The 139439-nt window shown below is 49.6% G+C and overlaps 5 protein-coding genes and 1 long non-coding RNA gene across 13 annotated transcripts; 3 read left to right on the top strand and 3 right to left on the bottom strand.

Annotated features, from left to right (window-relative positions):
- Positions 1–12195: 12195 nt before the first annotated feature.
- On the top strand, positions 12196–13672 carry LOC142861979 (uncharacterized). The gene is made up of 2 exons (XR_012913120.1): positions 12196–12273; positions 12787–13672. It is a non-coding gene; the product is annotated as an uncharacterized LOC142861979 (long non-coding RNA).
- A 2-nt stretch (positions 13673–13674) lies between these two features.
- On the bottom strand, positions 13675–45500 carry MXRA7 (matrix remodeling associated 7). The gene is made up of 4 exons (XM_075994788.1): positions 45149–45500; positions 27869–27932; positions 24253–24346; positions 13675–17246 (listed from the first exon to the last, which is right to left on the bottom strand). The coding sequence occupies exons 1-4, from the start codon at positions 45461–45463 to the stop codon at positions 17132–17134; spliced, it is 588 nt and encodes a 195-aa protein (XP_075850903.1). The 5' UTR covers positions 45464–45500; the 3' UTR covers positions 13675–17131.
- A 5615-nt stretch (positions 45501–51115) lies between these two features.
- On the bottom strand, positions 51116–57149 carry JMJD6 (jumonji domain containing 6, arginine demethylase and lysine hydroxylase). Its single transcript, XM_075994785.1, has 6 exons — positions 56831–57149; positions 55919–56307; positions 55156–55442; positions 53860–53995; positions 52369–52507; positions 51116–51527 (listed from the first exon to the last, which is right to left on the bottom strand). The coding sequence occupies exons 1-6, from the start codon at positions 56957–56959 to the stop codon at positions 51396–51398; spliced, it is 1212 nt and encodes a 403-aa protein (XP_075850900.1). The 5' UTR covers positions 56960–57149; the 3' UTR covers positions 51116–51395.
- Positions 57150–57304: 155 nt separating this feature from the next.
- METTL23 (methyltransferase 23, arginine) lies at positions 57305–63237 on the top strand. 3 transcript variants are annotated; one of them, XM_012778916.3, is made up of 6 exons: positions 57432–57650; positions 58080–58179; positions 60081–60185; positions 62329–62566; positions 62643–62727; positions 62877–63237. In XM_012778916.3, exons 1-6 carry the CDS (start codon positions 57565–57567, stop codon positions 63040–63042), a joined length of 780 nt encoding a protein of 259 aa, XP_012634370.2. In that variant the 5' UTR covers positions 57432–57564; the 3' UTR covers positions 63043–63237. The 3 variants fall into 3 exon arrangements, with proteins under 3 accessions (XP_075850901.1, XP_012634370.2, XP_012634371.1); XM_075994786.1 differs by lacking the exon at positions 58080–58179 and having other exon boundaries at positions 57305–57650; XM_012778917.2 differs by lacking the exons at positions 57432–57650; positions 58080–58179 and having other exon boundaries at positions 60082–60168.
- Positions 63238–63481: 244 nt separating this feature from the next.
- Positions 63482–66784, bottom strand: SRSF2 (serine and arginine rich splicing factor 2). Of its 4 annotated transcripts, XR_001157558.3 has the most exons (5): positions 66203–66784; positions 65573–65883; positions 65191–65294; positions 64439–64539; positions 63482–63935 (listed from the first exon to the last, which is right to left on the bottom strand). XR_001157558.3 is itself a non-coding variant. In XM_012778915.2 (3 exons), exons 1-2 carry the CDS (start codon positions 66562–66564, stop codon positions 65580–65582), a joined length of 666 nt encoding a protein of 221 aa, XP_012634369.1. In that variant the 5' UTR covers positions 66565–66782; the 3' UTR covers positions 63482–64539; positions 65573–65579. The 4 variants fall into 4 exon arrangements, 1 of the variants encoding a protein (XP_012634369.1); XR_001157556.2 differs by having other exon boundaries at positions 63482–64539; XR_001157557.3 differs by lacking the exon at positions 65191–65294 and having other exon boundaries at positions 66203–66782.
- Positions 66377–97956, top strand: MFSD11 (major facilitator superfamily domain containing 11). Of its 3 annotated transcripts, none has more exons than XM_012778911.2 (14): positions 66377–66495; positions 67678–67848; positions 68355–68410; positions 70399–70506; positions 71142–71221; positions 71344–71440; positions 73263–73321; positions 74086–74230; positions 85422–85462; positions 92072–92137; positions 93978–94103; positions 95211–95385; positions 96667–96802; positions 97334–97956. In XM_012778911.2, the coding sequence occupies exons 2-14, from the start codon at positions 67753–67755 to the stop codon at positions 97496–97498; spliced, it is 1350 nt and encodes a 449-aa protein (XP_012634365.1). In that variant the 5' UTR covers positions 66377–66495; positions 67678–67752; the 3' UTR covers positions 97499–97956. The 3 variants fall into 3 exon arrangements, with proteins under 3 accessions (XP_012634365.1, XP_012634366.1, XP_012634367.1); XM_012778912.3 differs by having other exon boundaries at positions 66385–66490; XM_012778913.3 differs by lacking the exon at positions 66377–66495 and adding an exon at positions 66953–67564.
- The last annotated feature ends 41483 nt before the right edge of the window (positions 97957–139439 follow it).

Consider the following 139439-nt stretch of genomic DNA (forward strand, 5'->3'; position numbering starts at 1 on the left):
TCTACTTCCTGGATGGCCAGGTGTAGTTGTCTTGGAAGACTGGTCTGGATGGGACAGCCTGCTGAGGTCCCCTGGGCTGCTGCGGCTGCTCTGCTAGGCATCTGGAAAGGTCAGGACCTACTAGACTTATTTGACATTTCTTCGGTCTCTGGATACAACTGTGGTGTTTCTTGGTCTCATAAGACTCCAATAATGACAAAACAACCCTATTTCATTTTCTAAGATTATAGCTGACCATTTTTCCTGGGACCTGGGAAGTCATCTAACCTTTCCCTGTGCTCTCCTTTAGGAAGACTGAGTCTGATAGTGTTAGGGACCGGCTTTTTGTATCCTGCCAGGCAGACGAACAAAGACACCAAGGATGCAATCACTCAAGAGGAGCTTTATTTTCTGGCTAGCCAGGGTCCAGGCCCTAGAGTGCCAGCGCAGTGGCCGCTCTTACAGGCAAGGACCCCGACCAAAGCTGGGGCCCCCCTTTTATCCCCCCTCCCTCTTGAACACCCGCGCTGCATAAGCTGATTGTGCGTGTTAGTCTTTAAAATGATTGGTGGACTGGTAGCCCGCTGGCGGCAAAGGGGGCTTTCTCCCTTATCTGGCACCGTACCTATGCGTCTAGCTGCAAGCAAGCGATTCTCAGAAGCAGAAATATGCGTTTAGCTGATAGCTCTACCTTTGGGCCCCAAGCTAGCAGTTTCCAGGAGCCGATTACTCCTTCCCTGGGCCAATTTTCTGTTATCCGGGCTCGCACAAGTGAGCCAGCAGTTTTGGGCTGCAACCAGGCCCTTACAATAGAAAGGCAGATACAGCCCAGTATCACGGTAACGAGTGCTATCTAAAAGAAATATGATATGAAATCAAAGTTTTTGCTTGTGAATTAATTCATTCTACATTTAGTAAGAGATTACTATATATGCTGGGCTCTGGGGTAAGTACTGTACGCTGGTGTGTAAATGCATTACAGAAAATAGTACAGGCGCATTAGAGCCACAGAGGAGTGGCCCCTCACCAGGGGAAGCACAAAAAGATTCCCCCCAGGCCGGGTGAGGTGCCTCACGCCTGTAATCCTAACACTCTGGGAGGCTGAGGTCACAGGATCACTTGAAGTCAGGAGTTTGAGACCAGCCTGTGAAAAAGCAAGACCCCATCTCTGCTAAAAATGGAAAAAATTAGCCGGGCATGGTGGCACGTGCCTGTAGTCCCAGCTACTCAGGGGGCTGAGGCAGGAGGATTGCTTGAGCCCGGGAGTTTGAGGTTAGATCGCTTGAGCCCAGGAGTTCGAGGTTGCTGTGAGCTAGGCTGATGCCACGGCACTCTAGCCTGGGAGACAGAGTGAGACTCTGCCTCAAACACAAAACTAACAAAACAAAACAAAATGCTCCCCAGCCAGAGCTTCCAGTGTGGCCAGTGAGGCCCATGGAATCACCTGGAACATCAACACAGGAAGGCAGAGGATGAGTCTCAGATCGACAAACTCTACCCTGGCCACACCCAGCCCCGATTTCCACCAGCATCCAGAGGGGAGGGTTGAAAACTGGCAGCCACAGAACATTCTAGGTGCCCTGCAGCAGTCATGACTGCTGTGCTGAAGGCTCCTTTGCAGAGAAGGTGTCCAGGGTGGGGGAAGACTTCTTTCCAACCATATTTCCCCGGCACCGGGCTCCGCAGGTGCTGCGGACACAGATGAACAGAACAGAGCAGACCTGCCCTCACCGGGTAAGCTCTGGAACGGAGACAGAGGAGAGCCAAGAGAGCAGGCGGTGATTCATGCTGGGGGAAGAAGGGAGCGCAGGGTAAGAGCCTGGTCAGGGAGACCTCTCCCAGCAGGTGACCGGGCAGCGAAGGAAGCAAGCCAAGAGGAACTCGTGGGCAGGGACCTGGCTCAGCAGAAGGAACGAGGTGTGCAAAGGCCCGAGGCAGGAGCATGCGAGGTGCTTTGTGAGCTTCGCGCAAAGGCCAGCGCATCTGGTGCCCAGTGGACAAAGGGAAGGTGGGTGAATTAAAAATCAAAATCTCGGCCGGGCGCGGTGGCTCAGGCCTGTAATCCTAACACCCTGGGAGGCCGAAGCAGGAGGATTGCTCAAAGTCAGGAGTTCAAGATCAGCCTGAGTGAGACGCCATCTCTACTAAAAATAGAAAGAAAGTAGCCAAACGACTAAAAATCTATATAGAGAAGATTAGCTGGGCACGGTGGCACACGCCTATAGTCCCAGCTACTCGGGAGGCTGAGGCAGAAGGATTGCTTGAGGTCAGGAGTTTGAGGTTACAGTGAACTGGGTTGACGCCATGCCACTCTAGCCCGGGCAACAGAGCAAGACTCTGTCTCAAAAAACAAAAACAAAAATCCAAATCTCATCCCAATCCAGAAAACCTCTCCACCAAGCTGGAAGAGAAAAAAGAAATTTTCTTATCAAATAAGCATTAAACCAGCATGTGACGTGCATCGCAGGCAAGCGCGGAGAAATTGCGAGGACGGCAAGCCAATGACACTTTTGCCCAGCTAGGCAGGCACGACTCATCACAGACATGTTTGCTTTTTTCTTTTTTTTTTTTTATTTTGAGACAGAGTCTCACTCTGCTGTCCAGGCTAGAGTGAGTGCCGTGGCGTCAGCCTCGCTCACAGCAACCTCAATCTCCTGGACTCAAGCAATCCTCCTGCCTCAGCCTCCCGAGTAGCTGGGACTACAGGCATGTGCCACCATGCCCGGCAAATTTTTTCTATTTTTAGTTGTTTGGCTAATTTCTCTCTATTTATAGTAGAGCGGGGTCTCGCTCTTGCTCAGGCTGGTGTCGAACTCCTGAGCTCAAATGATCCGCCCAGCCGCCTCGGCCTCCCAGAGAGCTAAGATTACAGGCGTGAGCCACCGCCCCCTGCCCACAGGCATGTTTTCAAGATCAACAAAGCTAGTCCTCAGGGAAGAAGTCTCCACAATGCCACTTGTCACAAACAGTCCACCCTAAGTTCACCTGGTATTTGGGACGACCATCTGTGCCAGTCAGTTGGTTGTATCCAGGGGAAAAATAGGAAAAACCAACTCCTCTCTTTATGACAAGGGGCAGTTTTCCAACTTGGAATGGCGCCTGTTCTCAATAGGAGTCATCCGGGCTGATAAACACTAAAGCAAGGAAGTCTGCTGTTCTGTTTTTCCCCTTGGTGTCTGGTTCAACTATTTTGTCAAAATATCAAATTCTGGCCGGGCGCAGTAGCTCATGCCTGTAATCCTGGCACTCTGGGAGGCCCAGGCAGGTGGATTGCTCGAGGTCAGGAGTTCGAAACCAGCCTGAGCAAGAGCGAGACCCCCTCTCTACTATAAATAGAAAGAAATTAATTGGCTAACTAAAAATATATAGAAAAAATGAGCCAGGCATGGTGGCGCATGCCTGTAGTCCCAGCTACTCGGGAGGCTGAGGCAGAAGGATTGGTTGAGCCCAGGAATTTGAGGTTGCTGTGAGCTAGGCTGACGCCACGGCACTCACTCTAGCCTGGGCAACAAAGTGAGACTCTGTCTCAAAAAATAAAAAAAATCAAATTCTTCCTGAAAAAGGTGCGCCGATGCCGAGTCCGCTGTCATCCTCGACCCAGCAGCCTCTTACGGGCTTTCAAGGCGCTGTGAATGATCCCGGGTGTTTTATAGGCCTCGTTTTATTTTGCTTCAGAGGCCACACACTGTAACTATGATTGACTATTGTTTTGTTCAAACTTGTCTTTGTCAGTGTCCCCGGAGGTAGGCGGCTCAGAAAATAGACGACAGAAAGGAAGGGGACGGCCCCGTCCCGGGCGTGCACGCGGGGAGAGCGGCCCGGGGCCCGCCACCGGCTTCAGAGTGTCAGCTGCAGAGAGATTATTTGTACCCGCATCAAACCAAAGAAAGTGCTTTGCTTTTCCTTCAGGCTTTCCGTCCGGGTCCTTTATATCCGTATCTCGCTCTATGTAACTATTTGCCTGTAGAACATTCCGTCTAAACCAACAGATCTGTGAAAAGAAGCAGACTAATTACGTGCAGATGCTTTTATGCTCGTGGCCTAGATTTACAAGGGGATTAGCACGGACAGCTCCCTGAGCGCTGCAGGTGGTGTGGCCACCAGCGCAGCCACCAGCGCAGCCCGTGCGGACAGGGCCTAAAGACATCGCCTGGGTCGAGGGCAAGGACCCCGTGGGGTCTCCCGTGACCCCAGGAAGGTGCAGAAAAGCCTTGAGACTTCCTGAGTTTCCACGGGAAGAAGCACCAAGTTCAGAGGATGGGCAGGCCCCCCCGGGCTGTGCAGGTGGCTTCCAAACCGAGCAGCAGGGCCTCCTGCTGGTGGAATCTTGGTGGGGCCAGGTGAGACTAGGCTGAGGGGGACCTAGTGACAGACGCCACGCTATCACAGAGACCAGCAGCAGTGGATGGAATTAACCCAACCACATCTGCAGCCTCCCTGCCCACCTTGCACCTACAGCCAGTGAAATGCAAAGACCTCTAGCCCCCCACCCCTGCCGGATCTCCACTTCCTGCCATCCACTCCAGGGCAGCTGGGACGAGCCTTGGAAACAGAGGGGGCGGGAGGTGTCACAGAACCGCATACGCCCGCCCCCATCTCGCCATTCCCCCAGCAATCGGGTGGGCGCCCAGCTCCAGCGGGCAGAGGAGGTGCAGAGGCCTGGGTCAGACGTGCAAGGGAGTTTGACACACGACAGGTCTGAGTTTTACCGGCCTAAGGTGCTGAATCTGCCCAGGGTATTGCTAAGGGACTGCAGGGAGTTGGCACAGAGTAACTGGAAACAGCGACAAGAAAACAGAGCCTTGCTTCTCCTTGACACCCCAAAAGGGTGCTGTCTCTCAGTAAAACAATTACACTTAGAATCTTTTTTTTTTTTGAGACAGAGTCTCACTCTGTTGCCCAGGCTAGAGTGAGTGCCGTGGCGTCAGCCTAGCTCACAGCAACCTCAAACTCCTGGGCTCAAGTGATCCTCCTGCCTCAGCCTCCTGAGTAGCTGGGATTACAGGCATGCGCCACCATGCCCGGCTAACTTTTTCTATATATATATTAGTTGGCCAATTAATTTCTTTCTATTTATATTGGAGACAGGGGTCTCGCTCTTGCTCAGGCTGGTTTCGAACTCCTGACCTAGAGCAATCCACCCGCCTCAGCCTCCCAGAGTGCTAGGATTACAGGCGTGAGCCACCACACCCGGCCTGGGCTTAGATTCTTGTCTGGACTCCACCACCCCTCTCCTTCAGTGTCCCCGGCCCTCCCCGCTCTGACACTGCGTTCTGCCCCGAGGTCCTCTTCTCAGAGCCCTGTCGCGTGGTCCGCTGCCCGTCTGCACCTTTCTCCGTGCAGATTTTCCATTTCCCTGGCAGTTGTGGCCCAGGGGGAGGCTAACGGTAGGAATCCAGGCCCAAGGTGGCGTGTCACCTGTGAGTTTGTTCTGTGAGGGGGGGGGATTTCTGAGGGAGCGGGCAGCCCTTCCTGTGCGGCACCTGCCGCCTCCAGAGGGGAGCGGCCGCCGGGCTGCCAGGACAACGCGCCCTCTGTGGCACTGTGCATTCACCGCTTGGTTGTCATCCGAGCTGCTCTGCGCAGTCACTTTATGTTTATACACACACTCCGACACTTCCTTGACAGTGCGCGGACGCCCTGGTTCTGTGGTTGCACGACCGGTGACTACAGTAAGTCAGTCATGTCGGATGAGGAAAGACAAGCGGGCCTCCCACGCCCTGAAATAAAATAAAATAACATTTGTTGTAAAAAATGGGTAGGAGAGGCCTCGGGCGCGGTGGCTCATGCCTGTAATCCTAGCTCTCTGGGAGGCTGAGGCGGGAGGATTGTTCAAGGTCAAGAGTTTTAAAACAGCCTGAGCAAGAGCGAGACCCCGTCTCTATTAAAAATAGAAAGAAATTAATTGGCCAACTAAAAAAATATATAAAAAATGAGCTGGGCATGGTGGCACATGCCTGTAGTCCCAGCTACTCCGGAGGCTGAGGCAGGAGGATCGCTTGAGCCCAGGAGTTTGAGGTTGCTGTGAGCTAGGCTGACGCCACGGCACTCACTCTAGCCTGGGTAACAAAGGGAGACTCTATATCAAAAAAAAAAGACAGAAAAAGAAAAAGAGTATGTCTCGTTCTTTACCATAGTATTCGCAGGTAAAGGGACATTATGTGCAGTTCACTCTGAAATGGTTAGAAAAATTATTTCACTTTATTTTTAGAGACAGTATCTCACTCTGTCACCCAGGCTGGAGTGATCCTTGCTGGCTGTAGCCTTGAACTCCTGGGCTCAAGTAATCCTCCCATCTCAGCCTCCCAAGTAGCTGGGACTACAGGCACGCACCACCATGCCCGGCTAATTTATTTCTTTATTTATTTGGTAAAGACGTGGTCTCACTATTTTGCCCAGGCTGGTCTTGAACTCCTGGCCTCAAGGAATACTCCCACTTTGGCCTCCCAAAGTGCTGGGATTACAGGCATAAGCCACCTCGCCGGACCAATTTTATATATATGGTCATACATAATGTCCATATATATACACTATACTATATATACATATATACATAGTATATATACTATATGTACATTTATATGTGTATGTATATAGTATATATGTACATATACTATATATACATATATGTATATATAGTATATATACATACATATAACTATACTATATTAATCAGTTTCTCTCTTATATATATGGTAAATATGGTAAAATGTTAACAACTGGGGAATCCAGGTAAAGAGTAGATGGGAATCCTTTGTACTAGTCTTGCAACTTTTCCGTTAAGTCTAACAATATTTAAAAAAAAACAAAATATCACCAAAGGAAAAAGAAGTCCACAGGAGCCCACATAAAAGTCCCCTTATCCATACAAACTGCATTTTAGTGGAACCACATAACTGATAAGGGACAGTTCTTTACAGAATGTATAGAATTCCGGTTAAGTGCAGGAGGAATAATGGAATCAGAAAGCCACAGTTTCAGCAACGCTTGAGACAAGGATCATGGATGAATGCCAAACCCTTGAAGCAGAAGCTCAAGTTCACGGAGGGAACAGGCTGACATCACCTGAATCCACGGGCCAATCCTGGCATAATTAAATTTGGGACTACAAATGTCGTCCCATGATGCATTCTAGCCAAAAATAGTGTTTTTGAATACAGTCCAGCCTCAGAGCTAACTAAGTGTACAGGAAGTGCAGGGCGTAGAGGAGCAGGGAAAACTGCACCTTGAGGTCTCCATCAGCCAGACCCAGAAGGAGGAACATTCTGTAAGACCAGGTTTCTCTATCAAGTCAATGTGATTTAAGAAACAAAAAAAGGTGAGAAGATTGTCATGGAACAAAGAGAGCTGGGGCACAGTGACTAATTGCAACGCTGGCTCTGGTTTGGATTCTGATGTGAACAAGCCAGCTAATTTAGATAATCAGAGATTGGGTGATATTAAAGAATTGCTTTTATTAAGAGTGACAATGGTATGCTGATTATGTTTTTTTAAAATGCCCTTATGAGTTAAAGATGCATATTGATGTATTTGGGGGCAAAATGACATCATGTCTGAGTTTGGCTTAAGAAGTCTGGCAAGGGGTGCGAGGAGCAGATGAACTAAGATCAGCAAACCTGGGTAATCCTTGCAGCTGAGTGATGAGTATGTAGGGTTTTCTTATAAGATTTCCTGTATTTTTGTGTATGTTTGAAAATTTCCATATAAAAGTTTTAGATCAATTCCTAGCAATCTACTACCAAACCCTGTAACTTGTTCACACAAAACATTAGGTAAAGAAAATTTAAAAAATAATGAAAATTTAGACAGTGCCAAATCTTAATATTCCTTTGTCTCTGCACCTGTAGCCAGGTGTGTGTGTTCAGATTCTACCTGTGGTTCAGACTTTCCAGGACCATGGGATAGATCCTTTTTTTTTTTTTTTAATTTTTTTGAGACAGAGTCTCACTCTGTTGCCCGGGCTAGAGTGCCATGGCATCAGCCTAGCTCACAGCAACCTCAAACTCTTGGGCTCAAGCAATCCTTCTGCCTCAGCCTCCCGAGTAGCTGGGACTACAGGCACGTGCCACCATGCCTGGCTAATTTTTTCTATATATATTTTTTAGTTGTCTAGCTAATTTCTTTCTATTTTTAGCAGAGATGGGATCTTGCTCTTGCTGAGGCTGGTCTCGAACTCCTGACCTGGAGCGATCCTCCTGCCTCAGCCTTCCAGAGTGCTAGGATTATAGACGTGAGCCACTGCACCCGGCCCATGGGCTGGGTCTTCTACTGTGCCCCAAAACAAAACAACAAACAGAACCTGTTTGTCGTTTAAAATCCTACAATTAGCACCAAATTACCTACAATGATTTATATCCCCACCAATTAAATTTGCTAAGTAAAATGAGTTTCTAAACCACATACAATTAAAATCGGGCCTAATGGCTGCAATTCAGGTTCCATTATTTCAAAACACTAATTCTATCCCTTTTTTCCCACCAGTCAAAGCTTTAGGAAATGCAGCTGCCAGTCCTTCCCTGGTCCTTGACTTGGGGTCTGGTGACAGCTTTGACATTACCCCTTCTAACACAAGCCAGTGACCAGTGGGGGACTGCTGGTGAGTGGCCTATGCCTCCCCTGCTAATTGGAAAGAAATCTAATTTAACTGGACTTCACGCTCAGACTGTAGTCATGTAAAAGGAACATGAAGCCATTAAATACTTGAAGTCCACTTACCAGTCCTTCCTTCAAGATACATCTCGACTATCACTTCATCACATGCCTGGATTTTCTACAAAGAAATCAGTTACGCAGATGTATAATGGAGAAACTCAATTGCTTAAAGATAATTATATAATCTTTATCTTGACATGCAGTCTCTAGCATCGCATATTCATCCCCATTTAGTAGTTAAGGTGACATGCCCTCGAGCATTATTATCTAAAAGTGTCCCCGACTACAACACTTCAGAAAGATGAAGATGTTAATGTCATGATTAAAATTTGTGATTAAGTTTCACGAGTGCTCTTGAGAAGCAAGACTCCTTAAGGATATTCTTCTCTTAAGCTACATAGAATCCCAGTTTATGCAGCACCTTCAGCGAAGAACAGTAAATATGTAGGTAAATGACAGGGCAAAGGAAAGTGGTCTTAGGCTCCCATGGGCAGCAAACTGCAGAAAGGTAGGTAGGTCTACGGGAGGAGGCTGACCGAGTAAGGTTAGTTTTCAGATGACTCTGGTGCCCTCTCTGGGCGAAGTCTAGAGTTGTCTCCAGTAAAGGAGAATTTATATCCTGCCTTTAGGCAGAGAAGGGAGAACAGGGGAGTGTACAGAGACCACAGTGCCTGCCCGGTTGCTGCTGTTTAATTGCCTTCGGCTCAAAAACATTTTTATGCCCAAGTGGCATATTTTGGGGTGGCATATTGTGGACTCTATACTTACGAGCGCAGTTTCTGAGTGAGTGCATGCCCCAGTAAACCTCTTGTGCACAAATCCCCATGTCAGGGCCCATTTCTAGGGAACTGGAGCTAAGGTCATTGGTACCAGAAGTAGTTGTAAGATGCAGACTCTGAATTGGGATTTGGAGCTGGACTTCCCTCTGACAACGAGGACACTACCACTAATTCTAGGTAGGGTACTGGTAGCACAAAGTTGTCAAAACTCTCACTGGTGGTGAACTGAATGGGACGATGGTAGAACAGAATCTACTGTCTCCAGAGGCCTCCAACAGGAGGGTCATTTTTATACCCTACTCGTGGGCCAGTGTTGAGTAGAGGAGTCAAAGCACTGAAGAGAGAAAGGGGTGGGGTGAGAGGGAAGAGAGAGAGGACGTAACACACTTGAAATTGCTTAATGATTGACGTAAGGATTATCTTCACATAGTAAAATATTCAAACATTAGAGATAAAGCCAAAGCCCTTCTTGGCAACCATTTCAACACCAGTGTTAATAGTATGTACATATCCCCTTCTGTAGAACTCTCTAGGCATAGATGAGATCAACACCATTGCTCTGCAATTGCTTGTTGTACTTAGCCATGTGTCGTGGCCTGATTACAGGACAGGGGATGACACAGAACATAAAATAATGACACAGACACACATGGACATGACAATGACTCGAGTGACCAATGCACCGGTCACTTTATTTTTATACCCCCCAGACCCAAGGTTAGTTCTTTGTACGTGAACAACTGAGCATAGCAGCGATATTAGTCAATTTTGGAGTTGTTTTAAAAGGGAACAATTTCCCATGGTCTCAGACCTCAAAACAGTTATTAAAGTTAAGGTGCTGGACAGAGCTCAAAAGCCAAGGCCGAGAGAGGCAACATAAAACAATGCAGCCATTTGAAGTGCTTCTTGGTCTCAATCCCAGGCACCGGCTCCTCCCTGGTCCCCACGGTTGTGCCTGTTTTAGGTCGCCCCCCTCTATGGGGAGTCTTACCCGTCATTGACTACCAACCATCAATCGGGGGCCAGTTCTTGGGAGAGTTCTTCTTGTTCTTGTTCTCATGGCCTCCAGACTCCCACCATGGGGACCCTCCATGTGGGAGTTGGGAGCATTTGCTTACGTGCGACAACTCAGGGCTCTTATCATGTCACAAGGCAGCAACCGTGTCTGAAGAAAACGCTGATTACTGCTGCGTCAGGCAGCACACGGACATTACAGACTATAGTGAATGATTAGTATAAGGCATAACACCAGAATCAGCCCCCAACAGCCATGTGTCTTAGATATCTTTCCTCCTAGGTACACAGAATGGCTTCTTTCCTTTTAACTGCTGCTAACTGCGGCATGATATCCCAGTGTTAGGCTGTTACTAATCTTTCATGATCACACAGATGCTATTGTGAACATCCTTGGACACACGTCCATGGATGCCTCAATATTTCTCTAGGGTAGACATAAAAAAGTGGGATATTGTATCATAGTTTACCTTGTTGAAATTTTAAAAAATTATACCAAATTACTCTACTAGTTTATATTCCCACTACCAAGGTGTAAGAACATCATTTTCCCTATACCCTTGACAAAATGTGACATTATCACATTATAACCTTTAAATATTTTGGCACTGTCATGTTTTAAAGGAAAAAAAAAAGATTATTGCTTTCTGATTACTGAGGTTGAACATCTTTTCACATGCTTATTGGCCATTTGCTTCTGTTTTCATACCCTTTGCTATGTTCTTTTATATTACTTTGAAATTTAAAATAGATAAAAATACAAAGATGGCTCACACCTGTAATCCCAGCACTTTGGGAGGCTGAGGCGGAAGGCTTGTTTGAGACCAGGTGTTCAAGACCAGCCTGGGCAACATAGTGAGATCCCCATCTCAAAAAAAAAAAAAAAAAAAAAGAATAAAGCTTTTGCTCATTTAAAAATTCAGTTATCTTCAATATTTTTGGAGTTTTATTTTATTCTGTAAAAGGAGAGTGTTACATCTTTCATAGAGTTGTGGAGACTAATGAGAACAGTTGCAGGACACACCGCACAGGGCTCCACACTGAGTGCACTCCAAAAAGTTAGCAAACCTTCACGTCACCTTGCCTTGAAAGTAGAAAGCAAGTCTGTTTGGTTCTGCATTCCATCACCTAGCAGAGAGTGCTCTGCATGGAGACAGACTCAATAAATGCCTGAAAGCATAAATGGGCCAATTCACACCACTCAATATTCAAATCAGAAGCCTGTGTGCTTTGCCCCCTTTCTCCTGTTTCTTTCATTGAACCTTTTCTCCCTGGAACAATTTTCTTAATTTTATTCCCCTTGCCAGCTGTCTCTCCTGAAATTTAACTCGCAATGTCACTACAGCTGGGTACAAGAGAACCAGACACCGCCTAACACAGTTCTCAGGTGAATATGATAAATCAATGAAGGCGCTAAATGTCTGACAGCATGTCAGTGTAGCCCCGTCTGCTTTTGGAGCGCTCCACAAAAAGCAATTAAAGTACTTACAGGAGTGAGAAAAAGATTTTCAAAAACCCTGATTGCAGACTGAGTTATCTAACACGGTTCAGTAACCCTGGCCTGAGAGTTTCAATGGTAGAGGACCCAGGCCACCATTTAAGGCTCAAAGATTCTAGGTTGGTGGGGGGCCCCCAGGGGTGGAGAGCTTCCAGGGGGCCAGTTCTGGGCGGGGAAACAAAAACAATAGAATCACACAGGCCAAGTGATGAGCCCAACCTGATTTCACACTTACTCAGAGGTGCTGTGGCAAACCCCACCCAGCTGGAGTGCCTGGGGCAGAACGTGAAAGGGCAAAGGCAGGTGAGGGAAGGTGTGACGCCTCCTGTTCTGCTTTGCACCTTCTCCAAGGTCAGCCCAACACCGAAGACAACAGGGTGAGAAAATGAAAAATGAGCGTGTGCATGATCTGCCGCACTTTCCCTTAAGTCTGGGAATGCGAAACACAAGGGTGTGTGTGTGTGTGTGTCTCGGATTCAGCCGCTGGACAGTGGTCTTAGACCTCGCCCCAGGCCACCCCGAGTCCGCTCTAGGACAGGCCTGGGGGCCGGCAGGGGAGGGAGGAAGGTGGGGACAGCCGTGTCCTGGAGGGCAGGGCTCTAATTCATCTTTGCATCCGGGGCCCAGTACGGGGTTCTGCGGAGCTCGCGAGATGCTCCTCCAGACCCTCCCTGTGAAAGCGGGGCCCCGGGGCTGTCCCGGGCCTCGTGCAGGACAGCGCGCCGCGCCACATCCGACGCGGCCGGGGACCGCTAAGGAGGCGAATCTCTCGGCTTGAGCCGAGGAGCGGCGGCTGGGGCCCGTCCACTCGGGCTCGGCTCGGGATCCGAGGCAGCCCCGAGAGCGCGCCCCTGGCGTAACCAGGTAACAGCCGGACCCGACGTTGGCGGCTTCTGCCCCAGATTGGCCACAAACACCCAGCAACCTTTGCGGCGAGACGGGCGGCGTGCGACTGGAGCGTGCGCGCCGGGATGGACCGCGCTCCTTATTGGACAACAGCCAATGTCAGTCACCGAGGCAATGAGGTCGTGGGCGGGACCGGACATCCGGGGCTTTCCACCCTCGGAGCGAGGCGGGTTCAGGCGGTGATGGAAGGACATGATACCCAATGGCAATCGAATTCTTTGCCTTCGCGACGGGCGCCATGGCAGTGATTGGTCCAATTCGGTGGAGGGTGGTTTTGCCTGTGCGTGGTAGCTCATGGTGGTACCACAGGTGTGCTTCGCCTGTCCTGCCGGTGAGGTCTTGGGGAATTTCTTTTGTTAATTTTTTGGTTTTCATTAAAGGTCTTGATTTTAGTAGGCTTTTCCTGGAATTACCCAGGTTCTCTGGACCCCTTAATTACGGCACCCTCGCCCCCTGCAGGATTGGGGTTGGGCGCTGACGCCAAATTACCTCCAGGGTCATGGGAAATGTGCGCTGCTTGGTGAGCTAAGGTTAAATGGATGGTAGTCCCTAGAAAACGGGACAAGACATGAACGGACAGCTTACAAGGAAAAAAAAAATTCAGGGGTCTCCCAAACATTTAAATGGGTGCTCACCCTTTTTCATAAGAGTGCAAATAAAAGCGTCACCTAGATGTCATTTCCGATCAGTCCCTCAGATTCGCAGAAATCCAAAAGTTTGACAGAGTGCCTTGAGGACTGCCCAAGAACTGGCTCTGTCAGACATTGCTGGGGGATTTACCTTTGGCCCACAATCCACTTCCAGGAATCTACACTGAAAATAAACTTCCACCCGTAAGAAACAACATGTGCACAAAGTTTTATTCATAGCAGTATTATTTGAATTTGCAAGGCTGGAAACATTGCAGATATTCATCAGATGGGGAATAGCTGAATAAAATGGGATATCTGGGCAGTACAGCCCAGGGGACTCTGTGACATTAAAATGAATGAGGAAGATGCCAGTATTTTTTCTATGGCATGATCTATCTCCAGAGACATTGTATACAGTGCTACCCTTAACAAAAAGAAACCCTTAAACAATAAAACCGAAACTGACACAAATGCTTACTCATACGGGGTAGAGGTGATGATGGTGGAGAATCTGATGGAAGCCTTAGAGGGCAAAATAGAATAAAAATGAAGTGACAGTAACAACAATAGTAAAAAAAAATAATAATAACTCTGTGGCAATGGGAATTTGCCAGGCTTGCTGTTGTTCTGCTGGGACCCAGCGCTAGACCCAGAAAGGCAGGCTTGGTGGAGTAGGCCCAGGTTATTTATAATTGCGGATTGGACTAAAGATTTCTGGTGAACTCTACTCTGTCCCTCTCACTCCAGGCTGTGAGGAGGGGAGAAAGGAAACAACTTTTATCTGCTTTAATTAAACCTCCCCATTCGCCATCTCTCCTGCAGTGAGGCCCTGAGCACCTAAACATTCTCTCAAGCCTTTGGCATTGGTTTCTGTAGGCCGCTGTGGCTCTGGGCCCCTGGGGGCAATGAAAAATGTGACATCCTGCCATGGCTACCGTGCAGATGTCTTCCCTCGGTGTCTGCGGCCTCCCACCATGCTGTTTCTTCTGCCCTAATTTATGCTTTTTAGTGGCCCTAATGGTACTGACTTTTCTTCTTCCTGACATGAGAGCAAATAGGGGTTTTCTTCTTGGTTTCAGCTTGCAGGGTAGAATGTTTATCTATACAGTTTTGTGTCAAGTTCTTGCCACTGACTCCAAGAACCTTTTAAGAATTGGTTCTGAATCTGCAGGTATGTTTTTTGGAAGGCACTTTGATTTTCCTGACCCATAGTAACACTGAGATCTGGGGGACGTTGCATGTCAGTTTGAAATAGGTTAAGTTTTTTTGTTTGTTTATTTTTGAGACAGGGTCTTGCTCTGTTGCCTGGGCTAGAGTGCAGTGGTGTGATCACAGCTCACTGCAACCCGAAACTCCTGGGCTCGAGTTATATCCTGCTGCAACCTCCCGAGTAGCTGGGGCTACAGGTGCATACCACCACGCCTGGATCATTTTTACATTTTTTGTAGAGACGGGTCTAGCTGTGTTGCCTAGGTTGGTCTTGAACTCCTGGCCTCAAGAGAACCTCCTACCTCGGCCTCCCCAAGTGCTAGGATTATAGGCGTGAGCCACCTCGCCCAGCTGGTTTAGTTTTAAGAGGACTCTTCCAGCCACAAATGGAGTGAGGCATTTACTTAGAGGGGAAGAGCATCATTCACTGAACCGAATCTCAGTATCACCGGTGAGCTGATGAGAGCAATCTCAGGTGAGGTGGCAGAAGTGGTATAAACAGAAGCCAGCACTTATTATGAAGAGAAAAGAGCCAGCCAGCAGTCACAGCGAGCCAGCAGTGTTTCCATGGAGCATTCAAGGCCCACAGCTCACGGGAGACTGAGTTCAAAGAGTGGCAGCTTGAGCGCTGACCATTCTGGGCCTGGAGCTGTTCTACCTTTGGACTTCTTAGGTGAGACAGCCTCCTCTTGTCTAAGCCAGTTAAAGCCGGAGTTTTCTGATCTTTGTGGTGGAACATCTTAGCTGATACAAGTATACAGAGTTCCTTCAGTTTACTTCCCCCACAGCCCTGAGGATTTTGAATCGAGTGCATGAGTCATTCCCGTTTCATATAGTTAGAAGGACCCCGGGAACCGGAAGGAGAAAGGGAGGTAAAGCCGGCAGCGGGAGTGTCGAGGCACAGCCATGGGGGAGTAAGGAATTCCAGGCGTTCACCCTACCTACCTGCCGACATGCATTTAGAGGCCAGGGTAATAAGATGAAGCAAGGGGTCGCTGTGACCTGAGCTAGGGAACAAACAATTCTTAAATCAAAACATTTTAAAATGCTTTTGACAAAACAGATGAAAATGATTTTTAAAAAGGAAAAAAAGCATTGACAATAAAAATAAAGATAATTGGAAAAAGAAAAAGCCCTGGCATTTGGATAAGACAACAGACGCAGAGGGAAATTGTCAGCAAAGAAGCCAAAGGAATTACATAACACATGGGAGGGGTTCCTGAAGGATTTCTAGCAAACAAGAGACAAGACAGGAAGTTAGCTGTACTCCCCGCACTTACCAATGTGAGCGGGAAATGCCGCTGCCTTTTAAATTCAGTGTAAATTTTATTTCAGTAAATAAAAAATGTCTCTAAGAACTTTCAAAGGTTCCGTCTTTAGCATGCCCGCCCTGACCCAGTTTGCTGGAGAACTGTGAATTTTCCTGCCAACGGGGTGAGCGGAAACGGGCCCTGTGTGCTTGAAGGACATCTATTCCCATCACCGTGTTCCTGTGCTCACAGAACAGATGGATCCCTCTGGTGTCCCAGGCACTGTCCCCGAAGATCATTTGGGAATTGTATTGACTGCTTTCTGGTGAGGGTCTCTTTCCCTGCACATGGGCCTTTCTTTTCTAAAAGCCTTTGGCCTCCTGAAAGGCAGGGGCCAGGTCACTTAGTTGATTTCTCCTATCTATAGTGTCTAGCAGAGTTACCAGGTACGTTGTAAGTACTCAAGCAAGTCTTGCTTAATTATATTTAAAGTAAGTCTCCTGCTTAAATGAGAGAAACCCTTGGAGGATCTTACCTCTGATACCATCATTTTGTGCCAGGATGGAAGGGGGGTCTTTGTTAGGCCCTTTTTTTTTTTGAGGCAGGGTCTCAGTCTGTTGTGCAGGCTGGAGTGCCATGGCATCATCACAGCTCACTACAACCTCGAACTCCTGGGCTCAAGCTATATCCTCCTGCCTCAGCCTCCCGAGTAGCTGGGGCTACAGGTGCACACTACCACACCCAGTTAATTTTTGTAGTTTTTGTAGAGTCAGGGTCTTGCTACGTTGCTCAGCCTGGTCTAGAACTGCCTGCTTCAAGTGATCCTCCCATCTCAGCCTCCCAAAGTGCTGGGATTATAGGTGCGAGCCGCCGCGCCCGGCCAAGTCAGACTCCTGGACTGCTGCCTGCCCTGGGTCCGCACAGAAGGTCAAGACTTTGGATCAGAGGCCTCTGAGCCTCGCCTACACAGCAGCTGCAGCCTCACCGGCGAGCAGAAGCCAAAGAGGTCAGGGACTTTCTCCTGCGAAGAAAACAATCTTGGTGCCTGTGAAATGATACATAAATTGCAAGGACTGAGCAAATCTGCAGAGAGCGTACGCCTACGTCTGTGATAAAATCAAGCCGACAAGAGTCTGGAAATAACAAGCACACAGGTCAAGGGTCAGGACAGAGTCGGGGCCCGGCAGCCGAGGGGTCTCGCGGGCGGCGGGCCTACATGTCGTAGAGCCGGAGCTGCTCCTGCATGTCGCCGTCCGACATCTCGCCAAACGTCTCCTTGTGGTCTTTCATGAGCTTGAAGATGGCAGCCAGCTGCTCCTTCTGAACTCTGTCGGGAAGAAAGGACAAAGAGGAAAAAGGTGCTCCTGACCACGGAGGAGAGAGACCCTGCGCGAGGCTGGCGGAGTTAGGACTCTGCTAGGACTCTCTCTCTCTCCTGTTACGGCTTCTGCTTTTCGGAATAAGGAAATGAAAATAAAACGCATTTATGAGGCAGGAGCTGTTTGGTCTAACTCAAGGGGAGGGTTGTAAAAACCAGGAGTCTAGGTTTCAGGCTTACTATGGAGGGCTGGTGGGACCCCCAAGTATCACCTAGGTTCTCTGTGCCTCAGTTTCCCCTGGGGCCTCATTTCGGTGTTGATTGCACATCCCACAGTGAAGCAGTGAGGAAGAGGAAAGTTCCGTTAAATGGCTTGAGAGCCCATGAAGAACTAGGTTAGAAACAGCCTTGGTTTAGAGGGATGAGGCAAAGGCGGAGGAAGAAAAAACGTTATTGGTGGGGAGACGGGCGCATGCAGATGTGGGTGCGTGCAGATGTGAGCAACAGGGCGCCTGGCAGAGGGGCAAGGAGGGCAGGCTGCAATCCAGCCGTGGGGTTGCGCTGCCCAGAGGAAGGAGTGCCTTTTTCTAATTTGCACAAAGACACCCTATGGCAGGGGGCGGCCCTGCCCCTTCCCAGGAAATGGGTGTGGATGGAGATTGGCCTTGACTTGCGCTGCACATCTGTGTCGTGGCTGGGCGCAACATCCTGTTATCTTTATGAGGCTCGGCCACACCATCTGGCCAGCCCGGGACAACTCCCACCGCACAAACAGGAAAGGGTAGGGCCAAACGGCAGCGAAACCCGGGAACTGTATGGTTTTGTTTGTTCCACTCTGGTGCCCTGTGCCGCTCGGCGTGGCCGGGCACTGCATTCCGGCCCCATCTCGCTACTCCAGGGTCTTGCTTCTGTGGTCCCCGCCCTCCACACCACACCACTGGCGTGGCACCTGCAGAGACTGTAAACCACCCTGCAGGGTGGGACCCCTTTGGGCAGCTGGCTCTGCTGCAGGCACATTCCGGGACTTTAGCATAGCTTCCGGGCCACCAGCAGCCCCAACACGGCCCGGAGGGGTGGTCTCAACGTCTGGACTTACACATTTCCCGCCATATTCTTCCTGCTACAACCTACCCTCCTCAGCCCCGGGTGGTCCATCTAGGAAACAGTTCTGTCTAGAGCAGCATCTAGAAGCTGAAATACCAAAGTCCCAATTCCCAGCCTCCTCTGTCCCCCCAGACAAGTTATGTCTACAGCCAGTTTCCCTGCCTGGAGAAGGAGCCCGTGATTCCTACTTTGTGCCCTGCGGTAGGAGGCGAGGGCGATCGTGAACAGGACAGGGCGGGTGTTGAGCTCCGTGGAAGGAATCGCAATCCAGATGTGTGCGTGGGCATCTCCCTGAGCGAGCACGAATCATCGCATGCGGGTTTGATGTGTATTTTTAACAGGGTGGATACAGGACTTCCTACTCTGCTGGACAGGGGGAGGCATCGAAAGGAAAGAGGGCTCACATTTTAACGGGTTCAAAAGAGATTGTTCTTAAACCGAAGAAACACACAGTAATCAAGATCATCTACTCAAAGTTTATTGGACTGAACAAAGGCTGGTTACAGAGCTCTAAGCGTCAGGAGTACAGGAGGCTTGGTGCCCACAGGCCACGATCGGGAAGGTCCCAGACAGGCCTAGGTGGCTGCACTTGGAGGGAGCCACCACCCTTTGTAACAACAGGGTCCCAGCCCCGGACAGGGCATCACTATTGCCGTCTGGGGACACGAGAGTACGTCTCGTCTTTGTCACGTGGCTCTGTGTCGAAGGCATCGACTGTGTGGCTGCTGCTTTGCTGCCTGTTCTGCCCCGAAGCCTGAAGCTAGGGTGTCAGGCCACTGGGAACGCACGCCCAGGGGTTGACGCTGGACACTTCCCGGCCTTCCATTTTAAACGGAAAAAAAAAAAAATTCTATAAACTTACTGCTTTAAAAAAAAAAAAGTTTTAAGCAACAAATCTAAGCAAATTAATTTGATATAGTATAAACATAGTCAAATATAAAATTCCAAGAAACTAATCTGGGACTGATCTGATTATCTGGTGTCATTCTAAGTAATCTATGAAACCTTCTAGGAAAAGGCGTAGTGAAAAAAAATCTATTTTAAGCTAACGTCATTGTTATTGCTTCTGCCAAAGCAAAGGTGGAGGTTTGGCCGAGCTGGTAAGAACATCAGTGAAAAGGCCTCTTAGCAACAAGAGGGCCGGATCCAAGGGCAACGACCCAGGCGACACCTGGCACTGGTTCCTCACTGCTCAGCAATCCACGCCGGACGTGTCTCACCCGGACAGCTGTGCCAACCGGGGAGAAAGAGGGACTCGGGGCCCCGAGGGGAAAGGGGCGTGTCCACCGTCCGTGACGGAGCTGGTGGGCACAGGTGAGCTCATCTGTCAGACCTCAAAGTCTTTTGCGGTTTGGCTTCCGTGAGGGCAACCGGAGGGCTGGAATGAGACTGTACTCTGGTTTTGAAATGTAGAAGCCGCGGCAGTTGGTGAGATCTAAGGGTTGAAGGGCGTGTGAGAGCAAGTCTAAGTGGTAAGAAAAATCAGAGTCCAGGGGCTGAGCTCAAGCCCTTAAAACCCTCCAGGGTCACGAATGGGCCCACATAAGCGGGGATGAGTGACTCTAGACGGGGGAGTCAAGGGCCTTCGGGGACCCTGCTGGCCCGGGGCCACGTCCTGACCGCGGTCTATCGCTCAGCAGGTCTACGTAGGCAGGATGCGCCCGCGAGCCTGCCCGGGCTGCTCTCTGGGGGTCTCCGTTTTATCTCAAGCTTTTAAGAGGCCAAAAGGAAAAGGCTTTTGGGAGGAGGCTAAGGACAACTTCGTTATTCTTCAGTTCTGTAAAGAGAAATAGGGAGAAAAAGATACTTTACTGGTTGCACCTTACACGTACGGAGGAAAGAGAGGAAAGGGGAGACCGGGACGAGGAAGGAGATGTTTGGAATTGCAGAAGCCGCACCGTGCCCCGGCTTCTCAAACACCTGGCACTTTGCGTCTCTTCACTTGCAGCAAGATAGTCTGTGTCGTGAAACCGCCCGGTCCTCGGGGAGCCTGGCAGCTGGCGGTGGGCACTGAGCCTCTGCGAGGTATTTTAGGGGCGTGGGCAGCCGAGTTTTGGGGCCTTTCTGATCCTTGGCTGTGTGGCTGCGGTGGTGATGGTGGCGATGTTCCCACCGCCCCAGGTAATTTCACAATCCCGCTGGCTGGGTTTTGTCCCCTCTGGGGACGCTGGCTCCCCGTGAGGCTGCTTCCCCAGTCGGGCCCAGGGCTCTCGCCCCCGGGGCACCGAGAGCGCAGCCCGCCTGATTTTGTCCCTGCGGTGCCCTCTGGTGGCCGTCGGGGCCAACGGCGCCTCCAGCCAGAGCCAGGGATTCACGCTGGCTGGTTTCAGGGATGCATCCGGTTTAAGAACCAGAGCTCTGTCCCCCAGCTGTGCTGCCTCTGCCGCCTCCTCCCCTGCCCCTGCCGCCATGCAAGACGCCCTCCTCCAGAGTCGCGTGCTTTTCCAGAAGGGTCAGGACAGCCCTGCAGACCTTCACAGGGAGGGGTGTGGGGCTGGGCCGTGACCTGTCGGAGCCGGTCTAGGCTACAACCTGGCTTCCGTGTCCCCTCTGGGGCCAGGAGGTGGGAGAACTGATGGAGCAGAGCTGACAGCTGTGCTGTTCCTTCTTCCTGCCAAGCTGTGAACCAGCCGAGCCCTTGCCAGCGGCACTAGCCTCTTGCTCAGGGAGCTGTCACCAGCCTGCAAGCCCTTAAGCTGGAGGCGGCACCCCCCAGAGAAGCCGCGGGGGCGGGAGCCCCGGGACTCCCCCAGAGGCAGTGCCCATGGCGGTGAAGAGTGTGGACCTCGAGCCGAGGGGAGACCCAGGGAAGCGGCTGAGACAGGCGGGGTCTTAAGCCGCAGCCGCCTCCGGATTTACAGACCTGGCCACTTTCTGCCCGGCCCAGCCCCGCAGAAGGAATCTGACTGCGAGCAGTCCCGAGGACAGGGACGCCCCACCCAGCACGTGCAGGTCTAACGTGGGGCCTCCTGCCTCCAGTCCCACCTCCTCGCTGTCACGCCTGTGACCGAGGCTTCTGGGGAAGGCTGGAGTGGGCAACCACTGGAGATGCAGGCTCTCGACACAGAGCCGCAGGTGAGCTGGTACACGTAAAGTGAGGGGACAGGCGGCGTTTAGCTGGGCACTAGCTGGCAGTTTGACGGGGGACCCTGAGTGCCAGGAAAGGGATCAGAAAGCAGCAGGGAGTTTGGCAGGGAGGAACCCGATGGGCAGAGAAGAGAGCGCCCTGCCTGCTGGCCTGCGGTTTTAGTGGATTGACAGGAACATGCATGTCATTGTTCATACTGCTCGCTCTGGGGCGGCTCCCTGGCCTCGGCCGGGACCGGAGTGTGTCGCAGCCGTCAGCTCTCCCAGCCCCCATGGGGACTGTCGTGCTGAAGATGAAAAGACAAAGCCAAACTTACCAGCCTCTGCAACCCCAAGCATCACCACGTGAGGAACAGATGTGAGCGGTGCCGCGAGGGGGGGACTGCATGCGGGGAAGGGCGGGAGGGGGCACGCGGGTGCCACGGGCATGCTGGAGAGCCACGGGAGCATGCGGGCCAGGGCGGTGATGGGAATGAATGTGAACGCCGGCCCCGCCTCGTGAAGTCCACCAGCCCCTCCTTCTCAACTCAGGGCACAGAGTGACAGCTGCAGCGTGCAGAATGAGTCAGGGGCTCCCCTCACCCCAAGAGCAGCACCTCGGGCACAGTCTCCATCCCACAGAATAGCCGAGTGTGAGCTGGTGGTCCAGAAACCCCCGGGGACCCAGGGGGAAAGGCCCTTTGGGCAATGGACAGTCTGCTCTCTGAAAGTGACAGAGAAAGGGTTTTCCCTCCCCATTCCCAAGGGCCCAGCTCTGAACGCAGGGTGGCAGTGGCAGTCTGGTGCCAATAGTCCCTCCAGACCCATGACTTCCATCAACCTGGGAGGGTAGAGACAGGCCGAGGTCCCCAGGGGCCTTTGAGGGCTGGCAGGTGCGTCAGGCGCTCCCTAGCCTGGGGCTGCAAACTCTGTCTGTAAAGGGCCAGACACTGGTTCAGGATTTGGGGGCTGCGTGGTCCCTGTTGCAGTGACTCACCTCTGCCACTGTAGCACAGACCACCGGAAAATGTATGGGACAGGTAGTCACACTGGACTGACACAGACAGGCAGTGGGCCAGATGTGGCCCCTGCTGAAGCCTGCCCTGACCCTAAAATCCTGCCTGTCCCACAGCTCGGGAGCACAGGCTGACTCAGGGTGTGTGCTGTGCACTGTCCAATCAACTGCCTCACCTGCGGGGACCTAACGAGGCTACAAGGTGACAATGTCCACATTCTTTTTTTTTTTTTTTTTTTTTGAGACAGAGTCTCACTCTGTTGCCCAGGCTGGAGTGAGTGCCGCGGTGTCAGCCTAGCTCACAGCAACCTCAGACTCCTGGGCTCAAGCCATCCTCCTGCCTCAGCCTCCCTTGTAGATGGGACTACAGGCATGCGCCACCATGCCCGGCTAATTTTTTCTATATATATGTATTAGTTGGCCAATTAATTTCTTTCTATTTATAGTAGAGACGGGGTCTCGCTCTTGCTCAGGCTGGTTTTGAACTCCTGACCTTGAGCAATCCACCCGCCTCAGCCTCCCAGATAGCTAGGATTACAGGCGTGAGCCACCGAGCCCGGCTACGTCCACATTCTTGTGGGCCCTGAGGCCCCAGGGACGGCAGTGCCCTCAGCCGCACAAGGGGCGCTGGCCCCCAGCCGGCTGGCCCATTGGGCCCACCAGGGACTTAACTGAGCCTCCAAGAACCTCCGCCCCGGAAAGGGGCCCTCTCTGCCAGCGATTCCTCGTGCTCGAGAAGGAGAAGGGCGGGGTGGGAACGTATTAATCAGTTATGAAGGCGAAGGAGGAGGGAGGTCCGGACCACGCCAGTGGCTTTGGGGACACGTTAGCAGACAGTGTGAGGGAAGCACCACTAGTCTAAGAAGTCAGTGTCCTTACCAAGAGAATTTGCAAGAATATGTGTGGCTCAGGACCTAAGGAGCTTGCTAGAGGGAAGTGAGGTCAGAGGTCAGCTCAATCCTGAAATATAAAGGCAGCAAAGCCGGTCATGCCAAGAGGCACCATCCTCAGTGCCCGAGGAGTTGGGGGGCTCCTACTGGGGTCTTCCTGGTGGCTTACACGACCCCCAACCCCTGCCCGGGGGAAAGAGCCTTCCTGCCGAGGTTTGGAGATGGGGGGCTCTCGTGGGCAGAGTGGCCCTGACGTCGAGGGCTGACGGGTGGCCCGAGGGCAGCCTCAGAGTGGCATTTGAGTTCTGCATTCCGAAGTAGCAAACGCTAGGCCGACAGCCTCCGCCCGAGTAGGGGGCGAGCCCCACGAGCCCCTCTGGGTTGCCAGGCTCGGAAAACGGCACCGCCGCCACTTAGACTCCACTTTAACCAGAGAACCCCAGAGCCCGGCAAGAACCTCCCAGCCTCCCCCTTCTGGTGGCTTCCCTGGCTGTCCCGCTGCTCCCGGGCCCTCCTTCCACCCTGGAGCTGAGAGAAAATGGGGGTGTCCACGTGTGCGGGGAGCCCAGTTCTAACCAGGAGAAGCCGCAGCTGCACTGCCCGGGAGCTCCCGGAGCCGGGTAGACAAAAGGCGGCCGCAGGCGCGGGGGGGCGGGAGGCTGCGGAAGGGAGAAGCACTGAGAGGCCCAGGAGCGCCCTGTCCCAAGTGATGAATTGGTTTTGTCGTGGACTCCACGCACAAGTGAACATCTGGGCCTGCTCCTGGCTCTTTCCTGGCATCTCATTGTTTTTAGGTGGGGGGAGAACCGGGCTCCGTGCCTGTCGCCCATCACCAGCGGCCTCCTCCCAGTCAGTGCCCCAGGGGACCGGCTGCCAGAACCTGCCGGGCTAGTGCCAGGGCCTGGAGGGGGCCTGCCACGGGGGTGGGGGGCCCTCCTACCTCTGCTCCTCCTCCAGCTCTTCTTTGGTCATCATCTTCTTATACTGGTTTCCCCTCAGCTTCCCGGGGCTGTATTTAAAGGAGAAGGCCTCCCCTGCAGAGAGGGGACAAGGTCAGGCGGGCCCCCCACACCTCTTCCCTTTGTTAGCTTCTAAAGGAGCACCTGGCTGAGAGCAGCCCCGGCTGTCCTGTTGGGCCGCACCTCACCTCCCTCCACAGCTCCCCACCAGAACCACCCCTGCAGCCTATGGCTGTGTCCCGCTCCTCCCCTGCAAGCCATTGTCTGCAAGGCGCTGTCCCCTCCCCTGGCGGGGGTCCCCCCAGCTGCTGCTGGACGCTCGCTGTGCCAGGGCCCCCACCTCCTTCTCCCAGGCTTGGGAGGCAGGCCCTGCAGACCCCAGGTGTGTCCTGGTATCCTCCCGTGTCCCCGGTTATTAGAATCTGAAAAAAGACGCAGCAGCCCATGCCGGGCTGTGCCAGTGAGGCGGGAATCGTCACAGCAGTTGGAAGCACAGCACTATTGCTGACCAGGCCCGGCAGGACTTGCCAGTCCCTGAGGGCAGGCCCCACGGCTGCCTGCAAACAAACCAGAGGGCGGCTCTCCAGGCCTGGGGAGGGTGCCCCGGGGCCGGTAGGAGGCAAGGCAGGACCTGGGCCTGAAGTGGACGCAGCGCCAGGTGCACAGCTGGGCTGAAGGGCAGAGCAGAAGAGCTGAGATCCACAGGGAGAAGCTGGTCCCCTCACCCAGCCCTGGGGACGGAGTCTGCCTGGCCTGTGCTATCTAACCCCGTGAACTCCAAGGACCGAGCGAGGAAGACTCGGAGATCAGGAAATGTCTCCTTTTGCAGTTGCTATTCTGGAAGCAGCTGTCCCTCCAGTGCCACCTCACCTCCTCCAGCCGGCAGCCGTTGCTGTGGGACAGGCTGAGGCGGCTCCAGGAGGGGAAAAGGCCTCTCAGGTCAGGTTCTCTCGGTCGGCGGAAAGGAAAAAGGCTCTGGATGTAAACTCAGAGCCCAAACAGTACCTTGCGGGTGTTGTGTTTTCCTCTCCCCACAACCTTGCTTAGAAGGGGAAAGCTGGCCGCTTCCTGCCCCTGCCTCACCCGGCCAACTGCCCAGGGGCTAAGGCTTTTCCTTAGGGAGCAGCTGCGACATCTGCTTGTCATTCAGTCCACAAATATTTAGTGAGCACCACTCTAGGTGCTGAGGATGTAACCGTGGATAAAGCAGGCAGCGAGTACATGGAAGTAATTAACAAATGCAGTCTGCAGTTGGTCCCGAGCGAGAGCTCTGCACACGGGGACAGCAGGGGCTGCTGGGAAGGTGACATCGGGTGGTTGGGGAGCGCTTCACCGCTGGTGCTGTCACGGGAGGCTGGGAGGGTGTGAGCCTGCCGTGTCTGGGAGGACAGCCCCACCCAGGGCCTGGCCGAGCCTGCCTGGGGGTCCAGGAGTGCAAGGTGGCAGTGAGCCAGGGGACAACATGGAGGGAGGGGACTCTGGGGTCCTGGGGCAGAGACGGGGGCCATCCTTCCTTCCTCCTTGCTGGAACCCCAGCTGTCCCAGGCCGGCTTCCCCCTCCAGCTCAGCTCTGCCCTGGCTGAAGTGCAGAGGCCAGGGAAGCCCCGTTTCCTCTGGGTCTGGGAATCGGGGACTCTTAGGGCTCCGGGCACCTGGGGCTGCTCCAAGAAGTGGAGGCTGCTGTCTGAGCTGCCGAGTTCACCCTGAAGGAGCGCGGGGCTGGGCCGCGGGTTGTCACGGAAGCTCTGAGTGTACGGCACACCCAGACAGCAGCTGAACCACGGCCCGGGGCCACAACTAGCACAACCTTTGGAGCTGAAAGAGCCACTGACCAAGAAAACCGATGGGGCTGCTTGAGACAGCGGGGGCATAGCAAAAAAGGAAAAAAGGAAGAAAGGAAAGAAAGGAAGGAAGAAAACCGACTAACCCCAACATCAGGGTCACTGCGTTGCTATGTTTTAGACAATTAAAACATAAACAAATCCTGCCAGCTGGGTGGGGACTAGGTTTCAATTTGTGGGGAGGTCTGATTAGCTTTATGTTTTCCGAGCCGGATAGAACAAATGACTTTGACTTAATCACATGCAGGGACCAAGTGATACAGACGCATCCAATTTTGCCAGACCAGGAGGGCTCCATCTGAGAGTCCCCTGGGGAGCGGGGCGGCTTCCTCTTCCAGCGTCATGTCACTTAGGGAAGTCATTTCAGCGACACTAATCAATTAGCCTCGGAAGCTGAGCTGCTCGCTGCAGAGGGGCTGGGGGCCATGCGTGCTTTCTTCTGACAGCTGGAGAAGGGACGGCCTGTTAGGGACAGCAGAAGGCGGCTGGAGGTTGGGGTGACCAGGGTAGTGGCACAGAAGAGGAGGGAGGGCTGAGGCAGGGCCCGGTGATGGGCACTGGGCTGGGTGGGGCTGTGCATTGGTATGACAGGCACCTCTGGGAGAGTGGCCTGCAGAAGCTCTCTCGTCTTTGCCCAGGGGCCCCCAGCCTCGGCTCTGGGCTCCCTTGTGCGTCCCCAAGTCACTGATAGCATCCCGGCATCTCAGCAGCCATCTCGGGCCACGTGGCAGGGACAGATCCCAGGGCCACGGTTGCTGTGAGTCCCTACCTCGAAGATGACCAGGAAGAACCAACAGCAAAGAGCGAGGGACTGACGTCCCCCCTGCTGCCTGGGCCTTGGCTGAGAGTCCAGCCCCTCCCCGGCTCAGAGGCCATTTGGAGGGAAAGCACAGCCCTGCAGCGCCCACCCCCAGGAGCCTGTCCCTGCATTCCTGAAACCCTCTCTTTCCTTAAAGTCACAGCAACAGTCTTGCATTTTACAAACTATGAATTATCTCAAACATACACAAAAATACAGAAAGTACGAAGTCCTCCCATGCTTGCCGTGCAGACGTAACAAACGCTGACATTTTGCTATAGTGTCAAACCTCAGCTTTTTTTCTTTAAAGCAAGAAACCGTGACAGACCAGCAGGAGCCCCGCTCTGTGTTTTGTTGTGTCTCTGTCTGTCGGGGGCAAGCGCCCTGCCGTCCCTGTCAGGTGGGAACCCGGCTGTCTTCCGCGGCTCTCAGCCCCTCCCTTTCTCGTGTCCCAGCCTTCCGCATTCTGGGGCTCGAGGCCTGGCCAGTTGGCCCGAGCTGCTCAGAACCCAGGCGTGCCCTCCCCTCCCCGGGGCCTTCATTCCTCGGCAGGCACGGGTAGCGGCCTTGTGAGCAGCTTCGGACTCAATAAAATAGGTCAGAGACGTTTGGAGAGAAACATGAAATGCATGATGGGGCCCCAAGCGCAGAGTTAAGAGTCCCCGCAGGACAGACGTCAGGGTGCCCAGTGTGCTCACGAGATGGGCCCCTGGGTCTGGAGATGACCCATGGTTTACAGGTGGAAAAGCCAACACCAAAAGTGCAGGTGACATGGGTGGGGAGGGGAGCAGGACACCGGCTGGACGCCCTGGGGCCAGACGGAGCCTCTCAGCCCACCGCCCCACCCAGCCCACTCCCCCTGTCCTGCACTCAAACCCAGCTCCGGGACCCCCAGGCGGGCATGGGCCACCCCAGACACAGTCAAACCCCGTCAGCGAGCGCAGGGGTCCCACTCACCGTCCTCTTCCTCAGGCCCTGCTTGGGGTGGGCCCTTCTCACCGTCGGAGTCCTGCTCCTCCTCCTGCAAGACAAGGCCAGGGTCAGCGCCCTCTGCAGAGAGTGGGTGGCGGCTGGCTCTCGGGCACTTGCATTCGGGCGCTGGAAGGTTCAGTAGGACCAAACTGACCCTCGGACTCCCTCTCGGGAGAGCCGTGAGCCCAAGGCTGGGGGCTGGGGTGGGAGATGGGGAAGTGGTGGGTGGGCAGAGGGTAGGGGAGAGAGGGGAGGGCCTTCAGGCTCCAGCTGTTCTTCCCTGAAGCAGAGCCTGCCCTGCAGCCCCGGTGAGCCAGCCGGTGCGGGGGCTGTGACGGTGGCACCAACACTGGGAGACTCTGGGCCAAGGACCCGTGTTCCTTCACCTGTGCACCAAGAGCCTGTGACCTTGACCTTTCCCAGGGGGGAAAGCATTTGGATGCCACCTTGCTAAGTGGGCCCGGGACTCCCACCGCTCACGGCAGAGAGGGGACAAAGGGCCCGGGGGAAGAGCCGTCAGGGCTATCTGGGACTGGGCCGCACAGCCGGCAACTGCAGGCTCCTTCTTCGCCTCCTCCCACGTCCTTGTGCAGCCCTAGCGATCTCGGCGTGCACTTTCCCAAACTGGAGCCCCGCCGCTGCCGCCCAGTTCTCTCCCACGCACGGACACGACACACAGATGGCCGGAGGAACGCCCGGGACAGCCTCGGTGGAAGGCAGGAGTGACTTCAACTTGCAGGAATGTCAGGGGATGACAGGGCGAGCTGATGGGCTCTGGCTCTGTGGGACAGGAGGGCGTGCGGAGGGGGCGTGGGACCCCAGGAGCTGCGCCCTGGAAGCCCAGCTGGCCGACCTGGACACCATCGCAAAAACCCACAAATACAAATGAGCTGCCCATCGTGGAGCAGGCGGCACCGGGACCGGCCGACCCCAGGGTCCAGGCAGTGTTGGCAGCTGGGGCGGAGGCTCCTGAACGAGGTAGGGAGCTGAGCGGGGAGGCAAAAGAACTGGCAAAGGGCCGGGCGTGGTGGCTCACGCCTGTAATCCTAGCACTCTGGGGTGGATTGCCCAAGGTCAGGAGTTCAAAACCCACCTGAGCAAAGAGCGAGACCCCATCTGTACTAAAAATAGAAAGAAAATAATTGGCCTACTAAAAGTATAGAGAAAATTAGCCGGGCATGGTGGCGCATGCCTGTAGTCCCAGCTACTCGGGAGGCTGAGGCAGGAGGATCGCTTGAGCCCAGGAGTTTGAGGTTGCTGTGAGCTAGGCTGACGCCACGGCACTCTAGCCCGGGAAACAGAGTGAGATTCTATCTCAAAAAATAAAATAAAATAAAATAAAATAAAATAAAATAAAATAAAATAAAATAAAATAAAATAAAATAAAATAAAATAAAAAATGAAAACAAGTGGCAAAGCCGGTGGGCCTGGAGCTCCTCAGCGTGACTTTCCTTCTGCTGCCTGAGATGTGGGCAGGAGCTGGCAGCCCTCCCTCGGCAGTTCGCACGCAGTGCTGTCTGCAAAGCAAACACCCACCAGTCAGGAGGACGTGGGGCTTGGGTGTCCCGACAGCTCCCCGGTTTTGCACAGCAGAGCATCTCGGTGGCTGCGGCAGTAGCAGCCCCTTCGGGGGCAGGGAAAGGAGAAATCGCCCCCACCCCTGCACCAACTGCACCCCTGCACCCTGCACCAACCCCTGCTAGGGCTCTGCCAGAGACAGAAAAGCGTCTACCAGTGTGCAGTAGAAAACAAGACAGAACTGGCAACAACTAAATATTTATCTGTGGAGTTAAACATGCTATGTTAGGCCGGGCGCGGGCGGCTCACGCCTGTAATCCTAGCACTCTGGGAGGCCGAGGCGGGAGGATTGCTCAAGGTCAGGAGTCCGAGACCAGCCTGAGCAAGAGCGAGACCCCATCTCTACTAAAAATAGAAATTAACTGGCCAACTAAAAACATATATAGAAAAAAATTAGCCGGGTATGGTGGCGCATGCCTGGAGTCCCAGCTACTCGGGAGGCTGAGGCAGCAGGATTGCTTGAGCCCAGGAGTTTGAGGTTGCTGTGAGCTAGGCTGATGCCATGGCACTCTAGCCCGGGCAACAGAGTGAGACTCTGTCTCAAAAATAAATAAATATACAGTTATATTAATAGCTACATATATGTGGTTAACATGCATACCTAAATATTAACCAGTTAAATACACCTCAGAGCATGTACACCATGCAATGCCACGTTCGAAAGGAGGCGCTGATGCCTACTCAGGTGAAAACTGCAAGAGAAATCATCAGGGGGGAAAGCAGGAAGCAGCCCAGGGTGAGGGTCCAATCTTGGTGTGAATGTCAGAATGGAAGTGCAAAGACATGCTCATAAACTCAGAGAGAAAGTTTTCTGGAAGGACCCACAATAAACTGTTAACAGTTTCTCTTTGGGGAGAAGAGCTTGGGGGAAGGGCTTTCCTTTTCATGTTATACATTTCAGGGGTTTTTTTGTTTGCTTGTTTGTTTCTAAGACAGGGTCTCACTGTTTCTGGGGCTGGAGTGCAGTGGCGTCATCATACATAGCTCACTGTAACCTCACACTCCTGGGCTCAAGCGATCCTCCTGCCTCAGCCTCCCTGGATTTTCTCACAATATGCATGAATATATTTTTAGAATGCTAACAGGGGTCTTTGGACACTGAGAGTGGGGCTTTTTCAAAATTTTCTTCTACATTCTAAAAAAGAGAGAGGAAAAAAAGAATGACTGTAACCTAATAAACATATTTATATATTTGGCCCCTGCCCTCGTTCCTGACACAGAGCTTCTAAATCCCTTGGAATTTCCTAAGTTATAGGGGTGGCAGGAGCATCTTTTGTTCTAATATTTGGTCTTTGATCCCAGTCCCTGGCACAAAGCTCCTAAATCCCTTGGAATTTCCTGGGTGACAGGAGCATTGTTGGTGGGTCCTTGGGTGGGGGTAGAAGCTTGGAACTTTCAGCTCCATCCCCCGTCCTCCAGGGAGGACAGAGAAGCTGGAGACTGAGTTAATAATCGATCGCACCTACGTGATGAAGCCTCCATAAATGTCCCTACCTAGGGGGTTCCGGGGGCTTCCAGGCTGGCGAATGCCTTCACGTGCGGGCAGTGGCGCAGCCCAGCTCCACGGGGACAGCAGCTCCCGCACTCAGGACCCTTCTGGGCCTCACCCCGTGTGCGTGCCTCCACCTGGCTGTTCACCTGTTACCGTGTCGCTTACAGCCCATAGAGAAAAGTGTTTACCCGAGCTCTGTGCACCAGTATAACAAATACAGCCCCCTGGTTTGTAGCCAAGTAGGACAGAAGTGTGGGTGACCCGCTGACTGTGGCTGGCATCTGAAATGGGGGGTCTTGTGGGACTGAGCCCCTAACCTGTGGGGTCTGCCTTGACTCCAGGTAGTTCGTGTTGGAAGTGGGTTGGGGGACGCCCAGTCGGTGCCTGGGCAGTCGGAGAACGGATTGCTGGGGGTTAAAAACCACATATTTGGTGTCAGAAGCGAAGAGTTCATTGTGTGAAGGTACAGAAAAACAGTTGCTTTTCCTTTTTAGGTGGAGTCTCTCTTTAATGACAAACAGCCACTGACCTACTCAGAAATAAGCCTGATATTGAGAATAGAGAAGGAGCTGATTCTCTCACTACCTGCAAGGGACACAGAGATCAAAAAACAACAACAAAAATGAGCACGGTCCCTGCCTTAAGGAGCTCATGGCCCAGCAGAAAAGACACACAAATAAGAGCAACTCAGGGAGAGAAGTTCAGGAGCCGGGTCAGACCTATTATTCCAAAGGACAAGGAGTCAGCTGACCCATCGATGCCCTCCTGAGCAGAGGCTGGTAAACACTGAGATTTTGCACTTGACTTTTGAAATGTGGTGTTATTTTTTAAACTGTGGTCATGATCCATTGATGGGTCTTGAAAGCAACTGAGAGGTCACTACTAATATTTTAAGGCAGTGGTCCCCAACCTTTTTGGCACCAGGGATGGGTTTCGTGCACTCAAGATATCTCCTGCCTCGGCCTCCTGAATAGCTGGGACTACAGGTGCGCACCACTGCGCCTGGCTAATTTTCCTATTTTTTGTAGAGATGGGGTCTTGCTCTTCCTCAGACTGGTCTTGAACTCCTGGCCTCAAGCGACCCTCCTGCCTCAGCCTCCCAAAGTGCTAGGATTACAGGCGTGAGCCACTGCACCCGGCCAGAAGTTGCCCCGTGAATGCTGTGGTTCCAGCCAGATCCCCACGTTGCGACAGTCAGACCCTCCCCCATTCCTCCACCTCACGTTGGTGGGCTCAGGCACGGGGACATGATCCATGGGCCTCACTTCTGCTTGGAGGATAAGGGCCCTCTGGTCCTGGAGCTGGGAGCTTGGGACCCGGAGAGCTGTCTAGGGTGGGCCCCGGGGTGCAGAGTCTGGTTGGAGAGTCCCCGAGGCCATTCCACCCCTGCCTTCCCCATACGCAAGCCGCTCAGCTCCCATTCCCGCACAAGGGACCCAGAGCTGCGTTTCTGTCACCAGCAACCAGAGCCCTGACCACCGTGTCCACTGTCCACTGACACCCCACCTGCCCACCTGCACCACCTTCAGGCTTTCCAAGCCAAGAACCTCTTGAGTTCTACGGGGTGGGGAGGAGGTGAGGGTCCTATAACAAAGGAGAGTTTTTGGAGTGGTTGTCAAACTGTGCTCCAAGGAGGCGCCCTGGGCCACCCACGAGGGCTGGGATCTGGGCTTCTAGCAGAAACAAGGGCTTTTGGAGAACATACTACTAATAATAACAATGGTAGGAAGGACTACATTTTTTAAAAAGTAAAATGCCACTGTTTACTGCATTTTGCCCTTATTTTATGAAAATGTATACACAACGGAAAACTGAGAGTGCCCTTGAGACAAAGAGGGAAGTCCCCCTGCAGGTGCTGGCCCCTGAGCCTCAGCCCAAGGCTCTCCGCGACGGGTTGGTCTGTGGCGTGCGCACGACGTGGGGGAGGGGGCTGAAAGCAACTGAGAGGTCGCTACTAATATTTTAAGGCAGCGTTAATATTGTGTTAATATTTTCACACAAGATATTAACACATTGTTATCCTAGCACTCTGGGAGGCCGAGGTGGGTGGATTGCTCAAGGTCAGGAGTTAGAAACCAGCCTGAGCAAGAGCGAGACCCCGTCTCTACTATAAATAGAAAGAAATTAATTGGCCATCTGATATATATAGAAAAAAATTAGCCGGGCATGGTGGTGCATGCCTGTAGTCCCAGCTACTCGGGAGGCTGAGGCAGGAGGATCGCTTGAGCCCAGGAGTTTGAGGTTGCTGTGAGCTAGGCTGACGCCACGGCACTCACTCTAGCCTGGGCCACAAAGCGAGACTCTGTCTCAAAAATAAATAAATAAATAAAAATGAAAATAATAAGAGTGTTGCATGCTACCCATGTGCTGAACCGTGCACCCCCCACCAGCCCATTCTTATGTTGAAGTCTTAACCCCAAGTACTGACTATTTGGAGACAGGGCCTTTAAAGAGGTGATGAGGTTAAACCAAGGCCCATTAGGGTGGGACTAATCCAAGGCCTGCTGTCCTTACTAGAAGAAATGTGGACACACAGAGACACCAGGTGCAGGAGTGCACAGAGAGACCACGTGAGGACACAAGGAGAAGGTGGCCACCCACAAGCCAAGGAGAGAGGCCTTAGGAGAAACCAGCCCTGCCCACACCTTGAGTTTGGACTTCTAACCTCTGGATCTATGAGAAACACAGTCTGTTATTTAAGCCACCCGGTCTGTGGCACTCTGTTACAGCAGCTCTGGCAAACTGATACGTCATGCCTCTAATGAAAGGAAATCAATTTCATGGAAATTGTGAATTGGTGAAGCCCCCGGAGACAGACAGCTGACGTCATCCTGCCTGGTCCCCAGGGCAGGCCCTGGCGGGGCCAAATCCCAGTTGCCTCGCCGACCAGAGTCTCAGCAGTTTACGACTGAGCACAGACCAAGTTTCAGTCTCACAAGGTCTGGGATAATTTTCTTTTCTTTTCTATATATAATTAAAAGAATCTGTAACTGGTTGTGATCAATTAGTTGTAAACACCACTGCACTCGGACCAACGATAGGGTAATTTCTTAATTCAGCTTTTTCCTCCAATGGAGGGCGTGGAGATGGCTGGGGTAAGGTGAAGGGGAAGTGACTCCCGGCAGTCTCCCGGGTGTCAGGTCACCCTCCCGGGTGACCAGGGTCCCCAAAGGCCAGGGCGGAGGGAGTGGCGGAGGGGACAGCCAGGCTACTGCAGGCTCTGGGAGACTCACAGGGAGGCACGGTTCACACCCTGCAGGCTGCACCCACGCTGCCACTTAGCACTGCAAAGTGCTGAAGCAGAGGGAGACAGGAAGAGAGAGGGGTGATCGTCCTGCCTGTCAGTTCTACGCTGGGGTCCTGCAAGCAGGATCTGCGGGGGCCCTGCGGCCACCAGAGCTGCCTCCTCCTGTGACCCCGCCGAACCCGCTGACTAATCCACAATGATATCAGAGGGCAGCAGCTCCGCCGCCGGCAGGCGGGCAACAACAGAGATAGCAGGAAGGCGACAGGGGCCTGCCTGACTTCCCATCCACTTCCCTGCAGCAGCTTGGGTTTCCGAGATGGGCACCCCTGAGAATGGGCCAGGCCAGGGGGGGGGGCTGCCTCCCTGGCACCGCCAGACAGTGCTGTTGCCCCTTCCAGAAGGATCCCCTTAGCCAATCAGTTCATCTTCTGCAGGGACAGGAGCAGCGGAGGGAGAGGCAAAGCCCAGCTGGCGCCAGCTCCTGGGGTGCAGTGCCAGGCGGGGAGGGCAGGCCGGGGTCGCCGCCTTTCTCCTCTTCTCTAAATCCGAATTTGCAACCAGATAAGGCATGCCCCACGTGACAGGGGACTTCTGTCCAGAACCGAGTAACCTGTCTTGCCGCAAACTGGCCCCTCTCACGCACCAGGGTCTTCTTGGCGGCCACAGCATCTTTGACGCTTCAACACGGCCGGCCGAGGAATGTTGATTCCAATCCGACTCTGCCTTTCCCTTCTGACTTCTAAACACCCCCCACCGCACCCCCGCGCCCTGCCCTGGCTCTGACAGGTCTCTGGGCGCCTCAGCTTTATTCTCCACGCTCCTGCTACAACAACCCGGCGGCTCCTGGGGCACCATGGCCACCTGCCTCCAATTCATCCTGCTTTGAGAACATCTTAAGAAACCCATGCCACCTGCCTACACGGCCCACCGTGTTCAATTCTAGCAACCCTTGACCCTGCAAGTTCTCTCACTCCCGGATTCTCCTGCTGTCGGATTCCGTGAGGTCTGTCCCCTCCATGAGGTCCGTCCCGCAGAGCTTGCTAAGAGTTGCTCTCACCGCCCGGCCACTGGAGGCGCCATCGGGCTGGGCAGTGAGCAGGGACGCAGGGGACTCCCCTGGACCTCGGCTGGGGCAAGTGGTCTCTCCTTCACCATTCGCCACCCCGCACCGCTGGGGCCCCCCTTCCTCTGTCGGGGTTGGGGTCCCTCAAGGTCCTTTAGCTCAGAGTTTTTATTCTGCCTCAGGTTTGCAGGGACTGCTACAGGGAGGAGGGGCAGAGAAGAGGACCAAGACCTCCACCTGGAGCCGCTTTGCTTTTGCGCTATGGATGGGGCTTCCAGATAAGACTGAACAGGCAGCCGGGCTCGGTGGCTCACGTCTGTAATCCTAGCACTCTGGGAGACTGAGGCAGGAGGATGGATCCAGGTCAGGAGTTTGAAACCAGCCTGAGCAAGAGTGAGACCCTGTCTCTACTAAAAATAGAAAGAAATTAGCTGGGCAACTAAAAATATATAGAAAAAATTAGCCAGGCATGGTGGCACATGCCTGTAGTTCCAGCTACTCGGGAGGCTGAGGCAGGAGGATCGCTTGAGCCCAGGAGCTTGAGGTTGCTGTGAGCTAGGCTGACACCACAGCACTCTAGCCCGGGTGACAGAGTGAGATCTGTCTCAACAATAAAATAAAATAAATAGAAAGAAATTAGCTGGACAATTAAAAATATATAGAAGCAATTAGCCGGGCATGGTGGTGCATGCCTGTAGTCCCAGCTACAGGAAAAAAAAAAAAAGACTGAACAGGCAAAAAGGTACCTGGCACTTTAGAAACTGTTAGCAAACCACAGATCTAGCGTGGCCTCCACCCAAGGCCAAGCACTTACTGATAAAACCGTCGATGCACGGCTGGTGCCCAGTCTCTGAGCACGTCTGGCGCTGGGGCTGCCTCCCAAGCAGGGCAAGCTCCCTCGCACCGCAGGCGGGCGCTGTGGGAGCCCTGGGCTAGCTAGCGGCCTGGGCAGGGGGGAAATAAGATGCCTTCCTGCTACCCAGGGTGGAGACAAGGAGACGGGACCTGCCTCTGGGCAGAAGCTGACAGCGCTTTCTTTCTTTCCCTTCTTTCTGTGGTCACTGCAGCTGCTTCTTCCCGCAAGTGCTCCGTGGGCGCCGACTGCGTGCCGGGCCTGGGGCAGGAGCCGCGGATGCGCCGGCGAACCGCGAGGGCCCTGCTGGCGGAGCGCACATTCCACCGCGGCAGACAATGCACACCAAAATAAAAGATGACCTCACACTGGATTAAGCGCTGTGAAGGAAGCCAAACAGGACGGCGGCGCGCTGGGGAGAGAGGGAGGAGGGGAGACTCTACATCTGCTCCCGTGGGCGAGACGCGGAGAGTGGGGGCTGAGCAGGAGCAGCGGTGTGAATGCCCGGGCCAGGCGGGCACAGCGACCAGACACCCCGGGGCCAGATGTGGGCACAGCAGGCCTGGGGGGGTGGGGGGGGGCCTGAGCACTGGGAAGGCGGCTGCAGGGGGGAGTGGAGGGGGCAGAGCTGGGAGAGGAGGCCAAGTCGGCCTTAGGGCCCCAGGCAGAGCCTAGAATTTGCTCTGCGTGCAGTGGAAGGCATGGATGAGAGCTGCAGGCCCTGGGGTGTGCTCTCTGTCTAGAAGAGTCACGCTGGGGGCTGGGGGAGCCCGTGCGTGGTGGGGGAAGCGGGGAGAGGGGCAGGAGCCAGAAAGAATGGAGCAGCGCTGTGCCCGGGATGCACTCTGGGCAGAGGGGACTGCAGGGGAGGGAGGGGGAGAACACAGGGAAGCCTGGGCCTCTGGTCTGCACGGCTGAGGAAGGGACAGTGCAACCAGAGCGAGATGAGGAGTGCTGAGCGGGAAGGGAGCAGAAACCAGAACTCTCATGAGGCGAGCTGGCTGGAGGCAGGGAGAACGGGGAGCAGGCCGGAGGCGACAGAGCTGCTCGGGGCACACGATGGTGGGCGCCACTGGCCATGGATCAGGAGGGTGCTGGCGGCCGTGTGTTCTGGAAGGCAGCCCTGGCGGCCGATGCTATGGACGTGAGCTCTGCCAGCAGGGACGGGAGCGCTGGGGCAGCTCAGGTGCGAGGAGGTCGGAAGGCGGGGAGGGACGGGATCACCGTTCTTGCTGCGCGAAGCACAGCCCTGGCCCCGCCCAGGGCGGACGGCCGGCCGTGTGGAGCCGTCCAGCCCAAAAGCACCATCCGGGGTTCCGACCTCACATCCCGATCAAGGGCACGTTCGCAAGCCCTGAACAAACTCCCTCTCGCTCAGATGACCCGAGCACGCCAGATTCAATCCTATCAGATTAACAGTTTTTGGCAACGGGTTCCCATGAAGAGGACTTAGAGGACATCAAAAGCTTCATAAAAAAAAGAAGTAGGAAACAAACGAACCAAAAAACCCTGGGGCAGAAATCCCCACCTCCTACCAGTGATGGAGGCTGAATCCTAGTCTCTGCATCTGGGGACAGAGAAGGTGGAGGGCAGGGAAGAAAACTGAGGGATGGACAAAATCAGATGGAAGAGGATCGGAGAAAATAGCAAAATTCTGTTGGAGACAATCAGGCTGAACAAGGACCATGAGCAACTGTAAATATAACAATAGACGATTCGCGGCCACTCTTTAGCATGTCTTGAGGCGGCCTCCCCGTGGGAAGCGCCACCGGTTTTAGATGCGGGACTGGGGCGCGGCTGGCTGGACCAGGGAGGGGGGTTGCTGCTGTCGGCAGCGGGAGACCCCCGCTGGAGGTATTTTCTTGAGATTTATCTCAGACTCTAGGTCCTCAACAAATACGGATCTGGCCAGGAGAAAAATAATACTAAGGTCACAGAATTAGGCCCTTGTTGAAAACACGCCCCGGGTTCCCCCAACCAGAGGTCGGCTTGGCCAGAGGGTTGTTTTCACTTGGAAATACTGAACGCACACACGCACACGCACAAGGCCAGACTGGAGTGGATGCCTGGCAAGTGGGCAGTTGCGGCACGGGAGAGCTCGAAGGGTCAGTGACTTCCTCGAGTCCCATGGCTGTTCAGAGGCAAAGTTTTCAGATGAACAAGTTCCATGAATTCCTGTAATGAGCTTCCTTAATCTCATGTATTTGGCCACTGCAGCCCTGTGGCCAGAAAACGGCCGAGGCCTCTACCCCTCGGCAGAGGCAAGACCGCTGCGGCACCTGGCATGATCCACTGCGGCACGAAGCTGCAAAGCAGGCTGGGTGGCGGTGGCACACACCTGTAATCCTAACACTCTGGGAGGTCGCGGCGGGAGAACCCCTAGAGACCAGCCTGAGCAAGAGTGAGGCACTGGCTCAAAAAACAAAGCTGATTTTTTAAAAAATTTTTTTTGAGACAGAGTCTCACTTTGTTGCCCAGGCTAGAGCGAGTGCCGTGGCATCAGCCTAGCTCACAGCAACCTCAAACTCCTGGGCTCAAGCAATCCTCCTGTCTCAGCCTCCCGAGTAGCTGGGACTACAGGCATGCGCCACCATGCCCGGCTCATACTTTTCTATATATATTAGTTGGCCAATTAATTTCTTTGTATTTATAGTAGAGACGGGGTCTCACTCTTGCTCAGGCTGGTATCAAACTCCTGACCTTGAGCAATCCGCCTGCTTCGGCCTTCCAGAGTGCTAGGATTACAGGCGTGAGCTATCACACTCAGCCTGCTTTTTTTGTTTTTGAGACAGGGTCTCAATCTGTCACCCTGGCTGAAGTGCAGTGGCATCATCACAGCTCACCTCGAGCTCAAACTCCTGGGCTCAAACGATCCCCCTGAGTAGCTGGGACTACAGGCCCATACCACCATGCCCAACTAATTTTTCTGTTTTTAGTAGACACAGGGTCTTGCTCTTGCTTAGGCTGGTCTCGAACTCCTGTCCTCACGCAATCCTCGTGCCTGGGCCTCCCAGAGTGCTAGGATTATAGGGGTGAGCCACCGAGCCCGGCCCTCTTCAGCTTTCTGACGCAGCAGTGAGCACGAGCATGCTAGCAGACAGCTCTGCATCAGCCCCTCACAGGCGGCAGCTTCGGAACCTGATCTGCGTGTCCTGTCCCATACATCAGTCCTTCACAGTGGCAAGACCAGGGCGGCCAGATGGAGGTTGTTCCAGAAATGCTCTGGCCGCCAGGGATCTGACATTTCTCAGGAAGAATGTCCACCAAAGGCCTAAGTTGGCCTCACTCCTCCCACATTGTGGTTTGGGCAGTTTGGGAAAGAGCAGAGCTATAAAAAAGAAACTGTCTAAAACTGAACACGCTCAACATTTTATTTTATTTCTCTTTAGAGACAGGGTCTTGCTCTGCCGCCCAGGCTAGAGTGCAGTGGCACCATCACAGCTCACTGTAACCTCGAGCTCCTGGGCTCAGGAAATCCTCCCACCCCCCAAGTAGCAGGCACTACAGGAGAATGCTACCATGCCAGCCCTATTGACCTCTCCAAAGCTGAGTGGCCTTTTTCTCAAGACATGCTCTTTAAAAAGGTACTATTTTTCACTATGTAAAAAAATTCTAACTGACAGCTAAATTTTCGGTGTGTAACCAAGACTCTTTGTCTCTGAAAGAAAGAACCAAGTTTAAGCTATTTGGAAAGCCCCGGGACTTCTTGCTTAAATGAAAAAAGGAGTTAAATTACGAGCTTAAACAACTTTACAAAAAAATACTCTCTTGAACCGGCCAGCGTGAAAGTCCATTTCCGGCCCTCCCAGGCGTCTGTCTGCTGCTCAGCAGCCACACGGCTGTGATCACTGGGAACACCGTTACTATTTCATGTTCTGCTTTCCTCCTTACCCATTTCGTACCCATTTACTAACTAATCCAAAGTCCCAATTAATGAACATTTGGATTATTTATAGTTTTTCTCCCAGTAAGTCACTAGACCTGTTACGAACTACCATCTTGTGTCCCCCTCAAATCTGGATGCTGAAGCCCTAACTAACCCCTGGTGTGACGGTGTTTGGACGTGGGGGCCTTTGGGACGTGACTAGGTTTGGACGAGGTCATGAGGGTGGAGTCCCCGTGTTGGGATTATGGTCCTTGCAAAAAGAGGAAGGGACACCCCTCTCTGCCATCTGAGGCTTCAGCAAGAAGGTGGCCTTGTGCCGGCCAGAAGGAAAGCCCTCATCAATAATCGAATTTGCCAACACCGTGAGTTTGAATGTCCCAGCCTCCGGGACTCTTAAGAAATAAATCTGTTGTTTAAGCCACCCACTCTATGTTGTTCTATCAGCTCGAGCTGACTAAAGACAAGACCCCCAAGGTGACATGAACAACTGCCAGATGTATCTATCTAGCCCTCCGCTACCTGGCTTCCGTGCTTTTGGTAAGAACACAGAAAGTGGGACCATGCTGGCATCCCCAAGGCCAGGGCAGGTGACGGGGAGCGGGTTCACCTGCTCCTCAACCGCTCTGGAGAGGCTAAGGTCTCTGTGGCTTCCAGAGGGCACACCTACGGTGGTAAGGCTGGTGAGGGCAGGGGACACAAGGTGGACTTACAGCAGAATAACTTTAGGCGAACCAGGGCCGAGCTGCACAGCAAGGACAGACAGATGGAGGTTGTGCTGCCCACTCAGACCAACAGCACCAGACTCTCTGAAAAACCAAGCTCTTTCCTGAGAAATTTCCTACTGCGTTTCCTTTTTTGCAACATTAGATTTCGAAAAACTCCAAACCTACAGAAAAGTCAAAAGAATAATACAACAAATACCCATATACCCTTCACCTAGATTCACCAATGGTTAACATTTCACCATCTTTGCATTCTCTCCCTCTCTCCTCTCTCTCTCTCGCTGTACACACCCACGCCTCGTGTGCGGGTGCATGTAACTATGGGAATCATGACATGTCATCCCTAAATGTGTCAGCATGCATCTTCCTAAGGACAGGGACGGTTTTATATAGCTATAATGCCAGGATCACACCCAAGAAATTCAGTGTTGATTCAACAAAATTAACACACCTACTATACATTTTTAACCCTTTGCACTCGGATGTCGAATGTGACTCAACATGGTTAGCAAAAATTATAGAGATTAAAATTACTCTTTGAAACTATCAATAATTTGAAATATAAAAAAATCTAAATAAATAAGTTTATATGAAAAGAAACTCCAGTTTTTTATTCTACTGCTGCGCTTTGTAAAATCTGGGGTATTTAAAAAACTAAGTCCCGAGCAGAATAAATGAATCGAGAAAAAAAGCAAGTGAGTGCAAAGGGTTAAAAAGCCCGAGTTATGTCCAAAATGCCCTTTATAGTCCCCTACCTCCACCCCCTGGTCCAGAATCCAATCAAGGATCAAGACTGTATTTACTTGTCATATTGCTTTAGTTCCCTAAATCTCAGTTAATCCAGAAGAGTCTCCCCACTTGGTGTGTTTCAGGACAGCAGCCAGCTGCCCTGGAGAAAGTCCCTACTCTGTTTGTGAGCAGAGCCAGGACCTGAGCACTGAGAGGTCTGATGCTGGCCCACACAGAGCAACTGAACTTGCATGCTATTCAAATGGCCCTTGACCTTTTGCCCATGGCGACTGTTTGCAAATCCTACAATACAGATTCAGCCTGGCTGGAATCCACATCTGCATTAGGTAAGAGGCCTGGCAATGCTAAATCCCCAACTTATATATAAGCCCTGGGAAAGCACTGCTACCTACTTTTATTTTATTTTTTTTGAGACCGTTCCTTGCTCTGTTGCCCTAGCTAGAGTGTAATGTCATTATCTCAACCTCAAACTCCTAGCTCAAGTGATCCTCCCGCCTCAGCCTCCCCAGTAGCTGGGACTACAGGTATACACCACCACATCTGGTAGATTTTTTTTACTTTTTGTAGAGATTGGGTGATCCCCCCACCTCTGCCTCCCAGAGTGCTAAGATTACAGGGACGAGCCACTGTGCTGGGCCTACTTTCTGGTTTTAGATGCTGGCTGGGTGAGGGTGGCTCACACCTGAAATCCTAGCACTGTGGGAGGCCAAGGCAGGAGGATCATTTGAACCCAGGAGTTAGAGACTGGCCTCAGCAAGACTGAGACCCCCATCTGGCTGGACAACTAAAAATATATAGAAAAAATTAGCCAGGCATGGTGGCGCACACCTGTAGTCCCAGCTACTCGGGAGGCTGAGGCAGGAGGATTGCTTGAGCCCAAGAGTTTGAGGTTGCTGTGAGCTAGGCTGATGCCACGGCACTCACTCTAGTCCGGGCAACAGAGTAAGACTCTGTCTCAAAAAAAAAAAAAAAAAAAAAAAAAAAAAGGGGGTCTACTCTTGTACCTGACCCTGTCCCACTGTCCACTCATAATTCTTTGTGAGAGTGTGACGTGCCTGTCCTGCTTCCTCCATGGCCCCCCATCGATCCCCAGGAGAGCAGGGAAGAGGTCCTGACAATCTAATTCTGCCTCTCCTCAAAGGGACTCCCTGCCACTGGCCTTGGGCTGTGTCAATCCCCTCCCATTTCCTCTGTCTGCTCTCCCAAAGTCTATCCATAAATGGCCCCTCCTTGCCACTTTGTCCTTGGCCACAGGGGGTGCCTAGCACCTCGGTGACACTTCCGCAATGATCCCCAGCAGCAGCTGAAGGCTGCTTCCCTGAGCTGGGATCCTTCTCAATAATCAGCTTTGTGAGTCGGAGGCAGCAGCTGCCCCGGCTGGCCCAGGCCTTGCAGGGAGAGAAGAGGATTGGATTAGGAGGAAAGCAGTTAATGGAAAACAAAGAGGGAGGGGAGAGGTGAGTGAAGCGCAGCCCAGCTTAGTGCTGGGGCAGTGACTCCCGCTAAGAGCAGGTGGGGCTGTCCTCCCTCCCAGGGAGAATGAAGGAGGCTGGCAGAGGGCATGACCCCAGCCTCCCAACCCCAACTTGAGTGATCTTCCCCAGGGCGCCTTCTTGCTGTCTGTCCTCCCAGCTGGGGCAGTGTGATCATCAGAAGCAAGCACTGGAAGCTCCTGTAAATGTGAGGTCTATTTCAAGACAATTTTGGAGCACCTTCTTTGGTTCATGCCATCATTGGTTGGGGAAGAGATGACACAATGGTACCCGTGTCCCCCACAGCACCTGACTGACATCTGCATGCAGGAGCGGAGGGAGGGCCGCCGGCTGGGAAAGGCTGCGAACCGAGCTCCAAAGGAAGAGACTGATTTAAGCTGAATTCTCCCGCTGGGCCCAGGATTCCCTCAGGACAGGCTGCCGTAGGAAGAAGGCACAAGTCTCCAGTCACCCTCCCTGGCAGTGTCATCAGGGCTGCCTGGCACGTGAACTCCCTGTAAGGTGCCTTGTCCTTCAAAGCACCCGTTCACCCTCAGGGGGTGTGCATTCACCCAGACAGAGGCGAACTACGCGAGGATATGATTTAGGTATCATGTGCTGAGAGCCCAAAAGCCCTGCAGAAAGTCCCGGAGGATCAAGATTTGACTGGAGGCCACTAAAGGACATTTTGAACTTCAGTCTAGAACCTGCTGCTGGGAGATAAAGGGCCAACGTGTAAACTGATTAAGGGCAAGAGGCGGTGGCCTGAGAACAGTCCCCGTGCCTGTTCCCATGAGGCCGCGAGGGAGGCAGGAATCCCAAATATGGGAGCAAACATAACACATCAGCACATGTCCAAACCCCACCTGCCACGGACCGGGGTGAAGTCAGCAACCCGCCCCGAGCAAGAACAACAGGCCCCTGGCTCCCCCGAAGCCAAGCCCAGGTTCCCATTAGAAGGGAGTCGTCCTCCCTCCCTTGGATAACGCAGCTGCCCTCTTCAGTGCTGGTTAGAATCCACTCTAATGACACAATTAGTCACCCACTTGTCAAGCAAAGCGCCTGCTCAGAGGGGGTCTGGCACACTTACTCAGCAGAGAGAAATGCCTGCGCCCAGCTGCCCTCCCCGCCCCCACCCCCACAGGGCTGATCTCCAGCGGGAACCGTCGTGTGCAGCACAGGACGGAGGGGACATCCACAGACACGCTGACCAGGCGCCACAGCAGCGTGCCCACGGTTTCTCCCGCCCCGGCTCTCCTCCCCTCCAAGAGGAGCTCAGGAGGGAGGACAAGGCACTGAGACCCGAGGTGGTGGCCTGGACTAGCCCAGCAGTGAAGTACTGGGGACACAGGCAAGCAGGCGTCCAATCTAAAGAGACGCCTCAAAAGAGTGTATGGGGGTGGTGGGACGAGGGGTGACGGACACCGATCTCCTCTCTGGATATCTGGAATCCAGACGGTGTGGTCAGGGCCAGGTGGAGGGACAGCATGAGTGGCCTGGGGCAGAGGCCCGGAGGGAGGGCGGGTTTGGGGGTGCTCAGCTGGCTCGAAGAGGGCTTTATCGCGCGTCCCAACAGGCCAGGCCCGTCTGCGACGCAGGGGTGCAGCGGGTGGCGCGAGACGTGCCAAAGCCATGTGCAGCTTGAAAACCACAATAAAAGTGAGCGCCAGGATCCCGCGCCTGTTCTTTCTGTCCCATCCCGTGGCTTCACAAAACGCCACAACATTGACACTGGAATCTGGATTTCAAACTGGCTTAAAAATGAAAGGCAGCTTTGGCACCTCCTCCCCTCCAGCCCGCAAAGCACCCCCTTTTCAGTATCAAGGCAACTCTCAACGCAGGCCTTGAAACAAGCCACATGCACGTGGATTTGGGAACCGGTGGGCGGGAGGGGTCAGGGGCGAGCGCGGAGCAAACTTCCAAGCCCTGGTCACGAGGCCTGGGAGCCACGCAGCTGTGGAGCATCGTCCCGGGCGAGAAAGCGAACGACACCCAACTCCAGCAGGCCCGTCTCCCGGCGACACTTTGTGGGGGAGGATGGCGAGTTTGCCGGGCTGCGACTTCACACGCCGCCGGGACCTTCGTTTCCTGCCGGCCGCGGGCTGTGCGCCTCCCTGGCCTGGAGGCCCGCGGCCCGGGCTCTGCGGGGAGGATGGGGGCCGGGGTGGGCCGGGGCGGGGCGGGGAGGGCCCCGGTGCGTACCTGCCTCGCCTCCGCCGGCTGCTCCTCCGCCTCCGCCGGCGCCGCCGCGGGCTCCCCGGGCCCCTCGGGCTCCCCCGGTCCCGCGGGCTCTCCAGGCTCCCCGGGCCCCGCGGGCGCGGCCGCCGACTCCGGGGCGCAGGGGCCGGGCGGCGCGGGGGCCCCGCTGGCCTGGGCCGGGGGCGCGGGCTCCGGGGGCGCGCTGGCGGGGCCCGGGCTGGCGGCCGCCGCTCGCCGCACCAGCAGCCAGGCGAACAGCAGCGCCAGCGCGGTGGCCAGCGCGGGCAGCGCGGCCAGCAGCTCGGCCGGCGCCTCCATCCCGCCGCGGCCGCCGAGTGCCGGCCCGCCGGGACCGAGGGAGCCCGCCGCGCCCGCCGCCGCGCCCCGCCCCGGGGCGGAGCCCCCGCCGCGCCCCGCCCCGGCCCCGCGGTCGGGGGTGACGCACGGGCGGGGCGGCGGGTGGGCGCGGGAGCCCTGACCCCTTGGGACGCGCAGGAGGCCGACCCCTGCCTGGCCCGGGCAGGCCTGACGCTCCGGGGCACAATTTAACTATGTGAGCTCAGACTCGGTTTGAAATCCAGCCTGAAACACCAACTGCTCAGGCGCCCTTAGGCTGTCATCTCTCCGCATCATCTTAGCCCAGCGCAGAAGTTCGTCTTAGCGCTTTTTGGAAACCATAAGCTGGGGAATGCCGAGACAAGTGCACCCGGAGGTTCACGGAAACTGCAGCACAGATTGCCTTGCAAGACAACGAAAACAATTCCTAAAGCCCGATTACGTCCAGCCACTGCCGTTTCTATAAACAGGTCAATGGCTGTTATTCCTTCCGGTTGCCTTAACGCATTTTCAGAGGACGGCTCCAGATCCCGTGGGAGGTTGGGGGGCGGCGGTGAATGCCCGCTCGGCCTGGGCCTGCAGCATTCAACACGCCTCACCTTACCTGGCTGCCCCACCCCCAACACCTACCTCTGTAACTCAGCCCCAGGTCCCTTGGATCAACACTATTTCCCCAAGTGGCTTTTCCTCTTTGCACAATTACGGAATGTATGCAGGGTGGGAGGGTGGAACGAGGGGAAGGAAGGCTGCTGTTTGTTTCTCCAGATCCTTCCAAGGCTCTGTTGCTGCACTACGTTTGAGATAAATACATTGTAACCAAAAGCATATTCCCTACCACTCACCACCCCCTAGTTATTTTAAATAAATACAGGGTGGGCAAAGTTTGTCAGGTACCATGCCAAGCATAGGCCTAATGTTAAGAAAAACAGGGTTCCAATTTTTGCTTAGGATGCACTTAATACTTTTTGAGGAAAATTACAGTTGCCCGAGCCAATCTCTGATGTCATGCGGGATGGGAGTGCTTCTTTTTAACAGGGAGATCCACATAGGCTCTTGGGCTTCCTCATGAACTCCTTGTGACAATTAGGGTTCCCAGAATCAGGAAAAGCTTAATCCTGCCGCATCACATATTAAGTGGGGGTAGGGGGGAAGCGCCTTTCTTTTTGGTGGTGGTTGATGAAAAAGGGCCTCAAACTATAAAATGTGGAATAGGGTTTATCTATAGGCTACTGGCTGGTTGACCAGCGTGTGATGTTCTGCCAGCATTTGGGCCTTATTTTTGTTCCCGTCCCCATTGTTTTACAGTACATTTTTAAAAGGTCTTGTTCTGCTGACAAAATACATTCTATTGACTTTCAAATGAATAAGAATGAAAGAAACAAAGACAAAACCATGCGAAAAACACAACTCCAAATCAAGTTGCTTTATTTAAAATGAACAAATTTCATCCAAGTGAAAGTTAAAAATACCAATCCAATGGCAGACCCACCCCACAGCTAGACGCACGCAGAATGGACGCAGAACTAGGAGATTGCTCCGAGTTCTATTTGACAACTACGAGGAGGCACAAGTGCTCAGAAGACAGTCCCAGTTCTGTCCTGTCCAGTCACCGTGGAGACAGCAGGCCAGGGCTCGTTCTCCTCCAGGGAGATTCAGTGGAGGCTACAGAAGTCAAGTTTTCAACTAACAATGAGACAAAGTTGAGCCACCACCTAGGGATACACATTCACCTAGTTTTACTGTATACAATGTAACATCAGTGTCACATCTTGACAAAAGCAAGGCTTTGTCAGAACCAACAGACTCTACCTTGAACCCACGGGCATTATCAGCACACATATCAGAACAACTTATTTGTGGAAATACTACACACAATCTAAAGGAACTAGCTGCAGAGTCCTTAACATGCTGCTCCCTAGACAGCACTTTCTACACTTATGCAAAACTCCTCTTCCATCTCGTACTGTGTCTAAAGACCTAAATCTAAGGCTGAGACTCTAGTGAGTTTGTAAAGCATCTGCACCAGCAACTTCCCATCGATTCTTAAATACCTACGTCACATACTAATTTACATACACAGCTACAATGTTAATTATGTTCTTTCACGAAGCTCTAATAAACCTGCATTTAGTCAGGTCTGTACTTCCCTTTCTGGTTGTGGAAATGCATGTCCCTGTTTACAGTGGCTCTCCCCTCAAGGTGTCACCCCCAACACCCCAGCACTGCAACCGCAGAGGCACCTCCCGCAGCACTCCGCTCTGCAGGCTGACAGTGAGGCCTCACCCCCAAAGACCCAGGGCCCTCCTGACGTCCTGGGTCCCCCACTCAAGTCTCTGCCACCCTTCTCCTATCTGAAGTTTCTGGTCTAAGATCCCTTCTCCCAGGACCCAGCTCTTTGGTTTTAGGATTTGCTGTCCTCTTGGAGAATAATCCCTGACGAGTCTGATGCTGCAACCTTCACTTTACCACTGTTGACACCACTCCAAGGAGCAGCTCGTGCCAGGCAGGAGGAAGATTACCTGTGGACAAATGGACCTACCCTACGCGATCACCAGGCCACCATCTACTCCTTCCCCACATGCGGCTTCCCCACCTCCTTCCTGTTTGCTTCCACATGGAGTGCCTGGCCGGCACAGTGACAGTAAGCGCGCGTAGCCAGAACAGATAAGGCATGTCCCACTGTTACTTATGGGGTGGCAAGAGACAAACAGTAGTGCATAATCTGTCTCATCCAGATGCTTTGAGGAGAGGTGGCTCTGGGGCCTGTCGGATGGGCTAGAGCCCTTACTTCTGGTTACTGTTTATCAAACAGGAATCACGTTTCACATCTAGAGAAGGAAAAGTGGGTATCCAACCTTCAAAATTCCAATTTCTACTGCACCGTTCAGGCCACTGGCAGTGTATCTCACCACGCCCTCTGGTGGCAATGAACCTTTTTGGGCTGTTCTCTGGTTCGAACTGAAGTTTAGAGAGGAGCAGCTGGTAGGCAATAGAGAGGAAGGTAAGGAAAGAGGTCAAGGGTGACTGCCCAGTAGCAGTACTGGGAAAAAGGAAACAGCTTTTTGAAGATGGCAAGAAGAGTCTTTTAAAAATAGAAGGAGGGACACCATTCAGATATTACTAACAAGAGATTATACCGTACTCACACCCAAACACATACCGGGCCCACCACGGAACCAGAGGGAGCCCCGAGGGCGGAGGGACAGCAGCACCCCCAGGCAGGCAGAGCGAGGGGCGCTGCCTGAGGAGGCTGCACAAGTTCTCTCACCAGCCCAGCCACACAACTGGGGTGGCATTTGGGTTGGATGCAGAAAACTGAACTGAGACACAATAGAGAGTCAGTGTCCTAGAGTAAAGCCACACAACCCAGAGCCAGTCCCTCAGCAACTCAATACTGGGCAAAGACCTGGATTCCCCTGATTAGACCTGTTTCTAGGGGGTATTTTAGGGATAACACCATACAATTCTAACACGTCCACACTTGCTGTTCCCTCCTCTGGAACACTACTGTGACACAGTTCCTTCCCCTACCTGGCTACTAGTGCCTTTACTCACACTCCATCCCAGACAGTGCTTTGGACTGGGTGTGGCCTTTGACAATCTCCCCCTTATTTTTTATTTAAATTTAGTTGAATTCAGGGACAGATTAAGGCAAGCAGGTGAATCAAGAAGACAAGAGATAGAACCTGCTGGTCAATCCCCAAATATTCATACCAGAGTCACTTAGAAGTATCATCAGAGTCCGAAGGCTTCTTAGAAGTGCCATCTCTGAATTTACTCCCTGTGTGGAACACAAGCCCCCCACTTAGCGCCTGCAGGTCAGACGAGCGGAGAATGCCGATCACAAGTGAGAACCGCTTACGATCATGTGGTGGGAAAGGATGGGGCCAATCTACTAGAACTCGGCCCTAGTCACAATTTAAGTTATGTGGTAGGAACACATTAAACGCCTTTCCCACTCTGCAAACAAAAAATCTCCAGCATCTCTTCCCCACCCCCAAATAAACCACACAAAAATAACCCTGATATTTCATAGCCTCCCTGACTGTGGGGAGAAGATAAGTAATCCAAAGACAGGATGAGCAGTGGGTCACGGTGCTGGGTCACTGCCACAGAATGCGTTTTGGACTGAAGGAGACACACAGGAAGGTGGCACTTACAGTACTTCTGACGAGTCACAGGTTCACACACAGATCAAAGTCCTCTCACCACTCTGCATCTCTGCTTGTACACGCCGGCTGTGTGGGTGACGGGAGCTCCTTACCGACACCAGCGAGGTAACAAATACAACGAGATGTTGAAAGGACCAGACCCTCCGGCCTCATGGCCCACCGGCGTGGTTTTCAGTGAGACAGCACAGAACCTTCTTACCCAACATCATGTTAGCGCCAGTGTTTCACTGAGCTGGCCAGGCTGTTAAACTTCTTGATAATCTAGTCTTAGTAAGCAGAAAAACAGCATGTGACCGAAGATAGGAGCTTGGAGCAGGGAAGGAACATCCAAATTCAAAGACAGAGGAGAAGGTGGGAGCAGAAGACGTGAGAACTGAGTTGGGCGGCTGCCACCAGCTTATGCTGAAGCCACCTCAGGGACAGTCTCTTTATTTGCTCAGGGGTGAGCCCGGCCTCCACAAGTGTCCCTAATCCTGCCAAGGAAAGTACAACTGCCTGTAATGAGCATGTAGACAGCATAGCCGGGTGCAAAGCTAGAAGGCAATATTAAAAACAGGACCCCCAGCACCCCCATGGTGAAGTAATGGCAGGGCTTTCTATAAAATTCTTATAAATTACACAGTGACACATCAAGCATAGATATAGGTCTATAATAATGGAACAACTTGAAAAGGCAAGAAGAGAACTCTACAAATTGGCTATGAAGACAACAACTAAGGTTGAGAAATGCATATTCTAGTCTGATAAATTCACTTGAGTAAGACACCTAATTTCCCCACGGAATTCCAGATGGACCACAGAGGACAGAGAAAAGAGGACAGAAAGGAACGTGGGTCCTGGGCTTTCATAACACATTTAAGAAAACACTCAGCTACTCAGAAACAGAAGAATGTAACAGGAACACCACCTGCAGTAGTCAAGGACTTCAGACACTTAGAAGCCTATGAACTTCAGTATTTCACTATTCTCCCCCAACCTCTCCTCTTAAGACTTCAACTAGCACATCCGATAAAGGCCTCGGGGATTTAAAGATCCTAGATGCATTCAGAGAATAAACAAACTTCATCATGAGCCTGTTATATGCCCAGGAAGAGGGCAGGTGCTTGCAAAAAGATTATCTTACTGATTTTTTAAGTTTTAACTTCTTTAGATCTGATCTTGCTTCAAAAAGCAAAAACAAAACATGGAGACATGATTGAGCTTTTATAAAAACGTGTAGATCTTTGCTGTCTGATTTGGTCTAAGCACTCAAAACAGCAATGGCAAACTGAGAGAAAGAGCACGAGGCTACACCTGGGCTTCTTCAGAAGATGCCGGGGACTTTTCTAAGTTTCCCCCAGTGCTGCTCTACTTCACCACGGTGAATACACACTGGTGGAGTCACTGCGCACCCCCAGGCTACCACAGGGAGCAGAGCAATAAGGGAGGTTCTGGTATTCTCAAAGGAAGAAAATTTCAAAGATAAAATGGATTCAATTTTTATTAAATAATGTAAAGGGTTTTCTTGGCACCATTCACATACTCTTGCCTTTATGCATAAAACAAGCCAGGTTTGTCTGCATCGGCAGCAAAGACAGCTACCGGAGCAAACGCTAAGTGAATGGATTCAGGTTCCAAGGGCGTCCTCATTCTCTGGCTTCTGTCAGCCCTCCCCGTGTCTGCAGGAGCCGCTGGGCCGCCCTTCCCGGGTCCTGCCCCTGGCTGCCAGCATGTCCTCCTACACAGACAACAGCTGTGCTTGGTCACCTGGAGGAGCTGCGCTCTTTGCTCACGCAGTCGTCCTGGGAGGTGGTGTCCCCGTTGCCCACCATGCTGCACGTCCTCCTCTTCTTCCTGCGGTGCATCGTCCCGTCACCTTCAGACCCAGACTCACACTGGACATGGGAGACAAAACAAGAATTCAGCCAGGATGCAACCCATTTCCTCATTAAACAACCTCTGACCTCACAAGACAGCCCAAACATTGTTCACTTTCTCCCAGAAGCAAAGCAGTCATTTATGCCAGTTCCACAATGCAGTCTTAATAGCCACCTCCTTGGATGGTTCTGATTCCCTAAGAATTTCAACTCCCCTCACAAGCCAAGTGTCCCTCCATTATTCTCTAATGGAAAAGTTATTTGTCTGAAATCAAGAAACTCAGTATAAAAATATTTTCTAGTTAGCATCCTAACATTGCATTATGAAATTTCACTCTACCAACACAGAGCTTGATGCATGAAAGTCAGTCTACCACTGAACATCATAAAACCCCTCTCCCACCTGAGAAAAGACTAGATCAGATTATGTGAAGTTAAGAGACAGAAATTCCATCTGCTAAAGGCGCAGGGCCCTCTTTTTGCCGGTATTAATGCTAGCTTTAAGCAGGTAACTGGATTTACTGAGTTTCCAGGCTTGTACTTTACCATCCACAGAGAAAAGTCTTCACTGGGCTCTGGCTCTGAGGTCAGAGGATGTGAGTCTGAATCCTGACACTGCCATTGGCTGGCTGTGTGACCTTGGGCCGTTTACTTCACTTAATCTTCAAATACCCCTGGATACCGCGAGGTTAGTTTAACAACTCACATACACGTGTGAAGCTGTAAAATGGGCAAAATTCGCCACTCAGCAGTACATATGCCCCTCCTTCCTGGATGGAGAGGAAGAGCCATGGCCAGTTCTGACTGGGTGACAGGAGCCTGCAGGACCCATGGGCAAGAAGAGCGAGCAGGGCCTCACCTCTGAGTCTGAGTCCGATGAACTGGAGCTGGAGGAGCTGGAGGAGTCGCTGGAGCTGTCGGAGGCGATCCCTGTGGACTCCTGAAGGTCAACCGAGTCTGCTAGGACTGCCAACTCAGGGTGCTCTTGCTTCAAGATCCTGGGAGGCAAGAAATGTTGTTCTTAGTGAGGTGGCAGGCAGCAAGACCCATACATGATGACTCACACACAAAAGTGTTTCTAAAAGACCTGTATCTGTTAGAGACCTGTCCCTTAGAAACACCCAGAAAACCAGCTGTATCAATTCAGAATGGGTACTGTATAATGATGAGGACACATAAACCCTAAGCCTGAGAACAAAAACCCCACTATGCTGCCCATTTTTTTCTGCAAAGAACACTAAGCACTAGCTCCACACAATGATTACCACTGCACAGATGAGCCAGCCGACTGCCAACGTGTGAGATAACGTTTCCTCAAGTTAGTCTTTTTCCCTTGGGAGAAAAGTTTTTCTTTTCCTAGTTTTGCTCCCCCTGAACCATTGCCTAGCTGATTTAAAAACAAACAAGCAAACAAACAAAACCTTTCCTTTCCACAGCACAGCATGTAATAATCAGAGTTGGGTTTGGTTAGATTCTAACTATAAGAGTAGAAACAATTAGGAAAGAAATACAAGGTATCAAATAACAGAGACAGTCCCCCTTCACTTGGAAGATAAAACTGAAGTGGACTTAAGAGCAGCCCTCCCCTTCAGGAACCTGACCTGGCATCCACTGAAACCACTGACAAAAGACCTGCTGTATGGTAAGGTCTTGGAGTGACCAAATCAGCACGCAGCGGCCTACAGGGCGGGGTAAGTGGGCCTCAGATGCCCGAGAGTCCAGGGAGAACAGAAGCCACCACCCTTGCTGGCCCTCTCAGCAGGGAGGCTGAGCACTGAACAAGCCAGAATCCCTCTCTTACCCCGAGAGCTGGTCCCTCCAGGTCAGGGTTGGGACACAGTGGCACGGGGTGGCTGAGGGTGGCTTGCACTGCCGCTGCCCGTGCTGTATCTGTTCTGTGGATAAACAGAGGAGCTAAGTCTCCAGGGCAGTCACCTCACTCACAAGAACTGAAGGTAATAAGTTCAAATGGGAGTAATACTTCTGGGTAAGAAAAATAACCAAAATAAAACCCAAACAAAATAGCTTCATTTGCTAGTGCTAGCTTTGAAAAAGAAACAAAGAAACAAAACAAAATGAGAAACAATCCCAATTATGACCATATTTTGACTGAGTGGCTTTGATTATACATGCAGAGTCTTACCCTGCCACCTCGAGGCTGGCAAACATCCTGAGATCTAGCCCTGACCTCGGACCATCTCTCCTCTACTCATGAGGTTTGGCAGCCCCAGGTTTTCCCAGACCTCTCTAAAATCAGCACACGGTATTGGCAGTAGTGGACTCTTTCAATTTTATCTCAGGGGTAGGAACTGAAACAAAGTAAAGGTAAGAAAAATAAAAAGGCTCTCACCTATACCATTTCCTTGATAACTTTGGTCTCCCTCTTACCGTCTTGTGCCATACAACAGGGAAGTTGGTGCTGCTGGCAAAATTCTGGGTGATGGCAATAGTAGTGTCAAGATTGAGGACAACGTGCCACCAGCCTCCTGAAATGCAACAAATAAACAGTTAAACAGGGTTTGGTCCCATACATAATCAGTGTGTAGCACAAACTCCAGCAATTGGGGATGCCCATCCCTAAGAGTGAGCCTCAGAAAGACATGAATACAGAGCAGTAAAAGTGCCTCCTGATCGAGGGACTGGCAATGACTTGATTGTGCAAATAAAGTTTTATTGGAGCACAACCATATCCATCCATTTATGTATAGTACAGGGCTGCCTTCCTGCTACAAGGGCAGAGTTAAGTAGTCGTGACAGAGCCTGTTTGGCTCATGGTGCCTAGAATATTTACTCTCTGGCCCTTTACAGAAAAAGTTCATGGATTACTGTCAATCTAAAGCTCAACCAGGCCAGGTGTGGTGGCTCATGCCTATAATCCTAGCACTCTGAGAGGCCGAGGCAAGTGGATTGTTCGAGGTCAGGAGTTAAAAACCAGCCTGAGCAAGAGCAAGACCCCGTCTCTACTATAAATAGAAAAAATTAGCCGGGCATGGTGGCGCTGCCTATAGTCCCAGCTACTCAGGAGGCTGAGGCAGCAGGATTGCTTTGAGCCCAGGAGTCTGAGGTTGCTGTGAGCTAGGCTGACGCCACGGCACTCACTCTAGCCTGGGCAATAAAGCGAGGCTCTGTCTCAAAAATAAATAAATAAATAAATAAATAAAATAAAGCTGCGACCAAAACTTTAAAGGCAGAAAGCTGTTCAGCTTCTAGGAGGAGATTTTTATTTACCTACTATAAATACCCTCACATCCATATGTTTAAGCGAACAGAGTGTGAATGTCTGGTGTAGGATTGCCTGCCTCCTAGCTCTAAATTAATATTTCCCCACTCAACCCAGACAATGCTACACTGCATCAGAAACCTAATTTATAGAAACATGCAAAGACACTGAGTAATTAGTAGGAATAAAGATGAGCAGGATCTTTACATAAAGTTTATCAATAGTTGTAGTTACATGACAATGTGGACAACAGCTCCCCCAGCACTTGAGGACGCAGCTACAAATTGTTGTCAGAGGTGGGGACCAGTTAGTTCATTGACCAGGTAGCATGCAATGGGATTTTTTTGACTCACTCTCTATATAGCTCTGCTCCAAATGACAAAATACTGAAACCAAAGAATGTACTTTCTTCCAGTTCATCTATACCTGGCACAAAGACAGTCTCTCCTGGTTTTTGTAAGATTTCCAGGGGTTTGAATTCAGGTGGCCAGGTTGGAAGCTGTGTCCGGGGATAAATCACGTTAAACCAGGTAATAGCTTCATCCTGCTGGTTCCCTCCTTCTTCCCGTGTCACCTTGATGAGCTCCCTGGGAGTGCTTGTTGGGAACAGGCACCAGCGCTTGTGACCCTGAACTAAGGCATTCCAGGCACTGGTTCCCAGAGGGTCGATGTGAATCCCAGTTCCAGAGCGTGGTGGCCCCATTACAAACCACCTATAGGATGGAAACATCCGAGATGTAAAGTGCAATTTAATTATACATACAGGTACAACACAAAATAGGAAGTTTTTAATTTTATGTATCATATCACATTTATTTCAGAGACTATACAAATTCTGGTACACAAAAACAATGAACTGATCACTAACAAAAAAAAGGTGGCTGATGTGGTTTATTGCCAGACTTTAACTATTGAAACTTCCCTCATAGATCGGTGGTTCAACTTTAGTTGCACAATCAAAATGCCTGGAGAACTTTCACAAATTCTGACACCCAGGGGGCACCCCAGACCAGTTAAATCGGAGAATCTCCCATCAGGATCCAGGCAGACATCAGAAGTCCCCTAAGTGAGTTCACTGTGCAGCCAAGAAAGGAGCACTCACTGTTTTAAAAAAAGAATAGGTCACTGAACTCCGCTCACAAATGCCTTATAGGTAAGACTTTAACTACTTAGCTGCAGGATACTTTACCTGTAAGGGGGCCTGCGCTTCTCCCCTGCATACTGGAAAAGGTCATCAGTAAAAAACTTGGGCACCTTGTAGTCCTCCAAAAGTTTCCTTCTTTTGGGGTGTTCACCATAGCTGCTGTCAAAGATGTAAAGGGGGCTGTCATCTCGCGTGCTCTCCATGTACTCGATGTAGTATTTCATCTTCATCTTCACAGAGTAGCCATCGTTATCCTCACCACACTTGAACTTCTGGTTCCGGTATTTCCTTTTTAGGCGCTCCAGAGTCCATTTCTCCTGCGCGGACCAGCCCTCTTGGGCATTCAGCAAAACCACGGGCTTGTAAGGCCTTTCATATCGCTCCACAAATTCTTCCACAGACAGCTGTAAAGCATCTGCCCTGTCCACGTTATCCTGAGGGAATCAGAAGAGACCTGTCCAGTTAACAACAACAACAGTCCGTGGCAGATCAGGGTGTCCCCCCAGGGCCAATTAGCAGTGACATACCTAAGGAGCCAGATTCTCGTTCTGGCTCCGCCCGGGGAGGAGGATCGGGAGGGAAAGCCCTGCGTGCCCGTGGACACGTCGCAGCCTGAGCCACCCTATTAGGGGAGGGGACTTCCCATCTCCCACTCGCGGGCGCTGACAGTCAGGTCCCCTAGGGCCCCGCCGCCCAAAGGGCTCAGGGGCGGTCAGCCTTCCGGTTGAGGACACCGAAGGCGTGGACTCTGGTCACCCGGGCAGGTGGCGGCTGCAGCAAGGGAGGAAGGGGGCCCGCCCCGGAATCCGCGCCCGTGTTCGGGGACCCGGAGCTCCGCGGGGCGCAGGTGAGCCTCGCCCGGCGCGTGGAGCGGGGACGAAGGCAGCCGCGGACGGGCAGCGCGGTTGCTGGAGGAGCCGACGCCCGGCCCCGCGACCCCCGCCCGGCCCCGCTCACCGCCACGGCCGCCGGGCTCAGCGAGAAGCTCTCGTAGTAGTTGTGCCGCGTCCAGTCCAGCGAGTCCTTGAGTTCCGGCCGCGCACTCCGTTTGGCCTCGCGGATCCGCTTCTTACTCTTGTGGTTCATCGTGCAGGGTCACCAGCTGGTTCCGCCGCGACCTCCGCACCGCTCGCTTCCTGCCACTAACGCGCCCCCTCCCCGGCCCCCTTTGGCGGCTGCGACACCGAAACGCCCTTCGCCCGGGCCTGGCGCCTTTAAAGTCGCCTTCCAGAAAATTCACTCCCCAGCCACCTCCCGAGCCTCGGGTTGGGCATGCGGCGGCCGTCTTCCCCGCCCCCGCGCCTCTCGCGGTCCGCTATTGGCCTGCGCGCCTCCGGGGCCCGCCCTCACACACGCCGGGCCGCCGCCATGTTGGGAAGGTCACGCCTGCCGTCGCGCCGCCCCGCCCCGCTCACGCGCTTCCGGCGTGCCCGCCACTTCCGGCCGCGTGCTGCGTCCGCCGCGGATCTTTCCTTCTGTGTGTGTGTGTGTCTGCGGTGCTTGGCGCTTTCTTTGCTGGTTGCGTTGCCGGCCCAGCGGGGCTTTCCCCTTTTGCCGCCGGGCGGCTGCGGCGGCCCCCAGCCGGCCTGGGAACTGCCGCGCGAGCAGCCTGGCAGCCCGGAGCCCTCCGCGGCCCCCTGCCCGCCCGGGGCCCACCGACGCCCCTGCGGGCGAGCGTGGCTTCCGAGGGCATGCGGCCGGCGCCCAGCGCTTTCGGTTCTCGGAGGAGCCGGGCCCGGGAGCCCAGGGGGCCGTGCTGGAGGTCCACGTCCCCCAGGTGCGTGCTGCTGCACCCGCCCGGACGCGCCCTTCCGCTCCCCCCGGTGCGGAGGCGCCTGACGGCAGGAGTCCGCCCGGCTGGTGTGGGGAGGGTGGGGAGGGACAGTCAGCTGCCCCGCTTTCCCCTCTGTCCCCGCTTTAGGGAGGCCCTCGGAGCAAAAAAGGTTTGGTATGAAGCCCTTGGGCAGATTAAATGTCTTACAGTAAGAAATTTGGGGATCCTGCCAGATAGGGGGCATCTTCACATCGTGTGTTTTCCTGCCAGGAAAGTGGCGCCCTGACCCCTAATATTTCCTTTGATCTTTTGAAGGGCTTCCTAATTCATCTTTCTCTCCCTTTTGTGTAACTTCTGGGACTAGAGACAGCCACCTCAGTGCCCAAATAAAGTTTCTTGGCTTGGCACTGTCTTCTTTCTTTGAGCTCACAGTTGCCACAAAACTCTCAGTAATTGTACCTTACACGGGTTCGGATTTTCAAGGCACTTTCATGTTGCAGTGTTTAATTTGACTTTAACACCAGCCTGTGAGGTAGGTATTAGTAATGCCATGCTGAAGATGAAATAGTTTGAGCCGGGCGCAGTGGCTCACGCCTGTAATCCTAGCTCTCTGGGAGGCCGAGGCAGGCGGATTGCTCGAGGTCAGGAGTTCGAAACCAGCCTGAGCGAGACCCCGTCTCTACTATAAATAGAAAGAAATTAATTGTCCAACTAATATATATAGAAAAAAATTAGCCAGGCATGGTGGCGCATGCCTGTAGTCCCAGCTACTCTGGAGGCTGAGGCAGGAGGCTTGAGCCCAGGAGTTGGAGGTTGCTGTGAGCTAGGCTGATGCACTCTAGCCTGGGCAACAAATCGAGACTCTGTCTCAAAAAAAAGATGAAATAGTTTGAGAGAAGTTTAAAGGCTGGAATGGAATCCATTTCTGGTAGCCTCTACACAGCTTCATGTTAAAATATCCTGTTGGATTTTTGCCTAAATTTAGGGAGTGAAGGTATTCTCTGTGAGAATGGAGGCCTCTTTACACCCAGCTGCACAACTGTTATCTTCTGATCGGAAATCCTTCATTTTCTCCCTGTTGTACTCTTGCGTAAAATCCAGCAGGTTGGGTATTTTTGGCTTGCTTCTTGCTGTGTCCTTAAGAACAATGCCTCGAATATTTTAGGCAGTAATAGATTTGAGTGTATTGAATTAGTTTCGATCTCACATTCTTTTTTTTTTTTTTTTTTTTTTGAGACAGAGTCTTGCTTTGTTGTCCAGGCTAGAGTGAGTGCCATGGCGTCAGCCTAGCTCACAGCAACCTCAAACTCCTGGGCTCGAGCAATCCTTCTGCCTCAGCCTCCCGAGTAGCTGGGACTACAGGCATGCGCCACCATGCCCGGCTAATTTTTTTTCTATATATATTAGTTGGCCAATTAATTTCTTTCTATTTATAGTAGAGACGGGGTCTCGCTCTTGCTCAGGCTGGTTTTGAACTCCTGACCTTGAGCAATCCGCCTGCCTCGGCCTCCCAAGAGCTAGGATTACAGGCGTGAGCCACCGCGCCCGGCCTGGATCTCACATTCTTTATCTTTGATACTTTTGCCTCTTCAGCCTCCTTTTCTACCACCTCACCCTTTCTACCTACCTGGCACTCTGCTCCAGAGGACAGAAAGAATTGTACTTTTGCAGTTTAATTGCTAACTTTGCTTTGTGTCCGGCACTGAGTTGCTTGCACTGACTTTTCCTAATCACCTCTTGAGACAGTATTTCACAGTTGAGGAAACTGAAGCACTGTCAAGTAACTTGTGTAAGGTTTCACAGCGCGTAGGTCTAGAAGTTTGAACCCCTGCTGGCTTATTCCAGAGGCATGAGTTATGCTACCTTGCCCTCCCTAAGTGCCATGCTCTCATGATTCCAGTCCTTTCCAAAGGCTTTGTACGCTGCCCGCCTTCCTAACTCAGGATTCAGCTCCACTCATACTTTTAGGATGTCTTCCTAGGACCACACTACCCATTAGCATATCAAGTTATGCTTGTGCTTAAAACCCTCCAGTATCTCTCTAGAGTAAAATCTAAACTTTTTTCTCTGCCTTATCTCTGACTTCCACTTGCACTGCACAATGATGCCTGCCTCCCCTCACCGCCCTCCCTGCTCCATGCTCTGGTCCAGCACTTGCTTACTTGTTGCCTCTCTACACCCAGGGTATATGCTCCACGAGAGCTACATCCTCAGTCTAAGAATGGTCCCTGATACTCAGGTGTTGGACAATGCTTACTGAATGAATGAATGCTGTGAAGAGTGGTTATCACATGGCTTTGCAGTTTCATATCCCCACAGTTTGTAAACTGGAGAGCAGGACCCTCATTGCCAATGCCTGACACTTGGTAATTGTATAAATAAATTTTCCAACTTCCAGCAGATACTTACGGCATAGAAAAAAATTCTTTTCAGGTCCTGCATCTCCAATATGGAATGTATGTATGGCCGTGTGCTGTGGTCCTGGCCCAGTACCTGTGGTTCCACAGAAGATCTCTGCCGGGCAAGGCTGTCTTAGAGGTACAAGTGCCCCTGAAGTTTCCAAATTCCTGGGTTATTTTCAGTTGTGAAGTCTACATGCTTGTCATTAGCTTTTGTTAAATATTTTTGAATTGGATTTATATATTATATATAAGTTCTGTGAGCTCAAAATGTTTATTTTTTATTTCTGCATATTATGGGGGTATAGATTTTAAGGTTTCAATAAATGCCCATTCCTCCCTTCTCCCCAGAAGTCTGAGTTTTCAAAATGTTTTTTACACTCTTAAACTGGCTAAAAAAGAGTAATCCTAGCATTGGGGGGGGGGACCTCAGGCAAGAGAATTGCTTGATACCAGGAGTTCAAGACCAACCTGAGCAAGTGCGAGACCCCATCTCTATAAAAAATAGAAAAAATGAACATACTGGTACATGCTTATAGTCTCAGCTTCTTGGGAGGCTGAGGCAAGGAGAATTGCTTGAGTCTAAGAGTTTGAGACTGCAGTGGGCTATGATGATGCCACTGCACTCTAGCCTGGGCAACAGATCTAGACTCTTGTCTCAAAAAAAAAAAGTGACAGACCAAAAGTTGCCCACAAAGCATAAAATATTTACTCTCTGGCTCTCTACAATTCACTGCCCCTGTTCTAATGAGTCTCCTTGGATTGACTTTCATAGCACTGGCAGTAGTCTTTTTTTTGTTTGAGACACAGTCTTGCTCTGTTGCCTGGGCTAGAGTGCTATGGCATCAGCCTAGCTCACAGCAACCTCAAACTCCTGGGCTCAAGCGATCCTTCTGCCTCAGCCTCCTAAGTAGCTGGGACTACAGGCACGTGCCACCATACCCGGTTAATTTTTTCTGTATATTTTTAGTTGGCCAATTAATTTCTTTGTATTTTTAGTATAGATGGGATCTCACTCTTGCTCAGGCTGATTTCGAACTCCTGACCTTGAGCGATCCTCCCGCCTCCGAGAAAGCTAGGATTACAGGTGTGAGCTGGCAGCAGTCTAATTTTAGAGATGGAGGTTCTCACTGTTGCTCAGGCTGGAGTGTAGTGGAGCAATCACAGCTCACTGCAGCCTTGAATTCCTGGGCTCAAGGGATTCTCCCACCCTCCTCTGGAGTATTTGGAAGTACAGACAGACATGAATTACCACAACCAGTTAATTTTTCCTTATTTTTTGTAGAGATCAGGTTTCGTTATGTTGCCCAAGCTGGCCTTCAACTCTTGGGCTCAAGTGACCCTCCCGCTGCCTCCTTCCTCCTAAAGCATTAGGATTACAGGTGTGAGCCACCACACCCAACCCCCTGGGCCTTTTTATGAGGGCACCAATGCCATTCATGGTGGCTCTGCCCAGTTGATCCAATTGCCTTCCAAAGGCCCTCCCATCATATTGGTGACTGTCGACTTAACCCTACCATAGCATAGCCTTCTGTTTTGGGAAATGTTACTGACTCAAGAATAAAAGCTTGGAAAAGTAAATTGAGTCTCATTTACAGAAATTCTCTTTGCTTAAGCCTAAAATGCTAAACAGAAAAGCTTAAGAATTATCTAACTTTTGCAAAGCCATGTAAATGAAATGAAGGGTAGGATGTGGCACACACTTCTGGCCCAAAGTAGTCACAATTGCTAGGCATTCAGAAAAGATTCTATGTCCATGCCCAACCTGAAAGATGGAAAGCCCGTGTTCTGTATTAACATGTATGAAGGCATTCCTTAGTATGTTTACCAAGTGTCTTGCCACTTTCAAGGCCCAACTGGAAAAATCTTTAATACCCATATCGTAACAATAGTCAGTTTTGGCTACAAAAAAAGCCAATATAGGTAATGCTAATAGAACCAAAAATCATCCCCAAATGACTCCCTGTACGGAGCAATGAAACTGCCTTAGATACATTGAATTTGGAAGCAATACACTTAAAGTCAGTTGCAAAATATGACCCTTTAATATCAAAATGGGAGCTTAACTGGTACTTGTCAAATTGCCCTTTGTCCCAGTAATTAGAGGTATCACAAGGAATTCACTTGTCATAAAGTCAAAGCATATAAGCTTCTTAAGGTAATGTTTTGCAGACAAGCCCCAAAATGTACCTTAAGATTGTGTTAAAATATGGAAGGATGAAATGTGAAATTCTCCCTGCAGTTTTAAGCCTAATTTTGAAATACCATCTTTTAAACTTTAGATTGGAGCTGGAGTGAGCCTTCCAGGAATTTTGGCTGCAAAATGTGGTGCGGAAGTAATACTGTCAGACAGCGCAGAACTGCCTCATTGTCTGGAAATCTGTCGGCAAAGCTGCAAAATGAATAACCTGCCACAGGTGCATGTTGTAGGACTAACGTGGGGTCATGTATCTTGCAGTCTTTTGACTCTACCACCACAAGATATTATTCTTGCATCTGATGTGTTCTTTGAACCAGAAGGTAAACCTTTTTGGTTCAATAGTAAATTTGGCCAAAGATGCATTATAGAAAAATCTAAGAAGTCCTTTCTCCTCAGATTTTGAAGACATTTTAACCACAGTGTACTTTTTGATGCAGAAGAACCCCAAGGTCCAATTGTGGTCTACTTACCAGGTTAGAAGGTAAGTGAATAGTAGTGGTTTACTCCCAGTCTTATCAAAAAGGTAACTTAAGCCTTACTATACCCATGCAATGTGTAATTTAATAAAGTTAAAATATGTGAAGCAAAACAGAAAAGGCATCATTTAAAAAAACAATTTATTTTTTTAAGTGCTGACTGGTCACTTGAAGCTTTGCTCTACAAATGGGATATGAAATGTGTCCATATTCCTCTGGAGTCTTTTGATGCAGACAAGGAAGATATAGCAGAATCTGCCCTTCCAGGAAGACATACTGTTGAAATGCTGGTCATCTCCTTTGCAAAGGACAGTCTCTGAATTATACCTACAAGCTGTTCTGGGACAATGCCAATACTGATTAGCAACCTGGCACATATTATTAGGATCAGACTCGAGAAAATGCAGTGTTTGAAGAAGGTCACATCTGTTGGCCTTAGATTATGTGTCACCTTGAGAACACTCTTTGCAGGTAACATAACTATGTAAACAAATTAAAACACCTATGAAGAAAAAGGACTTGGACTGTTCTTTAGTCATTAAAATAGGACATAAATTAGGTTGAGAAGGGAGTACTCAACCTCAAGAAAGTGCTACCTTAAAGCATTGATTTTAGGTGCTGAACTGGCATCTCCACTTCTTTTTAACTTAGGAAAAGTCAGATACTAAACATTTCACTTTCATACTATACAGTCAGTGACATTCACAAAATATTTGCATAGGTCTTTCAAATAAATGGGGGAAAAAAGACCAAGACATATTCTGAGAAAAGCTAACACCAAGAAAACATTTTAATTAAACTACAGAAACAATGGTTATAGTACAGAATATTCATAATAAGCAAAAAGATACACCATGTTATATGTACTTACAAAGTTACAAACCATTTGCTTCCTTGACATTTTCCATATTTTTAAGTTCATACATGTAGATATGATCAGATATACCATTTTGGGAGGAAGGGGAGAAAAAAGGTGTATTTATCATCAGCTAGATGTGCTCACTGTATGCTCCGTTATTTATATGCAAGGCCCGGGTGACTGGAAGTGCAGTTGTCAGGCATTTTAATAAACTGGACAGCCATTTGTTTCTGCACGACAAGGCATCTTTACACAGGAGCAATCAGGAGAAAACAGGAAACAGCCAAGCACTCTGCACTGCAACACGCCACCTTAACAGCTAACCAGCATTACTCAACTGCTACACAACTGCGCCTAGTGCACAAAAATACATAAGAGAAGAGATTAGAATTGTGTTTGATAAACAATCCTCTCAAAAAATCAAGTCTTTTCACCTGAAAAGTCTTTATACAAATTTGGGTTCAGATTACCATTTAGATCTGAAGGTAAATAACATATACAAACAAATTTACACCAACTTTTGTAGATTTTTAATTTTAAGGAATGAAGGCAATGTTGAGTCAATCTCTTGACAGCTTTAGGCTGTGTGTAATGGCTGCACACGTTTCCTTAAAAGTCAGGAGGCCACAAATTAGGTTACCAATCTGTTTAATTTCAAACAAAAAAAGTCAGCACTATGTAACAAAAATGAAATTTTACCTCAAATATCCAAATCCAATAATGAAATCTGAAGTCGTTCACCTCACTAAATTACAAGAAATTTGAATAACAGCAACAAAATGGCACATAAAATGAAGTTTGCCACCTGAGGCAAAGCTTAAAACAAGTAAAAAGTTAGACAAATGTTACAAAATAACCTTTTCAATAGCCAGTTGCTTGTTCCAAGGACTCTTCTTTGATGGACTGAGTATGTGGTCCTTTTCCCCCAAGTCCGCCATTACGTTGCTTGCCGACACATCTAGGTTTGAAAAGAAACAAGTTCAGTTTACCCTCCATTGCTGTGAAGAAGATAGGAAAGTGCACAAGGTTTCAGTTTCAGGCATGTACTTACTAAGGCTCTGGTGAAATGAGAAGGGTATGGTAAGGTTCCACCAGCCATTATCAGTTTGTTTTTTTTTTAAAGGCCCAATTAGGAAATTTTCACAAAGACTACCATCAGCATATTCAAGTTTGAATTTATGTATTCTTGGCCAAATAACCAAGGTGAAAAATGGTAAGGTAAGGGGAAGGAAAAAAAAAAAAGGAAAAAAATAAAAAAAGGGCTGTATCCAAACAAAACAACTTGAAATCAGAATTAGCCTATATTTAAGATAAATTATTTTCAAAATGAAATATTTGGCAATTGAGAATAATGCTTTAATATCTGCTACTTAGGGCCCTTTCCTTTTTTAAAAAATAGGACCAAACAATTTGAGAGTTAAAGACACACTATCCTTTCCCCACCCAGTGCAATACCTGTTAGCTTTCTTTTGGGGTTCCAAAAGTTCACTGCTTATTGCAATTCGTTTGCCACATCCATTAGAATATGAAGTCCCAGTCAGCACAACAATAGTTGAACTGATTGTTTTTCTCTAAGAGGATAGTGCATCTTTAACATTTAAAGACAAACCTGCTCCAATACACGCCCACAGAAACTGGTCCCTGGAGGATCAGCCAAATCAGTTAAAATCTGCAATACTGGCCAATATTCTTTTATCAAACAGGAGACCGCAGCTTTAAAGGGGGAAAATGCAGACGTTGGATAAAAACAGCAAGAAATAGTCATTTTCAATAATAGGTCTCAAACAGTTTATGAAACAGCCATTATTATCTAAGCTTCATACACATCCTTCCTGCAGACCCCTCTTCAGTACTACTCCCAAAGCTGAGCAACCTCAGAGCAGCGCTGCTGACGCTAGGAGTCACTTTTATATCAGCACGGCTCACAATCCACTCCAAACCCCATTCACGTATCGATCAGGGCGATGTGCCTCGGGCCCCGCAGACGTTACCTTGTTCTTAAGAGGACACCGCTCCTTCCTCCTCAGGAGACTTGGGGGGGCTCTTGGATCGCGACCTGGACTTGGACTCCCTCTTGGACACGGGGGGAGGACTCCTGGACCGCGAGCGGGACCTGGACCGCGAGCGGGACCTGGACACCGACGAGGACTTGGACTTGGACCTTCGCGCGGATCTGGACTTGGACGTCGACCGGGAGCGAGAGCGAGTGCGGGACCGAGACTTGGAGCGGCTGTAGCGCGACCGGCTGCGGGACCTGGAACGACTGCGACTCCGGGATCGGCTGCGGCGACGCCGCCTAGGGCTGCAGGGACAGGCGGCACGTCAGGGAGAGCGCGAGGCGGCGGGGCGGCCCCGCCCGCGCGCTCCCGCCCCGGCCGCCATTATCTCGCTGCCAGACGCCCGACGCCATTTCCCGGTCGCGAGGCGGGAGGCCCCGGCCCCGGCCCCGGCCCCGCGCGCCCCCGCCAGCGGCGAAGGGAAGCCGCGGGACGGCCGGCGGGCCAGGCGGGGGTGCGGCGAGCGGCCCGGCCCCGCCCGCGCCACGTGCTCCCCGCGGACCTTTGTGAGGCAGCCCCGGCCTGCGCGCCGCCCCGCCTCCCGCGGCCCCGGGCCCCGCTTACCTGCGGCTGCGGCGTCCGTAGCCGCCGCCCCCGTACCTCCGGGGTGGCGGGCCCCGGCGGCTATGGTGCGAATCCGGGGGGCGGCCGTAGCGCGCCATCTGCACCCGCAGCTCGCGGCCGTCCAGCACGGCCCCATCCATGGCGTCCATGGCGTCCTCGGCGTCGCGCTTGTCATGGAAGCGGACGAAGGCGAAGCCGCGGGACTCCTTGGTGTAGCGGTCCCGCGGGATGTACACGTCGCCGACACGCCCGTACTTCTCGAAGACGCGCCTCAGCGTGTCGGGCGAGGTGCGGTAGGTCAGGTTGTCCACCTTGAGGGAGGTCATGCCCTCCACATCGGGAGGGGGGCGGCCGTAGCTCATGGCTCTGAGTGGCGGCCCGGGGCCCCGCGAACTGCCGCCGGTTTCCTCAGCTTTGGGCGGTGCGACGCCGCGCCTCTTCTCTGGCAGTAGCCTTCCGCGTGGTAACGCTAGGGAAGGCCAGGCGGGCGAAGGGACCGCGCAAACTACAGGGCCGGGCGCACCTGGGCAACAACTGGGCGGGCGGCTGGCACCAGCGCCCGTTTATATCCCTTCTCACAAAATGGCGCCCGCGCCACCCGGAAATGAATCCCCTGATTGGCTCTCCGCGCCCCGCCCCGTAGCGTCGCTGCCGCGCGCCCCGCCCCCACCAGACGCGCCTGCGCAGAACCCGGCGGGCGGGCCGAAAAGCGCGAAGTCACTGCGGGCGGGAGGGGGAGCGGAATTTACGGGCAGTTGGAAAGCCCGCGAAATGCTCTTTCCGCCTGCAAGGGAGAGGGAGAGCGCTCGGGAAGGAGGAAGAGGAGGCGCTCCCGATCTGGGCCCCGCCTTCTTTTCATGCCAATACCTCAGCTCCACGCAGCTTTTCTGCTCGGCCCTCAGCCCCCGCCTCTATCAGAGGGGTGTTCCTACCCCCATCTCCCTCTACGTGTCCTTGGTCTCTTCAAACCCTGCTAGGTCGTCCCTAGGCCCCTCCACTAGTTCCCGACTGCTCTTTGCCAGGCTCCACTCCCGAGGCCCTTTCGCCCGAGCTCGCGGCCCCGGCCTGCTCCCCCTCCGGGGGTGGGGAGCCCCCGCAGTGCGCCTGCGCGTCCCGGGCGGCCTGGGACTCCGTTTCCCAGCGGGCCTAGCGGCGCCGCGGCAGCGATCAGGTGACTGGTCGCCTGACTTGCAGTGAGTCAGGGCCCGGAGGGCGGGGCCGCGCGGGCAGCTGCAGCTCGCCCTTGGCCCCTTAATCCCCTCGCGGGTCCCTCAACCTGGAGCATCTATGTTCCTGGCGCGTCTCCGAGTGTTGGGCTCTTCCCTGCTCGGATCGCATCGTAGGAATGTCCTAACTGTGCCGGTGGGGAGAGCTTCACCCTAAGCCCGGGATTCTGATCCAAGCACTGGAAGTTGACAGCTCGGCTGCCTTGCTCCTGCATCTGCCTTCTCTCACTATCTCATTTCCTTCCCCAGGATTGTCAGTGGGTTCGCCCCGAGGAGAGCTGACTGCCCTGGGCTGTTGCTGACCTCCGGCAGAGCTGAGCCAAAATGTCCCCGGAATCTAAAAAGCTTTTCAACATCATTATTTTAGGAGTTGCCTTTATGTTTATGTTCACCGCCTTTCAAACTTGTGGAAATGTGGCGGTGAGTTGGAATCTGTTCTCCCTCCTTTGAAGTGCGTATCATGATTCCAAAAATGATAATAAACGTTAATTATATCTAATAGCGCGCTTAAATTGAATCTTTTATTTTCCCACTAGCGTTCTTCGTTTCTTATGATTAGGTTTGATTTCTTGTGTCAGACATTTCTCTTGTATGGGGTGTTAAACTACCGTTTATCCCATTCGATTTGGGGTTTTGGACATTGACCTAGTTATTTTATTTTTTGTCTATATTAAGTTCTTCATTAGTTCTTGGATGGCTAAGGAAATAAAACCTAGGGAATACTTACAGCTGGCTGCCCTCCCCTCTTCTCTGTCTTGTAATTGGTTTGCCTTCAGTTCTGTTGTCCTTTTTCTTTTCTTATAGTAGACTTTCAGTGTTAAGCATTGTGAATTTTCACTTTATTCTCTGAGTACTTGGGGTCAAACTTTCCAAGGGGGAGGGAGATTGCAAAACATTTTCCTTGATTAGTTTTATCTTCCACACAGCAAACTGTCATCAGGAGCTTAAATAGCACAGATTTTCACGGCAGTGGATATACCAGGTATTGTACTGTATGATTGATATTACTTTAAATTTAATAGTAGTTGCTTAAAACCCCTCAGAATCACCAGCAATAAAATATTGTGATTGAATTAATGGCGATTGCTTTTTTTTCTTCTCAGTATCTAAACTATTTGGGAGAACATAATAGAATAAATGCAATGAGTTTAGTTTTCCTGTGGAATTAGACACTGAGTTTGAAATCCTGGCTTTACAACTTGATTGCTTTGTTATCTTAGGCAAGTTACTTCCATGAGCCCAGTTTCCTTGCTCAGACAATTCATGTATAGCATTTGGCACAGTGCGTGGCATTAAATAAGTACTTAAGTATTGTCACAGTTACATTTTCCCAATCCTGAACACAGATGTTTTATGTGATTCTTGAAACATTTGTGTTCCTATTTTTATAATTTTATAACAATATACTTTTTTCAGAAGCCTTTAGATTTTTGTTAAGTCCCAATTTCACAAGTCACTAGAGTCTTGTGATGGAGCTGAGAATATAATACATACATGCATACAAATACAAACATGTTTCTCTTTTTTTAATTTATTTTTTAATTGACAAATAAAAATTGCATGTATTTATTGTGTACAACATGTTGTTTTAAAGTGTTTTATATTGTCGAATGGCTAAATTGATCTATACAAAGAGGTTTCTTAATTTCTCTATAGCTAGATATTGGGTCATGAGACCCCTCACCCCACAACTTTTGTTTTTTTGTTACCTGTCTTAAGCCCTGTATATTTGAGAATGAAGAGATGTTAATGTCCACGTTTCTAATTTATTAATAAGAACACCACAACTTTTTTTTTTTTTTTTTGAGACAGTGTCTCACTCTATTGCCCTGGCTAGAGTGCCATGGCCTCAGCCTAGCTCACAGCAACCTCAAACTCCTGGGCTCAAGCAATCCTCCTGCCTCAGCCTCCTAAGTAGCTGGGACTACAGGCATGTGCCACCATGCCTGGCTAGTTTTTTGTATATAATTTTAGTTGGCCAATTAATTTCTTTCTATTTTTAGTAGAGACGGGGTCTTGCTCTTGCTCAGGCTGGTTTTGAACTCCTGACCTTGAGCGATCCGCTGGCTTCAGCCTCCTAGAGTGCTAGGATTACAAGTGTGAGTCACCTCGCCCAGCTGATATCACAACTTTTTATAGTGTTTTGTCTTCATGCATATTCTGAACAACAAAGGAAAAAACGCATTTGATATTTGGGAGATTCATAAAAGACAAAGAAGAATTTACTTGAGATTTATGAATAGTGGCTAGTAAACAAATCCAGGACCCATGAAATTATTTTAGTCACACTTTGTACAAAATGTACATATATACATAAGTACTAGGGCATGGTCAGTAGTAACTGATTAAAGTTTAAGTGAGACCATTAGGTTGAGTTAAATAAATTCTCGTTTAAGCAAGTTATAACTCAGTGCTTGTTATTTATAGCAGTCCAATGTCATGCAGTTGCCAGGAGTTGTAAGCTAAGTTTGTAGAACAGACTGGTTGACTAGTGCCTCTGGAGTCATGGGGTCCTGGCTTAAAGTCACAGCTGGACTTCTGGCAAGTTACTTAACCACACTGTATTTCAGTTTTCTTTTCTCTGAATTGTTGTTAATAGCAATACCTCTTCCTAGAGCTGTTAGGATTAAAAGAGAAAATATGTATAATGAAGTACTTGACACAATGCCTGTTAGCTGTCGTTATGTTTTACCAATACATTAAAAATGTAGTGTCATAGGTAAAATGATTCAAAGACACATCTCACAGGACTTCAATATTTTATACAAATGAAAACTTGAATATGGCATTCAGTTTAGTGACATAAATTGTGACTAAAAAGTATGAATGTTTATTGCAAAATCTATAGACTCTAAATAGATTTAAAAGTGAACTTTTGAGGTGGGAGGGGAAAAAAATAAAAGTGAACTTTTGAGATAGCGCCTAAGGATTTTGTTCTTTTTTTTTCCCATTTGTGTGTTATGTGTGCAGCATGGCAATTATTTATGGAGTGTTCTCTGCTTCAAATCTGATCACACCGTCAGTGGTTGCCATTGTAGGACCTCAACTGTCTATGTTTGCCAGTGGTATATTTTACAGGTGAGTAGTATAACCTTTTTTCACTTACTTAATTAGAATACTTTCAACAGCTTTCAAGCACATGGTAAACTTTTAACAAGGAGTTGGATTGAATAAAATATAAGTGGCATTTTAGGGATCTGGCTCTACTTGTTTGTTGCTCAGGGATACCATATTCCTCTAATGGAATGGAATATGTTTATATCTACTTTGATTTTACTATTAATAAAAATAGTATTAAACAATGTCTTTCCATGAGGGTTGAAAACAACATCCCATGAAATAATCTTATTTTCTATCAAGTTGACTAATGGGGATTCAAATAAAATAACTGAACGTTTCTCTGGGCTCTAGACCTACGGTTCCATCATGTGCTCAGATTTGGCAAGGGCCTTTGCAAACCTATAAAATGTGCAATTTTACAAATTTAAAATGGTAAATTAAAGAACAGGACAAGTGATTTAAGAAAGAAAAACAAAAACAAAATGGTAAATTAAGAAGAAAGTAGATTGCGTTTGTCCCTTTTTCAAAACCAGAGAGGTCCTTTACAGGTTGAATTTAAAGAAGAGAACCCTCAGAACTGATTCCTAGAAGGCATATTGGCATTCTGTTTCAGGTAGTGTTTGACTGTAATGCGTTGACCTGTTATATTTTAGCATGTACATTGCCGTTTTTATCCAGCCTTTCCCATGGTCCTTCTACACAGCCTCTGTTTTCATTGGAATCGCAGCTGCTGGTAAGCATTTTGATTTTTATCTTCTCTGTCTTCTGGGGTCTATCTAAGGGTATCATTTATGTGTTTAGTATGTTAAATTAAGTGATTTCATTTCCGTGTTAAACTTTTGGTTTGAATTTTAGTGCTTTGGACAGCACAAGGAAACTGCTTGACAATAAATTCAGATGAGCACACTATTGGGAGAAACAGTGGAATTTTCTGGGCTCTCCTACAGTCTAGGTAATAATTCCTTTTCAAGCTCAGTCTTTCCTTTGATTATTATTATTTTGTGTGTGTGTGGCCCATATTTTAGGTCTTTGTTTTGTTGAAAATTCAGATCTTCCATGTTACACGACTTAAGTTCTAGCTGAATGTGGTACAGATTCAAAATTTTATAGAATTACTTATAATGTAATTCTATAAATTACATTATAGAACTCATTGGAACTTTTGATTAGTAAATAGAAAATAATATTAACCTTGAGGTATTTAGCATTTCCTATATTTCAGGGACTATTGAGTTTTTTTGTTTTTTGACAGTCTCACTCTGTTGCCCCAGCTAGAGTGCCGTGGCATCAGCCTAGCTCACAGCAACCTCAAACTCCTGGGCTCAAAGCAATTCTTCTGCCTCAGCCTCCTGAGTAGCCGGGACTACATGCATGTGCCCCTATGCCTGGATAATTTTTTCTGTATATTTTTAACTGGCCAATTAATTTCTTTCTATTTTTAGTAAAGACAGGGGTCTCGCTCTTGCTCTGGCTGGTTTCGAACTTCTGACCTTGAGCAATCCTCCCGCCTCAGCCTCCCAGAGTGCTAGGATTACAGGCTTGAGCCACAGCACCCAGCCAACTGTTGAGTTCTTAATTTTGCATAATCCTCTTACAAACTCATGAGAGTTATCTTATCAATAAAATGGAGACTTAAAAGTTAAGTAATTTATTCAGTTTAAACCATTATTATCTGGACTTCAAAGGTGGCATCCTTCCCACTGAACTATACTACCTGATAGCTTTTAACAAGCATACTAATTCAAAAGTTAGACTAATTATAGCAATACTGAACAATAGAGCATGTTACATATTTCTTAAGAAAAAAAGCAGGCATGGGGGAATGGAGGGAGTTAAAAAAAAAGAAGAAAAAAGCAAAAGCAGTCATTTGGTTTCTGACTGTTGGATTTCAGGAATCTGTCCTGAGGAGTTACCCTAATGAATCTTACCTAAAATCTTGGTCATGACAAGGCTTAACAAATGCAAATGTTTAGTTTTAAGGGTTGTATATTACGGAAACAAGAGTGTAAATGAATGATTCCTTCTCTAGGAAAGTATGCTAAATAAAGTATCTGATTAGATGCAGATAACTAAATCATGGATTTTTTTTGTCATAGATTTTTTTTTTATTTTAGAATTTTTTAAAGCAGCATAAGCTTGTTTCTAAGGAATCATTTCCAGAGTTGCAATAAATCACGTTTTAGTGTGAATCAAATCTTCTCTGATGTGAGGCTCTGAGTCAGGTTACTGTCACATGGAAGGTGACTGATTCCATCTGGGTCAGTTAAGTTTTCAGAGTCAGGGTGGAGCTGATACTTTTCAATGACCTGGGACAGGTAGATACTTTAAAAATTGTGTCTCTGGGCTGGGCGCAGTGGCTCACGACTGTAATCCTAGCACTCTGGGAGGCCGAGGCGAGCGGATTGCTGAATGTCAGGAGTTCAAAACCAGCCTGAGCAAGAGCGAGACCCGTCTCTACTATATAAATAGAAAGAAATTAATTGGCCAACTAATATATATAGAAAAAATCAGCCGAGCATGGTGGCGCATGCCTGTAGTCCCAGCTACTCGGGAGGCTGAGGCAGGGGGATCACTTGAGCCCAGGAGTTTGAGGTTGCTGTGAGCTAGGCTGACACTACAGCACTCAATCTAGACTGGGCAATAAAGCGAGACTCTGTCTCCAATAAAAAAAATTGTGTCTCTCTCTTTTAAAAAATAATGACAATAATTATATTTTAAAAACCATAAATATTAAAATAATGTCCCAACATCTTCTCCTCCTTTTTCTCCCCCAGCTTGTTCTTTGGAAATCTATACATATATTTTGCCTGGCAAGGGAAAACTCACATATCAGGTTTGTTTCATTTACTTTGTTTTTTATTTGGATATGTTGTCAGAGCATAATAGCAGTTCTACAGAGATACCCATTATTGCTTTATTCAAACATTGTTCTGATGAGCTTTGGTACCTTAATACCTCTCAGATTTTAGCTTTTAGTTAGCCTTGTCCTTGGATCATTATTATTAAGCTAGGAGTATAGTGTATGCCTGTGCTTCTGGTGGCATCTCAAGGAGTATGAGAGGTTGTGCTCTGTGCAAGTGTGCTAGTCAATCATCAGAAGACTTCCAAACACTTGGTTAATTTGTCTGTATGCTTCTTTGATTACAAGAACATGATAGGCCGGTGCAGTGGCTCACGCCTGTAATCCTAGCACTTTGGGAAGCTGAGGCGGGAGGATCGCTCAAGGCTAGGAGTTCAAGACCAGACTGAGCAAGAGCGAGACCCCGTCTCTACTAAAAATTGAAATAAATTAATTGGCCAGCTAAAAATATATAGAAAAAATTAGCCGGGCATGGTGGTGCGTGCCTGTAGTCCCAGCTACTCGGGAGGCTGAGGCAGAAGGATCACTTGAGCCCAGGAATTTGAGGCTGCTGTGAGCCAGGCTAACGCCACGGCACTCTAGCCATGGCAATAGAGCGAGACACTGTCTCAAAAAAAAAAAAAAAAGGTTAAAATTAAATGAGGAAGTGTTTTGATGATTATAAGCAACCCTGGACATAGTACTAACTCTGGAATTGTTTGGTCAATGTTATCTAGTCTCTTCTTTTTTCTCTTTAGAGAGCGACCGGAGAACAGTATTTATTGCCCTAACAGTGATTAGCCTTGTGGGGACAGTCCTGTTCTTTCTCATTCGGAAACCAGATTCTGAAAACGTCCTAGGAGAAGACGAATCTTCTGATGACCAGGAACTGGAAGTCAACGAGTAAGACGTTGCAAACATTCCTTTTTATTTTAAAGTAGATTTGAGTAGATCTAGCCTAGAGATTACCAAGCTGTTTAGCCCCAACTGATATCTGATACTCTGTAGGTTACCAGGGGCAGACCTGGGGGGAAAGTTTTAAGCAAATGAGAAAAAGAAGACGATAAACGGGGAGCTGTGAGAGGAAAAGAAAGAAAAAGCCACCAGAGCAAAGGAGGTGGTAAAAAGGTGCACAGGGTCTTTAAGTCTGTTCCCAGCTTTGCCACTGACATGCTGTGGCCCTGGGCAGCGGTGGTAACCCCCTTTGTGTCTCTGGGCCTCAGTGTTTTTATTCAGTTCAGCAGATGTCTCCAGTGTTTTTGTGTGCAAGGATATGGGCTTATAAAGTGAAATAGAAAACAGTCTTTGGCCGGGCGCAGTGGCTCACACCTGTAATCCTAGCACTCTGGGAGGCCGAGGCGGGTGGATTGCTCGAGGTCAGGAGTTCGAAACCAGCCAGAGCAAGAGCGAGATCCCATCTCTACTAAAAATAGAAAGAAATTAATTGACCAACTAAAAATATATATACAAAAAATTAGGATGTGAGGGCGATCTGGCTGCGACATCTGTCACCCCATTGATCGCCAGGGTTGATTCGGCTGATCTGGCTGGCTAGGCGGGTGTCCCCTTCCTCCCTCACCGCTCCATGTGCGTCCCTCCCGAAGCTGCGCGCTCGGTCGAAGAGGACGACCTTCCCCGCTAGAGGAGGACCGGTCTTCGGGTTCGGTCAAGGGTATACGAGTAGCTGCGCTCCCCTGCTAGAACCTCCAAACAAGCTCTCATGCCCAGCTATACAAAAAATTAGCTGGGCATGGTGGCGCATGCCAGTAGTCCCAGCTACTCAGGAGGCTGAGGCAGCAGGATTGCTTGAGCCCAAGAGATTGAGGTTGCTGTGAGCCAGGCTGACACCACAGCACTCACTCTAGCCTGGGCAACAAAGTGAGACTCTGTCTCAAAAAAAAAAAGAAAACAGCCGGGCGCGGTGGCTCACGCCTGTAATCCTAGCTCTCTGGGAGGCCGAGGCGGGCGGATTGCTCGAGGTCAGGAGTTCGAAACCAGCCTGAGCAAGAGCGAGACCCTGTCTCTACTATAAATAGAAAGAAACTAATTGGCCAACTGATATATATATAAAAAATTAGCCGGGCATGGTGGCACATGCCTGTAGTCCCAGCTACTCGGGAGGCTGAGACAGAAGGATCGCTCGAGCCCAGGAGTTTGAGGTTGCTGTGAGCTAGGCTGACGCCACGGCACTCACACTAGCCTGGGCAACAAAGCGAGACTCTGTCTCAAAAAAAAAAAAAATAAAATAAAAAAGAAAACAGTTTTTGCCTTCAGGTACCATTTTTGCTATCCAGCTCTGAAGTTTTCTGATTGCTGTGGTGTGACTAGTGGCAAGGCCATCAGTTGTCACTGATGAAACTTGGTTGTAACCGAGCTCTTGTAACAGACTTATAACTGGCTTTTGCAATAACCTGTGCAGGTGGTTTTCCCATGAGTGGTCCAAATGGAGAAGCGAGTATATGGCCCTGTGTTTTTGTGTTTACCTGAGCACATTTAAATTATAAGTGATACTATTTAAAACATTTTTTTCTGCAGTATCATCTAGATTTTAGGAAGGGGAAATGAGAAATTAATCTTTTCCACCCTTATTTTGCTTTATTTGTGAATTGACAAATTGTGAAGATTGCCTTATAGCATTTTATTTATCATTAAAATTTTTGCATTGAGCATTCTGTGCTGCCTTTTTAATCCAAAAAAGGGCCTCAAATTCTCCAGTCATCAAAGCATTAAGTGTTCAAAACTTGCCCTAAGTTTGTTTAAAGCAAAAGGGATGTGGTAGTTTGGCTTGGATGGACCAGCACGCCTTTTTTTATTGTTCTTCTTTTTATCTCGGGTGCAGATATTGTGCTCTTTATAAATGAAAGGTTTGTGGCAACTTTGCATCTAGCAAGCCTATTAGCACCATTTTTTTCAACAGCATTTGCTCACTTCATGTCATATTTTGGTAATTCTCACAATATTTTAAGCCTTTTCACTATTATTATATTTGTTAGGGTGATCTGTGATTAGTGATCTTGGACCTCACTGTCATAATTGTTTTGGGACACCACGAACCGTGTCCATATAAGATGGTGAACTTGATTGATAGATGTTGTATTTGTTCTGACCATTCCACTAACTGCTGCCTCCCTATTCTCTGAGATACAATACAATAATATGGAAAATAGGCCAATTAATAACCCTACAATGGCCTGTAAGTGTTCAAGTACAAGAAAGAATCACATGTCTCCCAAATTAAATCAAAAGCTAGAAATGATTAAGCTTAGTGAGGAAGGAATGTTGAAACCTGAGATAGACCGAAAGCTATGCCTCTTATGCCAAAAAGTTGTGAATGCAAAGGAAATTAAAAGTGCCACTCCAGTGAACACATGAATGAGAAGAAAGTGAAATGCCTTATTGCTGATATGGAGAAATTTTGAGAGGTCTGGAGAGAAGATCAAATCAGCCACAACATTCTCTTAAGCCAAAGCCTAATCCAGAGCAAGGCCCTAACTCTCTTCAATTCTACAAAGGCTGAGAGAGGTGAGGAAGCTGCAGAAAAGTTTGAAGCTAGCGTAGGTTGCCTGAGGTTTAAGGAAAGAAGCCATCTCTAACATAAAAGTGTGAGGCAGAGCAGCAAGTGCTAATGTAGAAGCTGCAGCAAGTTATCCAGAAGATCTAGCCATGTATGGTCATTGATGTAGGTGGCTACAATTAAACAACAAATTTTTGATGTAAATGAAACAGCCTTATATTAAAAGAAGATGCCATCTAGGACTTTAATAGCTAGAGAGGAAAGGTCAGTGCTTGACTTCAAAGCTTCAAAGGACAGGCTGACCCTCTTATTAGGGGCAGTGCAGCTGGTGACTTTAAGCTGAAGCCATTGTTCATTTACCACTTTGAAAATCTTAGGCTCTTAAGAATTATGCCAAATCTGCCTGTTCTCTATAAGTGGAACAACAAAGCTTGGATGATGGCACATGTGTTTATAGAACAGTTTACTGAATATTTTAAGCCCATTGTTGAGACCTACTGCTCAGAAAAAAAGATTCCTTTCAAAATACTACTACTGGCCAGGCACGGTGGCTCACACCTCTAATCCTGGCACTCTGGGAGGCCCAGGCGGGTGGATTGCTCAAGGTCAGCAGCTGGAGACCAGCCTGAGCAAGAGTGAGACCCCATCTCTACTATAAATAGAAAGAAATTGGCTGTGCGCGGTGGCTCACGCCTGTAATCCTAGCACTCTGGGAGGCCGAGGCAGGTGGATTGCTCGAGGTCAGGAGTTTGAAACCAGCCTGAGCAAGAGCGAGACCCCGTCTCTACTATAAATAGAAACAAATTAACTGGCCAACTAATATATATAGAAAAAATCAGCTGGGCATGGTGGCGCATGCCTGTAGTCCTAGCTACTTGGGAGGCTGAGGCAGCAGGATCGCTTGAGCCCAGGAGATTGAGGTTGCTGTGAGCTAGGCTGACGCCATGGCATTCACTCTAGCCTGGGCAACAAAGCGAGACTCTGTCTCAAAAAAAAAAAAAAAGAAAGAAAGAAATTAATTGGCTAACTAAAAAAAAGATATATCAAAAAAAAAAAAAAAAAATTAGCCAGGCATGGTGGTACATGCCTGTAGTCCCAGCTACTCGGGAGGCTGAGGCTGGAGGATCTCTTTGAGCCCAGGAGTTTGAGGTTGCTGTGAGCTAAGCTGACGCTACAGCACTCTAGCCCGGGCAACAGAAGTGAGACTCTGTCTCAAAAAAAAAAAAAAATTAGTACTTATTGACAATGCACCTCGTCACCCCAAGAGTTCTGATGAAGATGCACAAGAAGGTGAATGTTGTTTTCATGCCTGCTAACACAGCATTCATTCTGCTGCCCATGGATCAAGGAATCATTTTGACTTTCAAGTCTTTTTTTTTTTTTTTTTTTTTTTGAGACAGAGTCTCACTTTGTTGTCCAGGCTAGAGTGAGTGCCGTGGCGTCAGCCTAGCTCACAGCAACCTCAAACTCCTGGGCTCGAGCGATCCTTCTGCCTCAGCCTCCTGAGTAGCTGGGACTACAGGCATGAGCCACCATGCCCGGCTAATTTTTTTTTTTATATATATATATCAGTTGGCCAATTAATTTCTTTCTATTTATAGTAGAGACGGGGTCTCGCTCTTGCTCAGGCTGGTTTTGAACTCCTGACCTTGAGCAATCCGCCCGCCTCGGCCTCCCAAGAGCTAGGATTACAGGCGTGAGCCACCGCGCCCGGCCTCAAGTCTTATTTTTTTAAGAAATGCAGTTTGTAAGGCTATTGCTGCCATAGATGGTGATTCCTTTGATGGAACTGGGCAAAGTAAATTGAAAACCACGTGGAAGGGATTCCTCATTCTATTTTTTCCTCCCCTGCCCCACCAGTTCATCATTCTAGATACCATCAAAAACATTTGTGATTCATGGCAGGAGGTCAAAAGATCAACATGTACAGGAGTTTGGAAGAAGTTGATTCCAACCCTTGTGGGTAACTTTGAGGGGTTCAAGACTTCAATGGAGGAAGTCACAGCAGATATGGTAGAAACAAAGAGCGCTAATATTAGAATTGGAGTCTAAAGATGTGATTGAATTGCTGCATCTCATGATCAGAGTTATACAGATGAAGAGTTGGTTCTTATGAATGAGCAAAAAGGATTTCTTGAGATGAAATCTAATCTATTCCTGGTGAAGATGCTGTGAAAATTGTTGAAATGACACCCAAAGATTTAGAATATTACATAAACTTAGTTGATAAAACAACAGCAGAGTTTGAGAGGACTGACTTCAATTTTGAAAGAAGTTTCACTGTGGGTGAAATGCTATCAAACAGTATCGCATGCTATAGAGAAATCTTTTGTAAAAGGAAGAGGCAATGGATGCAAACATCATTGTTGTCTTATTTTAAGAAATTGCCACAGCTACTCCAGCCTTCAGCTACACCACCCTGATCAGTCAGCAGCCATCAATATGGAGGCAAGGCCCTCCACCAGCAAAAAGATTATGACTTGCTGAAGACTCAGACTAATATTTTTTAGTGATAAAATATTTTAAAATTAAAGTATGTACATAGACATAATGCTACTGCACAGTTAATATATCACAGTATAGTGTAAGCATAACTTTTTTATTCACTGTGAATCTGGGCATGTAGTCCCAGCTATTGAGGCCAGGAGTCCGAGGCTGTCATGCACTATGATCACATCTGTGAATAGCCACTTCACTCTAGCCTGGGCAACATAGCGAGACCCTGTATCTAAAAATAAGTAAATACATGCTTGCTTTGGCAACACATATACTAAAATTGGAACACTGCAGGGAGGATTAGTAAAATTACTTAAAATTAAAATATATATATATATATTTTTTTTTTCATACAGGCAGGCAGTCCCCAAGTTATATACGAGGTAATGTCTGAGAACATCTTTAGGTTGGATTTGTATGTAGTTCGGATCCCTAATGAATAGCACATATACAGTGATAATAATAACAATACCATAATGGCTCATATGTGGTAATAATACAGTATACTACTGTAGCAATAATACCCCTGTACTGTAATAATGAGTTACAGAATCTAATGTGCTCTTTCTTCTAGTTCAAACAAACAGAACGTAAGGTCAGACTCATACAAAAGGTTAGATAGGAGATAGGAGAAATTTCAAAAAAGAATATTCAGCATTAACACTGACTTAATGTTACATCAATGTCTTGCTTACTGAAAGGGGCACTTTTGAGGCAAGAAGGCAGCTGACATTAATTGGAATAAGATGATGGTGCCAGAGAGGAGGGAGTGGGGTCTGGAGAATCGGGATTTGGTTCTATTGCTGGGGGAGAGGGGCTCACCACTGAAGCCAGTTTCTTGAAAAAGATCTAGGGTTGTTCGCACAGCTTTTTTTTTTTTTCATCATAAATGGCCTTGTAGCAGCTGTTGTTCTCACTAACTACACGGTAAACCTTTGTAAACTGCAATGTTAGAATATTGTTCTTCAAGCTTAGCAAATCCTGCTTCAGCAAGACAAGCAGCTTCAGCTCATTCTTTTGTTGTAAACATTATTGGCTCTGGATCTTCTGATTCTTCGTTTTTCTGTCAGCTGCTCCTCTGTCTGGGAGACTGGCTTGTAGCATAAAATGCTATGCCAAGAAACGCTTATGCCATGTGGGTTTGTTTATATGTGCAGGAGAAAGTAGTTTTCAAATTATTGTTTTAATTATTTAATTATGAACTATCCTCATAGGGAGCTTTAGGAGCCTGTTCATAAGTATGGAATGCCACAAATCGGATCTAACCCAGGGACTGCCTATATATATTAAATATATGTGTGTATGTGTATATATTTTATATATATATGTATAAATGCATGTACTGGGAAACCAAAAAACTTACACGACTCACTTTAGTGTGGTAATCTGGAACCAAACAGACCATATCTCTGAGGTATGCCTGTATACCTGTATGTATGTGTGTGTGTGTGTGTGTGTGTGTGTGTGTGTGTGTATGTATATATTGCATTTTTTTTTTTAAGCACAAACCAATAGATATCAGAGAATGGGTCTGTAAAGATGAATAGCACAAAGTCAGCAATAATTAACCGCCTGTTCATTCAGCCAATGTTAGGTGTTTGTCCTATGAAAACAAATACAACCTATTCCTGTTTTCAAGGAACTTGGCTGCTGAGTGGAGGAGGTGGACAAGGGATTATGTAACTGTGATAAGGTGTAGTTTTTAGGAATACTGCTTCGCCTTTTTAGCATTCTCTCTTCCTGAATCATCTCCCAAACTTGGAGCTTCTGTGTCTTTGTTCTACAAATAGCACTGACTCGTGCCGGCCCTCTTCTACACTTGCGGGATACGCATGAACAAGACAGATAAGTCCCTGTTCTTACAGGTCTTGGTTTTAGAGTGGGTGGTAGACAAACAGTACGCATGGAAAGAAATAGTAAAGTGAGTGAAAGGGGGAGGAGCCGAAGAGCTGGGTGGCTCCCTGAAACCAGCCTGGTGAGGGGCGAAGGTCAGTGGGGGCTTTGCCAGGCCAGGCAAGGGGAAGGATGTGGTGGGCCCCAGCCTTCGAGAAGGAGCGGAAGCAGGAGTGGGTGCAGCAGGCACGGTTGGATTGTGTAAGGCTGGGTAAGGAGTTTGAATTTATTTTTGGTGTGATTAGAAGCTATTCAGTGTATAAGTAGGATCTGATTTTAAAGGATCACACTTAAAGGCCTTACAGAAAAAGATTTGAAGAAGCAAAAAGGCAGCTAAATATGGCTTCTACCTCAAGTGCTTAATTTGCATCTTCGAGACCTTGTTAGCTGGGATCTCTAGGTACTTCTTGTTGGCAGTTGCCTCTATCCTCCTCCCCTCCCTCCCTCTCTTCATCCTTTCTTTCCTTCCCTTTCCTCCCTCCTGCCTTCTTTTTGTCGATGGAAAAGAAGACAAACTCTGTAAAATAATTTAAGGAGGTTTATTCTGAGCCAAATTGGAGGACTATGGCCCGGAGCCACACCCAAGAAGCCTTGAACAAGTGGACTCGCTGTGGCTGGGTTACAGTTTGGTTTTATATATTTCAGGGGGACAGGAATTATAGGTACAATACATGGAAGGCATACATTGGTTTGGCCTAAAAAGGTGGAACATCTCAAAGTAGGGGCTTATATATCATAGGTGGGTTTAGGGATTAAGGCAGGACAACTCAAAGTGGGGGCTTAAAAGTCATAGGTGGATTTAGGGATTCTTTTTATTTTTTAGGAGACAGAGTCTCACTCTGTTGCCCGGGCTAGTGTGCCGTGGTGTCAGCCTAGCTTATAGCAACCTCAAACTCCTGCTGCCTCAGCTTCCTGAGTAGCTGGGACTATAGGCATGTGCCACCATGTCTGGCTAATTTTTTCTATATATTTTTAGTTGTCCACCTAATTTCTTTCTATTTTTTAGTAGACATGGGGTCTTGCTCTTGCTCAGGCTGGTCTCTAACTCCTGACCTTGAGTGATCCTCCCACCTTAGCTTCCCAGAGTGCTAGGATTACAGGCCTAAGCCACTGCCTGGCCAATGATTTAGGGATTCTTTAGTTGACAATTGGCTGAAAGAGTTAGGCTTTGTCTGAAAGACTAGAAATCAGCAGAAAAGAATGCTTGAGTTAAGATAAGGGTCTTCTATCTTTTATATGATGCTATACCAGAATCAGGTTGGGAAGTAAACCATATCATCAAAACCTGTTAACTTGAGATTTTATCATTTGTAGGCATGACTCACTAGGTCACTTTAGAAAGTAATTTTGGGGGCAAAGAAAAAGATCAAATTTCCTTCCTCCTTTTCCTCCCTCCCTTCTTTCCTCCTTCCTTCTCTCTCTGTTTGAATGTCTCAGATACTCTAGTCATCATTTGGAGGACACTGTGTTGAACAAAACAGATAGAACTTGGCCGGGCGCAGTGGCTCACGCCTGTAATCCTAGCTCTTGGGAGGCCAAGGCGGGAGGATGGCTCAGGGTCAGGAGTTCGAAACCAGCCTGAGCAAGAGCGAGACCCCGTCTCTACTATAAATAGAAAGAAATTAATTGGCCAACTGATATATATATATATGATTAGCCGGGCATGGTGGCGCATGCCTGTAGTCCCAGCTACTCGGGAGGCTGAGGCAGAAGGATCGCTCGAGCCCAGGAGTTTGAGGTTGCTGTGAGCTAGGCTGACGCCACGGCACTCACTCTAGCCTGGGCAACAAAGCGAGACTCTGTCTCAAAAAAAAAAAAAAAAAAAAAAAAATGATACTCTGTCTCAAAAAAAAAAAAAAAATGAGGGTACTACCAATTAATGGAGTCTAAATAGTATTTGTTTCTGGGAAAGGCATGAGTTTTATGATGAGGAAAAAAGTTTTCTTGAACTTACTACCTTTTTTTGTATCAGTAATTTATTTCTGAAGTTAACTGGATCTCTATTAGATTCCTTTTTTTTCTTTGTAAATAATGTCATTGAAAGTGTGAAAATTGATCATAGGACTAGAGTCATTCTTGTCATATCGAACTAAAACAGAGTTGAGGAGCCAGGGAGAAAAGCACTCAGGGTATATAACATTGCTCTAAAAATATCATTTTCAGGGTTGGGCGCGGTGGCTCACACCTGTAATCCTAGTACTCTGGGAGGCTGAGGCGGGCGGATCGTTTGAGCTCAGGAGTTTGAGACCGGCCTGAGCAAGAGCAAGACCCTGTTTCTACTAAAAATAGAAAAATTAGCTGGGCGTAGTGGTGCCTATAGTCCCAGCTGCTGGGGAGGCTGAGGCAGGAGGATTGCTTGAGCCTAGGAGTTTGAGGTTGCTGTGAGCTAGGCTGACGTGATAGCACTCTAGTCTGGGCAACAGAGCTAGACTCTGTCTCAAAATAAGTAAATAAATAAAAAATAAAAATATCATTCTTAGCCTGGAATGGTAGCTCACACCTGTAGTCTCAGCACTCTGGGAGGCCGATGCTGGAGGATCGCTTGAGCTCAGGAGTTTGAGACCAGCCTGAGCAAGAACAAGACCCCATCCCTACTAAAAACAGAAAAAAATTAGCTCGTTGTGGTGGCACACACCTGTAGTCCCAGCTACTCAGGAGGCTGAGGCAGAAGGATTGCTTGAGCCCAGGAGTTTGAGGTTGCTGTGAGCTAGGCGGACACTACAGCACTCTACCTGGGCAATAGAGCAAAACTCTGTCTCCAAAAAAATAAAAATAAAAATATCATTCTCTGCAAGTCCTAACCTGGTTTCAGGTTACAAGAGCTAAAATTGCCTCTTGTAACCTGAAACTGGTTTTATCTATAGCTGCTAAAGTAACTTGCTGCAACTCTGAGACTCATTTTGCCCACCATCATTGCCTACCACTTGGAGGTCTCCAGGGCTTTGCTAATATACCAGTGAACTTTTTCTGAGGACTACCGGTAACATTCCTCTTTTTTATAAAACCCCAAACCTTCTCTTTGTTCTTTGTACGCACCAAAGACCACCTCGTCTATGTGTATGCCCCAAATTGCAATTCTTTCTTCCCAAATAAAACATTAAATTAGAAGATTCGTCTCTATATTTTATTTTGACTTTGACAAAAGATACAGGAGAAGTAGACTTGGCTGGTAGGATAAGAAAACTTTCTCACCATAATCTTATTAACAATTATACTTGAATAACATTATTTCATTTAATTCCCACAGGTAAGTGATAGTGTCCCTAATTTACAATGAGGAAATAAAACTTAGAGAAATGAAGTCACTCATCTAAAAGCACATGACTAATAAGTGGCAAAGCCAGGACCCTGACTCTAAAGCCTGTGTTTATAACCAGTAGATTATTTTGCGTCTCGGCCATGTCACAGAGGGCATTAAAGGCTTCGAGGAGTTTTAATGCTAAAGAACTTACTTTTTTTTTTTTTTTTTTTTTGAGACAGAGTCTCGCTTTCTTGCCTAGGCTAGAGTGAGTGCCATGGCGTCAGCCTAGCTCACAGCAACCTCAAACTCCTGGGCTCAAGCAATCCTGCTGCCTCAGCCTCCCGAGTAGCTGGGACTACAGGCACGAGCCACCATGCCCGGCTGATTTTTATATTATACATATTAGTTGGCCAATTAGTTTCTTTCTATTTTTATGGTAGAGATGGGGTCTCGCTCTTGCTCAGGCTGGTTTTGAACTCCTGACCTTGAGCAATCTGCCCGCCTCGGCCTCCCAGAGTGCTAGGATTACAGGCGTGAGCCACCGCGCCCGGCCTAGAACTTACTTTTTCATAGTCGGGATAGTGGAAAATCAAGTACTCACAGATTCTTTTTACAGTTCAAAAATAGCAGAATAGAGGGTATTTCTGTCTTGCCTGAAGATCATTTCTGAAAAAGACATGCATGGATATGTGCAATAAATTTAATATGAAAGAATTATCTTCTCTTGTTAGGAATAAAAAGGCACCCAGGTGGCACTTTAAACACATTACCTGCAGCAACAACATGGGCCGTGAAGGGTCATCCTGGAGCCAGGAGCATGGAGGGGCATTGGGGATAGCTGCCAGATCATGTAGAGTCTCGAGATTTTTAGAAACTTAAGTGAAAATGTGATGGTATTTTTGCTCTTTGATTTTCAAGGGAAAAATCTTTTTTAAATTTTATTTTCTCAGGTCTGCCCAGAACAATATGACAAAGGCAGTAGATGCATTTAGTAAGTATTTTCTATATCTGAAATGCAAGAACTGTTCAGGAACAACTTCAGCATTTGCCTTTCCCCTTTTCCCTGCTAATTTTGGATTGGCGATACCCCAGGGTTTGCATTTTTCCAGGTATGCTGCTGTGAAATGTACTGGTCTTCTTCATAGACCTCTCTGTAACATGGGGGTGTGTGAGGGATGGATGGTAAGATGACTCCCTACCTGAGCAGGTGTGCGAGGGAGGCGGGAAGAGGCTGCAGGACACTCAGGTTCTCTGTGGAATTGGGAGTCCACTGGGAGTTGACCCGGGGAAGTAAGAGCAGATCACTGGCCAGTCCTTGGAGCAGAGCAGCCCCAGTGACTCAGTAACTGGTAAGAGGAATCGAGCTTCATCCATGGAGAGTTCTTCCTGGCCCAGGACTCTGCTAAACTCTTTATGTGTTTTATTTTACATAATTCTCGTAACAGTTCTATCAGTATTCTCTATGTACCTATCCTTATCTCAATTTTACAGAAGAGAAAACTGAGGCTTAGAGAAACTAAATAATTTACCCAAAGTCAACCAGCTAAGTAGGTGACTGAGCCGGGATTTGAGTCAGTGATTCTCAAAATGGACATCTGTGGTTCCTTCAGAAACAGGCAGCTGTGGTTTGTGATCCCAGCTAGTGCCCTCTGCTTCTCCTGGGCTCCCTCAGCTGCCTTGTCTCCTGAAGAGGGAATCTGCTGGAGGCAGTTACTCTCCAGTGGGGAGCAGCCATTGGTGGCCACGTGCTTTCAGTAAGTCCTTTGTAGGCCACTGGGCCTTAATGGTATCATGGCCTTTAAGTACTTAGGATTAGCCCATAGCTTGCTTTGGGCTGGAGAGCTGCTCTCATCAGCCGTGACCTGGCTCAGATGACACAAAACCATTGCCCATTCTTGGCCAGGAATTCCCTGTAGCCTCTTTTTTTAGAAAGGGCCTACGGATGTGGGAGTCTGAGTCTCGCATACATAGTATATGGTTTCAGGAATACATCCATAATTATAAATTGGGCTACACGTCATAATTAAAAGGGCTATAGCCTGACTGCCCTAGCAAGATGGGACATTACCACTGTCAAAGGTCTGGCTTTCAGCTCTGCAGGTCTGGAGACTTGTTGGTCAGAAGACCCATTATTGATCACATGGGCCAGAGGAGAAAAGGACTCAAGCTAAACTCATAGAAATTGCAATCTAACAGTTTAGGATGGCACTTAATATTTTTAGTGAGCCCTTGACAGGATATTCCCTTCTTGTTATCAGTGGCCTAGAAAGCAACGGTGGCTTAGCTGGGGAGCTTGGTGAGCAAAGGATGAGAGGAAGAATGATGAGGCTTGGAGTAACCTGTCTGGGCCAGTGTTTCATTTATTAATCGTGACCTTTCTTCATTTGGTGCTATGATGCTGTTGTACAGAGAAGGTTCCTACTTACTATCTAAAAGCACTTAATTCCTGCCCTGAATGTGTAAGTTTAATATGATTCTAGAACATGTCAGTGAAATTTTTAAACACTTTTTTTTTATATTGACAAAATGATGCTAAAGTTCATCTGCTAGGATAAATTACTATAAATAGCCAAGGGATTTTTTAAAATATCATCTTTTTTTTTTTTTTTTTTGAGACAGAGTCTCACTTTGTTGCCTAGGCTAGAGTGAGTGCCATGGTATCAGTAAAGCTCACAGCAACCTCAAACTCCTGGGCTTAAGCAATCCTGCTGCCTCAGCCTCCTGAGTAGCTGGGACTACAGGCATGCTCCACCATGCCTGGCTAATTTTTTGTATATATATTTTTAGTTGGCCAATTAATTTCTTTCTATTTATAGTAGAGATGGGGTCTCGCTTTTGCTCAGGCTGGTTTCGAACTCCTGACCTCGAGCAATCCGCCCACCTTGGCCCCCCAGAGTGCTAGGATTACAGGCATGAGCCACCGCTCCTGGCCTCATCTTTAATTTTTGTAGAGACAGGGTCTTGCTGTGTTGCTCAGGCTGAGGCTGGTCATGAACTCCTGGGCTCAAGCGACCCTCCCACCTCCCAAAGTGCTGGGGTTACAGGCGTGAGCCACTGTGCCTGGCCGAGACAATGTTTTGAAAGGAGGTGAGGGACTTATCCTAGTAAACATGAAAACATATTATGGGCCGAGTGTGGTGGCTCACACCTGTAATCCTAGCACTCTGGGAGGCCGAGACGGGTGGATCACTCAAGGTCAGGAGTTCAAAACCAGCCTGAGCGAGACCCCGTCTCTACCATAAAAATAGAAAGAAATTAATTGGCCAACTAAAAATATATAGAAAAAACTAGCCGCACATAGTGGCACATGCCTGTAGTCCCAGCTACTCGGGAGGCTGAGTCAGGAGGATCGCTTGAGCCCAGGAGTTCGAGGTTGCTGTGAGCTAGGCTGAGGCCACAGCACTCTAGCCTGGGCAACAGAGTGAGACTCTGTCTCAAAAAAAAAAAAGAAAACTTATTATTAATTCATTTTCAAACATCAGAATAGCAAGACCAGTAGAACAAAGTCTTAAATCAAGTCCTTGCCCATAAAGGAATGTAGAAAACAATGAAAGTGAGTCTTAAGGTTATATAGGTGAGTACGTAGAAAAATATATAGATCCATACTTTTTATTAAAATCCTAGGTAGATTAAAGATTAATTGTAAAAACGAAACCATAAAAGTAATTGAAGAAAATAACTGGGTAGAGAAAGGCCTTGCAAGCAAGTCAGTCAAACATTACGGGAAAAGACTGCTTTTTGGTCAACTAAAATATAAAACTTCAGCCTGTCAACACAACCTAACGAAGTTAAAATGGGGAGGTATTTCTGGGGGAAATATTTGCAGTACGTGGTGAAGAGCTGTTAGACTGATAAGAAAAGCATAAATACTCCAGCAGAAAAGAAGCATTTTACAAATGTAGAAAACATTATTGTAGCTTAAGTGGAGTTGACCTTTGAGCAATGCAGGGGTTATAGGCATGGACGCCCCCTCCCCCTGCACCATTGAAAATCCGAGTGTAACTTTTGACTCCCCCGAAACGTAACTAAGCCTACTGTTGACTAGAAGCCTTACCAATACAGTTAACATGTATTTTGTATTATGCTATATTCTTACAGTAAAATAAGCTAGAGAAAATATTATTAAGAAAAATAATCACAAAGAAAAAATTGTATGTATTTATGGTATACGACACTTTGATATATGTGCATACTGTGAAATGATTGTCATAATCAAGATAATTAACATCCATCACTTCACATAGTTATCATTTTTTGTACGTGTAATAAGAACATTTAAGATCTACTTTCTTAGCAAATTTCAAGTATACAATAGAGTGTCATTAACTGTAGTTACCAAACTGTACATTAGATCTACAGAACATATTCATCCTGCATAACTAAAACTTTGTACTCTTTAACCATCGTCTCCCCATTTCCCCCACCCCTCAGCCTCTGGCAACTGCCATCCTACCCTCTGCGTCTGTGAATTCAACTGTTTTAGGTTCCACATATAAGTAAGACCATGGAGTATTTGTTTTTCTGTGCCCGACTTATTTTACTTAGCATAATGTCCTCCAGGTTCATCCATGTTGTCCCAAATGGCAGGATTTCTTCCTTTTTTAAGTCTGAATGATATTCTCTTTTATATATATACAAAATACATACTCTTTTTTTTTGAGACAGGGTCTCACTCTGTTGCTCAAGCTAGAGTGCAGTCAACTGCAATCTTGAACTCCTGGGCTCCAGTGATCCTCCCACCTCAGCCTCCTGAGTAGCTGGGACTACAGGCATGTACCACCACACCTAGTTAATTTTTCTATTTTTATAGAGATGGGGGTCTCACTATGTTGCCCAGGCTGGTTTTGAACTCCTGGCCTCAAGTGATCCTCTTGTCTCAACCTCCTAAAGTGCTAGAATTACAGGTGTGAGCCACCATGCCCAGCCCTACATTTTCTTTCTTTATCTATTGAAGGACCTTGAGTTGTTTCCGTATCTTAGCTATTGTGAATAATATAATGAAGATGGGAGTGTAGATGTCATTTCGGGGTACTGATTCCATTTCCTTCCTATGCCCAGAAGTGGGATTGCTCAATCATAATATAGTTCTGTTTTTAATTTTTTTGAGGACTCTCCACACTGTTTTGCATGTTGACTGTAACAACCGACGTTCTCACTAATAGTGTACAGGGCTTCCCTATTTTCCACAACCTTGCCAACTCTTGTTATCTTTTGTCTTCTTGATAATAGCTGTGTGGTTTTGGTAAAGGTTTTCAATTTTGATGAAGCGGATTCATCTGGTTTTTTTGTTGTGTCCTAAGTTTTTGCTTTACTCTAGGTCCCAAAAATATACTCCTATATTTTAATTTTTAAATTTCAAAATATTAAGGGGGTATAAATGTTTTTGTTAAGTGGATACCTTGTGTAATGACTAAGTCAGGGCATTTAGTGTGCCCATCACCAGAATAGTGTTTATTGTACCCAATAGGTAAGTTTTTATCCTTCTCTCTCCTCCTTGTTGGTTCCCAAAGTCCTTTATATGTCTTTATGCCCATGTGTATCCCTCGTTTAGTTCCCACTTATTAGTGAGAACAATGTGGTGTTTGGTTTTCCATTCCTGAGAAACTTTCTATCCTTTCCCCCACTGAACTGTGTTCTTGCCCTTGTCAAAAATCAATTGACTGTAAAGGTAAGGGTGTGTTTCTAAGTGTGTATGTACGTATCTACGTCCTTATGCCAGTACCGAGCTGTGTTGATTACTGTGTGTTTTGAAATCGGAAAGTATAAGTCCCCAACTGTGTTCTTTTTCAAAATTATTTTGGCTGTTTTGGGTCTCTTGAATGCCTGTATGACTTTTAGGATCAATCTGTCAATTTCTGCAAATAGATTGTTGTTTTTTTTTAAGTAGAGTTTATTTTTTAGAGCATTTTTAGGTTCATGGCAAAACTGAGCAGACAGTATAGAGAGTTCCACCTGTATACCCCCGACTCCCACACACGCAGCTTCCCCCCAATACAGAGTACATTTGTTACAACCAGTGGACTTACACTGACATGTCATTATCACCCAAAGATCATTTTTACATTAGCATTTGCTCTTGGTCTTATATATTTTGTGGATTTGGATAGATGTATAATGACATGTGTTCACCATTATAGTATCATACTAGATTATGTTTTAGAGTTTCTTTTTGTTAGCTAAGTCTTCTGATTATTCTAAAGTGAACATGCTTTGTTAGTATAACTGTTTAAAATTAAAAGTATTGTTTTAAATTTTGTATTGATTATATAGAAATACTAGAAATACTTAAAAGTGATCGGTAAAAATATCTTACTGCATTTGTTCTCACTGTATTTCAGAGACATTAGAGAAATAAGTAACCTCTTTTATATATGGAGAGATTCAGCACAGTGTTTGTGACTTATGTAAGTTTTGTGATCAGCAGTTGAATAAAAGCTAACATCTGGACCCACTATTAGTTTTGTATAGTAGATTAGTGGCCCTTAAATTATGAGATGTGAGCAGGTTCAAAAAAGGCAGTTAAATTAAAATATACAGCTTTTATTATGATGATTTTTTTAAATTTTTGTTTTTGAGACAAGGGTCTCTCTCTGTTGCCTTTGCTAGAGTGCAGTGGCATCAGCCTAGCTCACAGCAACCTCAAACTCCTGGGCTCAAGTGATCCTCTTGCCTCAGCCTCCCAAGTAGCTGGGACTGCAGGTGTACCTGGCCAAACTGTGGAATTTCTAGAAATGCATTTTCCATTGCAGATTTCAACGAAATTGAACAGTGTGAAAACAAACATTAAAGTGATCAGAGTCCAGGCACAGTGGCTCACATCTCTAATTCTAGCACTTTGAGAGGCCAAGGTGGGAGGATTGCTTGAGGCCAAGAGTTTGAGACTGGTCTGGGTAATAGTGAGACCCTGTCTCTACAAAAATTTTTAAAAACATTTAGCCAGGTGTGTAGTCTCAGCTACTCAGGAAGCTGAGGCACGAGGATCACTTGAGCCCAGAGTTTGAGGTTGCAGTGAGCTATGATGACACCACTGTACTCTAGCCTGGGCAACAGAGTGAGACCTTGTCTCATTCAATCAATCAATCAATCAATCAGTCAATAAACAAACAAACAACTAAAGTTCCAGTCCTCAAATCTAGAGTCAGAATCTTGGGAAGTGGTACTCCAGCTTCTGTGTGGTCAGAAAGCTCCCTGGTGATTGTGACTTTGAGTCCAGTCTTAAAGCTGCTCTGTGGTGATTCTTTAGGAAAGTCAGGGCTTGGTCAATTGTTGACTCCTTTGATCACCTAATCTTTAATCATGCCTGCTGAAGTGTTTTGTTTGATTCTGTTTGTTTTCCTCCTTTTCATGTTATTTTTGTTCTAAGAGCTGGAAGATGTATTGAAGAAAATGAACTCTAGGATATATTTAAGCACTTGAAATAAGCTTTTGTTTTATAGTGCAGATTTACTTCATACCTTACACATTTTAATCTAAAACTTTAACTTTTACCCCAAAGCATTTACTGGCATTATTAACAAGGGGTATTTTGGTTGAATGAATGTTTTAGAATTTTTGTTTAATTAAAATCTAGTAAAATATTCCTAAATTTTTTTCTTTACAGAAAAGTCTTTTAAGTTATGTACCACCAAGGAGATGCTCCTTCTTAGTATTACAACTGCTTATACAGGTAATGGATTTTCTGTTTTGGTTTTCTGTTGCTGCATAATGACAATAAGGGCTGAAAATAATAGTCATATTATTATTTATCACAATTCTGTACATTGGGCACAGCTGAATGGTTCTTACTTTTTTTAATTTGTAGAATATGGGGTATAAGTACAAATTTGTTACATGGATAGATTGCATAGTGGTCAAGTCAGGATTTTTAAGGTATCCATCACCCGAATAACATACATCGTACCCATTAAGTAAATTTTCATCTCCCCCCTCCCCACCCCCCGTGGTTCTTCTGATTCAATTACTAGGGGTCTCTTGTGGCTTCTGTCAGAGGGTGGCTGGGGCTGGAACTTCCAAGACAGTTTCATTCGCATGTCTGGTACCTTGACCACCGTCGTCAGATGCAGGTCTGGGTCTCTCTCTGCATGTAGTCTCAGGGCCTCTGTCCACCTGTGTGACCCCTTCCAGGAGAGATCTCCTCCTGACCCGGCTACATAGCCAGACATCTTTGTTAATGGCTGAAGGCTGCACAGAGGGCAATGGGAAAAACTACCAGACCTTCTTAAAGCTCAGGACTGTATCTAGCCCAGTGTCCCTTGTACCGCATTCTCTTGGTGACAGCAAGTCACAGGTTTAGCCTAAATCCACTGTGGGAAGAAAACCAGGACAACGGGGCTCATCGGGACCCATGATTTAAGGGCAACACAGAGTGCTACAGAAAGTAATCATGAATAAATCTCTGTAACTTTACATGGATTAAGATAATTTCTTATGAAATAGAGAGGCATGATCATGTGTGATGTGACAATAGGTGGAACATCCTTAGGTCTTAACGACGAGCGAATTAATTTCCTTTTAAATAATGCCCTGATGTTCCAGTCACTACTTTGGCATTATGTGCCTCCTAGGTACAAACTCTTCTTTTTAGGAGAAACAGAATAAACATTAAACATCTTTAAAATTCACAATTAAGATTTTGTAGCTTTAAGGAATCTACTGATTTACCCTAACTTTTCATTCTAATCTTAGTAATTTTCTTTTCCTAGGAAACAGGGTTTAATTAAAACGTTATTGTACCTGTGAGCAACAGTGGATGGCATGTATTGGTTTTCCAGTACAAAAAGAGTACAATCCAGCAGGAATAGGAATGTTCCCGTTTCCTTGGAAAGCTATTCATAAGGATAATGAGTACTTTAGTATTCACTATTATTTAGTATTCAAAGTTATGTTAATTATATCCTCTGCCTGTCCCCTGCCTGCACGCAGAGTGGCAGGTTTTGACATGAGGATGTCTGGTTATTTGAGTTGTATATTTTATCTGAAATACGTGGCAAATGCCATCTCGTGTGATCTTAGTTTTAGCTGCTGTAACAAATTGCTGTAGACTTGCTGACTTAGACAGTTGTTAAGATTAGGGTGCCGGCATGGTCGGCTTCTGGCGAGGGCTCTTCCTGGTGTGTAGACAGTTGCCTTCTTGCTGTGACATGGCAGAGAACAGACAGGACGCCAGCTCTGGTGTCTCTTTATAATCCACCCTCATGACCATATCACCCCCCAAAGACCTCATATAAGTGCAAGATACCCTCATGTTTTGAGGATTAGGGTTTCAACATATGGATTTTAGGGGCGGACACAAATATTTAGTCCATAGCATGTGGCTAATTCCATTTTATCCATTATATAGCATCAACTTATGCTCTGCTTGGGGATTAACACTTTGTTCTCTGTGAGTTTTGTTTTCTCTGTGTGTTTTATGTATATATACCTCGAATACTACTAGATGTGAAGACAGTCAGGAAAAGGAGAATGTGAATGTATAGTTAAATTAAATCTGATTTTTTTTTCTAAAGGTCTGGAATTGACTTTCTTCTCTGGTGTATATGGAACCTGTATTGGTGCTATAAATAAATTTGGAACAGAAGAGAAAAGCCTTATTGGACTTTCTGGCATTTTCATCGGCATTGGAGAAATTTTAGGTTGGTTTAAAAAAAAAGTCTTTGCATTAAAAATACCAGTTTGTTGTAGTTAAAATAGAAATTTGAAGGTATTTCACTTCTCTGTCTTTGAATTTCTGGTTTTTCTACTTCTTTTTACCCAAATGGGTATGTTTTTTTTTTATTGTCACTACTCTAAATTACATTATAAAACATTTGTCAAATAATTCACAGATAGAAACCATAAATAAGTAGACATGTGGTCTCTCCAAACTTTTGGCCCATTGTCTCCTAACGTTAGGTTAGAAAGGCCTTCTCTTCTTGTCATTAAGGATTCTCCCCTAGCCGGGGGGACATTCTAAGCTGTGCTTTTTTTTTTTAAGACAGAGTTTCACTCTGTTGCCTGGGCTAGAGTGCCGTGGCGTCAGCCTACTTCACAGCAACCTCAAACTCCTGGGCTCAGGTGATCCTTCTGCCTCAGCCTCCCAAGTAGCTAGGACTGCAGGCAAGCGCCACCATGCCCGGCTATTTTTTCTGTGTATTTTTAGTAGACCAGTTAATTTCTTTCTATTTTTAGTAGAGACGGGGTCTCGCTCTTGCTCAGGCTGGTCTCGAACTCCTGACCTTGAGCAATCCGCCCGCCTCGGCCTCCCAGAGTGCTAGGATGACAGGCGTGAGCCACCGCGCCCGGCCTCTAACCTGTTCTGATTGCTGAGCCTCCGTAAGCCTTTCTGTCCCCTCTTTGGAGCTCACACCTAATTCTGAACTTGCACAGTGGTCGCCTTCCAGTGTGTCATCTGAGCTCATTCGGCCATGGTTGCAACAAAACTTGGTAGTAGAGTTGTATCCTTTTTATTAACTCTGATATAAGTGACAAATCAAAGGGGGATAGTTTTGTGGGTATAATAATTCATAGAGAAGAAATGTAAGAATGTTCCTGGATATAAATGCAAGTAATTTTGATGCCTTATTTTTTGGTATAATAGTTGATGCTTGGTCATCATTAGCATTGTCTGCCAGCACCAAAGTGTTGGATTTTTTGAAGTCTGACAACATTCAATTACAACTTGCCTCCTTGATTATAACTCAAGACTAGCTGTGTAATGTTGTGGACAGTCCTGGTGATGTTTCTATCATCTTGATTTGTAGGTGGAAGCCTCTTTGGCCTGCTGAGCAAGAATAATCGCTTTGGTAGAAACCCGGTTGTGCTGTTGGGCATCCTGGTACACTTCATAGCTTTTTATTTAATATTTCTCAACATGCCTGGAGATGCTCCCATTGCTCCTGTTGAGGGAACTAACAACATCGCTTACATCAAACCCAGGTACCATTTCTATAATTCGAGGGTGCGGGAGTCAGATGGCGGAGATGTTATATTGAGTGGAGCCGTTAATCCTCTTCAGAGTCTGTTGTCTTCATAAGGTCGTCTGTCAAGTGTCAGTGGAGTCAGAATGAGTTTAAGTAGGAATCCATAGAGAATCCCAAGTTATTTTTGTAATAGTTGGTTTTAACCTTTTGCTCCGCTAAATCTTTTTCTTGATCCTTGAAGGAGCACATAAGTACCTGATTTGGATTTCCCGTCTCTGCGTTCTGAGCAGTGAGTTAGAGAGGAGCAGAACGGAGAGGAGCAGGGGAGCTGGAGAGGAGCTGGGGAGCTCTGGCTGCTGGGGAGCCCCCGAAGTCCTTTCAGAGAGGCTCGTATGAGTTTTGAGGATATAGGTTTGTTGCACTCGACTCTGAAATTCATTATAATGTAGACATTTCTGTCTAGATCCACACATCCAAGGGGAGCCCAGCCCCAAAATCAGTACAAACTGAGCATCTCTAATCTGAAAGTCTAAAATCGGAAATGCTCCAAAATCTGAAACTTTTTGAGTGCCAACATGATGTTCAGGCCGGGCTCGGTGGCTCACGCCTGTAATCCTAGCGTTCTTGGAGACCAAGGCGGGCAGATTGCTCAAGGTCAGGAGTTTGAAACCAGTCTGAGCAAGAGAAAGACCCTCTCTCTACCATAAATAGAAAGAAATTAATCGGCCAACTAATATATATAGAAAAAATTAGCCGGGCATGGTGGCGCATGCCTGTAGTCCCAGCTACTCGGGAGGCTGAGGCAGCAGGACTGCTTAAGCCCAGGAGTTGGAGGTTGCTGTGAGCTAGGCTGACGCCACGGCACTCACTCTAGCCTGGGCAACAAAGCGAGACTCTGTCTCAAAAAAAAAAAATGATGTTCAAAAGGAGATGCTCATTGGAACATTTTGGATTTTGGGTTTTTGCATTAGGGATGCTTAATTGGTAAGTATGATGCAGATATTCCAAAATCTGAAAAAACCCGAAATTTGGAATACTTCTGGTCCCACGCATTTTGGATAAGGGATATTCAACCTGTAATTTCCTTCTCAACTAGTTAATAGACCAGAGTTGGTTACAATGTAAAGAGTATACATTCTTACTTTGTAAATTCTAATATTTATTCTTGTTTCATAGTATAATAAATATTTCAAACTTGAAGGTAAAATGCTTTTGTTGGGTGGGTTGCATTTACATTTTAAATGGCTCTGGCAAATATTGGTAATATTCATACTAAGTTAATTTTTATTTTCTTTAGCAAAGAAGTTGCCATTCTCTGCAGTTTTCTTTTGGGTCTTGGAGACAGCTGCTTCAACACCCAACTGCTTAGTATTTTAGGCTTTCTCTATTCTGAAGACAGCGCGCCAGCTTTTGCCGTCTTCAAGTTTGTTCAGGTAACCTCTTCAGACTGTGTTTAAAGTAGGATCCTTTTCCTTTGTGTGTTACTTTGTTTTCTTTGGTTTACTAGTATTGTGGTTTTCAAATGAAAGTTGGGGGTATCCTGTACTTGTGAGTAGATTAGGGAGCAGTGAGCCGTATGATTTTTTTCCCCCTCGTTTGTGTAAGAGATTTTATATTCTGGTCTCCAAGGCTCAGATAGGAGATTTCCTTCCTTGGTTACCAGAATTCCATTACTTTGTAATACAGACAGATGTATTTCTCACTCTGTACGTTATTTTATTACTCCAGTTTTCCACAAAATGCTATTTTAAATAGCAGAGATTGTGGCTTGCTCATTACCTGCTGTCATGGGAATTTACCGTGCGTGTTTGTGCGCTAGTGACCAGTGAGGGCATATCTGGATGCAGAGGGGGTGGCACGTGCGCCAGTCCCGGCGGTCCTTCGGGTTGGACAGTAGCAGGGCTCATCGCGGTGTCGTGCAGCGCCCCTGTGTGCACGTTGTGACTGGTTTTGTTTGTTCTCAGTCTATTTGTGCAGCCGTGGCGTTTTTCTACAGCAACTACCTTCTCCTTCACTGGCAACTCCTGGTCATGGTGATATTTGGGTTTTTTGGGACGATTTCGTTCTTCGCTGTGGAGTGGGAAGCCGCCGCCATCGTAGCCCGGGGCTCCGACTACCGCAGCATCTGAGCAGGTGCCAGCGAGGGGCGGCGCCTCCGCGGACAACACGGGGGACGCAGGCTCGGTGGAGGAAGCCGCCTTCCGTGTTCACAGTGTATTGGATCATGTTCAGTGCGGAAAATCACAGATTACGACTGTTAAGTCAGCTAGAGTTGGTATTCAAGTTTACAGATAGGAGCTATTTAAAACAAGTGGAATAAGGGAAAGCTGTTGTGGTACAGCTATTCAAAGATACTATTTTTTAATTCATTTACTCAAGACCCTTATAATCATGATAGAATGCAGATATTTTCTTCTCCCTCCTGTTCTTGTGGAAAAATCCTGCCTTGATTCAAAATTCTGGGCCATAAGTCATGTCAGGATTTTCTCTGGGTACAGAATATGTTTGTGTAACCTTCGGAGACGTGTGCCACTCTCCACGTGTGTCAAGGTGGCATCGGAATAAATAGTGGGATGCGGAGATGAAATCTTGCCTTTGAAAAGATTTCTTCCTCTTAAATGTTTTGTTGTTACGTCTTCTTACCTTAGTAGTTCATAGCAAGGAGTGGCCAATTAACTATCATGAAATGAGGTGCAAATTGTCTTAAAAACAGGAATCTAACATTCCTGTTTTTATAAACAAACAAAAACACATTTAAAAAGACAAACACCTTTACTAGGGGAGGACTTTTGCTAGTAATTTTCCTGGAAGATACAATACAAAAACCCCATAAACAAACCCATAGTGAGATCTGTGCCGTGGTGGCAGGCCATTGTCACGTTGTCCTTTATGTCTGCTCTGATAGCAGACGCCAGTCCATTGTCATGTGCCTGGGAACAGAATGTAACTAGTTGGGGAGATGTTTAAATGGACAAGTTAGCTTTCCTCCATAAGAGCTCACTCAAATTTTTAATGGAGATAAAATTCAGAAACCATAAAATTCACCATTTTAAAGTATACACTCAGAAGAACATATAACCATTACCACTATTTAATTCTGAAACACTTTTATCACTCCAAAAACAACTTCCTGCCTGTTGGCAGTCATTTCCCGTTCTCTGGCATGGCAACCACGAATCTACTTTCTGTCTCTATAGATCTGCCTATTCTGGACATTTCATAAAAATAAGAAAGCTCACTTTTAAGTGTGATATTTAACTATACAAATGAGTTCTTTGGCAAAGTAAATTCAGCCAAGAGGACAAACATACATACCTTGTTGTCCATTAGAAATTTAGAAATTTTACAGTTGACTTGCACATCTGAAGAAATACAATGGAGCGTGATTTTCAGATATTTGGTGACAAGGGCAGGGAGCCAGAGAACCCCGTAGTTACCCAGAATCCTTAGAGCAGTTGCATCAGTGTGGGGCGCTAAACTCTCCTCTTCCAGGTAGTGACTTTCTTAGAGTTGAGGTCACCTCAGTTGACTTAGTTAACCCTGTACAAATAATTTGTAAATGCCGCTTCAGACTTAACACAAATGATTTATTATCTCTTTAAGCAAGTTATTATTTACTGAGTTGTATGAATTTTCTAATGTGGCATAAGAAAATCACCCCAAAACTTAGCTGCTTAAAATAGCACACATCTATTATGTCACAGTTTCTGCGGGTCTCGGATCTGGGCGTGGCGGAGCTGGGTCCTGTGGTCAAGGTGTTTTCTGGGCTCTGCTGGGGGAGGACCTGCTTCTCAGCTCATGCACGAGGCCACTAGCAGGAGTCAGTTCCCCACAGGTTGTTGTGCTAAGGGTCTTAGTTTCTTATGGCTGTTGGCCAAAGGCCACCCTGTGTTGTCACACGGAGCTGTCCTCAGGGCAGCTCCCAACACAGCAGCTGTTTTCATCAAAGGAGGCAGGAAAAGTGGAAGAGAGAGTGTGAGAGCAAGACAAAAGTCACAGTCTGTTACAACTTCATCTCAAAAGGGACATCCCATCACCTCTCCTGCATTCTTTTTGCTGGATGCAAGTGACAGCCTCCCTCCGGGAAGGAATTACCGATGGTGGGAGCACCAGGAGGGGGTCACTGGGGACCGTTTTACAGGGCTACTGGCACAGCCAGCCTTACATGGAATGTGAGAGCTGGGTGCTGTATTCCCAGTCTCCATGTTCCCCCGAACTCTTGCTCTGTTTGCTTGTAACGGATCTGCACAGCAAAGCTGGCAGGAGGAGGTTAAGTATCCCTTGTTAATGACACCAAGTATTTTGACCCAAGGAAGCTGTGGCATCTCATCACCTGTAGGATTCCTGGCTATTATCATCCACTGAAAGGGAAATGAAATGGAGTGACGTGCTCTATTGAGTACGTCAGAAACCCAGCTTCTGGGCTGCCTCCCTTGCTACCTGCTGTTATTCATTTTAAGTTCTTTAGTTGCATTTTTTTTTTTTTTAGGGATTTTGCTTTGTTTTTACTCACTTTTTTTTTTTTTTTTTTTTTTTGCAAAAGCTCCATGGTGGAAATTTACTCACTTTTTGTGTCTGTAAATAGTGTTCCTCTTGGTGGGCTCTTTAGATGACTGGATAACATTAAGGTCATCTTTTAAATTCTAAGCATTAATTGAGTTAAAAATGAAATGTGGACTGGTGGGGGGGGAGGGAGCACAGGGGCAGGAAAAAATGTGACAATGAAATAAAGAGTTTAATTTTTATGCTTGTCTTATATACTCTATCGAAACATTTTATCTTTAGACCTCTAGCTAAGTGAACGCCTTAGCTTGGTCTCACATGTGAGAGAGAGAGAGAGAGAGAGAGAGAGAGAGTGGGGTGTATGGGTGTGCTTCTCTTTTATTGCAGGCTCATAATCGTATACATTGAAATTTGGCGTAGACCTGGAGCAAGCTTTCTGGAATCGCAGATGTTTTCCCCGTGAGTAGGAAGATGCTCTGCCTTCCCCTTTTGAATTTTCCTTCCCCGAAGACTTGAAAACCTTTAAACTAGGGCTTTGGCTGTTCATACAGAGGGTGTTTGTTGACTAAAATACAGTAAATACCTTAGGAGTTTTTAAGTTCTCAAAATACAAATAAGTTAACATTTATAGTTTAAAAAGGCTTGGTGCAGTGGCTCACACCTGTAATCCCAGCACTCTGGGAGGCTGAGGCAGGAGGATCCCTTGAGCTCAGGAGTTAGAGACCAGCCTGAGCAAGAGGGAGACCCCATCTCTACTAAACATAGAGAAATTAGCTGGGCATGGTGGTGCACACCAGTACCTGTAGTCCAAGCTACTTGAGAGGCTGAGGCAGGAGGATCGCTTGAGCCCAGGACTTTTAGGTTGCAGTGAGCTATGATGATGCCACTGCACTCTAACCAGGCAACAGAGGGGAACTCTGTCTCAAAAGAAAAAAGAAAAAGAAAATATTCTTTACAGTATGGCCCAGTGTCCAGTTCTGCTACGTTTGGTCCTCTAAGAAAATAGAAGACTCGGTCAAATGGGATCAAATTCTGGCCATATATCGGGGTAAATATAATAATACTACTGTGGGCCTTTGTTATATAACCCACAGTGAAATGATTATGGGTATGGGTTACATATATTGATTACGAGATTGGCCAGGGCTGGGCACGGTGGCTCATGCCTGTAATCCTAGCATTCTGGGAGGCTGAGGCGGGTGGATTGCTCGAGGTCAGAAGTTCGAAACCAGCCTGAGCGAGACCCCGTCTCTACTAAAAATAGAAAGAAATTAATTGACCAACTAAAATATATATATACAAAAAATTAACTGGCCAGGCGCGGTGGCTCACACCTGTAATCCTAGCACTCTGGGAGGCCGAGGTGGGCAGATTGCTCGAGGTCAGGAGTTTGAAACCAGCCTGAGCAAGAACGAGACCCCGTCTCTACTATAAATAGAAACAAATTAATTGGCCAACTAATATATATAGAAAAAATTAGCCGGGCATGGTGGCGCATGCCTGTAGTCCCAGCTACTCGGGAGGCTGAGGCAGGAGGATTGCTTGAGCCCAGGAGTTTGAGGTTGCTGTGAGCTAGGCTGACGCCCCGGCACTCACTCTAGCCTGGGCAACAAAGCGAGACTCTGTCTCAAAAAAAAACAAAAAAAATAACTGAGCATGGTGGTGCATGCCTGTAGTCCCAGCTACTCGGGAGGCTGAGACAGGAGGATCACTTGAACCCAGGAGATTATTTAGGTTGCTGTGAGCAACAAAGTGAGACTCTGTCTCAAAAAAAAAAGAGAGAGATTGGTTGGGCGCAGTGGCTCACGCCTGTAATCCTAGTATTCTGGGAGGCCGAGGTGGGTGGATCGCTGGAGGTCAGGAGTTCGAAACCAGTCTGAGCAAGAGCGAGGCCCCGTCTCTACCAAAAATAGAAATAAATTAATTGGCCAACTAAAAATATATAGAAAAATTAGCCAGGTGTGGTGGCACATACCTGTAGTCCCAGCTACTCGGGAGGCTGAGGCAGGAGGATTGCTTGAGCCCAGGAGTTTGAAGTTGCTGTGAGCTAGGCTGATGCCACAGCACTCACTCTAGCCTGGGCAACAAAACGATACTCTGTCTCAAAAAAAAAAAAAAGATAATTAAATTTGAAAAGTTAACGTCTCATTAAAATGTGACAAAACTACTTTGGCTTGTTTGGGTTATCTCTACAACTCATGTTTCTTAAGAAATATGGAAACATATTCTATAGAAATACGCCCACTCTTGACATTTTGTGTGATTTCTTTTGTTGATCCATAATATGCTAAATTTTAATACTGGGATGTATATTTGTGTTAATCCAGTAGACCAGGAAACTAATGTTTCAGTGCCTCTCAAACCTGACATTCTTTTCAGCTTTGTATACAAATAGTCTAAATATGCCATGAGCACCTCCCTGGGGTATCTGATTGTGATTGTTGGTTTTCTGAAGCTGCTGTTAAATCTGGAAGGTCTGATGTTCTTTTTTTTTTTTTTTGAGACAGAGTCTGGCTTTGTTGCCCAGACTAGAGTGAGTGCCGTGGTGTCAGCCTAGCTCACAGCAGCCTCAAACTCCTGGGCTCAAGCAATCCTCCTGCCTCAGCCTCCCGAGTAGCTGGGACTACAGGCATGCGCCACCATGCCTGGCTAATTTTTTCTATATATATTAATTGGCCAATTAATTTCTTTCTATTTATAGTAGAGACGGGGTTTCGCTCTTGCTCAGGCTGGTTTCAAACTCCTGACCTCGAGCAATCCGCCCGCCTCGGCCTCCCAGAGTGCTAGGATTACAGGCGTGAGCCACCTCGCCTGGCGGGTCTGATGTTCTTATCAAGAGCAGTTCTGCTCTCATTTTGTATTAACCAAGACAGATAAGCTAAAGAAAAAGCTGGGGTGCAGTTCTAATCCAGAGGAGGTTCATTTGAGCATTTCTTTTCTTTTTCATTTCAATTCACAGGCCCTCTTTTTTTTTTCCTTTCCTTAAAATGTCAGAAATTTCCAGGCTGGGCGCGGTGGCTCACGCCTGTAATCCTAGCACTCTGGGAGGCCGAGGCGGGCGGATTGCTTGAGGTCAGGAGTTCGAAACCAGCCTGGCAAGAGCGAGACCCCGTTTCTACTATAAATAGAAAGAAATTAATTGGCCAACTAATATATATAGAAAAAATTAGCCGGGCATGGTGGCACATGCCTGTAGTCCCAGCTACTCAGGAGGTTGAGGCAGGAGGATTGCTTAAGCCCAGGAGTTTGAGGTTGCTGTGAGCTAGGCTGACGCCACGGCACTCACTCTAGTCTGGGCAACAAAGCAAGACTCTGTCTCAAAAAAAAAAAAAAAAAAAAGAAATTTCCAATTCTTCAAACTTGATTGTTTACGTTCTAAGCCTGTTTGATTTTTTTTTTTAATTGGTTTACTTCTCTCAGTTTTAGACTTTAAAAGGAATCTTTGGGGATAATTGTCACTGAACTGAAAGCAAAGTCTTGATGACTCATGTCGCAGACACGATGAGAGAACGTGTTAGGGAGAAACAGAAGTTTTTCTCCCTACTCCTCCGTTTGTGGTTGCAGCCATTCAAGTGACAGAGGAGCACGGCAAGTGTTTGCGGTTGCACTTTGGGAGATTCCTCTTTGGAGTGGATGGTGCTATGGAGGGAGCCACCACGCGGGGAGTCTGGGCTGGCTCTCCTGCTGCAGGTGGCGGTACCCAGAGCTACAGTGTGCGCTCCACTCTGCTGGGCGTGATTTGTTTTGCAGCCAGAGCTTGCTTTAGACGGAAGCACGTTGCCTTGGCACCAGCAAGCCCTTCGATGGAGGAACCCTTCTGGCCCGTCCCATTATCTTGCAGGATGAAGTATCTTGTATTTGGCCTACAGTTTGGCTTTTCCCTGGAAGATCAGCTCTTTCAGTTTATTCTTTCCTGGATCAGCATAATCCCTGAGACCAGTGAAAGGTGACTAGCCCAAAGCAGGGCGTGATTATTCACGTCTGTGCAGTGTTAAACCCTTAACAGACCAGTCGAGCTGAGCACATCCGCACATGGCGCCACCATGCCCTCCAAGGCCTGACTTTCCGAGGCTCAGTTTCTTTGTCTTCAGACCTCACTAATATATGCGTGCTTGGCCATATACCAAGGCACTGTTTTAAGTAAGCACTTTACAAGTAATTATAAACTAGATACCATTATTATACCCACTTTATAGATGAGAAGACCAAGGTACAAAGAGATCAAGTAACATGCTCAGGATGGCAAAGCTGGTAAGCGATGGGGCTGAACTGAACTCCGGATGGTGTCTCAGGACCTAGACGAAGCTGAACTGCAGCTGTGTACCACAGGTGCCCGTCACTGCAGGATGCCAGGATTGTCACAGCTAGGGCAATAAGAAGCCATAATTGTTTTCCAGTTTTGAGGGGGAGTGTGGCATGCTGAATAAGGACCGCCTAAATGTGTCCACGCTCTAATCATTGGAACCTGTGAATATGTTAGTTACATGGCAAGGGGGAGTTAAGTTTGCAGGCGGAATTAAGGCTGCTAATTAGCTGACTGGGGAGATTATCCTGGATTATCTGAATAGGCCCAATATAATCTCAGGGTCCTCATAAGCGAAAGGTGGAGGCAGGAGTGCGAGGGTCAGAGTCAAAGGGATGCTGTGGGAGAAGGCCCCCATCTGCTGTTGCTGACTCTGAAGAGGGAGGCAGGGTCCAAGCCACGGAACCTGGGTGGCCACCAGGAGGTGGAAACAGCAGGGGAACAGATTGTCCCCTGCAGCCTCCCCAAGGAACACAGCCCTGCCGGGGAAGTATGCTTAAGTTATATGCAAATACTGTGCCATTTTATATCAAGGACTTGAGCATCCTTGGGTTTTGATCCTAGATCCACCTGCCCATGGATACCAAGCTATGACTGTACATCTTTCAGGATGGTTGACAGTAGGTAGAAGCTAAAAGATGTAATTTTTATGAAATTTCTCCGTTCGGAAAATACTATTTGTTCCTAACTTCCTACCAGAACAAGCCCACACTTCTTAGCCAGACATTGAGCAACTCCTAAGACTCAGTCCTCCCTAACCCTAACACTGCAGAACCACGATGCAGGGCAAGGCTGGGGTGGGGACATGGTGCCTCCCTGCCATCTATGAGTGCACCGCGCTCCCAGCACCTCAATGTGTCCCCCATCCAGAAAGCTCATCAAATCCCCTAGTTCAAGGGTTTTTATACAGCTTAGTGTCCAGCCTCCTTCCTTCCCCTGGGGGGTGGGGAAGGGTGGCTGAAAGTCCCCACATTCTAATCACTAGGTCTTTCGGTAACCGGCCCCACCCCGAGGCTATGCAGGGCCCCCACCCTGTGCTACTGCGTTACCATAAACTCAGGTGTGATGGAAGGAGCTCATAATAATAAAGGACACTCCTATCTCAGGAGATGCTAAGGGTTACAGGTCTGTGCCATCTGGGACAGAGACATTTCTTATCACAACTAGCATAGGTCTGAGCTCCCAGGGGACTCTCAGTAAGGAGTTAGCAACTGATAAGCTGTTGTTCTGAGAGGATTTTGAAAATAAGTGAACTTAGGCTGGGCGCGGTGGCTTGTGCCTGTAACCATAGTCCTCTGGGAGGCTAAGACAGGAGGATCGCCTGAGCCCAGGAGTTGGAGGTTGCTGTGAGCTCTGATGACACCGCTGCATTCTACCAGGGATGACAGAGCAAGATTCTGTCTCAAAAAATAAGAAAAGAAAGCCGGGCGTGGTGGCTCACGCCTGTAATCCTAGCACTTTGGGAGGCTGAGGCGGGCAGATTGCTCAAGGTCAGGAGTTCGAAACCAGCCTGAGCGAGACCCTGTCTCTACCAAAAATAGAAATAAATTAATTGACCAACTAAAAATATATATAGGCCGGGCGCTGTGGCTCACGCCTGTAATCCTAGCTCTTGGGAGGCCGAGGCGGGCGGATTGCTCAAGGTCAGGAGTTCAAAACCAGCCTGAGCAAGAGCGAGACCCCGTCTCTACTATAAATAGAAAGAAATTAATTGGCCAACTGATATATATATAAGAAAAAAGCCGGGCATGGTGGCGCATGCCTGTAGTCCCAGCTACTCGGGAGGCTGAGGCAGAAGGATCACTCGAGCCCAGGAGTTTGAGGTTGCTGTGAGCTAGGCTGACGCCATGGCACTCACTCTAGCCTGGGCAACAAAGCGAGACTCTGTCTCAAAAAAAAAAAAAAAAAAAAAAAGGGGCGACTTCCGGGGCCCCGCTCTTGGGGCCCCAGAACCTGGTCCACGAGTGTATAATAAAGCCACGTGGTTTGGCCCCCCACAAAAAAAAAAAAATAAAATAAATAAATAAATAAATAAAAATATATATACAAAAAATTAGCCGGGCATGGTAGCCCATGCCTGTAGTCCCAGCTACTTGGGAGGCTGAGGCAGCAGGATCGCTGAGCCCCGGAGATTGAGGTTGCTGTGAGCCAGGCTAATGCCACGGCACTCACTCTAGCCTGGGCAACAAAGTGAGACTCTGTCTCAAAAAAAAAAAAAAAAAAGAAAAAAAAAAAAAAGAAAATACGGGAATGTAATAGATTCAGATCAGCAGACTTAGAGTCATAAGGTGCAGATGGGGAGAACATTTAAAATTTAGGTCACTCTTTCAGAATGTTAAAGTTTTCATAGCTCCTAACCACTGCTCAGAGCCACACCTCTGTGTCCCAAACCTTGGTGCCAGGTGTTTCCCTTCTCCCACCTTCTCCCTACCCCCAACCCTATCCAAAGCTTAAAAGTCACCAAATTGGCTAGTCGCAGTGGCTCACGCCTGTAATCCTAGCACTCTGGGAGACTGAGGCAGGCAGATTGCTCAAGGTCAGGAGTTCGAAACCAGCCTAAGCAAGAGTGAGACCCCATCTCTACTATAAGTAGAAAGAAATTAATTGGCCAACTAATATATATAGAAAAAAATCAGCCGGGCATGGTGGCGCATGCCTGTAGTCCCAGCTACTCGGGAGGCTGAGGCAGTAGGATTGTTTGAGCCCAGGAGATTGAGGTTGCTGTGAGCTAGGCTGACGCCATGGCACTCACTCTAGCCTGGGCAACAAAGCAAGACTGTCTAAAAAAAAAAAAAAAAAAGTCACTAAATCCTCTGTTGGGGAACAAAACCCCAGGGAGTTTCGTTATTACCCAGTCAGATGCATCATCTCCCACCCTCACTCCTGTGGTTCCTTCTGCTGTTCCTTCTCGCTGTTCCAGCTACTCCTGTAGCCTCTGGTGTTCTTAGTTTCTCTTTTTATTAAATATCTGGCTAAAAGAGTTTTTTCTTGGAGCTAAAGTATTGAAGTGGTATCCTTAAAGGAGGTAAAAAGTCCAAAAGCTGGCCTCAGTTCCCGGCAAGAAATCACTTAATTCTCTCTCTCTTTTTAAGTCAGAGTCTCACTCTGTTGCCTGGACTAGAGTGCCGTGGCATCAGCCTAGCCCATAGCAACCTCAAACTCCTGGGCTCAAGCAATCCTTCTGCCTCAGCCTTCCGAGTAGCTGGGACTACAGGCATGCACCATCATGCCCGGCTAATTATATATATATATATATATATATATATATATATATATATATACACACACATATACATATATATATGTATATATATATATATTTTTTTTTTAGTTGGCCAATTAATTTCTTTCTACTTTTAGTAGAGACGGGGTCTCGCTCTTGCTCAGGCTGGTTGCGAACTCCTGACCTTGAGTGATCCTCCCGCCTCGGCCTCCCAGAGTGCTAGGATTACAGGTATGAGCCACTACACAGCTGAAATCACTTAATTGTGGCGTGGAGCGGGAAGACTTGCCCTTGTAATGTTCACCTAGGAAAGTCTCTCGGATTAAACAGCCTTCTCTGTGCGGCGGTGTCTCTGTGGGCTGGGCCATTCCTCTGTGGGTAATGGCCAACTTGAAGTGCATTGTTGCTGCTATTAATCTCTTTTTAAGAAGGAAAATGACACACATCATAACCTGTTTGAGGAAGCCCCTTGGTGACACAGCATCACTCGTTTGCTGGCTGCTGAGCAGCGAGTGCTGTGTGTAGCTGTCTACATGCTTTTCTTACTGCTACAGAACTGGTTGACGGAGGCGAAATGCCCCACGACGTGTTTCCATGTTTCGGTGTAGAAGGTATAGTTGGACTTTCCTGTATTTGTCTCTATAAATACCATACCCTTCTTAAATGTATGGTAGGTGGTGGGCACGGTAATTACTCCGCAGGGACCAACGAGCACTGTGGGATAAATGTAGTGGGGAGCAAGAAGAAATAAGCGAATTTTGCAACTCTCAGCATGCCATACTTTCAATATTAACTGAAAGTTAACCCCAAAAGGAGAAGGAGAATTCATTAGACAACTTAGGTGAAATGGACACATTCCTAGAAAGACATTGAAACCGACTCAAGAAGCAGTAGGAACTTTAGCTAAACCTATAACAAGAAATTTAAGTAGTAACTAAAAATATTCCACCAAGAAAACTCCAGGCCCAGATGGCTTCACTGGCGAAGGTTACCAAATATACTTCAGGAAGGAATAATACTTATCCTTCTCATACTCTTTCAGAAAACAAGAGCAGGAAGGGAGCACTTTCCAACGCATCACATGAGACCAGTGTGACCCCGACCCCAAAGCCAAAGACTGCCACAGGGAAAGAAGCTACGGACAGGCATCCCTCGTGAGCATAGAGGCCAAGGTGTCAGCAAACTTAACCCAGGAAAAACGATCCTATAAAAAGGGTTACACACCACGACCAAATGGAACTTGACCCAGGAGTGTAGATTGGTTAACCATCCAAAAATTAATACAGTTGCATCATTTTCCAACACCAATAATTCTCCGACACCCTCCGGTTCAGTTCTGACACTGCCTACCCAGTGTTGGCATAGATACTACGAGTTAAAGGCTCAGTCAGATGAGACTGCCCCCACTTCGGAAGCCAGTCATAAGCCTGGCAAGTTTGATAATGTGTTAGAACAACTCACAGAGCTGGGGAAAGTGCTGTCTTTACTACTGTTTTCCAAACTGCAGGTTCGGTCTGGATACAGTTGCTTGTAGCTCAAAGCCAATTATTGTGACAACAAGGATTGCCCAGGAAGAAGGAATTTTTTTTAACACAGGAGGTTGCTGGGAGAACAGGGGAAGCTGCCTGAATCCCCTCTCCCACTAAGGAAGCTCCAGGGCCTTCAAAGGAGGGGCCTACAGCCTGGAGGCTCAGGGCAGGTCCTGGTGTGTCTCACCGGGGGACATGCACTGGGGGCTGGTTGTGGGGAAGGTGAGTCCTCTGGAAATCTGCCCAGGGACCCTCAGAATCTCAGCTCCTTTGTCTTGCAGAAAATCCACCATTTCTGGAAAACAACTTTCAAAAGGTCAAGTAGTTAAAAGGGAGGATTATGCAGGGGTCATTGAAATTTGCTCAGTGGGGGGCTGGTTCCGCTATTACAGTTATAAAGGATGCAGCTCAGGAACGGCCAAGGGCAAGGTCAGGGCGGGAGGGCCGGAGCTTCAATGCCCTCCCAGGACACAGATGTGTCCACCAGTCCAGACACTCCCTGAACCTCATTGTTCAAAAGTTTTTAATCAAGATTGTATTATGTAGGGATCATTGATTAAATTGCTGGACATTGGGATTGGACTCACTCTCCTGCCTCTCTCCCATCCTGGAAGAGGAAGAAGTGAGGTTGAAGTTCAACCCTGCAATCATGTCATCGGTTTGGCTGGCCAACTTGATAGCCCCCACCTGGAAGCTATCTAAGGGCTCACCAAGAGTCACCTCTTTAACACACTGATCCAACTGAAAATGAAATGAATACAAATAGATTCACGATAGCATCAAAAAGAAGAAAACGTTTAGTAATGAACGTAACAAAGAAGTGCAATTCTTGTATTCTAAAAATTCTAGAACATTGCTAGGAGAAATTAAAGCCGATCTAAATAAAATTTCCATGTTTATGAATTGGAATATTCAGTATTGTCAAAATGGCAATTCTCACCACATTGATGCATAAATTCAAGGCAATCTCTATCAAAATCCCAGCAGGGGTATTTTTTGGAGAAATCGACAAGCTGACCTTAAAAGTCATAGGGAAACACTGACAAACTGAAATAGGCAAAATAATTCTGTTGGCTAGGCCTGGCTTACTGCAGCCTCCAAACCTTGGGCTCAAGTAATCCTCCTGCCTCAGCCTCCCGAGTAGCTGGGACTACAGGCATGTGCCCACGCCTGGCTAATTTTTATACTTTTTGTAGAGATGGGGTCTTGCTATGATGCCCAGGCTTGTCTCAAACTCCTGGCCTCAAGTGATCCTCTCCCCTTGGGCTTACAAAGTGCTGAGATTACAAGCGTGAACCACTGCACCCAGCCAAGGAGTATTATCTATAACAACCAAAAGCTAGAAACAGTTGTCATACCATCAACATGCAAATGGATAAACAAAATGTGGCGTACCCACATAGTGGAGTATTAGTTGGCAATAGAAAAGAATAAGCTGATACACGCTGCAACCTCAAAATGTAAAGGAAGCCAGAAACAAAAGACTACAGATTTTATGATCCCAGTTATATAAAATATCCAGAGAAGGCAAATTTTTAGAGTCAGAAAGCAGATTCATAGTTTCCTGGGAGTGGGGGCAGGGACTAACTCAAAAGGGTATGAGGGAACTTCTTGGGATGGTGAAAATGTCTTCAAAATGGATTGTCGAGATGGCTGCACAGCTCTGTGAGTCTACTGAGGAGTCACTGAATTGTACACATAAAGACAGTGAACGGCGTATCAGTTTCTTTATTTTGAGACAGGGTCTCACTCTGTTGCCCAGGCTAGAGTGCCATGGTGTCATCATAGCTCACTGCAGCCTCCAACTCCTGGCTCAAGCCATCCTCCTGCCTCAGCCTCCTGAGTAGCTGGGGCTGTAGGTGTGTGCCCCCACATTGGCTAAATTTTTTTATTTTTGGTAGAGAAGGGGTCTGCCTACATTGCTCAGGCTGGTCTCCAACTCCTGAGCTCAAATGATCCTCCCACCCTGGCCTCCTGAAGTGCTGGGATTACGGGCGTGAGCCACCACCCAGCTGGTGTACCAGTATTTTAAACGGAGGAGCTAGATGCTTTAGACACTTTTATGACAGCCTCTGATAGATCGTTCTACACATCTGTCCTTTCTGTTACAGTGATTATGGGGAGCGAATGCACGCTGCTCCGTATTATGGGGAGCGAATGCACGCTGCTCCGTATTGATGGAACTCACGGGCCATTAAGTATTTATCTGTGAATGCAAATGTGAGTCGCTTGCAAGACATGGGGCCTCTCCTGCCTTTCCTTGTATCTCCAGGCGTGTTTTCCTTTCTTAGGTCATTTTAAAGCCAGGCCTGTAAACATGCATCCGTTCCCGGCCAAATCAGAGAGTCCCAGGGAAAATGTGAGCTTCATCCCTGACTTCTCATTGCACTGAGGTCGGTAATGAAGTGATCCCAAGGCAGCGCTGACGTCCCCCCCCACACACACACACACACAGGGCGGGGGAAGCAGGCCTTGGGTTCTGACTAGGTAAGATGCGTGGCACTTCACACTTGCTAAAGCACCTTGCCCCCAAAGCAAGGGGCAAATCTATCCCTTTATCAGGAGGAGAGATACCGAGATGCCCAAATCTAGAGTGAGTCAGCAAAACTGCAGAGAGTGCTCAGACCAGCTGGGTCAAGTCAGGTTCAGGCCCTGTCCTGTCTCTCCCTGGAATTCTGTGGGTCGGGCCCTGGGGCCATGTCTCCTGCCTGAGCCTTTGAGTGAAATTAATCCCCTGCCGCCTACCAGTAGGGTAGGACTTGACTGTTACATAACCTGACTTTTCAGAGCCCTCTCAGGTATGTCCTTACTTGAACCTCCCCAGCACTGAGCACAGAAGGTGGCACACGGGTGGGTGCCCCCATCCGGTGGCTCAGGGATGGAGCTCAGAGGGAGGGGACTTGCCCAGGAGGGCAGGTGGCTGGCCCGGCCAGCTCCAGAACCCCTTCTTAGCACTGCGCTCGCTCCAGCTGCCTCCCCACGGGGCCTTTTTGCCCAGGTGCTCCCTAAATATTCGGATTAACTAGAAGTTTAGAAGTTGAGTTCAGCATATGGTTTCTTTTTTCCTTTGATCCCGTCCAAGAGAATTTCGCCACTTGAAGCACATGGCAGGGGCTTGCTGAAACTCAGGCTGTGGGAAGAATGTCCCCGCTTTGAGGCATGGTTTGTTGAAGGTCCTGTAGCATTTGGGTCCATATTAACCAATGGAAAGAGTGGGTATGGATGATTTTGGAAGCATCGGGGAGGAAGTAAGTTGTTTAAATGTTCTAGGTGCAGGCCGGGCACGGTGGCTCACACCTGTAATCCTAGCACTCTGGGAGGCCGAGGAGGGCGGATTGCTCGAGGTCAGGAGTTCAAAACCAGCCTGAGCAAGAGCGAGACCCCATCTCTACTATAAAATAGAAACAAATTAATTGGCCAACTAATATATATAGAAAAAATTAGCCGGGCATGGTGGCGCATGCCTGTAGTCCCAGCTACTCAGGAGGCTGAGGCAGGAGGATCGCTTGAGCCCAGGAGTTTGAGGTTGCTGTGAGCTAGGCTGATGCCATGGCACTCACTCTAGCCTGGGCAACAAAGTGAGACCCTGTCTCAAAAAAAAATAAACGTTGCAGGTGCAGCTGAAATGAAAGTGGGAGGCTGAGGGGCGAGGGATGGCGTGTGCCTGCGGGGCCTGGCGCTTGCTGACTCAGCCTACTCCGTCTCTGTGTCCAAAATGATGCTCTTCTGTGCAGCTCCTTTTACCACTGGTCTCTCTGTGGTTATTGAAAGCTGCAAGGCACCCTCCGGAAGAGCCAATTCGAACTCAGCCGAGCCTGGGAGCATTAACACTCAGGCTTGTAGATGGGAAAAATGAGGGAGCCCGTGGAAGGAGGGTCTGGGTGCTCTCTCTTCCGCGTCGCCGGGAGTGAAGAGGTGAAAAATGGCCCTAGAGGCGCTGCAGAGTGAATTTCATTTCACGCAAAGAAAAACGAGATTAAAAATATTTCAAGGCAATAAAGCACCTTCAAGCGCCTGCGCTGCGCGAATAAACCAGCAGTCACAGGTGTCTGGGGGGGGCGACGGAGGGAGCAGGGCGTGTGCGAAGCCCTGGCGGGGACCCAGCTGCCTGAGAAGCGGGGTGTGGGGGCTGCACAGGGCTTCGCTGTGCCTCCTGGGTCAGGGCGTGGCCTGCGGGAGCTGCTGTCCCTGTCACCGTGGTTTTCAGCCTGCTGGGTGATCTGAAGGCACATCCGGCCCTTTCACACCCCCTCCCTGGACTCTAGAGCAGCGTTTCTCAGCCCGGCCCCTTCGACACTTTGGGGTGCATCATTCTTTGTGGCTGGCGAAGGAGCTCAGGAAATTTCCCCCCAAGATAGGACTCCTTGGTATGAAGAGTGTTTTGAATTAAAGGCCCCAAGAGATCGACGGGCCCTTGGCCGGGGCTTTCCCTCTATCTGCACAAGCCAGACAGAGACTGGATAAAAAGAGCAGTTGACTTCCCTTCCCCTCCCTGCGATCTAAGTATGTTGCGGTTTCCCCTCACCCCTGCGCTGGCTGGGGGTGTCGTGCGCACTGAGCAGCACCCTGGCCTCCCCCCACTGGATGACAAGAGCACCCCCCACCGCAGTCATGACAATCACAAACGTCTAATGATACTGTGAAATGCCTCCTGGGGAGCAAAATTGTCTCTCCCCTTTTGTTGAGAACCATTGTTCTAGGAGGCGGCAAGGATGGGCTGAGTTTGGAGCCTTTGTGAACGTAGGGAACAAGGCTCTTGCCCCCTAAGGTCCGTTGAAAAAATCACTGACTTGAAGCGGATTGATTAATGGGAGAAAAAGATACAAATTTATTTATTTATTTATTCATTCATTTATTTATTTATTTTGAGACAGAGTCTCGCTTTGTTGCCCAGGCTAGAGTGGGTGCCGTGGCATCAGCCTAGCTCACAGCAACCTCAAACTCCTGGGCTCAAGTGATCCTCCTGCCTCAGCCTCCCGAGTAGCTGGGACTACAGGCATGCACCACCATGCCCGGCTAATATTTTCTATATAATTTTAGTTGGCCAATTAATTTCTTTTTTTTAGTAGAGACGGGGGTCTCGCTCTTGCTCAGGCTGGTTTCAAACTCCTGACCTTGAGCCATCCTCCCGCCTGGGCCTCCCAGAGTGCTAGGATTACAGGTATGAGCCACCGCGCCTGGCCTGAGCACACTCTTTAAGAAGATAAAGTCCCGTCTCGCATACCCATTCCATGGGTTCCAGAGGGAACTATCTACCCGTCAGTCTCTGCCCCCCACCCGCTCGTCCTCCCGAGCAATCCCGCGCTGCCCCAACAGAATTCCTCTTCCCACTCCCCCGCCCCAGAACTCATTTTATAGGAAAGGCACATGAGCTTCCAAATCCCATGGGGGAGTGGGAGGATGGCCTTGCTAGTTAGCTAACAGGGAAAAATAAATTATCTAACCCGCAGTCTCTAAGTAAGGGCAGGTACCTTAACTCCTGTCTCCAGAAATTGACTTCAGGGACATTAAACTTAAACTCACTGATCTTGAGATTAATCACCTGTCTGTAAGATTCACTAATTGCCTGCTGAGAATGTTTTCATAGTGTCTGAAAAGAGCTGAGTAGACAGAAAGAAAGTGTAAATCCTCTCTGGACCAGCTGGACTGACCGCATTCCAGAGATGAGTCTTCAGGAGCAGGAAACATGGGAGAGAGAGAGAGGTGACACCCTGCATCCCACAGCCGCCTCCTGCTGACTGATACCAGCTGACAGCCCTAACTAATTTTTTTCTCCCTTTCTTTTTGTTCCCATAAAAACCATCAGCTGCTTCTGCTTGTGGCCAGCACTTTCCTTTCTTCCTTTTGTGTGCCCTTCGTTCTCTCTCTCCCCCACCTCCCTCTCTCCTTCTCTGTCTCTCCCTCCTCTCTCTCCTCCCCTCTCCTCCTCTCTCCTCCTCTCTCTCCCGGACAAAGTATAATAAACCCTTTACATCTTCACATCCTATCTCTGTGTTGAGAATTCTTTCTCCACCAGAGCTGTGAGCTCCTCATCATAACTCCACCCTAATGGAGATTGAACCCTCATTCTCTGGGGGTTCCTGTGCGTACACGTTAAATAAATTTGATAACTTTTCTCTTATTAGTTTGCTTTATTGTGGGTTGGATTTTAGCAAATCTGAGGGCGAAGAGGCGGTTTTGCCTTCACCCCGACACGGCCACAGGAAACATACAGTGGGTGCTCACTATCTCTCCTCAGCTAGACCGAGGGCTTCTGAGAGGGGACAAACAGCACCTCCTTTTTCGCATTCCCTAGTGCCTTTCTTTGCCAAGGGTAGCTTTGTCCTGCTGTGGGCAGTGCTGTCCACAAACTTGAAGATAAAGGTAAGAGGCCGGGTGCGGTGGCTCACGCCTGTAATCCTAGCACTCTGGGAGGCCGAGGTGGACAGATCGCTCAAGGTCAGGAGTTCGAAACCAGCCTGAGCAGGAGCGAGACCCCAGTCTCTATAAAAAAAAATAGAATTTTTTGTTGTTGTTGTTAACCAGAACATGTGGAAAAATAGAAAGAAATTAATTGGTCAACTAAAAATATATAGAAGAAATTAGCTGGGCATGGTGGCACATGCCTGTAGTCCCAGCTACTCGGGAGGCTGAGGCAGGAGGATCGCTTGAGCCCAGGAGTTTGAGGTTGCTGTGAGCTAGGCTGAAGCCATGGCACTCTAGCCTGGGAAACAGAGTGAGACTGTGTCTCAAAAAAAAAAAAAAAAAAAAAAAGATAAAGGTAAGGCCTCCCCTTTTCCGGAGGGGCCCAGCTAAAGCCGATGGGCCTGGACCCTGTCTGACCGCTGTGCTGATGTCACGCTGCCCAGTGACGCCGGCCCTCCCGCCTGTGCCCGTGGGTGTGCGGCCTCTACCGTCCTCCTTCCTCCGTGGTTCCTCAGCCTGACACATCCCTGGACCAGTGTGCCTTTTCTTTTTGAGAGTTGACACTGTGGGGGGGGGGGTCTGTCAAGTGCATCTTGTACGGTGTAAATTTGGGGGTCGTTTTCCTATTTACCGTGGGAATTGGGTTGTATAAAAACTTACTGCTCTTAAATTCAAGTTTCGCTTAAAGAAAAATTTAAGAGACTGTATTCTTTAGAGCAGTTTTAGGTTCACAGCAAAATTGAGCAGAAAATGTGGCGTGCCCAGGTACCCCCAGCCCCCCCTACTAGCAGCGCCCCCATCAGGGGGCTACTGTGTCAGAGTCAATGGCCCAAGTCCGTGGTTCACGTTAGGGTTACTCTTGGTGTTGTGCCTTCTGGGGTTTTGACAAATGTACGTGGCACGTGTCTGCCATCATAGCATCACACGGAGTCGTCCTGCCGAAGTGCGGCTTTGATTGCGGACTGTGCCCGAGCGACTTCGCACGTCGGGATCAGCTCGCGCAGTAGGTGTCCCGTGTAGTTCCCGCGTGGGTCCGCCCAGCGCCGATGGCCTTGGCCAGTCATCTACGTGCTATTTGTTGCAGGGAGGAGCAGGCGAGAGAGGTCAGGGTGAAATCATCCCAACCGCGTGAAAGCCGTTTAAGGCGTGCTCGCTCACGGGGGTAAATCCTGCCCATCCCGAGCCCCTGCTGCAGGCTGGGGGAAGGGACGCAACAGGGAGCGAAGGCCGGAGAGCTGCGGCCTCCCGACGCGCAGCCGCACTCAGCGTGGCGGAGGGCGTGAGCCAACGTTGGATACAGACGCTGTCTGCACACCGGAGCGAGCCAGGATTCGCCCGGTAACACAGCAGAGCCGAGCTGGGCTTGCGGGCCCCGGCAGAGTCCTACGTCACACAAGGCCAGGCCGGGCTCCAGGACGCCAGCCCCCAGGCAGGCTTTCTCCCCTGGGGTGTCTTCCTCCTGGCGTTGTCGCGTGGCCTGTGGGAGGATGAGGAATGATGACAACGGAGAAACCGGATTCTGGTCTCAGCCGGGCGCCTGTAGGCAGGGAAGGCACAGACTCTCCAGGACTGAATCTCCTCGTCTGAAAACGAGTGTTTGGACACGGCGGCTTCTAGGATTTCTATCAATCGGGGAATACTCCGGCTCTCACCCGGCCGGAGACTCTGCAGGAGCCGCGCCCACCACTGTTTGCGTCCTTGGTCAACCAACACCGCTGACCGTTAGCTGGTAGCTTCAGCAGCATTCCAAATGCCTGGGCAAACATTTTAGCCGTGGCCCCCTGGCCCCCTGCGTTGCTTGCCAAACCAACAAGTTCCGGGTGGACCTGGTCTCTTCCCAGCCGTGGAGAGTGTGGGAATTGCTGTGCTGGCCGTGGAGTCCTGCATGAAAGAAACCTTGGGGTGCAGAGACCGGGCCCGTGTCCCTCTGTGCCCTGCAGAGGGCGACCCGCTCTTGCAGTCAGCCTGTCCCCGCAGGAGGTGGCCGCTGTGAAGTGCGCCTGCTTCCGGAACGGCTGGCTGGCTGGCTGGCGCCCGGCCTGGGGTGGAACGGGAACTGGCCGGGCGCAGTCAATTAAAATGCAATTTCAACTTCAGTCTGTCCTTTCAGATGAAGCCGCGCCGCTCTGTGCTGACCCCTACTCTCTCGATTCTTCTCTGGGGGCGGCGTGGACCGTCTGATGTTCCTGCTGAATCCCCGGTGTTCCAGAGTTCTGGAATTGTCCTCACTGCTCATTTCCTCTTCAAAGGGCGCTGAGCGCTCCATTGGTGGAAAATTGAAACCCTTTCCGGATGTGACTCTTGGGAAAGTGGTTTTGCCTATAACGTGGCGACAGGTGAGCTCTGGGAAGAGTGAGGCCCTTCTGCATCCTGCTCGCCCCCGAGGGAAGGAGGAACGCGACACAGGAGGCCGGAGAGTCACAGGTGAAACAAACACACGGATTCGTTTTGAGCCCAGAGTCTCCGGGTGCTGGAATCCCTACAGCACACAGGCGTGTGTGCGTTCTCCATCAGAACCACGCAGTGCCGCGGCAGGCTGCTAAGAGCCTGGAGAGTTGCGCGCTGGGCTCGTGGGAGGGGCCCTAATCCGCTGTCACCGGTGCCTTCCCAGCGTCCTCATTACTAAGGAGTTTTAGTTCTAGCAGTGATTCCGTGACGTTTTCCCTTAGCCCTTGGTGACCTCTGCAGTCCCCTTTTCTTTTCTTTTTTCTTTTTTTTTTGAGATGGAGTCTCGCTCTGTCACCTGGGCTAGAGTGCCTTGGCATTAGCCTAGCTCACAGCAACCTCAAAGTCCTGGGCTCAGGTGATCCTCCTAGCTCAGCCTCCCAAGGAGCTGGGACTACAGGCGTGCACCACCACGCCTGGCTAACTTGTCTATTTTTAGTAGAAATGGGGTCTCACTCTCACTAAGGCTGGTCTCGAACTCCTGGCCTCAAGTGATCCTCCCGCCTCAGCCTCCCAGAGTGTTAGGATTACAGGCGTGAGCCACCGCGCCCGGCCCCCTTTGCTTTTCTGTCATGAGGTCCCATCACATGCGACATCGTCAGTTTGCTGTTAATTTCCTGAAAATGGACTTTACCTTTTTTTTTTTTTTTTTTTTTTTTTGAGACAGAGTCTCACTTTGTTGCCCAGGCTAGAGTGAGTGCCGTGGTGTCAGCCTAGCTCACAGCAACCTCAGCTCCTGGGCTCAAGCGATCCTCCTGCCTCAGCCTCCCGAGTAGCTGGGACTACAGGCATGCGCCACCATGCCCGGCTAATTTTTTCTATGTATATCAGTTGGCCAATTAATTTCTTTCTATTTATAGTAGAGACAGGGTCTCGCTCTTGCTCAGGTTGGTTTTGAACTCCTGACCTGGAGCAATCCGCCCGCCTCGGCCTCCCAGAGTGCTAGGATTACAGGCGTGAGCCACTGCGCCCGGCCGACTTTACCTTTTAATAACGTCTCAGCTTGCTGTCACTGCTTGGTCCAATACTGTGGGATAGACAGACAGGCCAGGGGCCCCACGGCTGCTGGAGTCCTCCCGGGGCAGGGTCTGTGGGGGAAGGCCCTCCCAGAGGGCCAAGGTGAGCCCCACGCTGAAAGGAGAGACTTTGATCCCCTCTGCTGTAACCTGGGGCTGAGCTCTGCGCGGACAGGAGCCCTTCTGCTCTGAGCTGCCTCCAGCAGGGGAGGAAAGGCCTGCAGGAGAGGGGCGAAGGCGCTGCCCGCCTGGCAGGTGGGGGCCGTGCTGCTGCTAGGGAGCAGCCTGGCGCTCCCCACACTGTCTGGATGGATAGATTCAGACTGGGCGGGGAAGTTACTTTCTTCCTCTTAGCAGCTTGAGAGCTGGTTCCTGGAACCACTTACTCCCTTAACAAGATCAAGTTTCTGTCCAGGTTGGCAAAGGCGGCGGGCAGTGCATAAGGGAACCGACTCCGCCGTCTCAACTCTCCTTACCCAGGATCTAAGATGAACCCTCCCCTTGCACAGGGTCTCTCTCTGGTCCTAGCTGTGTCGGACTGGGATTCGATCCGGTCACGGCAGAGAGAGGGCGGGTCCTCGCCAGGCAGCAGCAGCAGCGGGAGCACAAAGGGAAGGAAACCCACACGGGGAGTACGCTGAGCAGTCGGCACGCTCAGGTCCACGTGGCACCTGCCCCGGGGCGGCCTCTCCCGCAGAAACCACTCTGCCCTTCACCTCTGCCAAGGAGGTCGCCATTCCCGGGGCATCTGCTGCTGCCGGGAGCCAGCAGGTGACGGCCCCTCCTCCAGGTGCGGCCCAGATGGTAATCCTCTCCCTGTGCCACCGTGGTGGCAGAGCGGACTTGGGGACAGGAAGACCCAGGTTCACATTGTGTCCTTCCGCTTCTTAGATGTCTCCCTGGACAAAAGGTTTAATTTTCCAGGGCTCAGTTTCACCTGCTACGCCGGAGAACTGGCTACTTTGTATGGATTTTGTGCCCGTCATTTGGGGGGTTCTTAAATTGTCCTTCAATGAGGCACAAATAAGACTCGAGGCCACTTTTTTTTTTGAGACAGAGTCTCACTCTGTCGCCCGGGCTAGAGTGCCGTGGTGTCAGCCCAGCTCACAGCAACCTCAAACTCCTGGGTTCAAGCGATCCTCCTGCCTCAGCCTCCCGAGTAGCTGGGACTACAGGCATGCACCACCATGCCCGGGTAATTTTTTCTATAGTTGCCCAATTTTTTAGTTGGGCAATTAATTTCTTTCTATTTTTTTTTAGTAGAGACGAGGGTCTCACTCTTGCTCAGGCTGGTTTCGAACTCCTGACCTCGAGCGATCCACCCACCTCGGCCTCCCAAAGTGCTAGGATTATAGGCGTGAGCCACTTCGCCCAGCCTCGAAGCCACTTTGCATAGAGGAGAACTTGGACGAACTCAGTGAACTGGAAATATTACACCCATCTCCCCCTCCCGGTAGGAGCACATTGACCAGTGCCCACCACGATGGAAATGCTGTGATCTTATCTATGCAACAGTGGGTCTCGCCACTGCGTCCCAAGTGGGATCGGGAAGGGCTGGGCAGGATGGGAAGGCTGGTGGGGTTCGGCCCTGGCTGCGGCAGTGTGAGTTCACACTTCAGATCCAGCAGCGTGAGTTGTGGGAGGCTCTGCTCCTCTCCTGGCATGGGGCCTATTTTCTGGTTCTGGGGACAGCTGGCCTCCCCCTGCCCCCCACCATCAGCATCACTTTATAGTGACACTCGACCCCCCCCCACCCCAGTCTTCAAGGCACTTCATCAGTGTGCCCCCACGCAACGTTCTGTTGGAGCCCTACAGGATCTTCGAAGTCACTAGTTCAGCCTGCTCTTCTCTGCAGCTGAAATCACGGGTGCCGGGCTGAGGTCACCTGCAAGGGCTGCCCAGCGGGCCTGGGGTCTCTGAGGGAGGCCAGCTCGAGGAAGGAGAGTGTGGGGCCGTCAGGCTGGCCGTGCTCCCCCTTGGGTATTAGAACAAAGTAGAAGGCAGAGGAGGCAGGTATTGGGAAGTGTCAGGAAGCTTCCAGAAACCTGGAATTCCCACCCTCCGTGGTGTGCCTTAGGGCTTCCTGGCACATTTATATTTCCACCTAGTTGGTGTGATGAACTCCGAGCGCCATTTGTACCCGTAGCCCTGTGCTGCCACACACTGGAGGTGGGCTTCTCTCGGGAAGCTCTCGGGGCTGTTGGTCTGAGTAAATTTTGGGGTCAAATACTCTACGCCCTCGGGTGGCCTGAAACAGCAGGTATGTCTTTTCCCCCAGTTCTGGAAGGCGGATGTCCAAATGAAGGTGTCAGAGAGCTGCCTTCTCTCTGATCCACCTCTGCCTCTTCCAGCCTCTTCCAGTGGCTCCGGGTGCCCTGGGGTTTTGGCCTCCTGGCCCCATCTCTGCCTCCACCTCCCCCTCCTCTTGCTCCTCCCTGCCGCCTCCCTCTGCCTCCCTCTCTCATAAGGACACCTGCCACTGGATTTAAGCTCAGCGGGATAATCCAGGCTGGTTCGGTCTCTAGACCCTTAATTTAATTACATCAGTGAAGAATCTTTTTCCAAATAAAGTCTCATTCACAGATTCTGGAATGAGGACGTGGCTTTTTGGGGCTGCCATTCAATCCACTGCCGTGGCAGCGAGTGAGCTCTGGGGGCATCTAGGGCCCGTTCCTGGCTGCCCTTCCCCGGGCTCTGGGTAGTGGGGAACCCTCTGCGGTGGCAGCCCCACCCCTGTCCCCGTCCTCCTCCTCCGACGCCTTTTCCTCACCTGGTTATACGAACCCTGCCCATCTTGAACACAAAACCTAAAGTTCATCCGATATTCCTTAGTCCCCAGACTGCCCAGAAAAGCAGCCTACAGCCCTGAGCAAGCAAGTCCGAGCTTGCGGCTCCGGGCCTTCTGCGGCTTTCCTAAGGGCAGCCTCGGCCACTGGGCTGCTGGCTGAGCCTCTCTCGGGTCCCGGCACCGTCCGTGCTGTGTGCAGGGGAGCCTCCCCTCCCTCTGCCTTGTGACAGCTCCCCGTGGAGCACCCATGGGCCCACGGACAGACCTGGGGGCTCAGTTCGCCCCCACTAGCCGTGCGAGGCTCTGCTCAAGGCACCGTCTGGGCCCGGGCGCTTAGCAGAGTCACAGACCGAGGAGGGTTGGACGTGGTGGGGCAGCGGCAGGTGGCTGTGAGCTGCAGGGGAGTGTGGGGGCGGAGGGGCCCTTTCTGTCCCGCCCCACCCAGGACTCAGGCCCCGGTGAGCGTGTGTGAGGCTCCTCCATGGCAAGGCTGGGCTGATCTCCAACATGACAGGGAGCAGGGCTTCCCTCCCCTCCCCTGCTCTGCTTCGAGGGCGAGATGGGCTGGAGAGGGGGCCTGACCACTTCCCAAGCCCCGGGACCCCTTGCTGGGCGCAGGCCTCCTGGTTTCTGTGTGGGTTGAGGTTTGCTCCTGTGAAGTCTCTTTCAGCAGCCTCGACAGGGGAGTGAGGCGCTGGTGCCTGCTGCCTGCTGGTTTCTCCTGAATTATTTACCAGCTTCCGGGAGCCCAAACAATCATTGCGGCGTCTTGTTACAGGTGCGCCCGGCCTCCCCTTGGTGGGGGCGGGGAAGGGCCAGGGCTGGCCCGGAGAAGCAATGGGTTCCAGGGCCTTGCATCTCTGCGTTTCGGGAACCACAGGGGATTGGGAATGCCCTTCCTGGGGCAGTCAGCAGGAGAAGGCTTTAGAAAGTTCTCCCACAGAGAGGCAGGAGCCTGGTCTTCCTTTCCTTTCTGCCCTGGCCCTGCCCAGGGCCCCGCTCTGCTCGAGGCCCCGGAGCCTCAGCCCGTCCCAGCCCTGCTTCGAGCAGCGGCCCATCTGTGTCCCACGGCAGGGCTGGGGCGCACGCAGGGCCCTGGGTGTCCTGGGGGTGTGTGGCTGTTTCGTGTGCCCGGCTGTGGAGTGTCGGAGCGTTCTGTGTCTGCCAGTCCTCTGCGTGGCTGTGTGCCCCCGCCCCCCCCGCACAGCCTATCAGGGAGCCGGGAGCCGCGGTGACGGGGCAGAACCAGCCCTTCAAAATGACCCCGTCCAGTTTTGGTCACTCGCGGTGGTGGGAAGGGCCAAGGGTGCTGGTCTGAGTCCTCAGTCCCCTCCCCACAAAGGAACCTGGTGATCAGTCCCCCCAGGCACTTTTTTTTTTTGAAACAGAGTCTCACTCTGTTGCCCCGGCTACAGTGCCGTGGCATCAGCCTGGCTCACAGCAACTTCAAACTCCTGGGCTCAAGCTATCCTCCTGTTTCAGCCTCCCGAGTAGCTGGGACTACAGGCATGCGCCACCATGCCCGGCTAATTTTTTCTATGTATTTTTAGTTGGCCAATTAATTTCTTTCTATTTATAGTGGAGACGGGGTCTCGCTCTTGCTCCCGCTGGTCTCGAACTCCTGACCTCGAGCAATCCGCCCGCCTCGGCCTCCCAGAGTGCTAGGATTACAGGCGTGAGCCACCGCGCCCGGCCTAAAATTATTCTTAATAGCTTGAATTAGAAATAGAAATAACGTCCCATAGTGAGCAGGGTAGATACCTCTTTGGCTAGCACTTAAAGTCCTCCCAGACGGGCTGCTTTTCACGTAGAAGAGGGAGAGAGAGAGTCATCACAGGTGAATCAGACAAGCCGAGCATCTTAGCTCAGAAACCTGGAAGCAAAAGGGATCCCTGCTCCCTTCCTCCTGCCTCAGGCTGGGCGGATTCCTCTGATTTTGGAAGAATTGGGAAGGTTTGACTATGAAAACAACAATAAGACAACAACCAACCCCAAAGGCTTGACGTAGAAATCTGTGCCCGTGTTTCTGTGAATGTCTGTCAGGTTCGTGACTGTGTGTGGCACTAGGCGTGAGACTCGGTGTTTGTCCATGTTGTGTGCGTGTGTCTGTGCATCAGTTAGCGATTGCTGTGTGACAAACGACCCTAAGACTTAGAGGCCTAGAACAATAAACACGTATCCTCTTGTGGTTTCTGTGGGTCGGGAATCCGGGCACAGCTCAGTTGGATGCCTCTGCCTCGAGGTTTTTCATGAGGTCTGCAGCCAGGGAGCTGGCTGGGGCTGTGTTCTCATCAGATGGCTCCGCTCGGGAATGACCTAATTCTGTGTTCTCACAGATGGTTGCTGGCAGAATTCAGTTCTTTGCTGACTATTGATCAGGGGCTGCCTTCTGTTTCCTGCCACGGGAGCCTCTTTGTACAGAGGCTTACGACTCGGTAGCTAGCTTCCCTCAGAGCCAGCCACAGGGCAAGAGAGGGGCGAGCAGGACAGAAGCCACAGGTTTTTGGGTAACCTAATATTAGAAGTGGCATCTCATCACTTTTGTGTATTGTGTTTGTTAGAAGCAGGTCCAGCCCATACTGGAAGGAAGGAGATGCCCAAAGACGCGGATACCAGGAGGTGAGGACCCTCCGGGAGGCTGCCTACCCAGCTTCTCTCCCCAGGGGTATGCAGTTTTGGTTTTGCAGGAGCTGCTAACATCTGAAGATTTATAGATCAGGAGCATGCTCTTTCCGGCTAGCTGGGAGGGAGGGCCCGTTTAACAGTCCATTCGTTTATTTGACTTGTATATTTTGCAGACAACTTGTTCCTGCCTATGATAGAGCATCCCTTGCACTCTGCAGATCACAGATCCATGTAACGGCAGGCAGCGGCACGTCTGTGAAAACGCCAGCTATAAAATGCGAGCAGGAAAAGATGTTTTTGCCGAAGGTTGTAGGCTCGCAGATGGGGGCTCTGCCTGAAAGGTGGGGAGACTTTATCCTGCAGGGCAGCGGGGCCAGATCTGCACTAATGAGTCCACAGCTTGCGCTTGCCCCGGATACATCGAGGTCTCCAGACAGCGAGCTCCTTTGTTTCCTCTGCTGTGAGAACGACTTGGCCAGAGTCATCTGGCTAGAGATAACCCCACGGGAAGGCTGGCCAGCTCCTTAGCCCCTGGGCTGCGTCTTTGGGAGGACAAGGAGGGATCCAGCCACTCTCTTCCCTTTCCCGAACAAGAACATAGTTTAAAGCAACTCAGAGTCCCAGGAATTTACAGGGCATGCTTTGGGCCTGTCATCTCATTCCCTCTAACTAAAGGGGCATCCCAGGCGAGACCACTTTGGGTCTGGGCCATCCGCTTCTTGGCCCCTTCCCTTCCTCCGTAATCTTCTGCCCCTTCAGGGAGCCCCACTCAACCTGGAGGGAGTCTCCCGTTTTTCTGGGAGTGTAACGTAGCAGAAAGCGCATGGCTTCGGGGCTGGGCAGACCCTTTAGGATCCTGGCCTCCTGACTTCCCAGCTGTGAGGCCTCAGTTTTCCCCTCTGTAAAATGGGGATAGTGCCACCCGCCTTGTGAGAGTGTGTGAAGATTAAATAATGTACATAGACAAAGGGCCAGGCAGAATTATAGACACACCATGGTCACATATCAGTTCTCTTCTGCCCCCTCCAAAAAAAAAAAAACAAAAACAAACAAACCCCAAAACCTTTCTCCTAGTATTGAACGCTGACTTTTCAGTCGGTCTTGTGAAAGGGCATTCCTTTCAGTGTGGGATGTGAGGGAAGGGGAAAGGGGTCTGTGTTTGCAGGGGCTGGGGCGTGACTCAGTGGAGAGTAGCAGGACACAGTGTTGTGTTGTTCTTTTTGGGGGGGTGTTCGCGAGTGCTGTAAACGGGCAGTTTGTGTCACCCAGATTCACATGTTGATGTCCTGACCCCCAATATCATGGCGTTTGGAGATGGGCCTTTGGGAGGTGATTAGAGTCAGACGAGGTCATGAGGGTGGGGCCCTTGTGATGGGATTAGTGCCCTTCTAAGCAAAGACAGCAGAGAGTTCGAGCACGCTCTCTCTGGCACAGCGAGAGGACACAGCAAGGAGGTGGCCATCTGCAAGCCAGGAAGGGAGGTGTCGCTAAGAACCGAATCTACCAAGACCTTGGTCTTGGACTTCCCAGCCTCCTGCACTGCCAGGAATAAATATCCGTTGTTTGGGCCGCCCAGTCTGCAGTATTTTGTTGCAGCAGTGGGAGGTGGCTAAGACAGAGACGCTTCCCGCCGACCCTGCCTCCTGAGACTTCTGCCTCGCTGGTGGCAGCTGCTGTCTGGCGTTGTTGCAAGACATCCCTTTCTGTCGGAGGCTGGGACCCAGAGCCACGGCATGGGAGAGACGGCACCCTTCTTAGGAAAAGGTGGCCTGTCATTCGGCAGAGGAGGGGGTGGCAGGGGGACAGTCATAGACTGGGTGGGAGCCTCTGGCACCGGGTGGCCTGTCATACCTGAGAGGAAGGTACGCGGGTGCACGCTGAGCTGGGCAAGCCTGAGCGCCTGTCTTTGAGCAGCGATTACGACATGATCTTGCGATGGCCGGTAGCAAAGTCTATTCCCACAGAGGCCAGGGAGACTGTCTCTGTCACTGACACCTGCAGCTTTGGCAAGGATGCCAGCTGGCTGCCTCGGGGTCCCCCTGTGCACCCTGGATGTCCCCCCCACCCCAGCTGCTGTCATCCGGGGGCTCTGTGGACTGGGGGGGGGCAGGCAGCCCCTAGCGAGCTGTGCCCCCAGGGGTGGGGGGGACCCTGCTCCCTCCCCATGGGCTGGGTTGCCCTGCAGCCTCCCTGGAAGATGTACCCTCTGTTCTTATTTTTGTCTTGTCTGTGGGGCATTCTGCTTATTTTCCTCCATCGCCTGTCTCTGAGCAGGGACGGGAAGAGGGACAAAGAAAGGGAAATGATCTGCAGTCATTGTATCCGCAAAGTGCACATTTTCTTTGTGTGGCTGAAACGCCTGATCGTCCGAGCGCTTTGAGAGCTCGCCTGAAACGGTCTGATTGCGCGGTCTCGGTCCTGGCGCGGTGCCCGCGTCTGCCTTTTCATGGATTTGAATCGGGAGGGGCCGCCTGGGGGAGGCTTTCCTAACTTAGGGATATTTTTAGCAAATCAAAGTTTGCTTTTCTGGGTCGACTCGAGCCTCTCTCATTACCACCTCCCAACCTGCAGCCTCTGATCTTGTCACTTGCCGTTGTCCCTGGGGCCTTGAGGCCAGCCCGGTGCCACCGGATCAGCATCAGGACCACACAGTCCTGGCTGGCCCTTGAGCACCCAGGCCAGGGGCACCCTGCCCTGCCCTGTGCTGGGGGGCCATCCTGAAGCCAGCAGTTCTCAAGGTACGGTCCTCTGAGGTTCGAGGAGTTTTTCTTTCTTTCTTTTTTTTTTTGAGACAGAGTCTCACTCTGTTGCCTGGCTAGAGTGCCGTGGCGTCAGCCTAGCTCACAGCAACCTCAAACTCCTGGGCTCAAGCAATCCTCCTGCCTCAGCCTCCCGAGTATCTGGGACTACAGGCATGCGCCACCATGCCCGGCTAAGTTTTTCTATATATTTTTAGTTGGCCAATTAATTTCTTTCTATTTTAAGTAGAGACAGAGTACTCTTGCTCAGGCTGGTTTCAAACTCCTGACCTTGAGCGATCCTCCTGCCTTGGCCTCCCAAAGTGCTAGGATTATACGTGTGAGCCACCGTGCCCGGCCAGGAGTTTTTGTTTATACACTTCAATCTCAATACGTCTCAACAGACTGTGTGCAAACTGGACAGGAGAGCCCACCTGCTTCTTCCACTGAGCCGGACAGGAAAGGGATTTGCACTAACGTGAAACAATGCCTTTCTTCTCACTGACATTGTATGGTTTTAGAAAATAGAGTTTTTTTCACGAAAAGATTGGAGTTATGTTAACATGGAGTAGTTTATTGTTGCCATTATTAAAGAGTTCAATAAAATTTCAAATTTCTCAGTTTTAATTTCTAATGCAATAAACGTTGATAAATACATACAAACAAAAGTACTTTGGAGTCTTTAATAATTTTTTTTTTTTTTTTTTTTTTTTTTTGGAGACAGAGTCTCGCTTTGTTGTCCAGGCTAGAGTGAGTGCCATGGCGTCAGCCTAGCTCACAGCAACCTCAAACTCCTGGGCTCCAGTGATCCTTCTGCCTCAGCCTCCCGGGTAGCTGGGACTACAGGCATGCGCCACCATGCCCGGCTAATTTTTTTTTTTATATATATATCAGTTGGCCAATTAATTTCTTTCTATTTATAGTAGAGACGGGGTCTCGCTCTTGCTCAGGCTGGTTTTGAACTCCTGACCTTGAGCAATCCGCCCGCCTCGGCCTCCCAAGAGCTAGGATTACAGGCGTGAGCCACAGCGCCCGGCCTGTCTTTAATAATTTTTAAGAGAGTAAAGGGATTTGAGGACCCAAAGATTTGACAGCCACACATGGAAGTGATGTCACATAGTCCTCCTGCTTCTATTCTGGGGGGTGGGATCATCCCCATTTCACAGATGGCAAAGTTAAGTCCTTGAGAAGTTATTTGCCTGTGGTCTTACACTGAGTGGCTGAATTGGATTTGGCAAATACTTTAAAAATTGGGAAATGAAAAAAAATTAACCCATCCGTAGGTCTGCCATTTACCATTTTGGAATATTTGCTCTGTCCTCCTACTTAATTCACATAATTTGGATCATACCATCTGTGCAGTTTTATATTCTGGGGCAGAAGTTTGTCCCTAGCTAGGATGTAGACACAGGTGGAGCTCGTGTCCCTCTGAGGCTGCAGAGGGCAGCTCCCTGTGGGCAAGGGGCTTCTGCCTTTATGTCCTCCTGTTTCGAGAGTGCCGGGAATAGGACCTGTAGCTCGCACGTTATGGTCTGATTTATGTGTTCCCTGGGTCCCCGTCAAAAATTCATGATGAAAGCTGGGCACGGTGGTACGCACCTGTAGTCCCATCTACCCAGGAGGCTGGGATGGGAGGACCACTTGAGCCTAGGGGTTGGAGGCCAGCCTGGGCAACAGAGTGAGACCCTGTCTCTTAAAAAAAAAAAAAAGATAAAAAAAAATTAATGATAAAGCCCTAACCCTCTGTCCTTGAGAATGTGATTGTATTTGGAGACAGGGCCGTTCAAGAGGTGTTAAGTTAAAATGAGGCTACGTGGGCCCTAATCCAGTCTGACAGGTGTCCTCATGAGGAGAGGAGGTTTGGTCGGGTAAGACACACAGGGACAGTGCGCGGAGGAGAAGCCAGGTGAGGACACAGCCATAAGGAGGCTGTCTGCGAGCCAAGGAGAGAGGCCTCAGGAGGAACCCTGGACCTCCAGCCTCCAGGCCCGTGAGACAGCAAGTTCCTGTTATCGCAGCCACCGGGTCTGTGGCCTTTTGTTGCGGCTGCTCTTACCAAAGAGGTGCACCCTGTCTCATCCACCTGCTGGACGGCAGCGGGAGTGGGCGGGGCCTGAGGGCGAGGGGCGGGGCCCGGGAGGGGTGCTGCAGGGCCTGCAAGACCCCACAGGAAGCAGCAGAGACCCGGCCTTAGAATAGAATATCCGCCCAGGGCCTGGCACCCTGGGCCCTGCCGGCTGCCTCTGCTCTGAGCGCAGGTGAGGGAAGCCACTCAGAGCCTTCCAGGCACCGGGCCCTGGAGCGGGTCCACCCCGAGCTGAGAAGGCTCTGCTGGCCCGGACTCCGGACACGGCCTCCATTCCCACTGAGGAGCGAAGGCCGGGGCCTTGGAAGTGAGCGAGCGCCAGTGAAACCTGGGTCTATTTTTTATTTTTTATTTATTTTTAAAGTATGTGTTTGTTTTTTTTCGAGACAGAGTCTTGCTTTGTTGCCCAGGCTAGAGTGAGTGCCGGGCATCAGCCTAGCTCACAGCAACCTCAAACTCCTGGGCTCAAGCGATCCTCCTGCCTCAGCCTCCCGAGTCCCAGCTGGGACTATAGGCATGCGCCACCATGCCCAGCTAATTTTTTCCGTATTTATTAGTTGGCCAATTAACTTCTTTCTATTTATAGTAGAGACGGGGTCTCGCTCTTGCTCAGGCTGGTTTCGAACTCCTGACCTCGAGCAATCCGCCCGCCTCAGCCTCCCAAAGTACTAGGATTACAGGTGTGAGCCACCGCGCCAGGCCAGAAACCTGGGTCTAGACAGTAAAACCTGTCTAGAACAAGCAGAAAGGCAGCAAAATACCACTGTTAACTCAGAGAGTGAGCCTGGGGGTGGGGCAGGGCCTCCCCCCCTCATTGCTGACTCTCAAGCCCGGCTCCAGCCCCACAACCTCTCAGAGGACACCCTGGGGACAGGGCCCAGCCAGGCAGCTTCAGCAAGTGGCTGCCCTGTATCATCAGTGGCACCCAGGCCTAAAGGCTCTGGTCCTTCCTCCTGCGTGATGTCACCTCCCAGGTGACCACGCTTGAGCTGATGCCCGTCAGTTTCCTCCACATCTGCGCTTCCTCCCTCCATCCTCTCCTCTGCCCACTCCACCCTCTCAGGCTTCCCGAGCTGGCCCCTGGCAAGGTCCCTGACGAGTGACCGCCCTGGCAGCGCTTTCCTGAATCCCTCTGGGCGCCTCGCTGGCCGCTCAGTGCTGCCCGTCGTCCGGGCTCAGTCCAGGGGCTCTACTTTCTCCGACGTCTGCCCTCCACCCCGCCTGCAGTTTTCCAAGACGGTGGAGATGCTCCCTGCGCCCTGCCATGTGATGCAGCGGCCAGAGCCAGGCAGGGTGGCCGGCAGGACTGGGGAGCCAAGCTTTCCTTTTTGTTTCATGTTAATTAATTGACATGTAAACAGCCCCAGGAGCTGCTGGCTACTGTATTGGACAGTGCTGCCCGGGGTCTTTTTTTTTTGAGACACAGTCTTGCTTTGTTGCCCAGGCTAGAGCGAGTGCCGTGGTGTCAGCCTAGCTCACAGCAACCTCAATCTCCTGGGCTCAAGCAATCCTCCTGCCTCAGCCTCCAGAGTAGCTGGGACTACAGGCATGCGCCACCATGCCTGGCTAATTTTTTCTATATATTAGTTGGCCAATTAATTTATTTCTATTTATAGTAGAGATGGGGTCTCGCTCTTGCTCAGGCTGGATTCGAACTCCTGACCTCGAGCAATCCACCTGCCTCGGCCTCCCCCAGAGTGCTAGGATGACAGGCGTGAGCCACTGCGCCTGGCTCCGGGGGGGTGGGGGGTCCTTTAATACAGCCCCTGCCTTTGTATGGCATCTCTGTTCCCCGCTCTGAGCTCCCCTGAGACGCACGCTGCCTTGTTGGGGCCTGACGGGCACGTGGGACTCTTCCATCTCTTCATCCCACTTCCCCCCCAAATCCGCATCTCAGCCTTCCCGTCCCAGGGAACGGCACCCCACCTTTGCTCGGCCTCCAAACCCAGGAGTTAGATTTGGTTCCTTCTTCCTCCTGCCCTGAGCCGGTCACCTGTGCTCTTCCTGCTCCTGGGCCCATCCCCGACCTGGTGCTTCCCTGCACCTCCACTGCCTCAACCCACGCCCTGGACCCCTGCAGGCCGCCCCCACCCCTTCCTCCCTCTGCCCTCACCCAGCAGCCAGGAGTCCCCACTCCCTGCAAGTCCAACTGCAACCAGGAGTCCCAGCTGCTGTGAGGCCTGGCCCGCCCACCTCCCCGCCCAGCTCACTGGGCTCCAGCTGCTCGGCCTCTGCTGCTCCTCCGGCCTCTGCTCCTCCTCCGGCCTCTGCTCCTCCTCCGGCCTCTGCTCCTCCTCCGGCCTCTGCTCTTCCTCCGGCCTCTGCTCCTCCTCCGGCCTGCCAGGTCCTTTGCTTGCGGCAGGAGTCCTCCCCCTCTCTGCCTGGCATCTCCTCTGCTCAGGTCCAAATGCAGTGTCGCCTCCTCAGGGAGGCCGAGTCCCTCCAGCCGTTGGCACAGCACGTTTTCTTTACAGAGAGCATGCCGTCCCCGAGATGAAGTGACGCCCCACGTGGTGGAACATCCACCCTCCAGGCAGAGCTCTGTCTTGCTACCACTGTTCCCGGAAACGTTCTTGTCGGTCAGCCCTCTCCCTCCCTCCCCTTCTCTCCCTCTCTCTCCCCTCTCCTACCCCTCTCTGGTCTCTTTGTCTCTATCTCTGCCTCTCCCCACCCCCTTATCCTCTCTCCTCCCCTCCTCCCCTCATCCCCTTCCCTCTCTCCCTCTCTCCCTTTCTCTCTCTCTCCCTCTGTCTCTGTCTCTCTCCACCTGCATATCTGTGTTGCCTCCGTCCTCACATCCGCTCTCATTGCCCCAGGACACTCCTATCTGTCCCTGTCTCCCCCTCCCCTGTCACCTTTTGGGTGATGACCGGAGCTGGAATTCCGAAGCAAGAGAAGTCATCCTTGTCTCCAAGCTGAAGTGGTGACTGGCTGCTCATGCAGTGGCCTCTGGGCTCTGATGTGACCAAGCAGGGGGTCCCACTCTGTTCCTTACCTGGCCTGACCTCGCCCCCACCAGAAGCATCCCTGGAAATCATTTCCTCTTAGACCCAGGGGGTCCGGGGCACCTGGCTGGGTCCTTTGGTACTGTCAGGCTTCAAAGGAACACCTCCTCCTGCAGCTCTGGCAGCAAATTCAGCTGCTGCTGGGGAAAGGGCCGACTGCCCCAGCCTGTTGGAGTTGGAGGGTGGGGAGAAGACCTGGGCTGCGCTGGGACTGGGGGGGACAGAGGGCTCAGGAGGTCCCATCTAGACCCGGGTCTGCTCTGAGCAAATTGCTGAGCGCCTTGGCTGCAGCCAGCCCCCTTCCGCCAGCCCCCCTCCCGGTACTACGGATCCAGCAGCAGCAAAGGCAGACTTCCCTGGAGCACCCCACAATCCCACCCTAATTATAAGGCAGGCAGCTCCTGCTCTGTTCAGCCCTGACTTTAATTTCTCTAATTATGGCTGAGGCTCAAAGCAGCACCTCCCCCCTAATCTGCTTAATGCAGACTCTCAGAGCTCCCCCCACTCCCGCCCCCACCCTACTGGCTGCTGCCTTTAACCCTTCTGCTGCCGGGGTGGCAGTTTTCCCAGGGGATACCTGTTACGCCCCCCTTACCAAATTCATACGTTACAGCTCCTAAATCGTGCCATTTCTACAAGCATGTCGGAAACTCGATTGGCGTCCTGCCAGGGCAGGTACAACTGAGTTGGACTTGTGTTTCCTTGAGTGTGACTGTCCCACAGTCTGCTCCGTGGTGAGAGAAACAGGAGCAGAGCTAGTGCAGAGCTGACAGATGACCCCAGGCACCCAGCAGGCCGGGTGCTGCCTGGGACTCTGAGTCATACACTTGCCATGACCTCCACGGTCACGGCCATGCTGCCGGGCACTCTCACGGTGGAGACCCTCTGAAGGTCACTGCAAAATCGTGATGCCCTAAATGCATCATGGGTCAGGACAAGAGGCAGATGGGACTCCCCTTGACAGTGCACGGTGGCTCCAGACAGTCACCCCTGGGAAGAATCACTGGGGGCTGGAGGAAGGAAGGGGAGGACAGATGTGGCGACAAGCCACCAGGAAGACCTCTTGCCGGACAGGCTGGAATCTACAGCCCTTGAAAAGGGTCATGGTGTGGCAGGAAGGCCTGGACAGGGCGGGTGTGGGCAGGATTTCTGCCTGGGGTGCTCCTATCCTGACGGTGGAGAATGGCGGGGGTCCCCCAACCAGCAGGCAGTACACCCTGCCTGACTGGTGACCCAGGGCCTACAACGCCCCTCCCATGTCTCATTCTGCATCCTCCCGTCCCAGCCCCCACCCAGGCCAGCACCTTCCAGTCTTCAGTGACTGTTCTACTGAGCCCGTAGGGGTTCTAAATTTTTGGACTGTTTGTAACCAAGGCAACCCATAAATATAGCACAAACTGATTCCTGATTCCCCAGACGGTTTCTGTTGCATTGCTGCTCGGTCCCTATCTTTCTTTTTGGCTTCCCTGGGTTGTGGGGTCTCCGAGATGGCCCCTACAGCGATTTGCTGGAGGGACACATGGGACTGGAGGGACACATGGGACTGGAGGGACACATGGGACTGGCGGGACTCACGGAGTCTGGATAAGTCTGTGCAAAGGTTTTGGAGGCTTCCGCCCTCTCATGAAGTGACAAGGAAAAATGCAGCAATATGTGCCATATGCCTGTCCAGGGGCACCCATCAGGGACTTAACACTCAAGGTTTTTGCTGGGGTTCATCACCCAGGCAGTCCCTGCTGAGCAACAATTGAAACAACTCCCAGGCTGGGCGTGGTTGCTCACACCTGTAATCCTAGCACTCTGGGAAGCCGAGGCAGGCAGATTGCTCGAGGTCAGGAGTTCGAAACCAGCCTGAGCAAGAGCAAGACCCCTGTCTCTACTATAAATAGAAAGAAATTAATTGGCCAACTAACATATATATAAAAAAATTAGCCGGGCATGGTGGCGCATGCCTGTAGTCCCAGCTACTCGGGAGGCTGAGGCAGCAGGATTGCTTGAGCCCAGGAGTTTGAGGTTGCTGTGAGCTGGGCTGATGCCTGGCACTCATTCTAGCCTGGGCAACAAAGCGAGACTCTGTCTGAAAAATAAAAAAAATAAATTAAAAACCAAAACAAAAAAACAACTCCCATAAGAAAAGCAGGTGCTTGTCATAAATCACATTGTTTGCGTGTGCGGTCTAGGCACAGTGAACCATCCTTATCAGCTAGGGGATGGAGGGACGGTTCAAGTGCCAAGTTCCCAGAAGCCAGCTCAGAGCTGGCCTTGCAGGCAGACCATTCTAAAGATAGCAAACCCAGGCCTCATGTCCTTCCAGATCTTTTCTCAGTCCAGGACGTAGCCAGGCTCTTTCAGACAGTTACTATCTCCTGTTCTAATCTCCCTTCCCTGTCAAGCAGCAATCAAACCACAGGGCTGCTCTCCTCTCAGCTCACTTTCCTCCTCTGCCCACTGTGACCCCTGGCTCCTTTGCTCCTTGCCCCGGGGACTGTCCATAGTACTTAAGACCCTGCTGTTGAGTGGGGACCTCTGTCCCTGGTTTGAAGACCCCCTCCCTCTACTAGTGATTCCTCTTGTTTTCACTGCTGACTTTTAACTTACGTCTGTATCCACACCATTTCTACTGCACGGGGTACGTTTTCCCAATACTCTGTGATGGGGTCTGAACTTGAAGGGGATCCTGGCCTGTGAGAAGATGAACTCTTTCTACTGGATACCCCTCCAGACGCCTTCCAGAAACGTTCTGGACACAGCAGCAAGTGCTTGAGTTTGTTGTCTATGGCTGCACATCACGAACGGTGCCATGAATGGGAGGAGAGCAAGAAACGGGTGCTGCGGGTCGCTCCATGGAGGGGACTGGGTGGCTTGGCAGTAGGGGTGCTAGACGATTGCTGAGCACCCTTTGAGAGACTTTTTAAGTCTGTACTATGTGCAAATATTACCTTTTCAAACTAAATTTTTTTTTTTTTTTTGAGACAGAGTCTCACTTTGTTGCCCAGGCTAGAGTGAGTGCCGTGGCGTCAGCCTGGCTCACAGCAACCTCAATCTCCTGGGCTCAGCGATCCTACTGTCTCAGCCTCCCGAGTAGCTGGGACTACAGGCATTCACCACCATGCCCGGCTAATTTTTTGTATATATATTTTTAGTTGGTCAATTAATTTCTTTCTATTTTTGGTAGAAACGGGGTCTCGCTCAGGCTGGTTTCGAACTCCTAACCTTGAGCGATCCGCCCGCCTCGGCCTCCCAAAGTGCTAGGATTACAGGCGTGAGCCACCGCGCCCGGCCAAACTAAATTTTAACTGAAATGAAGAAGATGAGGAGGAAGAGGAGGGGAGAAATAAGAATAAGAATAATTTTAAGAAGGACGAGGGGGAGGAAGGGGAGGAGGAGGAGGAGGAGGAGGAGGAGGAGGAGTGGTGTCAGGGCAGCCAAAAGGTGGAAACAGCCCAAATGTCCATCACCCGCTGGAGGAACAGAAAGTGGTGCAGCACACAACGGAATATCACTCAGCCATGAAAGGGAGGGAGTTCCGATACCTGCTGCAACATGGAGGAACCTCAAACACATCATTCTAAGTGAAAGACACCAGATGCCAAAGGTCACATGTTATATGATTTCATGTATATAAAATATTCAGAATAGGTAAATCCATAGAGACAGAAAGGAGATTAATGCTTCCCACCCAGAGGCTGTGGGGTTTTCTACTGGGGTTATGAAAATGTTTTGGAAATAGAGGTGGTGGTTGCACAACACAGTGAATGCACTAAATGCCACTGAATTACATATTTTGAAATAGTTTATATATATATATATTTTTTTTTTTTTTGACACAGAGTCTCACTCTGTTGCCTGGGCTAGAGTCCCATGGTGTCAGCCTAGCTCATAGCAACCTCCAACTCCTGGGCTCAAGCGATCCTCCTGCCTCAGCCTCCCGAGTAGCTGGGACTACAGGCATGTGCCACCATGCCTGGCTAATTTTTTCTATATATGTTTAGTTGGCCAATTAATTTCTTTCTGTTTTTAGTAGAGACAGGGTCTCGCTCTTGCTCAGGCTGATTTCGAACTCTTGAGCTCAAATGATGCACCTGCCTCGGCCTCCCAGAGTGCTAGGATTACAGGTGTGAGCTACCATGCCCAGCTATTAATTTTTATTTTATGTGAATTTCACCTTAATTAAAAAAAATAACTAGGAGGGGGTGGGGACAGTCCTGTGGGTCAGCATCTGGGACGATGTGGGGCCAGGTGGTCGGGGTTAGGTCTAGGTGAGAGGTAGGGTTGCCAGGAAGGGGCGTGGCCTATAGGACAAGCAGGGTCTTTGGGAGCCCCACCTAGAAGCAGTCAGAGAGGCCAGTCCTCGATGACCAGGGCATGGGGAGGACATGGGCCCAGTCACTGCGGATGAGGGACTGCGGGAAAGACGAGCAACGAAAAGGGACCAGCCCAAGATGGCAAAATATGAGGGAGGGGTGGGTCTGGGATCAGCGAGGGGAGAAGTCAGCTGGAAAGAAATGGAATTCAGAAAACGGCTAAATTTAGTGGAGAGGTGGAACAAAATAAAGAAAAAAAAACCTGACACAATATATGCCTGGAAGGTCCAGCCCAACCCAACAGGAAGTGCTCTGTCCGTAGGTACTGCGGGTTCCAGAGGGACAGGAGTTCCGGGTGCCCCGGCCATGGGCACGCTGGGGCCCTGTGTCTCCACACACTGCCCCGTTGGGCACCCAGCTTTTCCAGGTTCCAGAGATCGGTGGGGGTTCTTCAACAGTACGAGTTTCCATGCAAATTAAATGTAGTGACGGCCTCATCCACACCTAACCAGCAGTCAGCCACAGTAGCACTTAGGGGCAAACTCACCATCATGCCTTACAAATGACTGTGTTTGCAGAATGCACAGGAAATGACGAAGTCTGCCCTTAACCCCAGGCCTGCACATCTCTGGGCTTGCAGAGGGATTGTGCTGAGGGAAGTGTCAGTGTCTCCCCAGGGGCCAAATGCAGGCCCATCTTCAGGTCCCTTAACCCAGTGCCAGCTTTCTCTAAGAGACAGGGAAAAGAGTAGTTTCACCTCCAGCCACCAGGCCTGAGGACCACCCTGGACCTGGTTGTTAAAGCAACCGGATTAGAAGGGCTGGCCGGGCGCGGTGGCTCACGCCTATAATCCTAGCACTGTAAGAGTCCGAGGCAGGTGGATGGCTCAAGGTCAGGAGTTCAAAACCAGCCTGAGCAAGAGTGAGACCCCCGTCTCTACTATAAATAGAAAGAAATTAATTAGCCAATCAATATATATATATATATATATATATATATATATATATATATATATATATAATTAGCCGGGCACGGTGGTGCATGCCTGTAGTCCCAGCTACCCGGGAGGCTGAGGCAGGAGGATCACTTGAGCCCAGGAGTTTGAGGTTGCTGTGAGCTAGGCTGACGCCATGGCACTCACTCTAGCCTGGGCAACAAAGTGAGACTCTGTCTCAAAAAAAAAAAGAAGGGGAGCATTGGCCCCGTGGACAGATCTTGCTGGCTGTCGGGGTTTTGGTTCTAGCTGCTGGGAAAGAAAGCACCAGAAGCTTGGGGCTCCCTGTAGGTGCTGAGGCTCGCCCTTAGCGTACACCTGCAGGCCTGGTGCTGAGTGCCTGACAGGCGAGATCCCACTGCACCCTCCTGGGCCTGAGGAGGGAGGCGCTGGTAGGACACCGTTTACATGGTGGAGGAGACCAGGGCTCAGGCGGGCAGGAGGCGTGCTCTAGTCCACGCAGCCTGGAAGCAGCAGTGCTGGGATTCGAACCCAGAGCTGCTCCACCCAAAGTCTATGCTGTCACACACGATACCACACTGGGGAGTTTTAGGGTTAGCTCAGTGCTATGGATTGAGTGAGTCGTCCCCCGTCCCCACCCCCGCCAAATGGACATGTTGAAACCCTAATCCCCAATGTGAGGGTACTTGGAGGTGGGGCCTTTGGTAGGTAATTAGGTCATGAGGGTGGAGCCCTGGTGGGTGGGATTAGGGTCTTTGAGGAAACTATGAGAAGAGGCCCCTGCAAACCGGGAAGAGAGCCCTCCTTGATCCCAGGCTCCCGGGCTCCAGAACTGGGAGAAACAAACGCCTGTCGCTGGAGCCCCCAGCCTGTGGCTGGAATCTGCTGCAGCAGGCCGGGCTGATGTACTCTCAGCGTGAGGCAACGACCTTTCTCTAACCACGTGCAAGTGTATTTCTGTGTGTTTCAAACATCACATGCTGGGTCGTCAAGAAACCAGGAAAGGACCTTTTGCAAGAGACCAGTTCTGAGCCATCAAGGGGTCCCTGCCCGGCCAGCAGCCTGGAGGCAGAGAGAAGTTAGGACGATTCAGGAGGGGTTGTTTTGGGACGGCCCCTACGTGTCTGGGCGATCCCTTCCAGGGGTGACTCTTCCTTAATGTCAGGAACCACGGAGGACAAAGTCAGAAAATCAGACTATCCAAGGCCATCGGGCTCCAATGAGGGTCAGGAAGGGTGGACCTGCCATACCTGTGGGCCAGGTGCCAGGTGGGGCCGGATTTCCTGAGACTTATATGTCATGCAAAACACCTGCTGCTCCAGGAAGTGGGGGAGTGGGAGCAAGACTGGGAGAGAGGCTTAGGAGCCGGGGGAGGCTACCTGGTCAGGGCCTGGGTCCAGCAGGAAGACAGCAGACTTCGGGGCTGGGGCTGGGTGTGGAGGAGGGGGATGGGCCGCATGGGTGGGTGGGTGGGGCTTGGGGACAGGGAGACTGGGTGGGAGCTCTGGGGTCTGTAAGAGAGTTCAGGGAAGGCATGCAGAGGTGACACATCCTGGAGGTGTCTCTTTTTCCTGGGCCACCAGCAGCGCCCCTCCCCCCAGTGTCATCTCACCAATCCCCACTTTCTCTGATATTCCTGAACGAGATCAAGTTCATTATCGTTCTAAAAATTGATTTAGGAAAAAAAAAAAAGTGGAGGCTTCAGCTCAAAGAGCTGCGGAGCTGCGGGATGATGGATAGCTTTATTAGCGTGCTCCAACTTTATGCTTATGAAATTAAAGCAGCAGCGGGGGAGGGGGTGGGGACTTAATTACGGTTCTGTGTCATCAGCCAGAGGAGGAAGCTGGGGAGAGGAAGGACTTGGGACCCACATCCTAGGAGGAAAGTCTCGAGTGTCCAGAATAGCACGCCAGAGGCCGTCACCAGGGCTGGGTGGCTGCGGGCGGGATAAGGACTGTCCTCAGAGAATTATGGGGAATTCGGAGTCTTTATTCCTTAAGTTTCTCTTTGTGAAGCCCCCAGGAGAGAAGCAGCGTCCTTGGGTGCCTGGTCCTCGGGACGCCCTCCCGCTCTGTCTGTGGGAGGCCCTCGGCGGCCAGGGAGCCCAGCGAGGAGACGAAGTCTGGGTTCAAATCCTGGGTCTTC

This window comes from Microcebus murinus, chromosome 18 (assembly GCF_040939455.1).
Source record: "Microcebus murinus isolate Inina chromosome 18, M.murinus_Inina_mat1.0, whole genome shotgun sequence".
NCBI lineage: Eukaryota > Metazoa > Chordata > Mammalia > Primates > Cheirogaleidae > Microcebus > Microcebus murinus.

Coding starts and splice junctions, on each gene's coding strand:
- MXRA7 (XM_075994788.1), bottom strand. CDS start 45,463: ATGGAGGCGCCGGCCGAGCTGCTGGCCGCGCTGCCCGCGCTGGCCACC. Junction 24,347..27,868: donor AGGGCCTGAGGAAGAGGACG/GTGAGTGGGACC, acceptor CCCTCTCTGCAG/GGGAGGCCTTCTCCTTTAAA. Junction 17,247..24,252: donor GAGCTGGAGGAGGAGCAGAG/GTAGGAGGGCCC, acceptor TCTTCCCGACAG/AGTTCAGAAGGAGCAGCTGG.
- JMJD6 (XM_075994785.1), bottom strand. CDS start 56,959: ATGAACCACAAGAGTAAGAAGCGGATCCGCGAGGCCAAACGGAGTGCG. Junction 52,508..53,859: donor TTATCAAGGAAATGGTATAG/GTGAGAGCCTTT, acceptor CTTGCCTCCCAG/GATCTTGAAGCAAGAGCACC. Junction 51,528..52,368: donor CATCGGACTCAGACTCAGAG/GTGAGGCCCTGC, acceptor TCCCATGTCCAG/TGTGAGTCTGGGTCTGAAGG.
- METTL23 (XM_012778916.3), top strand. CDS start 57,565: ATGCGGCCGGCGCCCAGCGCTTTCGGTTCTCGGAGGAGCCGGGCCCGG. Junction 58,180..60,080: donor CTTTAACACCAGCCTGTGAG/GTAGGTATTAGT, acceptor AATTCTTTTCAG/GTCCTGCATCTCCAATATGG. Junction 62,567..62,642: donor TGTGTTCTTTGAACCAGAAG/GTAAACCTTTTT, acceptor CTTTCTCCTCAG/ATTTTGAAGACATTTTAACC.
- SRSF2 (XM_012778915.2), bottom strand. CDS start 66,564: ATGAGCTACGGCCGCCCCCCTCCCGATGTGGAGGGCATGACCTCCCTC. Junction 65,884..66,202: donor TACGGACGCCGCAGCCGCAG/GTAAGCGGGGCC, acceptor CTGTCCCTGCAG/CCCTAGGCGGCGTCGCCGCA.
- MFSD11 (XM_012778911.2), top strand. CDS start 67,753: ATGTCCCCGGAATCTAAAAAGCTTTTCAACATCATTATTTTAGGAGTT. Junction 71,441..73,262: donor TGGGCTCTCCTACAGTCTAG/GTAATAATTCCT, acceptor TTTCTCCCCCAG/CTTGTTCTTTGGAAATCTAT. Junction 92,138..93,977: donor TATTACAACTGCTTATACAG/GTAATGGATTTT, acceptor TTTTTTCTAAAG/GTCTGGAATTGACTTTCTTC.